The sequence below is a fragment of the Lampetra fluviatilis genome, chromosome 40 (assembly GCF_964198595.1).
Source record: "Lampetra fluviatilis chromosome 40, kcLamFluv1.1, whole genome shotgun sequence".
NCBI classification, from domain to species: Eukaryota; Metazoa; Chordata; class Hyperoartia; order Petromyzontiformes; family Petromyzontidae; genus Lampetra; species Lampetra fluviatilis.
This window is the reverse complement of record NC_136314.1, coordinates 8,585,443-8,698,705: the sequence shown is the minus strand read 5'-3', so window position 1 is coordinate 8,698,705 and position 113,263 is coordinate 8,585,443. Positions and strand designations below refer to the sequence as shown.

The window sequence follows — 113,263 nt, the reverse complement described above, 5'->3', positions numbered from 1 at the left end:
CTGGCCCAATCATACGGCCCGGGGTATTGGGGGGCGGAGCCCAGTATGGGGGCATATGGGAGGGCCCGCCGTTCACCTCGGGTCCAATCGGAAGCGAGGTGAACGGGGGTGGAGCCAGCAGGGCGCTATGGGAAGGCCGGATCTGACAGTCCGGAAGGGGAGAGGACAGGATCACGTGGTAAAGGGGATATAGGTGGGAGCCCGGAAGGGCTCCGGGTCAGTTGTTGGAGTGAAGAAGCTGGACCACGTTGGGTGGCCGGAGGGGATCCGCGCCATCAGCCACGTGGCTGGAAGAGCTTCGGCACACCGTCGGCCAGCGGTGTGCGGAGTGGGGGAGTGGAGGAGCTGACGAGGGAGCGCGTGCGGAGACGCTGGTCCGCTGTCAGGACCAGCGGGGTGCGAGCAAGAAGTTAAATAAAGAGCAACGGAGACCAGCAGTGTGTGACGAAGTCAATTATTTCACAAGTATGGTCAACTACTCCCCCACGTCCCACGCGGCGTTAGGAGGCCAACATCCAGTAGTGGAATGATTGAAGGGTCTGGGACGGTACGTGTCTAATTTTACAATTCCATAATGATCAGTGCGATTGTGTAGAGTTCAAATGCAATTGTGGATGAATAAGGTGATATGTCTGGGATCAAATGTGCTGCCCAACACTAAGATCCCCCATATAGCCTTACCAGACTGTTGGGGCAAGTGTTGTTGGCGAGCAGCTTTGAAGGCCGGAACGGCACACGAGGGGGTGGGTCGCGAGCACCACGCTCAGCCGCATTTGTCTCCCTAGTGACGATGTTTATACACCGCAACAGGTACTTATTTGAGGCCGAGTCGACCTAGGGGAGGCCCAGGACCAGTTCAAATAATCGTCACTGGTGTTGGCTGTGAGCGGGAATCGAACTCAGGTCCCCGGTGTTCGAAGCATAGTGCGCTAACCGCTACAACACACTCCAAGACACCTGTGTATGATCAATCAACTACACACACCCATCAACCAGCACAATACTGTAATTATTTAAACACGACTTCGGTATTACCACAGATACGGTGCGCTCATCGCTACCCCACCGCTCCCCACAACAACCGCCATTCGCCACTAAGTGGCGGTGACGTCACCATGACGCTTGTGCCAGGCCATGTGCACCTTGAGGTCACGTGAAGTGTCGAACGCCCGCTGGCAGGAGGTCACTGGGCAGACCCAGGTGCCACGGGTCCACTGACTGAGATGACTGGCTGATGCACCACCTGTGCCCCCTACTGTGCCAACTTGCTGTGCTTTAGCCACCCAGCACTCTGCTCGTTGTTGTGAGCGTCGCTCCTCCGCCCTCCGTTGTTGTTGGAGGGCGACTGCCTCCAACTGCCCAGTAGCAGCGTCCTTCACGAGCCTCCTCCACTGAAGCCGATCTTGACACCGCTGGTACCAGTCATCGGCAAGTCCACTCAGCTCCACATCCTCCTGTACCACATCACTCCATCTCCCCATTCACACACACACGCACTCCCTCCTCCAACACCACCCCCAATGTGCAGGAGAGGACTTTGAAGGCCCATGGATGGGATGAGTGCAGAGTGAAGAGGGATCCCATTTCTCGTTTTGAAAGGACAAATGGCCGAACAAAGGCACTGAATTCTTCAGTTACCTTCTCTGACTTCCTCACCTGTTGTGGGAATTAACTGTGTGAAACGCGGAGCTGTGAACAAAGTGTTGAAAGGAAAAAAAATCACCAGGTGTACGGTGTCTTGGTGAAGCGTTGGTAATAAAACAACACATTATGTATTCATAATACAATAGTAAAAACCGGTTAGGTAGCTCAGCGGTTGAGAGGCGAGACGGTTCAAATCCTATTTGGGGGTTGACTCGTCATACATGGAAACCCCTTATCAGTGCTCTACCTTATTACAGACTAATTCAGACCTTATTGGTCATCCCGTGCCCATATAAATCTCATCATTCATCCTACAAAGTTCCATCACAACGGAGAAACACAAACAAATACTGTAGACGTTTTTTTTTGCTCGTATTGAAACGGCTGTACGGCGTGTGGACTTGAAAACTCACTGTACAATACTAAACCGTATGGGTTAACAGGTATGTTGACTCAGCCCATCATCCATCCCTCCAAGGTCGATACAATATATACTTTGATAATATATATATATACTTTGTGGGAAAGTCAAAAGTGGTTGCCCTATGGGTACACCCCAATTTCAAGGACAGTGCAAACATTATCAGAGTTGTGTTTTTTGTTTGCATTCCGACTGCAGGTATTGTGGTCAATGCAAACAGGACTCCTTGTAAAAAAAAAGGTGCCAGTTTTGTTGCCAGATAAAAGGGTAAAAAAACAATTATCATATTTTGTTACTAGCAAATGAGGTTCCAATGACGTTCTACTTAATTCAATAGACTTTTTAATAAATGTTTTCTCCTACAACATCAGAGTGCAGCGCCACCTTAAACACGCACTACAATGACAATAGTTTAAAGCGATTTGAAGCATGTTTTATTTTTTTTGGGGGGGGGGCAGAGCTTTGTGACGTCATATTTGAGGGGGGGTCTGACTGTTTGTGACGCCGTGTGACGAAGGGGGTGGGGGTCAAAAATCGTCCAAAATCGCGTGACGTCATTTATGGACGGCCCCATACTGCATCTGAGCAGGAGAAAACTTCAGACTTTTCAAATATATATTTAAATAATATAATCGCTGTAGTCATTTTCATTAAAAAAAAATAACAATTCAGTCTCATTAGCTAATGAAAATTTTTTACCAATGTGTTTAAAGTAACAATTTGTTTAAGCAGGTAACATGCCAGGCTGGTTTTAGCTACCATAAGTATCATCTCAGTCTATTGGATAATTGGCTGATGAACTTAATGTTATACTTTTTACAACGGCCAATCTCTCGGGAAATAGTGTGTGTTGTTAATTTTACCTTTTTGCCAGTATCCAAAACGATGTAGAATAAGAATAGGCTTTAACTTGTCTGACAATATTGGCAGAAAGGATAAAACCTATTCTTAGTTCTATTCTTTGGGTATTTCAGTAACGTAACGTAGATAGAAAAAATAATAACAATAAAATAATAAATAATAAAATAAAATGAATAAGGACTGAATGCTGATGTACCGGCCCTGGTTAGACACTGCCTCACCAACACTTACTTCACCTGGAATGGAACATTTTACAAACAAGTTGAAGGTACCCCAATGGGTTCTCCCTTATCTCCAGTTGTATCCAATGTTTTCATGGAAAATTTTGAGACAGATGCTATCCAGGCATCCACTCTACGTCCGTCCTTGTGGAAGAGGTACGTAGATGATACGTTTGTCATCTGGCCACATGGCCTACCAGCTCTGAACCAATTCCTCAACCACATCAATTCCATACACCCAGCCATCAAATTCACCATGGAGGTGGAAAAGGATGGCAAGTTACCATTCTTGGATGTTTTAATCGAAAAGAGACCAGATGGCTCAATGCGACACTGTCTACAGGAAAGCCACCCATACGGATGCCTACCTAAAACCTGACTCCCACCACCATCCATCCCAGAAGAATTCCCTCATCAAAACTCTACACGATAGAGCTCGATGTATTTCCGACCATCACCACCTAGCCAGTGAACCAGAACACATACACCAGGCATGTCCAAAGTCCGGCCTGCGGGCCAATCACGGCCCTCGGGCAGATTTCATACGGGCCGCAGCTTCGGTCTTATAATGTGTTATTTATAGCTCACCAGCTCTGTCAGAATAAATACATCATAAAACTCATGGAAATGTAAGGTATTCTATACAGTTTGTTCAATGTTATGTGACTGAATGAAAGGCAGAATTGCGTTTTTAGAGTTGTTCACGTCTGCCTGGGTGACTTATATTTGGTTACATTGTCATTTGAAAAATAAAAGTAATTGTGACAATGAAAATTGTTTTTATAACAGTGTGTATTCCTACGTAACTTTTGTGGTTAAAAAAATGTCAAAAGGAACTATTGGCCCCCGGGCATCTTCATTTTATCAAATGTGGCCCTCTTTGCAAAAAGTTTTGACACCCCTGACATACACCAAGTCCTCAAGATGAATGGATATTCAGACTACACAATCCGTAAAGCTATCACCCCAACCGTTGGGAAAGAACCATCTGAGGACCCAATCAAAACCATCACCTTGCCATATATAGCAGGGGTTACCAAAAATATTTCCAAAATCATGAGCAAACACAAGATCCAGGTTCGATTTAACACAGTACATAAAATTCGTGATCTGATCCCAACTGTGAAGGATGTGATCCCTGACATGCAATACCCCAGCGTCTCCAAACTAAGCTGTGTCTGTGGCAGTAGTTACATTGGGGAAACTAAGCGACATGTCTCAGACCGTGTTCGTGAACATAAGAAAGATCTGAAACACAGTAGGACCAACGAAGGTACTCTGCAAACCCACTGGCTATCAACAAAGATACGTTCATGAAGCCATCCAGATATATAGACAGAGACACAATTGCAACCGAGATGATGGGTACACACTGAGCAATCATCGAAAGGACGTTATTAACCAGTTTAAGTCATAACTGGCTGTGATGTTTCCATCCTATCTTCCGATGTTAGCAGTTATTTCGGCTCTCTGATTTTACATTAACAGGTTAAATGTCTCACACTAACGTAGCCGCCGTTGTTCGTGTCCTCGAGGTGGCGGCGGCGCTTCGATATTACATTGACATGCTAATCTCTCAATACAATGGCCACCTCCGCGCCCTCGTCCTGGAGGTAGCTCTCCGATCTTACATTGACATGCAAATTTCTCACTTTAACATCACTAGCCCCACCCACTTCGTTTATGACCCTTGGGCTACACCCATTTCAAACCTTAAAAACAGCCGGCCTCAGCAGCTTTCCACCTCCTTTTTCTCCTAATGACGATTGCTTGTATTTCGATTTAAACATCGTGATATTTTTTACTTTTTTATTACTTTATTTTCATTTTTTATTTTTATTAATTTATTGTTACTTTTTTTGTATCTACGTGACTTTAGCGAAAGACCCAAAGAATATGAATTCCTGCAGTCATGAAAGCTTTAAGTCAAGATCTATTCTTATTTTTAAATCCTTTATATTAAGTTCGCTTGCTTGCTTGCGTGCTTGCTTGCTTGCGTGCTTGCTTGCTTAGGACCGTGCAAATCTTTCGGTCGTTTTTTAACCCACTTCCCGTGATCCAATCGAGCTGACATTTTCCACACAGACTCGTTGTGCCAGACAATTATTGTTCGTGAAAAAAAATTCCCAAAATTGTACACTTTTTAGGCAAAAAAAATTATTTTACATATATTCAAATAGAACTCATTCATGGCTTTGGCTAAACGTCAGAGTGTAAGAGCCCAGAGCGTAACCCCTCCACAGGCCGTGGCGGAGTAGCGCAGTTGGTAGCGCCCTCGCTTCCCATGCCAAAGGTCGCGGGATCGATCCCCGCGTCCTCCACAGGCGAATATATTTTAAATCCTTTATATTAAGTTCGCTTGCTTGCTTAGGACCGTGCAAATCTTTCGGTCGTTTTTTAACCCACTTCCCGTGATCCAATCGAGCTGACATTTTCCACACAGACTCGTTGTATGTGACAATTAATTTTCGTGAAAAAAAATCCAAAATTTTACACTGTTTAGGGAAAACAAATTAAATATTTAATTACCAATTGCTTAATGGTGGCAGACAATCATCTGACCCATAGGTGGCAGCCATCTCAAGCCAGAGGACGAGAGGACTCTAGCCGCCACGCATATAAAGGATTTATAGTGAAAAACTTTGTTTTTACGGGTTTACTTGTTCATCGTTTAGTGTATGTTATTGATTATGTGTTACGTTGAATATTAATTTCACACATCCGTCCTATTTTATCATTTTCGTTAGATATATGTATTATAACATCACCTTTACGAATGTTTTTCAATTCGTTTTGTAGGCCTTAACTTTCAGGTTTTTATTTTTTTAACCCAACGTCTCTTCCTCTTGCTAAAGTACACGACAGTGGTTCGTCACACGGTACGTTGGCATACGCGTTTCTGGGTGTGGCAGAAGTGCCAGGTGGAAAGTCTACAAGAAAACATAAAAATACTACCAGGTACCAAACGTGACAGCATCGTAAAAGATAATGCAATAAAGTGTTTAAAAATAAAATCCCGTTTACATTTCAAAAATAATATTTAACCGCGTTCTGGAGAATATATATAACAAGGTTACGAAAGCAATGTCTCCTTCACATAGCCGTCTCTCCGCATAAAAAATATATAAAGTGTTCCTTACATAACCAACGAGCTTCACGCGCGCCTGTTGGGAGTGCTCATTGTGTGCATAGTTTTGCTCGTCTTGAATCAATGCGGCTGAAATAAATCAGTTTAACACGTAGGCTTTCGCGACCAATATTGTTCATAATCAACGATTTTTGGGTTTAGATCGCGTTACTTATAAATGTGTCGTAACCCTCCACCACCCGACACGGCCAATCAGTAAAAAAAGTGTCACGTTGACAAAAGACAAATAGTTCACTGCTTTAGCCCACCGGTGTGTTGAAGCGTGAAACCACAACATTTACAATTTGAGTACGACGTTTCGCTGGTAATTGCGGTTTTTAAATTTTATTCAGTATCTCGGCGGTGACAACAAACCGAAAAACAAACCGAATCCCGAGGGGGCGCCCCCTCACTCGCGCCCTAAAGGTCCCGCTCAGTCACCGACCCATCCTCTGGGCCGGGATCACCCGTGCCACAGCATCGGAGGGGAAGCCTCCCCTTCCAGCCACGCACACCTTCACCCCCTGGATGCCGGCGAGGACCTCCCACCCCCCCCCCCCCGCCCTAGCCCACCCTGGGCAGCGGCCACTTCCATCGTTCCCTTGCGGCCTCGCGCCCCATTTTCCCTTGGTCCATCTCTACCACCCTTTCCAACAGTCTCCTCGCAGCATAGCATGTCTCCAACGGGGACGTCAGGGACCCCTCCAGCCCTTTCTTTCGCGCTTTCCACAGCGCCTCTTTCGTCGCTCCTATTACAGCCCACACCCGGTCCCTGTCCTCCCTCCCCACCCCCTGCAGCTCTCCCCACATGACGTCCCGTGCCGTCACCCTTGATAGAGCGAAACGGGCCAGCAACGGCTTACTCCTCCTCCAGACTTCCTGGGCGAAAGGGCACGCTACCATCACATGCGCCGCAGTTTCATCCGCGTTGCAGCCCCTCGGGCACTTGGGGGTATGCGCCATTTGGCGGCTGTACAAGAAACCCCGCGTCTCCAACCTGTCTCGGACAGCCAGCCATGACAGGTCCCGCTGCTCCTTCGTGAGCACTGCCGACGCCACATTCCTCCAAATCTTCCCGTGCGTCTCCCTCCTCGCACCGGCCACCTCGTCACAGGCCTCCTCCTTCTCCGCCGCAGCCCGCACCTCCCTGGGGGCCCACCGACCCCCCCACCGGCTCAGGCCGGGCTGCCCGACGTAGCTCCCCACCACGTCGCTAACCCAGCCCCCCGGCCAGTCCAAAGGGGTGCTCCTTCCTGCCTCAGTCATCCCGAGCCCCCGCAACCGCCACGTCAGTCGGTACCTCATATACCACGCTGCCTTGCCCCGCGGCTCCGCAGAGAAGAACAGCCGCAGCGCATTGCAGACAAAGGTCGATTGCAGGGTATACCCCACATTTGGGGCACCCCTCCCCCCATTCTGGACCTGCAGACACACCACGGCCCTCCTCACCCTCTCCATCCCTCCCCCCCAGATAAACCTGAAAATCGCCGTGGTCAAGGCCTTAGCCTCCCTCCCACCTGGCAGGAACACCTGCGCCAAGTAGTTTAGGGGTGGTAATATTTCTGTTTTAACCACCATAATTCTACCGGCCATCGTGAGCCGCCTCCCAGCCCACTTACCTAGGCAGCCCTTTGCCTTCCTCACCCCCTTCTCCCAGTTACCTTCCCCCATCCTATCCCCACAGAAAAACACCCCCAGTATCTTTATCCCCTCTGTTTGTAGACTCAGCTCCGGCAGCCGACCCTCGAAAAGCCTCGGGTCTCCAAAAACCATGAGCTGACTTTTCCCCACACTGACCTTCAATCCGGAGGCCGCGCAGAACCTCCCCATCCCCTCCATTGCCCTCCATACCGATGCCACGTCCCTGCATAGCACGGCCACGTCGTCCATGTACAGGGTCACCTTTCCCTGCTCCTTGCTCCCCGGTATTACCACCCCCCCAATCCTCTGGTCATTCCTTATCATCTGCGCCAGCGGCTCCATGCACATGACAAATAGCACTGGGGACATCGGGCATCCCTGCCGCACCCCCGATCCCACTGGGATGATCCCGGAGCATTCCCCATTTATCAGGAGCCTGGCCCTGAGCCCCCCATAGAGTCGCTTCACCCACTCCACCAGGGGCCCGCACACCCCCATCCTCTCCATCACCGCCAGCATGAATTCATGAGAGAGGCGGTCGAAGGCCTTGTCCAGGTCCAGACTTAGGATCCCCAACGGACACCCCCTCTCTCTCTCGCCTTCAATCGCCTCCCTCAAGACCACCAAAGTGTCCGCGATCCTCCTCCCCGGGACCGCACACGTCTGGTCCGGCCCCACCACCTCACCCACCACCTTCCCCAGTCGCCCTGCCACCACCCTTGCCACGATCTTATAGTCCGCGTTCAGGAGGGTTATTGGCCTCCAACTTCCCAGGTCCCTACGCTCCCCCTTCCCTTTATAAATCAGTGTCACCAGGCCCTCCTGCATGTCGTCCGGTACCTGCCCCTCCTCCAACGTTTCCCTACAAATTTGCACAACATCCTCCTTCAGGAGTTCCCAGAATTTTATGTAAAAGTCCGCCGGGATCCCGTCCGGGCCTGGGGTCCTGTTCTTGTTCAGCCCCTTCACCGCCCCTTCCACTTCCTCCCATTGAATCCTCTCCCCTAGCGCCTCCGGGTTCTCAACCCTCTTCGCCAATGCTCCCAGCAGCTCCTCCCGCCGCCCCCCATCTATCCCTTTACCTTTATACAACTCCCCATAAAAGTCCTCCGCTACACTAATCATCCCTTCCGTCGTCACCTGTCTACCCCTAGTAGGACTAACCAGCTCCCTCATTTCATTGTCTCCCTCCCTACCCGCCTTAAGGAAAAAACGTGTACACTGCTCCCTATCCTCTGTTGCCCTGACCCTCGCCCTATACACTAATTGCCTAGCCCTCTTTTCCAGGACTGAGGCTACCCTCCCCTTCATCTCCGCTATCCTTTCTCCCACCGGGAACCCTAGCCGCCCATACAGCCTTTCTAACCTAGCGTTCCATTGTCTCAAATCCCTACCCACCCCCTTTCTTCTACTGTAACACTGAAAGAACGTTCTGATCCTACACTTTACATGCCCCCACCACTCCACCCTCGTGGGGAAGCACACCTGCAGCGTCCTCCAGCTGGCATACGCTCGCTTGAAATCTTCCACCAACTCCTGCTCCGCCAGCAAGCCCACATTCATCTTCCACACGCCCTTCCCCCTCTTCACCCCCCCCGGGATCACAAGCTCCGCCACCACCATTCTGTGATCCGAGAGGGGAAAAGGTTCCACCCCCGCGCTGCCCACGTTTACCTTGTCGGAAACGAAGATAAAGTCAATGCGTGACTGTGCTCCCCCACTCTTGTCCGCCCACGTGAACTCTGGCCGCGTGCCGTGCATCCTCCTGAACGTATCCACCATCCCAAAGGTCCCCATCAGCTCCCTCAGTTCCCTGGAAGAGGAATCTAACTTCCTCCTCCCCTTCACCGACACCAGGTCCGCCAGGCCTAACGGGCAATTAAAATCGCCCCCCACGATGACCTGCCTCCTGGTGGCCAGTAGGCCCGCCAGGCTCTCCCACACCTCCTTCCTTTCCATGCACCGTACCGGGGCATACACGTTTATCAGCCGAAGCTGCACGCCCTGGTAAGTAGCGTCTAGACAGAGAAGCCGACCCGGTATTATTTCCTGGGTCCCTTCTACACTCATTCCCCGTCTTCCTATAAGGGTGGCCACACCTGTGCACCTGCTCTCGTTGCTGCCAGACCAAAAGTACTGTCCCTTCCATCCGTCCAGCAGAGCCTCCGACCCTAGGGTGTAGGGGAGGTGACATTCCTGGAGGAAGATTACATCGCTTCTGGTGAGCTGCAGCCACTGCATGATTGCCCCCCTCCTTCCCTTCCCCTTCATCCCTCTCACATTGACCGATGCTGCGGATATGTCCATGCCGGGGCGTGATTTATCCCGTGTCGGACTCCGGCGCGCGCTCCCTCCTCCTGCCTTTGCCCGCCTTCCCCTTAACCATTTTCCTCCCCTTTGATTTACGGGGCTTTCCCCGGATCAAACGTTCCCCCCCTTCCCCCCCACCTCCACCCCGACTCTCCCGAGTCCGGCGCGGATCCTGAAGGGCTCGTGTCTTCCTGGGGACTAGCTCCTATCAGGACTCTGTCCCGCTTCCTTTTCCTCCCCCCCACTTCCTCCCATGCTTCATCCGCCCCTTCCTCCACCCGCTGCCCCACCTCGCCCTCCTCTCCTGTCACCTCCGACCAGTTCCCCAGCGGCGTTCCCGAGTCCTCCATGCTGTCTCCCCTTCCCTCCTCCGCCCCCTCCAGTGGTGGTGGTGCTCCCTCCCCCGCCGATCCCCCTCCCTCCCCCTCCATGCCGTCTCCCCTTCCCTCCTCCGCCCCCTCCAGTGGTGGTGGTGCTCCCTCCTCCGCCGATCCCCCTCCCTCACCTTCCTCGGGGGGCCGCGGTTCCTCCACCTCCCCTTTCCCTTCCCCTTCCCGCTCCCGGCCCGCTTCCCGTCCGGCAGCCTCCGTCGCCTCCTCCATCTGGCCACTCCGCCATGCCCGCGCCCTGTTAGCGTAGGATTCTGGGCAGGTCCTGTACAAATGCCCTCTGCTGCCGCACAGGTTGCAAAGGGCTGGCTCCCCGCACTCCTCCACCGTGTGGTCCAGCGCCCTGCACCTGTAGCAAACGCGCGCCACGCATGCTGCTGCCAGGTGCCCCCCTCCCCCACACCTCCTGCACAGCTTGGGCTGTCCCGCGTACACCACATAGCCCCTGTTTCCGCCGATGTTCAGAGCACTCGGGACATGCTTCAGTGCCCCCCCCTCCGTCTTCAGACGCACCCTCCACTGCCTGGCCCCCGTCCATATCCCCGCCGCATCCAGCACCCTCTTGCAGCCCGACAGGACCACACAGTGCTGCCGCAGCCACACCTCCACGTCCTGATCATGCAACGCTTCATTATAAAGGAACACGGTCACGACCTTCGTCTCCAGGTCCGATAGCAACCACGTCCTCATAGACGCCAGCGGCTTCTCCCCCGCCTTCTCCTCGAAACGGGCAAGGAATTTTTGCAGCAGGATGTTGGTGGTGAAGCTCACGTCGAATGCCCTCCCCCCCGGCAGGGCAATCAGGCAGTACAAGTCCTCCACCTCCACCTGCAGCATTCCCAGCACAACCGACCTCACGAAGGTCGTCCTGTCCAGGGTGACCCCCTCTTCCACATCTTCCTTAAACTCGACCCGCACGCAATTGTGCCTCTTGGCCTGCAACGGGGTCAGGCCCGCCCCAGCTCCACCGCGCCACCTCCCCGCTCCCCCGCCGGGCCTCCCCGCACCCACCGGGCCAACCCCCGCCGTCTTCTCTCTCCACTGCCCCCCTCCCGGCCCCTGGGCTGCGGGCGCCTCTCCTGCCCCTTCCTCCCCCTTCCGATCGGGGGTACTCCCACCCCCTCCTCCCGGCGCTCCCCCTCGTTCTCCTCCCCGCTCCTCCCTCCCCGCGCTCCCCAACCCCTCCACCCCCCCCACTCTCTTCCCTTGTTGCGCCTCACCCGACATCACCCTCGCACCAGACGGGCCCGCCCCGCTCCTAAGGTCTCTCGCAGCGCCCCGGGTGTCTTCCTCAGGCTGCGCTGTGCGCCGCGACTCCGTCTCCATCTCCATGTGCTCGCTGCAGCTGGGTCACTCCTCCCACAGCGCCCGCGGCTCCCCCACCCTCCGGCAGCAAGGCCACCCCAGACCACCCGGTCTGGGGCCCTCGCACACCCCGGGGTGGCTGGAGAACCCACGGGACACCGACGAGCCGCAGCAGTGTATCAAGGAGAACCGGTTCAGGAACGCGTTTCGCTGGTATTTGCGGTTTTTAAGTTTTATTCAGTATCTCGGCGGTGACAACAAACCGAAAAACAAACCGAAACCCGAGGGGGCGCCCCCTCACTCGCGCCCTAAAGGTCCCGCTCAGTCACCGACCCATCCTCTGGGCCGGGATCACCCGTGCCACAGCATCGGAGGGGAAGCCTCCCCTTCCAGCCACGCACACCTTCACCCCCGGATGCCGGCGAGGACCTCCCACCCCCCCCCCCCCCCGCCCTAGCCCACCCTGGGCAGCGGCCACTTCCATCGTTCCCTTGCGGCCTCGCGCCCCATTTTCCCTTGGTCCATCTCTACCACCCTTTCCAACAGTCTCCTCGCAGCATAGCATGTCTCCAACGGGGACGTCAGGGACCCCTCCAGCCCCTTCTTTCGCGCTTTCCACAGCGCCTCTTTCGTCGCTCCTATTACAGCCCACACCCGGTCCCTGTCCTCCCTCCCCACCCCCCGCAGCTCTCCCCACATGACGTCCCGTGCCGTCACCCTTGATAGAGCGAAACGGGCCAGCAACGGCTTACTCCTCCTCCAGACTTCCTGGGCGAAAGGGCACGCCACCATCACATGCGCCGCAGTTTCATCCGCGTTGCAGCCCCTCGGGCACTTGGGGGTATGCGCCATTTGGCGGCTGTACAAGAAACCCCGCGTCTCCAACCTGTCTCGGACAGCCAGCCATGACAGGTCCCGCTGCTCCTTCGTGAGCACTGCCGACGCCACATTCCTCCAAATCTTCCCGTGCGTCTCCCTCCTCGCACCGGCCACCTCGTCACAGGCCTCCTCCTTCTCCACCGCAGCCCGCACCTCCCTGGGGGCCCACCGACCCCCCCACCGGCTCAGGCCGTGCTGCCCGACGTAGCTCCCCACCACGTCGCTAACCCAGCCCCCCGGCCAGTCCAAAGGGGTGCTCCTTCCTGCCTCAGTCATCCCGAGCCCCCGCAACCGCCACGTCAGTCGGTACCTCATATACCACGCTGCCTTGCCCCGCGGCTCCGCAGAGAAGAACAGCCGCAGCGCATTGCAGACAAAGGTCGATTGCAGGGTATACCCCACATTTGGGGCACCCCTCCCCCCATTCTGGACCTGCAGACACACCACGGCCCTCCTCACCCTCTCCATCCCTCCCCCCCAGATAAACCTGAAAATCGCCGTGGTCAAGGCCTTAGCCTCCCTCCCACCTGGCGGGAACACCTGCGCCAAGTAGTTTAGGGGTGGTAATATTTCTGTTTTAACCACCATAATTCTACCGGCCATCGTGAGCCGCCTCCCAGCCCACTTACCTAGGCAGCCCTTTGCCTTCCTCACCCCCTTCTCCCAGTTACCTTCCCCCATCCTATCCCCACAGAAAAACACCCCCAGTATCTTTATCCCCTCTGTTTGTAGACTCAGCTCCGGCGGCCGACCCTCGAAAAGCCTCGGGTCTCCAAAAACCATGAGCTGACTTTTCCCCACACTGACCTTCAATCCGGAGGCCGCGCAGAACCTCCCCATCCCCTCCATTGCCCTCCATACCGATGCCACGTCCCTGCATAGCACGGCCACATCGTCCATGTACAGGGTCACCTTTCCTTGCTCCTTGCTCCCCGGTATTACCACCCCCCCAATCCTCTGGTCATTCCTTATCATCTGCGCCAGCGGCTCCATGCACATGACAAATAGCACTGGGGACATCGGGCATCCCTGCCGCACCCCCGATCCCACTGGGATGATCCCGGAGCATTCCCCATTTATCAGGAGCCTGGCCCTGAGCCCCCCATAGAGTCGCTTCACCCACTCCACCAGGGGCCCGCACACCCCCATCCTCTCCATCACCGCCAGCATGAATTCATGAGAGAGGCGGTCGAAGGCCTTGTCCAGGTCCAGACTTAGGATCCCCAACGGACACCCCCTCTCTCTCTCGCCTTCAATCGCCTCCCTCAAGACCACCAAAGTGTCCGCGATCCTCCTCCCCGGGACCGCACACGTCTGGTCCGGCCCCACCACCTCACCCACCACCTTCCCCAGTCGCCCTGCCACCACCCTTGCCACGATCTTATAGTCCGCGTTCAGGAGGGTTATTGGCCTCCAACTTCCCAGGTCCCTACGCTCCCCCTTCCCTTTATAAATCAGTGTCACCAGGTCCTCCTGCATGTCGTCCGGTACCTGCCCCTCCTCCAACGTTTCCCTACAAATTTGCACAACATCCTCCTTCAGGAGTTCCCAGAATTTTATGTAAAAGTCCGCCGGGATCCCGTCCGGGCCTGGGGTCCTGTTCTTGTTCAGCCCCTTCACCGCCCCTTCCACTTCCTCCCATTGAATCCTCTCCCCTAGCGCCTCCGGGTTCTCAACCCTCTTCGCCAATGCTCCCAGCAGCTCCTCCCGCCGCCCCCCATCTATCCCTTTCCCTTTATACAACTCCCCATAAAAGTCCTCCGCTACACTAATCATCCCTTCCGTCGTCACCTGTCTACCCCTAGTAGGACTAATCAGCTCCCTCATTTCATTGTCTCCCTCCCTACCCGCCTTAAGGAAAAAACGTGTACACTGCTCCCTATCCTCTGTTGCCCTGACCCTCGCCCTATACACTAATTGCCTAGCCCTCTTTTCCAGGACTGAGGCTACCCTCCCCTTCATCTCCGCTATCCTTTCTCCTACCGGGAACCCTAGCCGCCCATACAGCCTTTCTAACCTAGCGTTCCATTGTCTCAAATCCCTACCCACCCCCTTTCTTCTACTGTAACACTGAAAGAACGTTCTGATCCTACACTTTACATGCCCCGACCACTCCACCCTCGTGGGGAAGCACACCTGCAGCGTCCTCCAGCTGGCATACGCTCGCTTGAAATCTTCCACCAACTCCTGCTCCGCCAGCAAGCCCACATTCATCTTCCACATGCCCTTCCCCCTCTTCACCCCCCCCGGGATCACAAGCTCCGCCACCACCATTCTGTGATCCGAGAGGGGAAAAGGTTCCACCCCCGCGCTGCCCACGTTTACCTTGTCGGAAACGAAGATAAAGTCAATGCGTGACTGTGCTCCCCCACTCTTGTCCGCCCACGTGAACTCTGGCCGCGTGCCGTGCATCCTCCTGAACGTATCCACCATCCCAAAGGTCCCCATCAGCTCCCTCAGTTCCCTGGAAGAGGAATCTAACTTCCTCCTCCCCTTCACCGACACCAGGTCCGCCAGGCCTAACGGGCAATTAAAATCGCCCCCCACGATGACCTGCCTCCTGGTGGCCAGTAGGCCCGCCAGGCTCTCCCACACCTCCTTCCTTTCCATGCACCGTACCGGGGCGTACACGTTTATCAGCCGAAGCTGCACGCCCTGGTAAGTAGCGTCTAGACAGAGAAGCCGACCCGGTATTATTTCCTGGGTCCCTTCTACACTCATTCCTCGTCTTCCTATAAGGGTGGCCACACCTGTCCACCTGCTCTCGTTGCTGCCAGACCAAAAGTACTGTCCCTTCCATCCGTCCAGCAGAGCCTCCGACCCTAGGGTGTAGGGGAGGTGACATTTCTGGAGGAAGATTACATCGCTTCTGGTGAGCTGCAGCCACTGCATGATTGCCCCCCTCCTTCCCTTCCCCTTCATCCCTCTCACATTGACCGATGCTGCGGATATGTCCATGCCGGGGCGTGATTTATCCCGTGTCGGACTCCGGCGCGCGCTCCCTCCTCCTGCCTTTGCCCGCCTTCCCCTTAACCGTTTTCCTCCCCTTTGATTTACGGGGCTTTCCCCGGATCAAACGTTCCCCCCCTTCCCCCCCACCTCCACCCCGACTCTCCCGAGTCCGGCGCGGATCCTGAAGGGCTCGTGTCTTCCTGGGGACTAGCTCCTATCAGGACTCTGTCCCGCTTCCTTTTCCTCCCCCCCACTTCCTCCCATGCTTCATCCGCCTCTTCCTCCACCCGCTGCCCCACCTCGCCCTCCTCTCCTGTCACCTCCGACCAGTTCCCCAGCGGCGTTCCCGAGTCCTCCATGCTGTCTCCCCTTCCCTCCTCCGCCCCCTCCAGTGGTGGTGGTGCTCCCTCCCCCGCCGATCCCCCTCCCTCCCCCTCCATGCCGTCTCCCCTTCCCTCCTCCGCCCCCTCCAGTGGTGGTGGTGCTCCCTCCTCCGCCGATCCCCCTCACTCACCTTCCTCGGGGGGCCGCGGTTCCTCCACCTCCCCTTTCCCTTCCCGCTCCCGGCCCGCTTCCCGTCCGGCAGCCTCCGTCGCCTCCTCCATCTGGCCACTCCGCCATGCCCGCGCCCTGTTAGCGTAGGATTCTGGGCAGGTCCTGTACAAATGCCCTCTGCTGCCGCACAGGTTGCAAAGGGCTGGCTCCCCGCACTCCTCCACCGTGTGGTCCAGCGCCCTGCACCTGTAGCAAACGCGCGCCACGCATGCTGCTGCCAGGTGCCCCCCTCCCCCACACCTCCTGCACAGCTTGGGCTGTCCCGCGTACACCACATAGCCCCTGTTTCCGCCGATGTTCAGAGCACTCGGGACATGCTTCAGTGCCCCCCCCTCCGTCTTCAGACGCACCCTCCACTGCCTGGCCCCCGTCCATATCCCCGCCGCATCCAGCACCCTCTTGCAGCCCGACAGGACCACACAATGCTGCCGCAGCCACACCTCCACGTCCTGATCATGCAACGCTTCATTATAAAGGAACACGGTCACGACCTTCGTCTCCAGGTCCGATAGCAACCGCGTCCTCATAGACGCCAGCGGCTTCTCCCCCGCCTTCTCCTCGAAACGGGCAAGGAATTTTTGCAGCAGGGCAATCAGGCAGTACAAGTCCTCCACCTCCACCTGCAGCATTCCCAGCACAACCGACCTCACGAAGGTCGTCCTGTCCAGGGTGACCCCCTCTTCCACATCTTCCTTAAACTCGACCCGCACGCAGTTGTGCCTCTTGGCCTGCAACGGGGTCAGGCCCGCCCCAGCTCCACCGCGCCACCTCCCCGCTCCCCCGCCGGGCCTCCCCGCACCCACCGGGCCAACCCCCGCCGTCTTCTCCCTCCACTGCCCCCCTCCCGGCCCCTGGGCTGCGGGCGCCTCTCCTGCCCCTTCCTCCCCCTTCCGATCGGGGGTACTCCCACCCCCTCCTCCCGGCGCTCCCCCTCGTTCTCCTCCCCGCACCTCCCTCCCCGCGCTCCCCAACCCCTCCACCCCCCCCCACTCTCTTCCCTTGTTGCGCCTCACCCGACATCACCCTCGCACCAGACGGGCCCGCCCCGCTCCTACGGTCTCTCGCAGCGCCCCGGGCGTCTTCTCAGGCTGCGCCGTGCGCCGCGACTCCGTCTCCATCTCCATGTGCTCGCTGCAGCTGGGTCACTCCTCCCACAGCGCCCGCGGCTCACCCACCCTCTGGCAGCAAGGCCACCCCCAGACCACCCGGTCTGGGGCCCCTCGCACACCCCGGGGTGGCTGGAGAACCCACGGGACACCGACGAGCCGCAGCAGTGTATCAGGGAGAACCGGTTCAGGAACGCGTTTCGCTGGTATTTGCGTTCAGCGTCATCGGGCAATTCGCCAGAATGGTGAGGCTCTGCTGTGTCTCCCGTTCTTATATAGAGCAGCAGCAGGGTGACGTCATCATTAACTCATTAACTCATCAGGTGCAAAGATTTGAGGGGGGGGGTTATTGTAATTATATACTTGATTAGTAATAAGGCTATTGTTACGATGCGAGTTGTAGATTAGTAATCATTTGGAATGTGTTCTATTGTGATTATGCTACATTAATAATCAGTTAGTGCTTGTTTCCCTTATAAGGAATTGTAATGCATCTTATTTAATAATACGCTTCCAGGCCGCACTAAGCCTGTAGCTGTCTGAGCGATTAAAGTTATTTCTGTTTCTCTCAATCTCAATGGATTCTCTAATTAGTCTTTGCCAGTAGTAACTAGTTTTACACAACACTTCAACGTTGTCAAAATCAATTGAGTGTCCCTGTTGGCAAGCATGTTCTGCCACTGCCGACAGTTGTGTTTGCGATAGTTTAATATTTCTCTGGTGTTCTTTTAGTCTTACACTAACGTTACGCCCTGTCTGTCCAATATAGCATCTGCCACATACACAATTAATCCGATATACACCTTCTACCAGCGAAACGTCGTACTTAAATTGTAAATGTTGTGGTTTCACGCTTCAACACACCGGTGGGCTAAAGCAGTGAACTATTTGTCTTTTGTCAACGTGACACTTTTTTTACTGATTGGCCGTGTCGGGTGGTGGAGGGTTACGACACATTTATAAGTAACGCGATCTAAACCCAAAAATCCTTGATTATGAAATAAATCACTCCCAGAAGGCCGTGCGTTGTGGATGATGGGTTGTGATATAAATACTTTTTTTTTTTAATGTTTTAATGTACGGGTCTGTGAAGGAGATGTCTTATCCGCTTATTTATTGTGTATACTTTTTTGAGGGGGTAAAATACGATATACAGCAGGGATAATGTAAAGGATAAAGGTTTTGCTAGCGATCGGCAGATTGACGAATCAGATCTTATTTGGGCATGAACTTCGATCTTAACACTATCAACATACAACAATACATTGGAATTTACCATCTAGGGCAGCTGGGCCGAATGTTTTGGAGGCATTTGGGGTGGTCCGACATGGACAGGGAGATGGTTGATCCATACGCCCAGTGCCGGATTATCCTAGGAGCAAAAGTAGTTACAAATGCTACGAGCCCCGCACTTTCAAGGGCACCGCGCGAAATGCTTTCAAGCTATCAATTCCGGTTCAGTGATTCTGCACTTGCTCTATTACTATAGTACTATACTGCCTTCAACTTTTATGAACGACTGGGTGTCTAAGGTTAGCGATTTGTAGTATTATCTGGCTGTATAGCAAATGAAAAAATACAATTACTTTACTATACAAGTAACAAATGCGTGTTTTAATATGTATGTCTGTTTTTTTTATTTATGGCCCCTTCATAGCATATGTGACAGGCCCCGCACTAGCTTCATCCGTCACTGCATACGCCGCATGTGGCCTTGGAATGGTGGCTTGTTATTGGCCAGGGATGGAAACACATTCCTGCGGAGGGAGCTGGTAGTAACGTTGGGTTGCTCGGTCAATGGCCAGGGTCAACGGCGGCGTGGTGTATTCCGCAAATATGCCTGACTGTGAGGGCGGGCACAAGCCGGCGTGAGTAGGTTAAACGTTGAGTTTTATAAGGGCACCACGGGGTGACCAGCCCCTCCCCACCCAGCCCCACCCCTCCCACCCCCCACCCTCCCCATCCAGCTCCTCCCCACCCTCCCCTCCCCACACAGCCCCTCCCTCCCCACCCAGCCCCTCCCTGCACGACGGACGGACGGACACAATAATCCCCTGTGGGCTGGTGGAACCAGTGGGTTCCTACCAGTATTATTGACTTAATATCTGTGAACCAGTGCCACTCGCATTGGGTGTGGGTTAATTGGAAAACGAGATTCCAACACATACGGCATCTCGTCAATTGAAAATGCAAGAAAAAATGTTTGTGACTTAAAATTTACACTTGCTTTAACGTAACAAAAAAACCCGTTTAAATGTAAAAAATATAACTTTTAAGACAAAATAAAGCAAACTTGGGCGAGGTGCTGGCCTCGATGTTAATGCTGATAGACATAAACATCAAGACTGTAAATTGTGTACCATACTGTAGTTGTAAACGCAATGTCGTTGCTCGTAACTAACTTCACCACCCCGAGTGATTACAGAGGCCCAATTTAAGTGAATTTTATTCCCTCGCATTATATTGCTCTTCCAACGATTGCCGCACGGAAAACGTCTCTTAGAGGAGTTGTTTTATCATCTGGCATTAATGCCCTGGTGGGTAAGCGTAACCATGGCTCTAACAGTACAATGGGGAAAGGACGTTTGCATAACACCCAAGTGTAAATATAATTAATGCACACGCGTAGCACAGTACATATGTTGTGCGGTAAGAAGGACACTGAAGCCAGTCGTGTAGGGGCTGACGCCAACTCTTTATTAAAGGGCTTGCGCCTAACTCGGGGGAAGGGGTTAAGTGTAATTAAATTTCGAATTAAAGCTTTCTTGGTTCTTTCGGTAAAGTCACGTAGAAGGGAGATAATAAAATAATAAAAATAAAACATAATAAAATAATACAATTCTCACGAGGTTTCGGTCACAACGCAAGCAGCCGTCCTCAGGTGAAGAACAGGTCTGTCGGAAAGACAGCGTCTGAATGAACACCACCAAGCTTGGCAGCGTATATTGTGTAATTAACTAATCTCACCAGGGGAAGGGTACTGGGAGTTCCCTGCACCCTACCAGGCTATCCAGGCTCTTCCCACAGCACTGACCGAGGGTTCATCCAACTCGGCCAGCCGGGTAAAGCAGCCCTTTAGCCCAGAGGTCGCAAACGGGTTTTGATTCCTTACCGGTACCCGGCCGCACCAGGGTCGCAAACGGGTACCCGTACCCGGCCGTACCCGTACCCTACCCGTACCCGGCCGGGTACGGGTAGGGTACGGGTATCGGGTACCTGATTGTGACCTCTGGGATGAGGCCATGTTGCAGGCGCGGGTGGGTTAATTCTAGGAACTTGAATTGTGAGAAGAGACAAGACGTTGGGAAATAAGTGACAAACAGTTACTCACCGGTGACTCACGGCCTACCCGTACCCGGCCGCACCAGGGTCGCAAACGGCTACCCGTACCCGGCCGGGTACGGGTAGCCGGGTATCGGGTTGGGTACGGGTATCGGGTACCCGGTTGCGACCTCTGCTTTAGCCTGGCTCTCAACACTCTATCCCGGAGCCCCCTACTCCTCTACCACTCACTCCTCTGGCTCACCGCGAAGACCCCGTCTATGTCACGGGTCTCCCCTCAAATACCCCGGGTGGCATGACGTCACTTTTCCTTGACGGCATTCCCCCCGAGGCGAGTGTGACCTGACGTCAGCACTCCACTCCTCAACACACATTTCACGACGTGAGTTTCCTCGGCCATATTTTTCCTCCTCAAAATAGTTTTGTGCGCGTTAAAGCACTCCTGGAATCGGCACCAATGTGTCAAACGCTTATTCCCCCCCCCCCCAGAATATCTTGCATACTTGTCAGACCATACGGTTTACCCCGTATTAGTGTATAGGGAAATTGAGTTTTCAGGTCCATACGGTGTACAGCCGTTTCAATGCGGGCAAAAAAAGTTTTTTTGTCCATTTGTGTTTCTCCCTTGTGACAGGACGTTGTAAGATGAACGTTGAGATTTATGAGGGGTGACCAATAAGAATCAGATTTGGTCTGTTAAGGGGTTTGGGGCCGTCCATAAATGACGTCACGCGATTTTTGACCCCCCGCCCCCTCGTCACACGGCGTCACGAAAAGTCAGACCCCCCCTCAAATATGACGTCACAAAGCTCTGCCCCCCCCCCCCAAAACCATATTTCCATTTTGAAAATAAAACATGCTTCAAATCACTTTAAACGATTGTCATTGTAGTGCGTATTTAATGTGGCGCTGCACTCTGATGTTGTAGGGGAAAACATTTATTAAAAAGTCGATTGAATTAAGTAGAACGTGTTGTCTATATTTATTTAAAGTTGCGCATTTTGATGTGACGTCACATTTCTCCCCCCCCCCCTCGTTACACATTGTCACAAATGTTTGACCCCCCCTAGGTGCGTGACGTCATTTATGGACGGCCCCTTTACAGGTATGTAATGGCGAGTGTACGAGTGGTGAGTGTACCAGTGGTGATTGTCTATTTGTTTGTGTTTCCCCCTTGTGTTTGTGAACGTTGATATTTATAAGGGCACGGAGATGACCAATAAGGTCTGAATGATACGGGGTTGACAGCAGAGGCGTAGCTAGGGGGGGCAGGGGGTACATATGTCCCCGGGCGCCAAGGTAAAGGGGCGCCAAAATGAGGCTTACAACGTTACATTATAACTTATTGCGGCGGGCGCGGCAGCCTGATACTGCACAAATCTACACCTCAACCTAAAAGTTTATATATCCCGCCACACACAGCCTACATGTCATGTAATTACATTTTGGTACGCGCGCCTATTAAGAACTTACATGGAAGAACGTCCCAAACAACAGACAGGCGCAGTCTTTCAGCCTTAGTCACTGGCCTGTTTTTTGGTGGCAGAAACTACGACGGCGGCTGCAGCAGCCGGAGCAGCCCACGCACGTCAACAGCCTGGGGGATCGATGTGGACAGAAGAATTAGGCGACGTCGGAAGATGCCAGGAGAACTGGCAAGAGATGCAGGCCTTTCAGCAGAAGAAGACACTGTGCACGTTATGAAGAGCATATTTTATCGACTTCAACAGGAGATGTCAACACGATTTTTACGACTAAAAGACCTGAACACAAAATTTGGATTTCAGCTGGACGTCAAAACTCTTTTATCCAACACAGATGTCGATGCAATTCGTAGAAATTGCAAAGATTTTGGAAATTTCTATGACACTGATATCAATGGCCACGAACTTTTCACAGAAATTGGAGATTGCAAAATGCTGCTCAGTAACCGGAATGAAGTTCTTTCAGAAACTCCTTTGGATCTTCTTAGTTTTATTGTGTTTTATGGAGACGACATATTTCCGAATTTGCGAATTTCACTGCAAATTTTATTAACAATAGCAGTTTCAATTGCAAGCTGTGAGCGGTCGTTCAGCAAATTGAAACTTATTTGTCGTATTTGCGTGCTTCAATGGGACAAGATCGTCTCAGCGATCTTGCTCTTCTTAGCGTTGAAAGAGAAACATTGGAAAAAACTGATTTTGATTACGTGATTGACCAGTTTGCGACAGTGAAATGAAGAAAAATTAATCTTTTGTAGACTATGTCAACCAGTCTACGACAGTGATTGAGTGAGCCATGTAATATAATTTCTATAAATTTGCTTCTTTAAATACAATGTTTCATTAAAATTTAAATTGTTATTCCTTATTCGATGTAATAGGAAAATGTGATTAAACGGGGGGTGGGGGGGGGGCGCCAATTTTATAGTTCGTCCCCGGGCGCAAAATATCCTAGCTACGCCTCTGGTTGACAGGTATGGTCTCGACTTTGAAGGAGGTCATTCTTTGAGCGCGACCTTTGCCAATTACTTGGGCCGAATGCTAACGGCGGCGACCCTAACTCACAATTGGTAAAAAAAAGAAAACAAAGATAGCAAAAACAACAAATTTATGAACAGGCAATTCAACATCTACAGCTACGCGTGTAGGCCAGCAACCTAATGATTAGAAAATTACCCGTGAGTGGATTATCCAGAGTTGTGTACAGAGTGAGGACCATCAGCCAACAAGGCTATTTTAGTTTAACACGTAGGCTTTCGCGACCAATATCATCCATAGCAGATGGTTTTTGTCGTTCCATATATAGAGGCGGAGATGTGGTGACCACATTTCTGCGCTCTTATCAACGGTAATTACCCTCTTCTTGGTTCTTTCGGTAAAGTCACGTAGAAGGGAAGTAATAAAATAATAAAAGTAATTACCCTATTGAAGTTGGTACGGCTATTTTAATACACAATAGACAGGAAGAACATGATCAAAGAGCTTGCATAATGCATAATGTACGTTGCCTCAGTATCCGCCCCCCCCCCCCACATTGTGCAAGAGCGCAGAAGCGTGGTTACCACATCTACGCCTCTATATCAGGAACGACAAAGTTAGACTTCACAGATCTGGCTGTCGCCTGATGAAGCTATTTGTAATTACGGTACTGGCGAAACGTCGTACTCAGATTGTAAATATTGTGGCTTGGCTCTCCAACACACCGGTGTGCTGTACTAGTGACGAATTTGCCACGTTCCGATTACGTGACAACCCTTATTAGTTGGCTGTGTCGGGTGGTGGTGGGTTTTAACGACACATATATATTCACGCGATCTGACCCAAAAACAACTCTATTATTGAAGGCGATTTAACAATTTTTTTTTACCAGGTAAAGCCCACTGAGCTATCGAGCTCTTTTTCAGAAGCGACTTGGCGATCACAAATCATAGCTCAACGAAGTGGCTTATCACGTAAATATTTATAGCAGCCAAATACTCTAAGCGCACGTTGATTCTAAATGTGGGGAGGGGGAGCGGATGATCAGGAGGAAAATCCACACAATCACGGGGAGAGAGACACCACAAACTTCAAATACACAGCAGGCATCAAGGTCGGGGTCGAACCCACAACCTCCTGTATACCAGGCGAGGTAGTTAACATCTCACCACCGAGGTGCACACGAGTCGTCCCGGTAAGGGAACTGTTGTTGCAAAACGCACACACAACACAGTCCACCGTCCTGCCTCAGCAATTCACTGAAGTTATTCGTGTCCCCCCCCCCTCACCCCACACTTTAGTTTCTCGCAGGCCTGTGCATTTTCACCTCCCAACCTCCTCAGCTTTTGAGACTGTGTAGAAGTTCTTACCGGGGTCTCCGACTCGGTGGTGCCTCAGCTGTGAGGCTTCCCCCCCCCTTGCTCTCCCAAAACCCTCGCAGAATTGTTTTTTAATAGTTTCGATAATTCATTTTAGACTATTTTGCTTTTATAAATCATCCACGTGATAAGCCACTTTGTTGAGCGATCATCTGCAGCCAGGTCGCTTTTGAAAAATAGGCTAATAGCTCAGTGGGCTTTACCTGGTAAGATAGAAAAAAATAGTACTGGTAGGAACCTCCTGGTTACACCAGTCCACAGGGGATTATTGTCCGTCGTGCAGGGCGGGGCTGGGTGGGGAGGGGCTGGGTGGGGAGGGTGGGGAGGGGCTGGGCGGGGCTGGGCGGGGCTGGGGAGGGTGGGGCTGGGTGGGGGGTGGGAGGGGTGGGACTGGGTGGGGAGGGGCTGGTCACCCCGTGGTGCCCTTATAAAACTCAACGTTTAACCTACTCACGCCGACTTGTGCCCGCCCTCACAGTCAGGCATATTTGCGGAATACACCACGCCGCCGTTGACCCTGGCCATTGACCGAGCAACCCAACGTTCCTACCAGCTCCCTCCGCAGGAATGTTTTTCTTCAGTGATTTGTTTACCTTTCCTATACTTTTCACTATCGTGCGTTTGTATTTTGTTCTACCGTTCTGACCCGCCCCTTCTGGACGTCTGTTTCTTGTTTAGATATGTAGGAGAGAATCGGTGTATTCGGAGAAAACCCATGCTATGGAGAGCTTAGAACTTAAAGGTTAAGACTTAAAGTTTGAGACACACACATGGGTTCACAATCCCACTTGCGGCACTATCTCCTGACCACCACAAAGTGCAAGTGAGTTTAGGATTTGCAAAAACAACAACTAAAACTGCAGGGCCCACCAACCCTTGCCTCCCAAGTGTAGGCATACGGGTGTGTGCGACTGAATGGAAGTCTGTGTGTTGCAAGCTCAAAATACTTGGGCAATGCCGTATCAGCTCAGAACGTCACACACAAAGCACACATTTCACAAACGTAATACAAAATATTTATTAATGTCGTTCAGGCAAAGTAATTTGCATCATAAATTCGGTAAGAATAATTCGCAACCCTGTCTCAATCCACCGCTGGTTGAAGGAATCCTCACACGGTTATTCAGGCAGTATCTTTCGCAGCTTGATGAGGAAAGCTGTGAAAAAACAAGATACAATCCATATGTTTTAATTTCAATTCGCCTTAACATACAGAAATGAAAATGACATGAACCTGCAAATAGAGATCACCACCCTATCTACTCCACACAAACCTCTCTTGAATAAGAGCAGACTCCTCTCAATGGGCTCTTGTCAAAAAAACTTTCCATGCCATTCCGTCATCGGAATGGAATCGGAAGAAAAGTTATCAAAAGAAAATAATTTTATTAGGTACGTCTTCAGGTCAGAAGACGTACCGAGGCACCCACAAGGTCATGTGGGAGGGCGTGTGGCACAGTTGGCGCCAGCTATCGTAGAGTGCGGTCGTGTCACTACAGTTGTTTGCGGTGAGTGCAATGTCTTTAAAAACAACGGCGCTACGCCTCTCTAAATGAAACTAACGCCGTACCGCTTGCACGTTCTGACATTCTGCGGCGAACGGGACACCGCACCCAGCAACTTGCAGACCGCCTCGGGATGGGAAAAATGGTTAAGAACTCACGTGAAATGAAGTATTGCCAATGCCAACGCACGCGAGCCTCCGCACCAGACGTGATCGCCTACCATTTATACACACCGCCCCCACAGCGGCACAGCGACACGGCGGCGTCCACCACCCACCCGCGAAAACACCGCCGAGCCAACAAACGCCGCACCACGCCACACGTACCCCCCCCCTCCATCCCCCACCTGTGTGGCCGTACTGCTCCGAGTTTGGCCGACAGACGAATGGCCGGGCGTTCTGCATCGATGGCTTCTCAAACCCTGTTTAAAAAATACGTGGGTGGGGAGGGGAGAAGGGTTACTTTCGCAACAAAACCCTCGCGACCTCCTGGGCAAAACACAAGTCCTCGCATCCCACCGTGGACACAGCCACCCTCAATTCCTCTTCTTAAATCCAGTGGTGAAGGCTCAGCGACAGATCGTGACACAGAGCCAGCTACTGTGGGTGGTGTGAAGGTTCACCGACAAGCCAAGGGATGACAGTTTCCGTGGGTAGCGTTGTGAAGGCTGGCTGAGGAGATCATTAGCAAAGCCCGGGTGCCATGAGCAGTGTGTAGAGGAGTAATATGGGGACGTGACGTCGTGTGTGCCGTCCAGTGCGATGACGTCACGCAACGTGATGTCATGTCTCCTAGAGTATTTAAGGGAGACCCCGTGACCAAAGCAGGGTCACTGTGGGAACGGGTAAAGAACGAAGGGTGAAGCGGGAACCAGGGGTAGAGAGGGATCAACTAGTGAGTCTGGGGAGAAGCCGGTGGTAGCCGATAGAGGTGCTCTCTCTCCGGTCGGTGGAGTCGGCAGAGTCCACGACACGAGAGAGAGACCGGAGCTAGCCGGCAGGGACCAGGACTCAGTGTAGGACCCCTAGCCCCTGGGAGTTGTGCACCCTTGTGTGTATTTGTGAAGTCTTTAATAAACCCTTGGCGAAATCCCATAACTTACCTCCGTCTCCGAGTGCGTCCGTGGGAACGCCTCTACAGTTTCCATGGGTAGCGTGGTGAAGGCTGGCTGAGGAGATCATTAGCAAAGCCCGGGTGCCATGAGCAGTGTGGTCAAGGCTCAGTAACAGATCGTGGCACAGACCCAGCTACCGTGGGCTGGGCGGTGTTGAGGCCTCGCCGCACCACACTCACCTCCGTCCCCCTCGTCCGGTTCGCCGACCCGCGTGGGTCTCGTGTAGGGGCTGCCATCTCTGTGCAGCGCGGGAATGATGACCCAGCTTCGGTGGGACACCTCCAGCACGAGCTCGAAGCTCACCGGCAGCCGCTCCGACCGAACGGTGGCCGCCACATCCACGGCCTGCGTGATGCTGCACAAGCGCACGTGCACGCGTGGGGGGAGTGGTCCTGAGCGCGCCCGCATCGGCGCTGCGCAGACAGCCATCTGCCACTTAAGTGGCGCGCGTTGTGGCCGACGCAAATGTAGCGCACAAGAGTGTGGGGCTCTGTGTGTGTACGTGTGTATGTTGAACTTCTTTTGTGCCGTACGTCGCCATCCTCGCGAATCGGAGGTGCGGGGGAAGGACCAGAAACTAAACGCACAAAGATCAGTTCTAAAGAAATGAGATTTCAATCTTTAATACATTAAGATTTAAATCTAAGAAATGAGGTTTCAAGTTGATACGGCTCGCGACCACGTAAAACCCATCACTTCGAAATGTCCCACAAGAAATATCCGTCACTGTGAGCATCTTAGCCGCAATAATCAGGTACTTGAGGGGAATATTATTGACCTGGCTATAGCACGGTGTTTCTAATTTTAGTCCGCTCCTGTCACAGCTGAAAGCCCTAGCAGTGACAGAACAATTTCTGACTTGAAACCCAACCTAATTTACTCCTGGTATAAGCACAACCGTTTATTATAAACCTTGTTGACATGTGCGCCCACCTCCGTTGCGTTTACGGCCAGCTACCACAATGCACTGCGCGTTGTAATGAGGGCCCCCCTCTCTCACCATGTCAGTCGTGGGAGGGGTGTTAAACCATACATGGTGCTGGTCAGTGCGGGCGTTGGCAAAGGGAGTGGGATGCCCAGGACCAGTTTATGTTGTAAGGTAGCATTTAACTGGCACGGAATTTGTTCCAAAGTGTGGCGTCAAATGCTATGACGATGCTTCTCAAAGTCACAATTACGCAAGTCACTTTACGCGAATGCAACAAAATTTCCTTCGATTTTAATGACGCTTCAAATTCACGCAAGACAGCATGTAACACGAAGCAGACTTTTCAAGCGTCCTCTCTGAAGAATGCCACGTCAGCCATGTGCGGAGCGGTGTGGAAATGCTTTCTGTGGAGTGCATCTCTCACTTGGCCACGTAGATCATGATCACTCCCCCAGGCTTGAGCGCAGGCAGCACACATGACACAGCCAAGTGAACGTTGAGCATATCCAGAACCACCTGCAGCATCACCACACCCACATCACCTGTTTACCATCACCGCAATCACTACATCACCACCATCATCACGATCAAATCCAAACAAACCTGTTAACATCACCGTAATTACTACTTCGCCTTCAGCACATTATCAACAAAGACAAAGATCCCGCCCGAATAGCCTTGACAAGTCTGTCGGGGCAAGTGCTGTTAGCGAGCACCTATGAAGGCCGGCACGACACACAAGGGGGTGGGTGGCCAGCACCACGCCGGGACGCCTTTGTCTCCCCAGTGGTGATGTTTACACATCACACCAGGGGAGGCGAAGGACAAGTTCAGATAATCGCATCACAGGTGTTGGCCATGAGCGGGAATCGAACTTGGGACGCCGGGTTCGTAGCGCAGCACGCTAACCGTAGCACTATCATCGACACCAACATCACCACACGTGCGTACCGCGTCGTACGTGTACTGCTGGGTGAGGTGCGTGTCACGCAGCACGTCCGCCTTCAGGAAGGAGATGTTTCGTGGCCACGAGTCGAGGCCACGCGCCTGAGCCCACGCAGAGCGCCACGACGCCACATTCTTCTGAGCCACGTGCAGGTGGTCCCCGCGCACGTCACATGACACCACGTGGCCCGGCTCCCACACTGTGGTGGGGAAGAGGGGGTGAGCGAGAGTGGTGTGGAGATAAGAGGCCGACAGTGGTGGGCGATGGGGGGTGGGGTGACAGCGACGGGCTGCGAGGTTCGCGTGTGCGGCTCGTAGTGCGTTTTTATTATTACACACTTTTATTTAACTCACTCCGTCTGTTGTCGTATCCTCAAAAAAATCTTGTAACTCAATTTTAACCCACTTCCCAATGTGATATCGACTGCAAACTTGGTATACTTGTGTCATACTGATGACAAGTCTATATTCTATCATAAAAAATTACAAATATATTTTAAAACATTTTACACGCTTTTATTTAACTCGCTCTGTCTGTTGTCGTATCCTCAAATCTTGTATCTCAATTTCAACCGTCTTCCCAATGTCGTATCGACTGCAAATTGGTATAGCTATGTCATACTGATGACAAGACTATGTTTTATCATTTAAAAAATGTAATATATATTTCGATTTAAAGCTTTCGTGACTGCAGGGATTCATCTTCTTGGTTCTTTCGGTAAAGTCACGTAGAAGGGAAGTAATAAAATAATAAAAATAAAACATAATAAAACAATTCTCACGACGTTTCGGCCACAACGCAAGCAGCCATCCTCAGGCGAAGAATGAAACACCCCAAGCTTGGAGCGTATATTTAAGCTGGGTTAGAGGGGGGGGAGGTGGGAAGAAGAGCGCCTAAACAAAATAATTTGCATATCAAGAGGAATTCAGCATATGGAAAATGCGTAGGAGGTGGGCGGGGGGGGGTTCCAAATCAATACTATGCCCGTGCATTATGCAGGATTAGCAGCATCAAAGGGGGGGGGGGAAGGGGGGGAGCATTAACAAAGGAAAGGAATGTTAATAGTATGTAGCTGTAGTTACTAAACAACCACGTAAAAAACTACAGTATAAACTGCATGACAAACTAAAGTATAAACTACATAGCATCATCAGTAAACTTACTATACTCTACAATAAGCTGAGTTACTAACAGTAAGTAATACATGAAAAATTCTACGTTGTAAAAAATTATATAATATGCTTCCATCTAAACTTTATTCTCTTACATCACACGCGTCTATACCGTACTATATACTTCCATAGGCAAAACCAACATTAAATTACATACTGTATTGCTATAAACCACCCTATACCTTATACATTTTTAATATAACACTATGTATTATTCTACCCACCCTAATGTGTATCAAAATGGTTTATTACGTCCTTCCAGTGATTGCTAAGCCAGAATCCATCTTCTCGGTTAAAATTGTCTCTGTGTTTGTAAATGTGGATCGCCTCATGTACGAATCTCTCATGATAGCCAGATGGCTTGCAGAGAACCTCTGTCTTGGAGAAGTCAATGTCATGTGAGCCCACTGAGTTGTAACAGTGATCTGCCACGGCTGAGGTGTTTGTCCTACAGTGTTTCAGGTCAGCTTTATGTTCACGGATGCGGTCCGAGACATGTCGTTTGGTTTCCCCAATGTAACTGCTACCACAGAGGCAACTTAGTTTGTAGACACCAGGGTACTGTATGTCTGGAACCACATCTTTTACAGACGGTACCAGATCACGGATTTTATGTACTGTGTTGAATCGGACCTGGATCTTGTGTTTAATCAGGATTTTGGAGATCTTTTTTGTGACCCCAGCAATGTAGGGTAAGGTGATGGTCTTGAAAGGCTCCTCAACAGGATCCTTCTTGGTGGTTGGAGTGATGGCTTTGCGGATTGTGTAGTCGGAGTAACCATTAGCCTTAAGAGCTTGGCGTACGTGTTTGAGTTCACTGGAAATGTGTTCATGGTCGGAGATGCATTGGGCTCTATGATATAGAGTCTTGATGAGGGAATTCTTCTGGGATGGATGGTGGTGGGAATCCGGTTTTAGATAAGCATCCGTGTGGGTGGCTTTCCTGTAGACAGAGTGGCTCATTGAACCATCAGGTCTCCTTTTGATTAGGACATCCAAAAAGGGTAGCTTGCCATCATTTTCGACTTCCATGGTGAATCTGATGGCTGGGTGTATGGAATTTATATGGTCGAGAAATTGGTCTAGAGCAGGCCGGCCATGTGGCCAGATGACAAAAGTGTCGTCTACGTACCTCTTCCATAAGGTCGGGCGTAGAGTGGCAGTCTGGATGGCGTCCGTCTCAAATTTCTCCATGAAGATGTTGGCTACAACCGGAGATAAGGGGGAGCCCATTGGGGTGCCCTCAATTTGCTTGTAGAAGGTTCCATTCCAGGTGAAGTATGTATTGGTTAAGCAGTGTCTCACCAGGGGGGGTACCCCAGCATTCAGTCCTTGATGAACCAAGTCTTCAATGATTGCGATGGTGTCAGGCACAGGCACCTTGGTGAACAAGGAAACCACATCAAAACTGACAAGCAGGTCGTCTGGGGACAGGGCAATCCCCTTGATTGTTGATACCAGGTCAGTAGAGTTTAGTACTGCAGAGGTGGTTTTTCCAGTGAAAGGCCGTAGGATTTCGGACAAAAAACGAGCCAGTTTGTAAGTCGGGGAGTTGATAGTAGAGACAATGGGACGAAGAGGTGTATCTTCTTTATGTATCTTTGGCAAGCCGTACAATCTTGGTGGCCTGGCTGCAGAAGGTTTCAACGAGAACTGTTTGGTCTGATCAATTAATGCGGTTGAAGCAGAAATGATGTTGTTGGTTTTGGAGACGAGGCTGTTGGTGGGGTCTCTTTTTATTTTTGTATAGCTGCCATCGGTGAGTAGTTCTTGAATTTTGTTGTTGTATTCTATTTTGTCCATGATGACAGTGGCATTGCCTTTGTCGGCTGAGAGGATGACAATGTCATCCCTCTTTTTTAATTGAGCTAATTCAAAACGCTCATCTTTGCTGATGTTGCTAGCTGGCATCTTAGCGTTTTTGAGGGTTACAGAGATTTCCGATCTTGCTACGTCTGCAGCGATGTGACTCAAGCCCTTGAGAGCTACATCTACTCGAGCAATTATATCATTAACTGGTATGTGTCTAGGTGTGACTGCAAAGTTTAGTCCTTTAGCTAAAACGGATTTCAAACCTTCAGAAATAGGACTGTTACTGCGATTAATTACGACTTTGTTAACATCTAGCTTTTCAATGTGTGGGTCCGGTTTCTTGTTTGAGAGGCGGTTGAATTTGGAAATCAAGTTGTCCTTACATTTAGTCGACATAGCGGCAGCTGAAGAGGCAGTCATTTTTTCCACATGTTCCCAATCCGATGTGGACATTGTTGCACTCAAGGATAAGTGTGATTTGTAGAGTGTCTTGTCTAACTGATCTAGTTCGGTGCGCGTAAGTCTGATTTTCTCTGAGATAAGAGCTAAGCTAGTTCTAGACAGAATTCGTTTCGCATTAGAAGAAGTTACAGCAGCAGATGTTAGTGTAAATGCGTTCGGTATTACCTTAGAGTCGCGGCATCTCTTCAGAAAGGTGAGAGACTCGATTAGCTGAGCCTTCTTGTCCCGGAGCTTTTTGAAGGATCTCAAAGTTATGTGGAAACCCTCCCCGTAGAGGCGGTTAAATTTCGATTTAAAGCTTTCGTGACTGCAGGGATTCATCTTCTTGGTTCTTTCGGTAAAGTCACGTAGAAGGGAAGTAATAAAATAATAAAAATAAAACATAATAAAACAATTCTCACGACGTTTCGGCCACAACGCAAGCAGCCATCCTCAGGCGAAGAATGAAACACCCCAAGCTTGGAGCGTATATTTAAGCTGGGTTAGAGGGGGGGGAGGTGGGAAGAAGAGCGCCTAAACAAAATAATTTGCATATCAAGAGGAATTCAGCATATGGAAAATGCGTAGGAGGTGGGCGGGGGGGGGTTCCAAATCAATACTATGCCCGTGCATTATGCAGGATTAGCAGCATCAAAGGGGGGGGGGGGAAAGGGGGGGAGCATTAACAAAGGAAAGGAATGTTAATAGTATGTAGCTGTAGTTACTAAACAACCACGTAAAAAACTACAGTATAAACTGCATGACAAACTAAAGTATAAACTACATAGCATCATCAGTAAACTTACTATACTCTACAATAAGCTGAGTTACTAACAGTAAGTAATACATGAAAAATTCTACGTTGTAAAAAATTATATAATATGCTTCCATCTAAACTTTATTCTCTTACATCACACGCGTCTATACCGTACTATATACTTCCATAGGCAAAACCAACATTAAATTACATACTGTATTGCTATAAACCACCCTATACCTTATACATTTTTAATATAACACTATGTATTATTCTACCCACCCTAATGTGTATCAAAATGGTTTATTACGTCCTTCCAGTGATTGCTAAGCCAGAATCCATCTTCTCGGTTAAAATTGTCTCTGTGTTTGTAAATGTGGATCGCCTCATGTACGAATCTCTCATGATAGCCAGATGGCTTGCAGAGAACCTCTGTCTTGGAGAAGTCAATGTCATGTGAGCCCACTGAGTTGTAACAGTGATCTGCCACGGCTGAGGTGTTTGTCCTACAGTGTTTCAGGTCAGCTTTATGTTCACGGATGCGGTCCGAGACATGTCGTTTGGTTTCCCCAATGTAACTGCTACCACAGAGGCAACTTAGTTTGTAGACACCAGGGTACTGTATGTCTGGAACCACATCTTTTACAGACGGTACCAGATCACGGATTTTATGTACTGTGTTGAATCGGACCTGGATCTTGTGTTTAATCAGGATTTTGGAGATCTTTTTTGTGACCCCAGCAATGTAGGGTAAGGTGATGGTCTTGAAAGGCTCCTCAACAGGATCCTTCTTGGTGGTTGGAGTGATGGCTTTGCGGATTGTGTAGTCGGAGTAACCATTAGCCTTAAGAGCTTGGCGTACGTGTTTGAGTTCACTGGAAATGTGTTCATGGTCGGAGATGCATTGGGCTCTATGATATAGAGTCTTGATGAGGGAATTCTTCTGGGATGGATGGTGGTGGGAATCCGGTTTTAGATAAGCATCCGTGTGGGTGGCTTTCCTGTAGACAGAGTGGCTCATTGAACCATCAGGTCTCCTTTTGATTAGGACATCCAAAAAGGGTAGCTTGCCATCTGGTTCATCAAGGACTGAATGCTGGGGTACCCCCCCTGGTGAGACACTGCTTAACCAATACATACTTCACCTGGAATGGAACCTTCTACAAGCAAATTGAGGGCACCCCAATGGGCTCCCCCTTATCTCCGGTTGTAGCCAACATCTTCATGGAGAAATTTGAGACGGACGCCATCCAGACTGCCACTCTACGCCCGACCTTATGGAAGAGGTACGTAGACGACACTTTTGTCATCTGGCCACATGGCCGGCCTGCTCTAGACCAATTTCTCGACCATATAAATTCCATACACCCAGCCATCAGATTCACCATGGAAGTCGAAAATGATGGCAAGCTACCCTTTTTGGATGTCCTAATCAAAAGGAGACCTGATGGTTCAATGAGCCACTCTGTCTACAGGAAAGCCACCCACACGGATGCTTATCTAAAACCGGATTCCCACCACCATCCATCCCAGAAGAATTCCCTCATCAAGACTCTATATCATAGAGCCCAATGCATCTCCGACCATGAACACATTTCCAGTGAACTCAAACACGTACGCCAAGCTCTTAAGGCTAATGGTTACTCCGACTACACAATCCGCAAAGCCATCACTCCAACCACCAAGAAGGATCCTGTTGAGGAGCCTTTCAAGACCATCACCTTACCCTACATTGCTGGGGTCACAAAAAAGATCTCCAAAATCCTGATTAAACACAAGATCCAGGTCCGATTCAACACAGTACATAAAATCCGTGATCTGGTACCGTCTGTAAAAGATGTGGTTCCAGACATACAGTACCCTGGTGTCTACAAACTAAGTTGCCTCTGTGGTAGCAGTTACATTGGGGAAACCAAACGACATGTCTCGGACCGCATCCGTGAACATAAAGCTGACCTGAAACACTGTAGGACAAACACCTCAGCCGTGGCAGATCACTGTTACAACTCAGTGGGCTCACATGACATTGACTTCTCCAAGACAGAGGTTCTCTGCAAGCCATCTGGCTATCATGAGAGATTCGTACATGAGGCGATCCACATTTACAAACACAGAGACAATTTTAACCGAGAAGATGGATTCTGGCTTAGCAATCACTGGAAGGACGTAATAAACCATTTTGATACACATTAGGGTGGGTAGAATAATACATAGTGTTATATTAAAAATGTATAAGGTATAGGGTGGTTTATAGCAATACAGTATGTAATTTAATGTTGGTTTTGCCTATGGAAGTATATAGTACGGTATAGACGCGTGTGATGTAAGAGAATAAAGTTTAGATGGAAGCATATTATATAATTTTTTACAACGTAGAATTTTTCATGTATTACTTACTGTTAGTAACTCAGCTTATTGTAGAGTATAGTAAGTTTACTGATGATGCTATGTAGTTTATACTTTAGTTTGTCATGCAGTTTATACTGTAGTTTTTTACGTGGTTGTTTAGTAACTACAGCTACATACTATTAACATTCCTTTCCTTTGTTAATGCTCCCCCCCTTCCCCCCCCCCCCTTTGATGCTGCTAATCCTGCATAATGCACGGGCATAGTATTGATTTGGAACCCCCCCCCGCCCACCTCCTACGCATTTTCCATATGCTGAATTCCTCTTGATATGCAAATTATTTTGTTTAGGCGCTCTTCTTCCCACCTCCCCCCCCTCTAACCCAGCTTAAATATACGCTCCAAGCTTGGGGTGTTTCATTCTTCGCCTGAGGATGGCTGCTTGCGTTGTGGCCGAAACGTCGTGAGAATTGTTTTATTATGTTTTATTTTTATTATTTTATTACTTCCCTTCTACGTGACTTTACCGAAAGAACCAAGAAGATGAATCCCTGCAGTCACGAAAGCTTTAAATCGAAATTTAACCGCCTCTACGGGGAGGGTTTCCACATAACTTTGAGATCCTTCAACAAGCTCCGGGACAAGAAGGCTCAGCTAATCGAGTCTCTCACCTTTCTGAAGAGATGCCGCGACTCTAAGGTAATACCGAACGCATTTACACTAACATCTGCTGCTGTAACTTCTTCTAATGCGAAACGAATTCTGTCTAGAACTAGCTTAGCTCTTATCTCAGAGAAAATCAGACTTACGCGCACCGAACTAGATCAGTTAGACAAGACACTCTACAAATCACACTTATCCTTGAGTGCAACAATGTCCACATCGGATTGGGAACATGTGGAAAAAATGACTGCCTCTTCAGCTGCCGCTATGTCGACTAAATGTAAGGACAACTTGATTTCCAAATTCAACCGCCTCTCAAACAAGAAACCGGACCCACACATTGAAAAGCTAGATGTTAACAAAGTCGTAATTAATCGCAGTAACAGTCCTATTTCTGAAGGTTTGAAATCCGTTTTAGCTAAAGGACTAAACTTTGCAGTCACACCTAGACACATACCAGTTAATGATATAATTGCTCGAGTAGATGTAGCTCTCAAGGGCTTGAGTCACATCGCTGCAGACGTAGCAAGATCGGAAATCTCTGTAACCCTCAAAAACGCTAAGATGCCAGCTAGCAACATCAGCAAAGATGAGCGTTTTGAATTAGCTCAATTAAAAAAGAGGGATGACATTGTCATCCTCTCAGCCGACAAAGGCAATGCCACTGTCATCATGGACAAAATAGAATACAACAACAAAATTCAAGAACTACTCACCGATGGCAGCTATACAAAAATAAAAAGAGACCCCACCAACAGCCTCGTCTCCAAAACCAACAACATCATTTCTGCTTCAACCGCATTAATTGATCAGACCAAACAGTTCTCGTTGAAACCTTCTGCAGCCAGGCCACCAAGATTGTACGGCTTGCCAAAGATACATAAAGAAGATACACCTCTTCGTCCCATTGTCTCTACTATCAACTCCCCGACTTACAAACTGGCTCGTTTTTTGTCCGAAATCCTACGGCCTTTCACTGGAAAAACCACCTCTGCAGTACTAAACTCTACTGACCTGGTATCAACAATCAAGGGGATTGCCCTGTCCCCAGACGACCTGCTTGTCAGTTTTGATGTGGTTTCCTTGTTCACCAAGGTGCCTGTGCCTGACACCATCGCAATCATTGAAGACTTGGTTCATCAAGGACTGAATGCTGGGGTACCCCCCCTGGTGAGACACTGCTTAACCAATACATACTTCACCTGGAATGGAACCTTCTACAAGCAAATTGAGGGCACCCCAATGGGCTCCCCCTTATCTCCGGTTGTAGCCAACATCTTCATGGAGAAATTTGAGACGGACGCCATCCAGACTGCCACTCTACGCCCGACCTTATGGAAGAGGTACGTAGACGACACTTTTGTCATCTGGCCACATGGCCGGCCTGCTCTAGACCAATTTCTCGACCATATAAATTCCATACACCCAGCCATCAGATTCACCATGGAAGTCGAAAATGATGGCAAGCTACCCTTTTTGGATGTCCTAATCAAAAGGAGACCTGATGGTTCAATGAGCCACTCTGTCTACAGGAAAGCCACCCACACGGATGCTTATCTAAAACCGGATTCCCACCACCATCCATCCCAGAAGAATTCCCTCATCAAGACTCTATATCATAGAGCCCAATGCATCTCCGACCATGAACACATTTCCAGTGAACTCAAACACGTACGCCAAGCTCTTAAGGCTAATGGTTACTCCGACTACACAATCCGCAAAGCCATCACTCCAACCACCAAGAAGGATCCTGTTGAGGAGCCTTTCAAGACCATCACCTTACCCTACATTGCTGGGGTCACAAAAAAGATCTCCAAAATCCTGATTAAACACAAGATCCAGGTCCGATTCAACACAGTACATAAAATCCGTGATCTGGTACCGTCTGTAAAAGATGTGGTTCCAGACATACAGTACCCTGGTGTCTACAAACTAAGTTGCCTCTGTGGTAGCAGTTACATTGGGGAAACCAAACGACATGTCTCGGACCGCATCCGTGAACATAAAGCTGACCTGAAACACTGTAGGACAAACACCTCAGCCGTGGCAGATCACTGTTACAACTCAGTGGGCTCACATGACATTGACTTCTCCAAGACAGAGGTTCTCTGCAAGCCATCTGGCTATCATGAGAGATTCGTACATGAGGCGATCCACATTTACAAACACAGAGACAATTTTAACCGAGAAGATGGATTCTGGCTTAGCAATCACTGGAAGGACGTAATAAACCATTTTGATACACATTAGGGTGGGTAGAATAATACATAGTGTTATATTAAAAATGTATAAGGTATAGGGTGGTTTATAGCAATACAGTATGTAATTTAATGTTGGTTTTGCCTATGGAAGTATATAGTACGGTATAGACGCGTGTGATGTAAGAGAATAAAGTTTAGATGGAAGCATATTATATAATTTTTTACAACGTAGAATTTTTCATGTATTACTTACTGTTAGTAACTCAGCTTATTGTAGAGTATAGTAAGTTTACTGATGATGCTATGTAGTTTATACTTTAGTTTGTCATGCAGTTTATACTGTAGTTTTTTACGTGGTTGTTTAGTAACTACAGCTACATACTATTAACATTCCTTTCCTTTGTTAATGCTCCCCCCCTTCCCCCCCCCCCCTTTGATGCTGCTAATCCTGCATAATGCACGGGCATAGTATTGATTTGGAACCCCCCCCCGCCCACCTCCTACGCATTTTCCATATGCTGAATTCCTCTTGATATGCAAATTATTTTGTTTAGGCGCTCTTCTTCCCACCTCCCCCCCCTCTAACCCAGCTTAAATATACGCTCCAAGCTTGGGGTGTTTCATTCTTCGCCTGAGGATGGCTGCTTGCGTTGTGGCCGAAACGTCGTGAGAATTGTTTTATTATGTTTTATTTTTATTATTTTATTACTTCCCTTCTACGTGACTTTACCGAAAGAACCAAGAAGATGAATCCCTGCAGTCACGAAAGCTTTAAATCGAAATTTAACCGCCTCTACGGGGAGGGTTTCCACATAACTTTGAGATCCTTCAACAAGCTCCGGGACAAGAAGGCTCAGCTAATCGAGTCTCTCACCTTTCTGAAGAGATGCCGCGACTCTAAGGTAATACCGAACGCATTTACACTAACATCTGCTGCTGTAACTTCTTCTAATGCGAAACGAATTCTGTCTAGAACTAGCTTAGCTCTTATCTCAGAGAAAATCAGACTTACGCGCACCGAACTAGATCAGTTAGACAAGACACTCTACAAATCACACTTATCCTTGAGTGCAACAATGTCCACATCGGATTGGGAACATGTGGAAAAAATGACTGCCTCTTCAGCTGCCGCTATGTCGACTAAATGTAAGGACAACTTGATTTCCAAATTCAACCGCCTCTCAAACAAGAAACCGGACCCACACATTGAAAAGCTAGATGTTAACAAAGTCGTAATTAATCGCAGTAACAGTCCTATTTCTGAAGGTTTGAAATCCGTTTTAGCTAAAGGACTAAACTTTGCAGTCACACCTAGACACATACCAGTTAATGATATAATTGCTCGAGTAGATGTAGCTCTCAAGGGCTTGAGTCACATCGCTGCAGACGTAGCAAGATCGGAAATCTCTGTAACCCTCAAAAACGCTAAGATGCCAGCTAGCAACATCAGCAAAGATGAGCGTTTTGAATTAGCTCAATTAAAAAAGAGGGATGACATTGTCATCCTCTCAGCCGACAAAGGCAATGCCACTGTCATCATGGACAAAATAGAATACAACAACAAAATTCAAGAACTACTCACCGATGGCAGCTATACAAAAATAAAAAGAGACCCCACCAACAGCCTCGTCTCCAAAACCAACAACATCATTTCTGCTTCAACCGCATTAATTGATCAGACCAAACAGTTCTCGTTGAAACCTTCTGCAGCCAGGCCACCAAGATTGTACGGCTTGCCAAAGATACATAAAGAAGATACACCTCTTCGTCCCATTGTCTCTACTATCAACTCCCCGACTTACAAACTGGCTCGTTTTTTGTCCGAAATCCTACGGCCTTTCACTGGAAAAACCACCTCTGCAGTACTAAACTCTACTGACCTGGTATCAACAATCAAGGGGATTGCCCTGTCCCCAGACGACCTGCTTGTCAGTTTTGATGTGGTTTCCTTGTTCACCAAGGTGCCTGTGCCTGACACCATCGCAATCATTGAAGACTTGGTTCATCAAGGACTGAATGCTGGGGTACCCCCCCTGGTGAGACACTGCTTAACCAATACATACTTCACCTGGAATGGAACCTTCTACAAGCAAATTGAGGGCACCCCAATGGGCTCCCCCTTATCTCCGGTTGTAGCCAACATCTTCATGGAGAAATTTGAGACGGACGCCATCCAGACTGCCACTCTACGCCCGACCTTATGGAAGAGGTACGTAGACGACACTTTTGTCATCTGGCCACATGGCCGGCCTGCTCTAGACCAATTTCTCGACCATATAAATTCCATACACCCAGCCATCAGATTCACCATGGAAGTCGAAAATGATGGCAAGCTACCCTTTTTGGATGTCCTAATCAAAAGGAGACCTGATGGTTCAATGAGCCACTCTGTCTACAGGAAAGCCACCCACACGGATGCTTATCTAAAACCGGATTCCCACCACCATCCATCCCAGAAGAATTCCCTCATCAAGACTCTATATCATAGAGCCCAATGCATCTCCGACCATGAACACATTTCCAGTGAACTCAAACACGTACGCCAAGCTCTTAAGGCTAATGGTTACTCCGACTACACAATCCGCAAAGCCATCACTCCAACCACCAAGAAGGATCCTGTTGAGGAGCCTTTCAAGACCATCACCTTACCCTACATTGCTGGGGTCACAAAAAAGATCTCCAAAATCCTGATTAAACACAAGATCCAGGTCCGATTCAACACAGTACATAAAATCCGTGATCTGGTACCGTCTGTAAAAGATGTGGTTCCAGACATACAGTACCCTGGTGTCTACAAACTAAGTTGCCTCTGTGGTAGCAGTTACATTGGGGAAACCAAACGACATGTCTCGGACCGCATCCGTGAACATAAAGCTGACCTGAAACACTGTAGGACAAACACCTCAGCCGTGGCAGATCACTGTTACAACTCAGTGGGCTCACATGACATTGACTTCTCCAAGACAGAGGTTCTCTGCAAGCCATCTGGCTATCATGAGAGATTCGTACATGAGGCGATCCACATTTACAAACACAGAGACAATTTTAACCGAGAAGATGGATTCTGGCTTAGCAATCACTGGAAGGACGTAATAAACCATTTTGATACACATTAGGGTGGGTAGAATAATACATAGTGTTATATTAAAAATGTATAAGGTATAGGGTGGTTTATAGCAATACAGTATGTAATTTAATGTTGGTTTTGCCTATGGAAGTATATAGTACGGTATAGACGCGTGTGATGTAAGAGAATAAAGTTTAGATGGAAGCATATTATATAATTTTTTACAACGTAGAATTTTTCATGTATTACTTACTGTTAGTAACTCAGCTTATTGTAGAGTATAGTAAGTTTACTGATGATGCTATGTAGTTTATACTTTAGTTTGTCATGCAGTTTATACTGTAGTTTTTTACGTGGTTGTTTAGTAACTACAGCTACATACTATTAACATTCCTTTCCTTTGTTAATGCTCCCCCCCTTCCCCCCCCCCCTTTGATGCTGCTAATCCTGCATAATGCACGGGCATAGTATTGATTTGGAACCCCCCCCCGCCCACCTCCTACGCATTTTCCATATGCTGAATTCCTCTTGATATGCAAATTATTTTGTTTAGGCGCTCTTCTTCCCACCTCCCCCCCCTCTAACCCAGCTTAAATATACGCTCCAAGCTTGGGGTGTTTCATTCTTCGCCTGAGGATGGCTGCTTGCGTTGTGGCCGAAACGTCGTGAGAATTGTTTTATTATGTTTTATTTTTATTATTTTATTACTTCCCTTCTACGTGACTTTACCGAAAGAACCAAGAAGATGAATCCCTGCAGTCACGAAAGCTTTAAATCGAAATTTAACCGCCTCTACGGGGAGGGTTTCCACATAACTTTGAGATCCTTCAACAAGCTCCGGGACAAGAAGGCTCAGCTAATCGAGTCTCTCACCTTTCTGAAGAGATGCCGCGACTCTAAGGTAATACCGAACGCATTTACACTAACATCTGCTGCTGTAACTTCTTCTAATGCGAAACGAATTCTGTCTAGAACTAGCTTAGCTCTTATCTCAGAGAAAATCAGACTTACGCGCACCGAACTAGATCAGTTAGACAAGACACTCTACAAATCACACTTATCCTTGAGTGCAACAATGTCCACATCGGATTGGGAACATGTGGAAAAAATGACTGCCTCTTCAGCTGCCGCTATGTCGACTAAATGTAAGGACAACTTGATTTCCAAATTCAACCGCCTCTCAAACAAGAAACCGGACCCACACATTGAAAAGCTAGATGTTAACAAAGTCGTAATTAATCGCAGTAACAGTCCTATTTCTGAAGGTTTGAAATCCGTTTTAGCTAAAGGACTAAACTTTGCAGTCACACCTAGACACATACCAGTTAATGATATAATTGCTCGAGTAGATGTAGCTCTCAAGGGCTTGAGTCACATCGCTGCAGACGTAGCAAGATCGGAAATCTCTGTAACCCTCAAAAACGCTAAGATGCCAGCTAGCAACATCAGCAAAGATGAGCGTTTTGAATTAGCTCAATTAAAAAAGAGGGATGACATTGTCATCCTCTCAGCCGACAAAGGCAATGCCACTGTCATCATGGACAAAATAGAATACAACAACAAAATTCAAGAACTACTCACCGATGGCAGCTATACAAAAATAAAAAGAGACCCCACCAACAGCCTCGTCTCCAAAACCAACAACATCATTTCTGCTTCAACCGCATTAATTGATCAGACCAAACAGTTCTCGTTGAAACCTTCTGCAGCCAGGCCACCAAGATTGTACGGCTTGCCAAAGATACATAAAGAAGATACACCTCTTCGTCCCATTGTCTCTACTATCAACTCCCCGACTTACAAACTGGCTCGTTTTTTGTCCGAAATCCTACGGCCTTTCACTGGAAAAACCACCTCTGCAGTACTAAACTCTACTGACCTGGTATCAACAATCAAGGGGATTGCCCTGTCCCCAGACGACCTGCTTGTCAGTTTTGATGTGGTTTCCTTGTTCACCAAGGTGCCTGTGCCTGACACCATCGCAATCATTGAAGACTTGGTTCATCAAGGACTGAATGCTGGGGTACCCCCCCTGGTGAGACACTGCTTAACCAATACATACTTCACCTGGAATGGAACCTTCTACAAGCAAATTGAGGGCACCCCAATGGGCTCCCCCTTATCTCCGGTTGTAGCCAACATCTTCATGGAGAAATTTGAGACGGACGCCATCCAGACTGCCACTCTACGCCCGACCTTATGGAAGAGGTACGTAGACGACACTTTTGTCATCTGGCCACATGGCCGGCCTGCTCTAGACCAATTTCTCGACCATATAAATTCCATACACCCAGCCATCAGATTCACCATGGAAGTCGAAAATGATGGCAAGCTACCCTTTTTGGATGTCCTAATCAAAAGGAGACCTGATGGTTCAATGAGCCACTCTGTCTACAGGAAAGCCACCCACACGGATGCTTATCTAAAACCGGATTCCCACCACCATCCATCCCAGAAGAATTCCCTCATCAAGACTCTATATCATAGAGCCCAATGCATCTCCGACCATGAACACATTTCCAGTGAACTCAAACACGTACGCCAAGCTCTTAAGGCTAATGGTTACTCCGACTACACAATCCGCAAAGCCATCACTCCAACCACCAAGAAGGATCCTGTTGAGGAGCCTTTCAAGACCATCACCTTACCCTACATTGCTGGGGTCACAAAAAAGATCTCCAAAATCCTGATTAAACACAAGATCCAGGTCCGATTCAACACAGTACATAAAATCCGTGATCTGGTACCGTCTGTAAAAGATGTGGTTCCAGACATACAGTACCCTGGTGTCTACAAACTAAGTTGCCTCTGTGGTAGCAGTTACATTGGGGAAACCAAACGACATGTCTCGGACCGCATCCGTGAACATAAAGCTGACCTGAAACACTGTAGGACAAACACCTCAGCCGTGGCAGATCACTGTTACAACTCAGTGGGCTCACATGACATTGACTTCTCCAAGACAGAGGTTCTCTGCAAGCCATCTGGCTATCATGAGAGATTCGTACATGAGGCGATCCACATTTACAAACACAGAGACAATTTTAACCGAGAAGATGGATTCTGGCTTAGCAATCACTGGAAGGACGTAATAAACCATTTTGATACACATTAGGGTGGGTAGAATAATACATAGTGTTATATTAAAAATGTATAAGGTATAGGGTGGTTTATAGCAATACAGTATGTAATTTAATGTTGGTTTTGCCTATGGAAGTATATAGTACGGTATAGACGCGTGTGATGTAAGAGAATAAAGTTTAGATGGAAGCATATTATATAATTTTTTACAACGTAGAATTTTTCATGTATTACTTACTGTTAGTAACTCAGCTTATTGTAGAGTATAGTAAGTTTACTGATGATGCTATGTAGTTTATACTTTAGTTTGTCATGCAGTTTATACTGTAGTTTTTTACGTGGTTGTTTAGTAACTACAGCTACATACTATTAACATTCCTTTCCTTTGTTAATGCTCCCCCCCTTCCCCCCCCCCCTTTGATGCTGCTAATCCTGCATAATGCACGGGCATAGTATTGATTTGGAACCCCCCCCCGCCCACCTCCTACGCATTTTCCATATGCTGAATTCCTCTTGATATGCAAATTATTTTGTTTAGGCGCTCTTCTTCCCACCTCCCCCCCCTCTAACCCAGCTTAAATATACGCTCCAAGCTTGGGGTGTTTCATTCTTCGCCTGAGGATGGCTGCTTGCGTTGTGGCCGAAACGTCGTGAGAATTGTTTTATTATGTTTTATTTTTATTATTTTATTACTTCCCTTCTACGTGACTTTACCGAAAGAACCAAGAAGATAATATATATTTTTAAACATTTTACACGCTTTTATTTAACTCACCCTGTCTGTTGCCGTATCCTCAAATGTTGTAACTCAATTTCAACCGTCTTCCCAACTTGGTATAGGTATGTCATACTGATGATAAGACTATATTCTATCATAAAAAATTCGAAATATATTTTTAAACAATCTTTTTTACGCGAATAATTGTCCACGCTCAACTCACGTTGCCTGTAAATCACCACAGTTCCTTACGTTATGGCAAGCTTCGGGGCCACTTCCTGGAGTCGTGGAGTTCTGCCATTACTCGTACGGTACATTTCTTCAAAGCGTGTTTTTAAAAAAAGCATTTTTAAATATTTAATTTTTTGGTGGTGGAGCTACAGCGTGATGGTCGACGCTATGCCCTAAAAACCCCGGCGACGTGAGTTCGATTCCCAGTCACGTCCAACATCAGTGGTGAGCGATAACTGAACTGGTCCTAGGGCATTCCATTCCCTTCGCCAACCCCAGCACTGACCAGCATGATCAACACCACTGGTTGAGACTAGGCCCTAAAGAAGGCTGTCCCTGGTGTAGACACCCCCGCACTGACCAGCATGAAGTTTAGTTCAACAACCGCCTCCCCCCCCCACGACTGACATGCTGAGATAGGGGGGCCCTCGTTACCAACGCGCAGTGCATTGCGGCAGCGGAGGTGAGCGCACATGTCAGCAAGGTTTATAATAAACGGTTGTGCTCATACCAGGAGTAAATTAGGTGGGGTTTCAAGTCAGAAACTGTTCTGTCACTGCTAGGGCTTTCAGCTGTGACAGAAGCGGACTAAAATTAGAAACACCGTGCTATAGCCAGGTCAAAAATATTTCCCTCTAGTACCTGATTAGTGCAGCTAAGATGGTCACAGTGACGGATATGCACATCATGCGGTTGCGAGTCGAATCTAATTGAAAACGAATTTCTTAGATTGAAATCTCATTTCTTAAAGATGGAAAACTAATTTCTTAAGAACTGCTTTTTGTGTTTAGTTTGTTGTATCTTCCCCCGCACCTCCGATTAGCCCGGTTGGCTAAGTACGGTGCGAAAGAAGTTCAACATACAATCCATGGATATCCAATCCGTGATATGGGCCTCCTCTAGGTCGAGTCAGCCTCATACGAGTACCTGATACAATGTACAAAACATCGGCACTGAGGAAGGGCAATAAGACCCAGACCTGGCGCTGGCCACACCACCACATTGTACGCTGTGCAGGTATTAATAGGCGCTTGCCAAAATAACTTACCCCCAACGGTTTGTTAAAGGCTACGTGAAGAAAAGTCAATTTTGTTCATGCAGCATTGTAAAGTGTGGCATGGTCAGGGGTCGGCAAGACCTGTGGCTCCGGAGACTGCGTTGTGGCTCTTGAAATAGAGTTGTTGTTTTTTTACTGAATAAAAAAAATGGCTCTTCTTGTTATTTTGTTTGCCGGCCCCTGTCCGCGGAAGTCCAGTTGACCATTGAAGCCCAGTTTACCATGGAAGTCCAGTTTACCATGGAAGTCCAATTTACCATGGAAGTCCAGTTTACCATGGAAGCCTCGTTTACCATGGAAGTCCAGTTTACCATGGAAGTCCAGTTTACCATGGAAGTCCAGTTTGCCATGGAAGTCCAGTTTGCCATGGGCAGGGGTCACCAACCTGTGGCTCATTAAGGACTGTTTTCGTGACGTTATTTATTAAGGATCACCGTCTCGCAATCACATCCATTGCGGCTCTTTTGAAATATTTGAGGGGTTTTTTTTACCGAATTGGACAAAAAATGTATCTTCTTGTTATTCTGGTTGCCGACTCCCGGGGGCACGGTGAAGTGTCCCACGGTGAAGCGCGGCATGGTGAAATGTGGCGTGGTAAACGTGGGTGATGCAAACGGTGCAGCGGGGGGGGGGGGGGGGGGGTCACCTGCACCGGACAGCATCAGCGTCATGGCTCCACTCCCTGACCCGGCCTCCAGCACCACGTCTCCCGGCCTCAGGTCAAGGTGCATGAGCATGGCACTCACATCCTGCCATCATAACCATCATCATAACCATCATCACAACCATCATCATGACCATCATCATGACCATCATCATGCTTACTATCTTGGTCTTCATTATCACCAATCTTAACTTAAAGCTTTCATGACTGCAGGAATTCATACTCTTTGGGTCTTTTGGTAAAGTCACGTAGATAGAAAAATTATGTAACTTTTTTTTATCTTATTAATTTTCTAGATCATTATTATTCTTTTTCAATCTTCTTCTTTCATACGGTTGATGTTGACGTAGAGACAACTACAATTTCACATTCAGGTGGTCAAGCCGAACAACCGCGTCAGCAGTAGCGGAGTATGTCGCTGTGATGTCTCCTTCGTATTTGTGGGTCAGGCATTACGCCGTTAGATTTTGTACGGTCTGTTATATCACCAATGACAACTAAATAATAGACACCACCAATTGACTGTGTCTCCCATCAATATTAGTATCTTCTTGGTTCTTTCGGTAAAGTCACGTAGAAGGGAAATAATAAAATAATACACAAGCAATCATCATCAGGTGTGAAATCCACAGCAAGAAAATTAGAAAAAAGTGGCAGTTTTTCCTAACGTCAGCACCATGGACAGCGATTTACCATCATTGTCATCAGCGCGATCACCACTGCCATCATCATTGCTATATCAGAAGATGTGTACATGTACAGCCATTTGCAATAGCGTAGTAACGACATTATCAGCTCAGGGGGTGCGGCAATCGGTCAGGTGGGGCCCCCCAATATTTGATCTGTCTCGCACGGTCGCCAAACGTTACTGCTCTTAATTCAATTACAAACACATTCCTGTGGAGGGAGCTGGTAGGAACGTTGGGTTGCTCGTTCAATGGCCAGGGTCAACGGCGGCGTGGTGTATTCCGCAAATATGGCCGACTGTGAGGGCGGGCACAAGCCAGCGTGAGTAGGTTAAACGTTGAGTTTTATAAAGGCGCCACGGGGTGACCAGCCCTTCCCCACCCAGCCCCACCCCTCCCACCCCCCCACCCTCCCCACCCAGCCCCTCCCCACCCAGCCCCTCCCCACCCTCCCCACCCAGCCCCTCCCCTCTCCACCCAGCCCCACCCCTCCCATTTTTGGATGCACGACGGACGGACGGACACAATAATCCCCTGTGGGCTGGTGGAACCAGGTGGTTCCTACCAGTATAAATCGTGGAATGTAATCGAAAGCATTTTCATGAAAACCACCATGACAGATGGCTTGGCCATCAGGTGGGGGGGGGGACATCTCCTGCCCCCACGCTCATTACGCTACTCAGCCCTTTGTCAATCCGCTGCTGTATGAGGGCCTCCCCCCAAGCCGCGCGAGTCGTGGGCGTTTACTCGGCCGTACTTCACCGCGCTGGTCAGCGCGAGTTGGCAAAGGTGGGGCACATAGACGTTGGAACATAGTACAGTACAAAAATGTATTTTTCTGCACTGTTGGCAAAGCACATCCACAGCAGCCATTAATATTCATTTTATATACATGGTGGTCACATTTCCAAGCACCATCCATGTTTGCAGCCTGCTTAGCTTTTGAGATCTGATGAGACCAGGTGCACACAGAGTGATTTGGTCGTGGCTTTACTGCTGTAAAATGTTTTACAGCTTCTTAAGCGTACGTGCTAGAAGGCAAAGGTTTTGATCGCAATGTGCAGCAGCACTGCTTCTGATGAAGCGGCAACTGTCTCTCTGTCTCTTGCCATGTCCCTCTCTGTCTGTCATGTCCCTCAATCTATCTGCCGTGATCCTCTCTGTCTGACTGCGTGTCCGTCTCCGTTTCGCTCGGTGTTTTTCCGAGTCTGTGACTGTGTCTCTTTCACTGTCTATTGGCTGTCCGTGTCCGCAATAGATTGTCAAAGTAGCAACGATTAGGATACTTATTGCGATCTAATTGTAGGCATTATGTAATATTTATTTGTACATGAAATACAGAAAAGTGATCAAGTACACCACAAGAGCGAGATACAATTATAAAGGAATTGGAAACTGATGTCGCGATAATTATCACATCGTCAACATTTAAATCGCATCGTGACAACTTTATTTTTCATTTATTTTATTAATTTGTATTTTCTACTCACCGTTCTTACACTATTCATTACGCACGGTTGCAATCTACTTTGCTGAGTCGGTGTTCGCCGCTGAAGGTGCGATGGGTTTCTTTTTTTCATTTGTATATATGTTGAACTTCTTTCGCACCATACGTAACTAACCGCACTGATCGGAGGTGCGGCGGAAGGACAACAAACTATAAACACGAAAAGCATTTCTCAAGAAATGAGTTTTCAATCGAGATGCATAGCTCTAATGGCTTCCGAATATTGGAAGGAAGAGCGTTTCAGACGGCTACAGATGAACATCTGAAAAATTCCTATTGCTGTATGCCTCCTGTACCATTCCCGTTCTGTTGTAATGCCTACTTTATTGAAGGTCATATTGGCACGTAAAATGAAGATTGATTGAACTTATATCACGGCAACCATGCTTGTCGCTAAGCAAATGTGAGACATGGCAAAACGGAGTGAGTGGGCGAGCGTGAACGGGCGAGCGTGCGCAAAATCCCACCTTGGGGTAGGCGATGGTGGCCGTTCGCGACATGAACAGCGTGAACTCGTAGAGAGACGGACGCCGCACCACGAACAGCGCACCGTCAGATGCCTTCACGGCCACGCCGGGCCAGCGGCCCACGAGGTCGTTGTGCTGTAGAGAACCCCACATCGTATGCAGGCACTTGCCTGCCAGCAGAACACGCAACTCCGATTGGCACGGTTGGCTACGTACGGTGCGAAATAAGTTCAACGCACGTACATGCGTAGCCGCTGCTACAACTCCCATTCATTTGAATGGAAATGTGGGAATTTACATTGAGATTAATGGCGCTTCTCGGAATCGTCCACAGATGATGCCGTTCCCCATTCATGTCAACGACGATTCCTGCATCTCCATTCGAGGGAACGGGTTTCTCCTGGTGATTCCGAGCACGGAAATATTTCAACATTGGAATCGTCCACAGAAGCAGCACTATTCCTGATACTCTCTATGCTCGTCAATGGCCAGTGTTTGGAAGAGGAAAATTACATGCACACAACACTCACAACTTGCACAGCACTGACATCATCTTATCAGCAGCAGCTATGACCTATCCACTGCTGGATGAAGGCCTCCCGAAGCTGTCACCATCTCTAATTGTCCTGCGATGTAGCGATCCACAGAGCATCTGTAATGTAGTAACTCGGCGGGAGACGACTTCACGGGTAGCACACTCTTTATTTCACCAACTTCGGTTCACAGGCGACTAACACCCACTGTAGTATCTCGGGTGACTAACACCCACTTGGTTACTCGGGTGACTAACACCCACTTGGTTACCCGGGTGACTAACACCCACTTAGCTACTCGGTGACTAACACCCACTTGGTTACTCGGGTGACTAACACCCACTTAGCTACTCGGGTGACTAACACCCACTGAGCTACTCGGGTGACCAACACCCTCTTAGCTACCCTGGCGACTAACGCCCACTGAGCTACTCTGGCGACTAACGCCCACTGAGCTACTCTGGACACACCCTGCCGGGGTGTCCGTCTCGACTGTGGGTCCCCCAGTCCCGACCCACGTGGGCGTCGAACCACGGGTCCCCCAGTCTCGCCTCCGAGCCACACAGGGCCCCGGTCCCTACAAGGACAGCGGGACTAGGGGTCTCGGAGCACTATCTCTTCAACTCCGTCTTCGATCTTCAACTGGTTAACAACCCCGAGTGCTCTCGCGCGTCCCCCTTTATACCCCACCTGCGGACGTCGCTGAGAGCACCCATCCTATTTGACCAATCACTGGGCACTCGCTACGATCCTGTTTTCCCACATCTCAGCGTGCCTCACCACCCACGCCGCGCCGCCCCGTCATCCGTCACTCCCGGCGCGCGCGTCCATACCACGCCCACAACGCGTGCCCAACCCCGCACCCCGTGCCGCCCCGTGATCCATCACTGTCACAGTCGGCGCGCGTCAACACCACCACTACATCACCCCCTACCACATAGCTCGCAGCCGACCCGGCTGCTATAAAAATATACAACACCCCCTCCCCCCAGTGTGCCCCGTAACACAACAACAAGAACAACAACCAACGTAACAACACAACACAACGCGAACACTGCCATCCGCAACCATCAACCAATGCCACTACACAACAACAGAACAATATATACAATCCGGCGAGTGACAATACCAAATGTGTGTGCAGAAAAAAAAAAAAAATAATTTCCATTTTATTTTTTTTTCTTCTCTTCCGACTCGTGCAGCGTCCCATTCTTTCCGAGCGTCCCTAGAACGGGACATTACCCCGGCAGAGGGGGAACACCGGGCGAGCTCGGTGTTGAAAAATGTCTTCATGAAAAGTGTTGTGCCCTAGCCCGAGTCCGCCTTGCCGGTCCGTCGTACGGCACCAGACGCGGTTGACCGTCCGGCGGTGCCGGCAGTTCAGGAAGGCACGGGCCAGGCATCGGGGACCCGCGCGTGCCGCGGGGTTCCGGTTCCCGACGGTCAGCAGCCGTCAGGCCCGAGACACCTGGGGGAGGGTCAGGTGGAGACACGTGAGGATCAGCCTGCGACACATCCCTCCCCGAGTCGACGGTCACATCACACGCCCGGTCGTTACGGCACAGAACGGGGTCACACGGTGCCGCATAGGGCTTCAGTCGGGAGGGGTGCACGTACCAACGGCGTTTTCCCATTTTAATCTGTATACTCTGGGGTCGTGCAACCCGCACAATTTCCACCGGTCCCCTCCAAGGTCTCAACAATTTGGGGGACGTAGCCAACGGTGCATGTGGACAATGCAGCCAGGCCTTATCGCCTGGTTTCCAATCGTGCGTATGCACCCTCCGTCCATGCAATCTCTCGTTCGCGATTTGCCGAGACCGCGAATTCAATCTCGCCGCCTCCCGCGCTTCAGCCAATTTGGCGATATTAAATTTGATGTGGTCTGCCAATTTTGATTTTGCACGTGGCTGGGAAATTCCCAGTTGGACGTCCATGGCCGGATCGGCCTCCCGCCCATACATAAGAAAAAATGGGGAAAACCCCGTCGCCGCATGAGGGGCCATTCGATAGGCCGCAAGTACCCCCGGCACCTGTAAGTCCCAATCAACCTGATCGTCACAGACCTGTTGGCACAGCATAGACGTAATCGTCCTGTTCAGACGCTCAACCATCCCGTCAGTCTGCGGGTGGTACGGGGAAGTCCGCACTTTCTTTGTACCCAACAGGTCGCACACCTCGCGCAACAAAACGCTCGAAAAATTCTTTCCTTGATCCGTCAGCAAGCGTTCGGGGGCGCCCTTGTCCAAAACATAACCCTGGACGAAGGCGTCCGCAACCGCCGCAGCCGACTGGTTGGCGAGTGGCCATGCCATGGGCCATCGGGTGAAGTACTCTACGCCAACCAGCAGGAACCTATTTCCCCTCGGCGTAGCAGGAAAGGGCCCCAAGATGTCTAACGCAACCAATTCGTTTGTGCGCGAAACTTGAATGGATTGCAGCGGTGGATTAGCCGCCAATGGTGGCGGTTTTCTTCGGGCGCACCCTACGCATCCCTTAAGAATGTTCGCCACGTCGTTACCCATCCCCGGCCAATAATAGTCTCGCTGGATTAGGGCGAGCGTTTTGTGAAAACCCAGATGCATGAGTCGTTCATGAGCAGCCAGAACGACCCTACCCCGCATAGCAAAAGGCACAACAAGCACGTGACGCCGGGACATGTTGTCCCACTTCATCAAGAGGCCCTGTCTGCACACCCAGGAACCGACCCGCGCATCCCCTACCTCGGGAGCGTCAACTTTTCGACGTAGCGTAAGCAGGGAGCTGTCGGACATTTGGAGACGGCCCCACTCAATGAGGGGCAACGATAACAGCGAGTCCCTCCCCGTGGGAGCGTCGACACCCGGGGTGTCAGTGGCGGCGAGCGCAACTCCCGCGGTGTCGGCGACCGGGGGTTTACACCGCGCCGATCCCAGCAAACATGCGCAGTCCGTGCGCGGTGGCAACCGCGACAAGGCGTCCGCATTTGAGTGTCGTAATCCCTTGCGGTAAATCGTCGTGAATTGGTAGTCCTGAAGGACCTCCAACCATCGGGACAATTGGCCCGATTGCTGCGCCACCCGCATAGCGTATTGGAGAGCCGCATGGTCCGTACGAACCGTAAAATGACGGCCGTAAAGATACGGCCTGAATTGCTGTGTAAAAAACACAATCGCTAACAATTCACGGCGAGTCACGCAATAGCGTTGTTCGGCGGGGGAAAGAACTCTACTACCGTAGGCGACCACCCGTTCGACCCCCCCGACCACCTGTGAGAGCACTCCCCCGATACCCGTGTTGCTGGCATCCGTGTCTAGCAAAAACGGTTGTGTGAAATCGGGGTAACACAAGGGGGGAGCCTGCACCAAGGCGTCACGAAGGGAGCAGAACGCAGCCTCCTCTTCCGCCCCCCAGTGAAACCGCACACCCTTAGCCGTCAAAGCGTGCAGGGGCCTGGCTATGGTGGCAAACTGCTTGACAAAACGACGGTAATAGGAGGCGAATCCAATAAAGCTGCGAACCTCCGTGACCGAGGTTGGCGTTGGCCATGAGCTGACGCAGTGCGTCTTAGCAGGGTCTGTCGAGATCCCTGAACGACTCACGATATGGCCCAAATACCTGACCGATTCCCGAAGCAGAAAACATTTAGTCGGCTTAAATTTAAGCTTAGCGGAACGCATCCTGAGGAACACCGCTCTCAGTCGCTGGAGGTGCTCCTCAAAAGTCCGGCTGAAAACGATGATATCGTCGAGATAAATCAAACAGGTGTCCCATTGGAGGCCCGACAAAACCAATTCCATGAGCCTCTGGAACGTGGCGGGAGCGGAATCTAAGCCCATGGGCAAACGGTTGAATTCAAATAGGCCACCAGGTGTCCGGAAAGCGGTTTTAGGTTTAGATTCGTTATCGAGGGGCAATTGCCAAAATCCGGAAAGCAGATCGAGTGTGGAAAAAAACTGTGCTCCCGCCAAGGCATCCAGCGACTCATCCATTCTGGGGAGCGGATACGCATCCGCCATCGAGATTTTGTTTAAGCGGCGGAAATCGACACAGAACCGCAAAGACCCGTCCTGTTTTTTAACTAGGACAATAGGAGCACCCCACGGACTAGAAGAGGGCGAAATAATGTCGACCGCCAACATATCATTAACCGCCGACTGCACATGCTCCTTCTCGGCTGGGCTGAGCCGGAAGGGATTCTGTCGAATAGGGGCCGCGTCCCCCGTAGCTATGTGGTGGCGCAACAGGTCTGTGCAGCCGATATCGTACTTATGTCTGCTGAACACATCAGCAAACTCGAGTAGCAAACCCCTCAATGCTCCCAATTGCACCTTTGACAAGTTAGCAGACCCGGCACACAACGAGTCCAACCACTCTGTCCCCTCATCACTTGGAGGATGCAACTCGACACTGAAATCAGCGTGATCAACGAGCTGTTCCTCAACGGTTAGCGGCGCGGCGTGAGCCAGCACCGTTCCCTGCGTAATTATGGCCGGCCGCGACCCCGTATTCAGGACCATTACGAACGGCTCACTGTCCCCTCTCACCATGGTTTGAGCTACCGCCAAGTCGAGGCCCCTTTTGGCCCTGTTAGACAGCCCCAACAGTACTCCCTGTGCCCCCGCACCCACCCCGAGCGGTTTCCTCAACCGAAGGGGTACCAACATTTGCGATCCCGGGGGCACCCGTACAGTCTGAGTTGCCAGCGCCTGCACCGTCGCACAAACCGTGCGTATTTTGGTAGGGCTTGTCAAGAACGCAACCTGCCGTCCCGACGGAAGCTCAATGCAGGCCTGATCTATGAGAATTTTGATGGGCATTTTGGACAAAAAGTCCGTACCTAGCAAACAAGGAACGGCCAGCGATGATGATACAAAAATAGGGCCCGCCAATTTGATGTCACCAATGCAAATAGTCGCCCGAATCTGGCCGATGATCCCCAGGGATCCCCCATTCGCCGCATAAAATGGCACGTCCATAGGCAGAAGGGGTCGACTTTGGACGGGAAGAATGTTATAAATAAGGTCCGAAATGATAGTGGCCGACGCACCCGTGTCCACAAGCACCCGGACCTCAACCCCGTCAATAAACCCCGTTACCACGGACGACCCGGCCGACGCAGCCACTATCCTGTGGGCCAATTCGGACCATTCGACTGCTTGCGGGCCGTGTACGGACCCCCCCCACCGAATTGAACCCCCGGCACCCAGCCGCGGACCCCCCACCGCCAAGCGGCGACCCGAACGTGCCGCGTATGTGGACCGGGCGTGTGAGGTGCCGCGACTTGCCGGGTTTAGTTGGGATGACTTGTGGGCCTGGTCGTCGTCCCGACGTGGTCCCATGGCGCGCTGACGCGGGGCCCGGCACCCGGCTACGACGTGACCCCGAAGGCCGCAGTTGTAGCAGACGACGAGGGACGTCGTAGGTTTCGGTTGCTCCAGCTTGCGGGATGAACGTGTGGGTGAACGACCTCCCGTTCTCCACTCCCCCGGACGCGATACAGCGAAGGCCTGCTCCCGATCCGCAGCTGGCTGAGGCTCGGCGATCGTGGCGGCCAGTGCCGCGTTCTCCGCCAATTTGCAGACGACCGTCGGCTTGCGCTTGAGGACCTCGTACGCGTGAATACTCGTGGCGATCGCCAGGGAGCAGATATCCATTTCATCCGCCACATTAATGGGGACTCCCAACTCGTGGGCCAACGCCAGCAGCTGCTCCGTCACCATGGCGTCCTTCCCCTCCTTGTCCATGCGGGGAAAAGCTGCGTCCGCCAAGGCGAGCAGCGCCGTGCGATAGGCGAGCGTTGTTTCCCCAACCACCTTCCGCCGATCGTAGAATTGGTGGCGGCAGGTCGAGGGCGGGCCGAACACCTTAGCCATCAGGTGTAGCGCGGCCTGGAGCGTTGAGCGAGACGACCTTGGGGCCGATGTGAAGGCTGCAAGCGCGTCGTCGTCGAGCATCGCTGGCAGAGCGCGCAGGGCAGTGGTGTCGGACCACCCCGACATTTCTTGATGTGCGAGGAACCTTCGGTGGAAGGCTCCCCAGTCGCCTCCGTCTGCCTTGAACGCCGACAGCGCGGGCAATCGTTGCTGGAGGACTCGGTCGTCGTCGTCGTCGGAACGATTTTCCCCCGCGCCACTGTGGTTGTACAAAATGTCGGCTCTGTCAGCAGTCGCACCCTGGAGAGCTCCGGCGCGCGCCGATGACGCGGGCCGCGCTGAGTGGAGATCTCCGGCCACGTGGTGTCCCCGCTTCCCGCCAAACAATGGCGGTCCCTCAAAAACGGCGCCAACTTCATAACTTTTGGCGCGAAGCGCCTTTTGGCGGGAACCCTCCAGCCGCGCCGCCTCCTCCAACCCCGCAGCCGTCCCTCCGCCCGCTGGAACGGAGATCTCCGCCAAAACTGCAGCGGCGGCGAGCAGCAACTCCGCCAGACGGGAGTGCGCGTCCTGTAGGCTGGTGTCGGAGGCGAGCTGAGCGTCGGCCATCGCCGCGAAGTGCTGCATCGGCGGCAACTCCTCGTCCTCTCCTCCCGAGGTTGGTGTCTCCGGTATGCCGTCGTCTTCCCGATCTCGCTCGTGGGTACGGGTAGTCTTCCTAGTATCCATTCTTCTTGAAGACAGGTTTACTTCTGACGCCAGTTGTAATGTAGTAACTCGGCGGGAGACGACTTCACGGGTAGCACACTCTTTATTTCACCAACTTCGGTTCACAGGCGACTAACACCCACTGTAGTATATCGGGTGACTAACACCCACTTGGTTACCCGGGTGACTAACACCCACTTAGCTACTCGGTGACTAACACCCACTTGGTTACTCGGGTGACTAACACCCACTTAGCTACTCGGGTGACTAACACCCACTGAGCTACTCGGGTGACCAACACCCTCTTAGCTACCCTGGCGACTAACGCCCACTGAGCTACTCTGGCGACTAACGCCCACTGAGCTACTCTGGACACACCCTGCGGGGTGTCCGTCTCGACTGTGGGTCCCCCAGTCCCGACCCACGTGGGCGTCGAACCACGGGTCCCCCAGTCTCGCCTCCGAGCCACACAGGGCCCCGGTCCCTACAAGGACAGCGGGACTAGGGGTCTCGGGGCACTATCTCTTCAACTCCGTCTTCGATCTTCAACTGGTTAACAACCCCGAGTGCTCTCGCGCGTCCCCCTTTATACCCCACCTGCGGACGTCGCTGAGAGCACCCATCCTATTTGACCAATCACTGGGCACTCGCTACGATCCTGTTTTCCCACATCTCAGCGTGCCTCACCACCCACGCCGCGCCGCCCCGTCATCCGTCACTCCCGGCGCGCGCGTCCATACCACGCCCACAACGCGTGCCCAACCCCGCACCCCGTGCCGCCCCGTGATCCATCACTGTCACAGTCGGTGCGCGTCAACACCACCACTACACATCTACACAAGAGATGATTTCATCACTCCATCTCAGCAGTAAACAAAACCCACTGGGTGCTTTTCCTCCTTTGGCTGCCACTCCCAAGTTAGTCTCGGCCCCCGGCAAACGATAGCAACGCTTACAATCCGACGTCACAACTAAGACCTACAACGCACGAATCAGTCCATTCAATGCACGTTCACTCATCGCTCACAAGAGAGATTCACTCAACCTGCGGTTCAATGCAGAGGCGTAGCTAGGGGGGGGGCAGGGGGGTACATATGTCCCCGGGCGCCAAGGTAAAGGGGCGCCAAAATGAGGCTTACAACGTTACATTATAACTTATTGCGGCGGGCGCGGCAGCCTGAAACTACTGCACAAATCTACACCTCAACCTAAAAGTTTTTATATCCCGCCACACACAGTCTACATGTCATGCAATTACATTTTGGTACGCGCGCCTATTAAGAATTTACATGGAAGAACGTCCCAAACAACAGACAGGCGCAGTCTTTCAGCCTTAGTCACTGGCCTGTTTTTTGGTGGCGGAAACTACGACGGCCTATTTTTAGTTCTTATTAATGACACCACGCTCCAGGCGGCTGCAGCAGCCGGAGCAGCCCACGCACGTCAACATAGTGTGGCCTTCATTTAGCAGCACAATGTTATGACAATGCTGCTGTGATGACTGGAAATATATCCGGCCTTCAACAACGAATATGTGACAAAAATCACAGAGCATTGTTTGTCAACTGTGACAACCACAGCTTAAACTTAGCAGGAGTACACTCAGCTAAACAGGATCAACTTGTCGTCACATTTTTTGTAACAGTTGAAAGTATGTATTTGTTTTTCTCTCGTGCAACAATTCGTTGGGAAGAGTTTAAAAAAGCTGTGCCCATCACAGTAAAGCGTGAGTCTGAAACACGCTGGAGTGCACGATCAGAAGCTGTTAAAGCTATCTATGAAGGACCGGATGAACTAGTAGGGCTGCTAGACAAATTATCGGAGGACGTAACTATGACGCCTGAAAGCAGAAGTGATGTAGAACAGTTACAGGCATGCGTATTAAATTTTAACTTCATAGTTTTATTACATTTCTGGAATGTCATTCTTGGAAAAATTTATCGTGTTCAGAAGCGCTTACAGGATCCTACTATGAATTTCAAGGAAGCAGCAACTGATCTTGAATCTTTGGAGCATGAATTTGTCAAGCTTCGTGATGATTTGAGCCAAGTTGCTGTAGAAAACGCCAAAACAAGATGCACAGCCTGGGGGATCGATGTGGACAGAAGAATTAGGCGACGTCGGAAGATGCCAGAACTGGCAAGAGTTGCAGGACTTTCAGCAGAAAAATAAATTGTGCGCGTTATGAAGAGCATATTTTATCGACTTCAACAGGAGATGTCAACACGGTTTTTACGACTAAAAGACCTGAACACAAAATTTGGATTTCTGCTGGACGTCAAAACTCTTCTATCCGACACGGATGTCGATGCAATTCATCGAAATTGCACAGATTTTGGAAATTTCTATGACACCGACATCAATGGCCACGAACTTTTCACAGAAATTGGAGATTGCAAAATGCTGCTCAGTAACCGGAATGAAGTTCTACCAGAAACTCCTTTGGATCTTCTTAGTTTTATTGTGTTTCATGGAGACGACGTATTTCCGAATTTGCGAATTTCACTGCAAATTGTATTAACAATAGCAGTTTCAATTGCAAGCTGTGAGCGGTCGTTCAGCAAATTGAAACTTATTTGTCGCATTTGCGTGCTTCAATGGGACAAGATCGTCTCAGCGATCTTGCTCTTCTTAGCATTGAAAGAGAAACATTGGGAGAAACAGATTTTGATTACGTGATTGACCAGTTTGCGACAGTGAAATGAAGAAAAATTAATCTTTTGTAGACTATGTCAACCAGTCTACGACAGTGACTGAGTGAGCCATGTAATATAATTTCTATAAATTTGCTTCTTTAAATACAATGTTTCATTAAAATTTAAATTGTTATTCCTTATTCGATGTAATAGGAAAATGTGATTAAACGGGGGGGGGGGGGGGGCGCCAATTTTATAGTTCGTCCCCGGGCGCAAAATATCCTTGCTACGCCTCTGGTTCAAAGTAATGTAATGATTTAGGGGGTCTCGATTCCATTCAAGAATCGATTATTTTTGTCTCATTTGTATTGTTTGTCTTGTACGTTGTGTTATATTATTTACATGTTATTCAATTCGTTGGCCTAAAGGCAAAAAATGCATTAAATGTGCATAGATTTTGGATAAATTGTAAACTGATTATTACGTGTATTTAACAAGTAGGCTTTCGCGACCAATATTATTCATACAGTGTTGTGATTTAGATCGCGATCAATTCGAAAATACTTTATAATGAATGATTGTTATGTGCACGAGCATATGCATTTATCATGAGCTTAAAAATGAAGCTAAATTAACTGATGAATCATTACATAAGACACACTTTGGATTTGAATAATATCTAAATGCAACAGGATCTCAAGATGCTGTACAGAAACAGTGGGCATATTTAACAGAGGCAGTCAGCCATAGGCAGAAGGAAAAAAGGAAGATGTATGTATGTTGAACTTCTTTCGCACCGTACGTAGCCAACCGTGCTAATCGGGAGCATGGGGGAAGGACAAGAAACTAAACACAAAAAGCCGTTCTCAAGTATCTTGGGTCTACGTGCCTACTCAACGCTCACAACACACAGTCACTCAGCGCCTGCAAAAAACAAACATTCAACACAAGCCAGGTTTCCACAAAATTATCACAGAGAGAAATATCCCCGTGCGCATTAGATAAACTACTCTACCCATTCATTGTACAGTGATTTTATGCTTAACACTAAAAAAGTCCACCTCCATCCACACACTGCACAGCAGCATTTGTTTAGCAGGCCTTACTGCTGATACAGATGTCACTCAACAAAACAAACATCCCCCATATAGTCTGAACAGACCGTAGGGTCAAGTGCTGTTAGCAAGCACCTATGAAGGCCGGAACGGTACTACACGAGGGGGTGGGTGGCCAGCACCACGCCCCAACTGCCTTTATTTGCCGAGTGGTGATGTTTTAGACGCCTCACCAGGTTCTTATTTGAGGCTGAGTCAACCTAGAGGAGGCCCAGGGCCAGTTCAGATCATCATCACTGGTGTTGGCCGTGAGCGGGAATCGAACTCGGATTGCCGGATTCGTAGCACAGCGCGCTAACCGCTACACTACCACAGCCCACTTACATCACTCAGCACACACGCACGCACGCACACACCAGAGGTCGCAAACGGGTTTTGATTCCTTACCCTTACCCGTACCCGGCCGCACCAGGGTCGCAAACGGGTACCCGTACCCGTACCCGGCCGTACCCGTACCCTACCCGTACCTGGCCGGGTACGGGTAGGGTACGGGTATCGGGTACCTGATTGCGACCTCTGGGATGAAGCCATGTTGCAGGCGCGGGTGGGTTGATTCTAGGAACTTGAAATGTGAGAAGAGACAAGACGTTGGGAAATGAGTGACAAACGGTTACTCACCAGTGACTCACGGTCTACCCGTATCCGTACCCGGCCACACGAGGGTCGCAAATGGGTACCCGTACCCGGCCGGATACGGGTAGCCGTGTATCGGGTAGGGTACGGGTATCGGGTACCCGGTTGTGACCTCTGACACACACGCATGCACACACACGTCCTCCCAACATAAGGACATCGCACTCGGCTACATGCTGGGACTCACCCTCCTTCAACTTGAGCATTTTCTGCATCTTGACGACGTTCCCCTTGCGGTTCTCCACCAGCACCAGGTCCCCGACCCCAAGGCACCGCTCCGCAGAGCCGAGCGGCCGATCGTCACGCACAGCGCATGCCCCTTCACGACCCTCACCGCCCATCGTTGGCTCTTTGGGATGGGGTTTGACACAGGGGCCATTTCGCAAAGCGGCCATTTCCTCGGCCGCGTGCGCGCTGCTGGGCTCCATCTCCTTGGCCGCGTGTGCGACGTTGGGTCGCGATTCGTCGTCCGTATGTCGGGCACTATGTTGCGTGTCCTCGTCCGCGCCTTTGACGCTGGCGTCAGGTTGCGTTTCATTCAACGGACGGCTGCCTTGGCCCTGTGCCTCCTGTCCGGCTGACTCCGCATCAGGGCTGAGGCTCTCGGGATCCAGGAGGGTGGCGAGGCGTGCGGCTGGGGACAGGGAACGGCGCCAAGTGCCGCGCCGGACAAGGTGTGAGGAGGCAGCATCCGCGACCTGGGAACAAGGGGCAGTGGAAACGCCATCATCTACACCTGCAACAACAGAGCCCTTAAGAGGCAAAATCCGGCCCATGAACTCGTGTCCCTTAATCGTACCATTAAACTATAAAGAATATTTTATTTTACCACGTAAGACCCACTGAGCTAGAGAGCTCTTTTTCAGAAGCGACCTGGCTACCATAAATGAGAGCTCAACAAAGTAGCGTATCACGTGGACATTTATAGCAGCCCAATACTCTTAAACGCATTTTTTTTAAACGTGGAGGGAAAAACCTGAGGACATATGAAAAAAAAGTACCACCGTGGCTCTGAAATTAAATGACAGTGCTAAAGTTAATTCGTTTATGCGAGTGCGTGATATCATTTAGTGAATGGTCTTGGTCACCATATCGACTGTGTTGTAATGTGTTGTGGAGGTCTGAGGTGTGAGGACTGTAGCACAGATGTAGTGATTCTGAAAATACTTATGGAATTAAAGTTTGAACACACCTGGCCTATAACAAATGCACGAAGTTTATGCAGCAACACCTCAATGAATCACCAAGACACACATTTAGGAGGGTCCTGCATTGTGATGTTCGGTCATAAATTATATTCTTTATGTGGTGCTTGTGGGAGAAATTTGTCATTCTGGAAGAAAACTATTTATGACATACCACTCAATAGATCTGCTGCTAGTTATATGTATGTTGAACTTCTTTCGCACCATACGTAGCCAACCGTGCTAATCGGAGGTGCGATTGTTGGGTTCATGATACCCACTTTATTGGGAGTTGTTAAGGGACATCTTGAAGAGATGATAGCTGATGGTCAGGCATGCTGGTATATATCTTCGTATTGGATCGTTAAAGAGTCATCGAGACTTACCGATACAGACGAACAGAGGGAATCCATTATTGCAGTGTTCTTCACTAATTTTCAGAAGGGGGGGCCACTTTCGCCGATAAGACATCATCGGTAATGTGATGAGGGCCACCACACATTTGAAACCATTGTTGGGTTTGACAGCAGCACGATGATGATGACAATGGGGGGGGGGGGGGGTGTTTTCACTCTTTGTGTATTGTCGGTGGGGGCTGCAGGTCAGGGGCCGCACTAAAGGCCACCAGGGGCCCGCCAGTGGCCCCTGGTGGCCTTGCGGTGAACAACACCGCATTAACGCTTTCAACCTCAGTTGGAATTAATGGATTTTTTAAACCACCTGCCAGGCCCAGTAGATAAACATCACCACCAGCGGAGTGTGAAATCCCCCTGCCTTGGTGCAGAGCTTCAACGGCTTCACACAGCCAGTCCCCCAGCATGCACCGCGCACTGTGACGTAGCCCCGAGTGCCGGCTCCCGTCGTGCACCGCGCGTTGTAACACGAGGCTACGTTATTAGTCGGAATAACCGTGACTTGAAATTAGTTTTTTTTCTTCTAAATCTACAAACCTGTCAACCCATACAGTTCTTCTCCGTATTCTTGTACAGGGAAATTGAGTTTTCAGGTCCGTACGGCGTCCAGCTATTTCAATACGGGCTAAGAAATGTCTGTTTGTGTTTCTCCCTTGTGATGGGACTTTGTTGGATGAACGTTGAGATTTATAAGGACACTGGGTGATCAATAAGGTCTGAATTGGTCTGTAATAAGGTAGGGCACTGATAAGGGGTTGACAGGTATGAATCTATAGAATTCAACTCGCTATTGACACATTTTTATTCGATCTTCATGCAGCGTCTCGCCGCCCTGTGCCTACCATGCCTAAAGGACGACAGTGCAGCAGGATTCACCATTGTACTGTACTTCTATGCTCCTCGCCTTAATCGACCCACACAGAGCAGCCGTGGTGAAATATGAAGAACCCCCCATGAGAGAGCGGCCCTCATAACGGAGTGAATCGCCCAAGGGCTGAAGATTAGCATTTGTAATTGTAAGCTTATCAAATGTTGGGGCTGTCGCCAATGATCTGGACTCGGGATGCGATTCTGAATTTCGGATTTATCCGTAATTCTGAATCGTGTTTATTTTCACAGCCAACAGCCGATTCGGTAAAGTCACGTAGATAGAAAAAATAATAACAAAAAAAAAGTTATTAAAAAGTGATTGTACCGATTAAAAAGTGATTTTACCGAAAGAACCATAAAATATGAATTCCTGCAGTCACGAAAGTTAAGTCAAAATCGCTCCCTTACCACAATTATTATGTTGCAAATATGCAAATGATCCTAACACTTCTTCGTAAACTGTCATTGAAAAATTGTAAATGTCCATCCGCAACGTGACCTTAGCTTTAAGAGGTTAAACGCCTCTAAATCTGCCATGATCGTTAGGAGGGGGGGGGACGTGACGTCACGTCTCACCTGTGGCTCTGTGACGTCAGTCGACCCGCCTCCTTCGCTGTCGACGTCGCCAGGGTCCGAGCCCGCACGGGTGGTGAGCCCTCGTGACGTCACGGCCGGGGCGCGCGCCAACAACCCACGTGACGTGACGGGGGCGCGCGACCCCCCGAGCTCACCACGTGACGCGGCTGGGGCGCGCGCCAGCAGCCCACGTGACGCTGCAAGGGCGCGCGACCCCGCGAGCTCACCACGTGACTCGGCCGGGGCGCGCGCCAGCAGCCCACGTGACGCTGCAAGGGCGCGCGACCCCGCGAGCCCCCCACGTGAGCCCACGGCGAGCGCGCCGAGCTGCGGGCGAAGCGGAGCGGAGGCGAGGGCCGCGCGGGCTGCGCCCCCCCAGCTCATCCCCAACCCCCCCCCCTCCGTCCCCCTCCGCCCCCCTCCAAGGGCGAGCGGGCTCGGTAACGACGGGAGAGTTGCGGCTGAATCCGTCCGCGCTGTGCCGCTAAAAGGTTGTCACTGCAGAGTAAAGAACGCGCGGCACCCGCTAGAGAGAGAGAGGCAACGGGCGCGCGCACGCAACTTGCGTTGGTGTCTGAACCCAGACGCGCGGTTTGACGCGGACCCTCGCCCTCCCCTCACGTCTCAGAAGTTCGAGGTCCTCGGTGACGTCATTTGGCGGTTCGAGTAGCCGTCGCACGTTGCGTGACGTCATCGCTCGACGGCGTCGACTCGATTCCCAGGCGTTCGGTGTGAGCGATTCGCCGTCGCGATTCTGAAATCGATGGCGTTTCGTCTCCCGTGGGCTGTTACTGCGGCCGTGATGGCCACGGCCCCTTTTGTGCCAGGTTAGGTGCACCTTGAGGCCGTCACATGCCTTCTGGCTCGCCAGAAGGCATGTGACGGTGTATCTGTGTGAGATAGAGGGCGTCGCGGTGGCTAAGAGATGTTATCTTCCTCGCCTGGTATACGGGAGGACGTAGGTTCGATCCCGACCCTGACCCCTGCTGTTTATTTGGAGTTTGCGTGTGTCTCTCTCTGTAGAGATGTGAACTACCTCGCCTGATATACAGGAGGTCGTGGGTTCAATCCCGACCCTGACGCCTGCTGTATATGTGGAGTTTGCAGCGTGTTTCTCCCTGTGGTCGCGTGGATTTTTCTCCGTGTCCTCCGGTTTTTCCTTCCACATTTAAAATCAACATCACGCGTTTAGAGTCGATCGTCGATTAATTATTCAGGAGGGAGGGGACGCCAGATTTTCAAAAACTCTGGATAATTAATCACTAAATAATTATTTAAAATAGATAATGTTTTTAGGTGTTATATGTTTTTTTATTCTTTACTTACTGTATGAAATTGTCAGACATTAACATACAAATGGACAAAAATAAACATCCAACTTTAAAAAGTGACTTTACTGTATCGTACTTACCACTCCAATCTCGAAGACTACATGGGTTTATGTATATGAGCGCAGTATTATTGTATGTAGTGTATAATGTAGTGTATATATGTGACACTGAAATCGAGCATAGCTACTTTGTGTGTCACATGTGTCGTGTCTTCAAAAGTTACTCATACCGACACGCAACAAGTCACCTACTTACACTTTATTCACCTATTCTTGCACCAGTTGTAGGCACTCCTATAACTATCTATACGGTCACTTATGATTAACTTCTCCCTACTCTTATCTACATTTCGCCTCCCTTATCCTGCGCTCAGCAGCTCTGCTCTCAGCAACTTCGCACACAGCATCTCCGCACACAGCGTCTCCGCACACATCAACTCTACACCTCCACCGCTGCCCTCACGCTCCCTCAGACCCGCTCATCCGTCTGTCCCGGTTGAGGGGATCACCATCACCCGCCCGGCGACGGCGTAAGTGTTGAGGTTCCTTTGACGGCTGGAGCGGCTGCGGCGAGATGTCTTCACACTTAGCCCCCGGCAACAACTCCCCCGCTCCGCTCACGCATACGCCCTTATATACATTCCTCTGCTAATTATCCGAGACCTCTCTAGCATCTCTTTAAGCTGTCGCCAGGCTAGCGCCTGTTGGCCCATCAACCATCTCACGTCTCCCTTGCAACACCTCTGGTCTCAGCGTGCACAACCGGTCGACTCCGTCTGCACCTGTGTAATGACGATCGGTGGGGTGGGCGTCGCCGCCTCAGCCTCTAAGCCAATCGGGTAACAGGAACTATCGAGGTTAAAGTTCAAGGACGGAGCCCGAGGGTGCTAGTGGGGTACCATCTACCACCTCATGACGGAGACTTGTGTTGCCTCTGAAACGTCGTGATTTATTATTTTATTTCTATTATTATTTCTATTAGATTTTTTTTTTATATTTACCTACGTGACTTTACCGAAAAAAACCTAAGAGTATGAATCCTTGCAGTCACGAAAGCTTCAAATCTAGAACCATCTAGAGAGTTTGTGAGGGGGTGTGGCGAGAGGCGGGGTCTGGGTGACGCGGGAAGGGGTTATAAGGAAAACCCAGAAGGGACTCAGGGTCAGTGAGGAAGGTCTGGAAGCGGGGCCACGTCTCGGGACGGGCTCCCAGCGCACCCGTCTGCCAGCGGTGCGCGGGAGAGAGCGGAGAGAGCGACGCGCGCGGGACACCAGTTCACGCGGTGGGACGCGGGGCGACGCGGGGCGACGCGGGGCGACGCGGGGCGACGCGGGGCGACGCGGGGCGACGCGGGGCGACGCGGGGCGACGCGGGGCGACGCGGGGCGACGCGGGGCGACGCGGGGCGACGCGGGGCGACGCGGGGCGACGCGGGGCGACGCGGGGCGACGCGGGGCGACGGAACAATGTGGAAGAACGCGGAGCTGTCCAGCACGAGAACAAATAAATAAAGAAGACACAGTCGATTGTCGTCGAGCTGATTTATTACACCTGCATTGCCCCTTACAACTGACGGTTTGTCCGTGCAAACCTCACGCTGCACCTGTTTGTCCTCAGTTGCCCTCGGTTAACTGTGCGCACCGCGTATTTCACTACTCTACACGTGCACACGGTGGCGATAGCTGGACTGGGTCACAGCCTTTGGAGCGGTTTTGTCGGATTGGCCCGGGACAGCCGAATAATGTTGGAAGCAACTGGATAATCGATGATAAACTATTTATCTGCTTTAGATTTTCACGTGACAAAGCCACTTCGTTGAGCTATCATCTGTGGTAGCCAGGTCACTTCTGAAAAAGAGCTAGACAGCTCAGTGGGCCTTAAGTGGTAAAATAAATAAATCAACGTTAGTTTTTGGTTTAGTGTTGCCCCCTTGCATATATGGGTTTTCTCCAGGAGCTCGTTTCCTCCTACATAAGCACTAATCTAGTTACAACTCCCCAATATAGAGAGGATCCCAGAGCTTGGGCATTTGCTGGTGCCGGCTCACCGCTTGGCTGCTGCTGCTGCTGCATTCCCACTCGTCTGTGGTTCCTGCTCGCTCCTCTAGAGTCGTTCTCTCGCTTCAAGAGCGAGTGAATAACTGTGCGGCGCGTTACGAGTTGAAGTTCTTTTCTACTGCAGTTGGAATTGGTGGTCAGTCGGCTTTGTTAGCGTGGCACCCAAGCTATGGAACGCCTTGCCACTTGAAATCAGGCAGTCGGTAGACATTCAAGTCTGCTTTGAAAACGTATCTCTTTAAAGTGGCCTTCCCTCTATAGTTTGGTCAGTTGGCTTGTTTTTGTTTCCTGATTTTCATGCATTGTGCATTGGGAACCTAGGATAGAATGCGCATTATACATTTGAATTATATTATTCACATTCTTGCGCCTCTTCCCCCAAACGGTATCCTGATTCTTCTACTATCGATGTTGCATCACGAGACGTCAGTATCCATTCTGTACTTTAACACAGCATCGCAACCTCCCTGTATTTAAGAATGCCAGTCTCAAGTTTATTTTGTTTAGCCACGTGAGGATTGAAGACGCTAGGATAGAGCCTCATTTACAAGAGTGACCCGGGCATCGGCCCACGGAAGGCGATATCACAGTCATCCACGTAACTTTAAATTCTTATGGGCACCAGCAATAGTTACAGCAAGGCCCCTCAGTAACATGTGTAGCTATGGAATTGACAGCAAGGGCATTGCGGTAGCGAGATGTTAACTACCTCGCCTGGTATACAGGAGGTCGTGGGTTCGATTCCGACCCTGATGCCTTTATATTTGGGGTTGGCGTGTCTACCTCCCCGTGGATTTTTTCCCTGGGTCCTCTGGCTGCTATAAATGTCCACGTGATAAGCCACTTCGTTGAGCTGTCATTTGTAATAGCCAGGTCACGTCTGAAAAAGAGCTATACAGCTCAGTGGGCCTTACCTGGTAAAATATATATTTTTAGTAAGTTGATTAAAGAGTGCTTCAAGAAAAGCCAACGTCCCTGTGTGTGTGAAGAAGCAGGTGATTTCCCAATGCACCCCATTGGGTCCGATTCAAGTGTTGATAGTGGCAGTTTGTAGTGATATTTGGTCAGAAAAAAATTCAAATTATCCCTCGGTGATCAAGAGCAACTGCCTTTCTACCAAAACGTGATTCAGGCCTGGCCACCTCTGACGAACAGCTTATAGCTCAGTGGGCTGTACCTGACAAATAAAACATTATAGGTAGTCCTCTACTTACGATGGAGATGCGTTACGACGACCCCATCGCATGTCAAAAATATCTTAAGTCGAAGATGGCCTAGCCTACTCAGGAGTCTTAAAGAATGGTGATAATTTACCAAAACAGAGCAATTTACCGTACTGTACTCTATACACGATATACTGTATGTATTTATTAATTACAATACTGTATTGCACAGTGAAATGTAAAGTAAAACAACCAAGGTAAATTATTAGCCTACCTATATGAACTGCAATTTAATAGGTTTTTTTCAGGAAACAATCCTATCTGCTATAAAAAAAAAAACTTTTAACATGCATTGAACGTATCGTATCGTGGTAACCCTAAAATGAAAGAGCTAAAGTCACGTATCATACATGCATTGCACGTATCGTAACGTATCATATTGTACTGTACTCACCAAGATTCGTACCTCGTACGCTGCTGCGTTTGCCTGCGGCGCGAAATTTTAAATATTTTACAATTTTGTCGTATCGCCATCGTAAGATCGAAATATCGTAAGTCGGACCATCGTAACTCGGGGACTATCTGTACATCCATGAATGAGAGCAAATTATTCCTCTGCACTAATCACACCTCCGATTAGCACGGTTGGCTCCATACGGTGCGAAATAAGTTCATCGCACATACAGAAAGTTGCAAACCAGTTATCAACTTGAATGAATTTTGAGCATTGTTAGAAAGTACACTTTATTGCGAAGAAAATGTCATCAACAATTCACTTGGCAATTTACACAAGACCTGAAATATCTTGGATTACAGAAGATTGACATCCCTTAGCCAAGAGCGATGCTGAAGCGTGGGAAGGTAACTAGGAAACACAGAAACCATCGTGAAGCATGCACGGTAAAGCCACCGCCTCCGCTATAACCGCGCACGTGGCCGCATGACATTCTCGCCGAACCTTGTAAGCCACAGGCCTTGGGGGGCATGCATATGCGTGGATTAGCGCGCACGGTACGGACACCATAAACAGCGCACAATGACATGCTGATGGACAATCGACTTCGGTGGTACTGTACACCTGAGTATTTTTTTACACAGGGCACAACCACCTGATGAGACTCGAGGAAACGATAAAGAAACCAATGTTTTTTTTATTTTACCAGGTAAGGCCCCGATTGAGCTGTGGTAGCTTTTTTAAGAAGCGACCTGGCCACAAATGATAGCTCAACGAAGTAGCTGATCGTCACGTGGGAATTTATAGCAGCCAAATACTCCTTAAGCGCATGTTGATTCTAAATGTGGAGGGAAAAACCCTAGGACCCGGAGAAAAATCCACGCACCCACGGGGAGAGAGAGATATTTCGAGGCGAACAAAGCCTCACCAGGGTTTTCTATGACGCATTGCTATTAAAGAGCCCAATAAATGATATATTGAAATGTGATTTTATTGTAGAGGGTAAACAAGCAACCTTTTGGTGACTTTATGTAAATATATATTTTGTTTGAATAAAAGTGTTTGAGGGATTTTGCGTTTCTCTTTGATGTGCATAACTATGCTGGGACTACATCCGACAAACCATTGAACTTACACATGCGTAGGTATGTACAACTTGATAACACTGTAATCAACAAAAAACTGACAGTGTGTATTGTAAGGGTGTTTATGAATTGTCTGAGGTTGCTTAATCTGTGGATCTGCCAGTGTCTCTGAGTTAGACGAGGCATAAATATTATTTGCCTGTAAGAGACCACTTTCTGTGCGTTGTTTACACTACGTTTTTTTATAGATGCTGTGTTTTTTATTCCTTAATATAATGCCATCGTGTTTTAGGCTCAGTTTACATTACAATTAATATGGCAGATTTAAAATCGTGTTTTTAATTAAAGATAATTTGTATATTGCGATTATAATTTGCTATCTATTTTTTTACTTCGCTTATTTGTTATTGTTTATTATTGATTTATTTTTACCGTCACTTGTTGCGTATGTCAGAGGAAGCGGTGGTGTTGTTTTTTGTTGATGAAACACGATTTGAGAGCTCATTGGCTCACAGAGTAATGCAAAATAAACTTAAACTTAATGGACAGCTGAGGAAAGCCAGTTTGGGTTCGGAAATATATATTTTTGCACGGACATCATTTGCCGTAGCAAGTGTAAAGCGTTCCAACCACCCCCCCCAAATCTACGCTCAATTCGTCTGGTCCAATTCACCTTATGTCACGTGACTTTTTGATAAATGTAACTCAACACAGTATCACTTAAAAATTGTACAAATTGGTTTCCATACTGTCATTGTGGATTATAGGTAAATAATAATAGGTCTGCATCACCACATTAGAATTACATCTTGGTTGATCTGCCTATAGGTTGTTTAATACTGTAGTGCGTTACCTCAAAATCCACTACGGCAACATTGCGAGTGCTTTTGCGCCATGTCGCTGGGTGATGGTGAAGGGACCCACCCCACAGTGTTCATGGAGACTTCTTGCCTACACGAGGCAATCCATACCATTGTATTGAGCAGGCTAAATGGGGCACAGGAGGGCCAGAGAAAGATGGGCTTCATTTTATTTACCCGAAACCATGTTGGCGCTCACCCACTTAAACAGTAAGCTGCTCATTAGTGAAACAGTCATATGTCCGTTTATTTTGTAGATTTTAAAAAATGCATGTTCATCAGGATTTCATTGTACACGTACGGTAGCTGGGGACCTCGTAAGCGACTGCTTGGACCTGTCCATGAATTGCAAGCTTCCCTTGTACCATGTTTGTTGTCTGTTCCCCTATACCTCCGATTAGCACGGTCGGCTAACACACGTACACGTTCGGTTCTTCGGGAGCTCTCGTGAAACTGAGGAAGAAGCTTGCAAAAAACGTCGGAGACATCGCGCCCGACAACGCGCGGTGCAACCATAAAAAAAACACATCGAGAGAGGGCTACGAAGCACGATAAAAACGCGAAAACGCACGCAGAAGAACTCTCCGTCAGTAGAGCGGGGGCCCTCGCGGGCACCGTGCCGACCCCTTGGGCGCGTGGTGGCCGGGGGCCTCACAGGGGGCCCACGTCCCACCAATGCGTGGCGGCGAAATGCGCCCGGCGCGTGCTGGAGCCGCAGTGGACCTCGCCCTTCTTCACGTGGTGCGACAAGAGGTCGTCCACGAAGGAGCAGCGCAGGCCGAGGGGCTCGAGCAGCGAGCACACGCTGGTCTCGAGGGCGCACTGCTCGTCGATGATCGGACCAAACGGCTTGGGGATGGCCAGCTCCTTGTTCAGCACCACCATGTTCACCTGCGAGTCGTGACGCGCGCAAGAGGTGAATTTTATTTCACGTGTGTATGTTTAACTTCTTTAGCAGTGTATGTTGCCAACCGCGGTAATCAGATGAGTGTCTCGCAGTTTATAACGGTTTGTTAGAAACGTCTTTGCCGTGTTCACCTTTCCACAATAAAGAATACGACGTTTCGCCAATTCTGGCCGTCCCCTTATGATGCTAATTGTAATTATTGGCGAAACATTGTTTGCCGCGCAACATTGCAGCAGCAACGACGAGGGCGGCCACACGCACCACGTTGGGGAAGTAGGCCTCGGCCTTGCTCTTGTTGAGGAGGAAGAGCACGGGGAGGTCGATGATGTCCGCCTCCTCCAGGCCCAGCTCCCTCTTGAGCACGTCGCGGTTCCAGTCGATGCAGCGCTGCCACCACACACAGGACAGATAAACGGGGAGCCGGGGATCGCGTCCCGTCAAGGCCGTGTGGCAGGTGCCTCCCCTACCCCGGAAAGCTGTTAACGGCGTTGTCTCCACCGCTGCGTACGTTCAGTGGTCCCTCGGTCGATGATTCCATCGATTAACAATCCGCCTCCCATAGGGTCCCATTTCTATCGAGATTTGAAGCTTTCATGACTGCAGGAATCTCTCTGGTTCTTTCGGTAAGGTCACTGTGGTTTTCCCACCTGATGATGATTGCTTGTGTTGCAATCGAAACGTCGTGATTTATTTGATACCTACGTGACTTTACCGAAAGAATCAGAGAGTATGGGTCCCCTTTCTATTAACGATACATTTTCAATGAACCATACGGTTTTACGATATCACACGGCCGCCCGTTTCGACCAATCGGAGCGGTCCCAAGTGGACTCAGCCAACCTCAGCTTCTCCATCAACCCCTTAAGCCACCATCCATCTTCTTAGCCAAAGGTAAGAAATTTTATTTTATGCTCTACTTATTACTTATCCATTTTTCTGTTAATATAAATGCTCTAATATGTTCCTATAACGTGTATTTATAAAAATTGCGTGTTTAAATATTATAACCTATGTTTTTAGGGTGAAAAAGATGAACTTATAGTCGTCTTGGAACAATTTAAGCCTTTAACGTGTATTTCCTATATTCGATTAATAATAATATCAAGTAACGATGGTTTTCGTGGACCCAGTTATCATCGTTGACCAAGGGAGCATCGTAAATCTGTCCAGCGCCTGGAAGGGCAATCGCTCGTGATGATAGTATAGTCGCTCCGGTGTTTGTCAGCAGGCATGGAACATTCATTGACTTAAATGGATTCTTTCTGGGCAGTCGCCGCTGATTGAACCGGGTCCTCAAGTGTCGTGAGTTGATGGTCTCTGCATTAAATAAAAATACCAAAAATCCCGTCACGTTAAAGTTGGTTCTGGAATTCATTCGGATAACATTTCAGCTCTGGGAATTCAAAATGTTGGTTTGGCTGTCATGCCATGAATATTAGTCTGTCACAGAGAAAAGTGCTGCCCCCTACTGTGTGAATCGGAGGTCACTTGCCGGGATTTTCAGAACTAGTTCCATGCTATTCACTTCCGTAGACACGAACGTTCGCACTGCTGTGCGAGAGCTCCTTTTCGGAACTTTATCTCGCGATTGAAAAATAGCTTTTTAGCTCGTCGGATTCCTCCAGTACAAATACATATTTTGATTCTGACGATGCCAAACGTGCAATCGGAATAAAATTGGGCAAATAGACCACAAATTAGAATTTTAAAAAAATCTGATTCTAACATTCACGAAGCGTGCATGCCAATTTTTTATCAGAATATCTATTTATCCTGGAGGAATCCGATGAGCTATAAAGCTCTTTTTCACAGATGTCCAGTAGGGGGGGGGGTGAAGAACGTTAAAACAACGAACAGAAAACATGTTAATAGTGCAAAGTACAAGAAAGGTAAACAAATCACCCACATACAAATACAACTAAACCATCCCCATCCTACCAGGCAAAGCACACTGAAGTTCCTCCTATTCAAATAAACTAAAACTAAAAAAACTTTTTTAATGTGACCAGGTAAGGCCCACTGAGCTATAATACTCTTATTCTTAAAGTCACAGGTTCAAAAAATAAATATTATTTAATATGTTTTTAATATTTATAATTTTTGAACCTATCTACGTGAACCTATATACGTGATTTTACCGAACGACCCAAATAATATGAATTCCTGCAGTCACGAAAGCTTTAAGTCAAGATTTATTAAGCTCTTTTTCAGAAGCGACCTGGCTCAACAAAGTAGCCCCTCATTTGTATCAGCAAAATAATGATTACATGATTTATTATAATCGTTGAATTGTGCATCTAAAATTCGATTCCTTACAGGTTTATGAAAAAAAAATTTGTTTGGAAAAAAAATTGATGTGACCCTGCATGCGCGAGAACAGGCGAGATGTTTCGAATGAGACGTTGCAAACCGCTGCCGGGGTGGTGAGCGGGACACCTCACCTGCACGTAGGTGTTCTCCATCTTGAACTTTTCATCCACAAGGATCTCGCTGATCACAGCAGAGCCCTTGCTTTTCAACACTGAGGGGACAACAAACGCACACACAAAGAGGGCAGAGTCAGTCCTAGCTTATTCTTTCTCTCTCTCTCGGTTATTTGAGGATCTTCTCATTCACAAGCCCGACGTTCTTTCTGCACAAAATTATAAGTGTGTGTGTGGCGGGTGGTGGTGGTGTTATTGCCTGTCTCCGTTTGGCAGCCGTAACGCAGCGGTGGGGCATTCCACATTCATACGAAGAGGACGGTCTCTCCATACGACGATCACTTTTAACGAGTCGAATTGACCCCCGCCCCCCCCCCCGCGACCAGGGTTTGAACTCGCAACCTTCTGATTTTAAGTTTAGCGCTCTGCGAGAAATTAATTCGGCCAGCCGCAGACCAGTTGTCCCAAATAGACCCAAGTAGATGGTGGATATTGTAAAAATATACCCTTTCCCATTCCGATGACATACACGTGTACGTCGTCAGTTTTTATTTCAGTTTTTCTTCCAATTCCGTTCCGATGACGTACGATCTTGGGCACTGTGTACACGTACGTACACACACGTGTACATTTCGATGACGTACATGTACATCGTCTGAACGGAATTGGAAGAAAAACTAAAAATGACTTCATCGGTACGTCTTCAGGTCGGAAGACATACCGAGGCTCACACAAGGCCATGCGGGAGGGTGTGTGGCACAGTTTGGCGAAACCTTTCATAGAGTGCGGTCGTGTCACTACAGTTCTCTGCGGTGAGTAACAATGTACAGTAAAACCTTGGATTGCGAGCATAATTCGTTCCGGAAACGTGTTTGTAATCCAAAGCACTCGTATATCAAAGCACTCGTATATCAGTTGTGATCATGTGACGCTCGTTTATCAAATTCATATTTATTTAAAAAATTGCTCGTCTTGCAAAACACTCGCAGACCAAGTTACTCGCAATCCAAGGTTTTACTGTATTTACTACTATGCCTCTCTAAATAAAAATAAACGCAGACCCGCTCGCGCATTCCGAGATTCAGCGGTGAACGGGATCCACCCTGCACCTTGCAAATGTCTCGGAACGGGAAAGGGTTAATACACCCGCAGTATTAATCCGGGCGTCGGCTGGGTTCGGACTATCAAGCTTTGCAACAAGCGGTGAATGCGCTACCACCAGGCCATGTCATCGCCATGGAGACATTGTCTGAATATTGTATTTATTGGAAAAGTTTCACTGTGTCTGAAAATTTTTTCAGGAGGTTCCTGCAATTGAACCTTATAGCGGGGACCCCGGGGTCCCGAATAAACGGATGTCAAAATGTAAATTAATTTATTTCTTTTTGGCGACTCCGTCCCACCGCACACATAAACACCGTGACCCACCCGGCGTGGATCATTCAGTTGTCGTGTCGTCCAAGCGCAGCGACGAATGCGCAGAAGAACAAAACTTTGAAACTTTGATTAGCGCATCGTGTAGACCTCGTCGAGAGGAATAGATTGCCGTGTCGTTTGCCTTCAACAGACATAAAATGATGTCGCAACGCAGTTTATGCGAGAGTCGGGGGCTTATGGGACCCCGGGGTCCCTCCTTGAGGTTCAATTGGTAAGTTTTATTAATTTCTGCACGAGTGCGTTGTTTGCGGATTAAACGCACATATATACGGTGGGAGAAGGCCTTCATCCAGTAGCGGGCTGGCAAAGGGCTGCTCGTCATTGCTCAATATTAAGAGTCCAATATCCTTAAACAGAAAAGAAAACAGGCCAACAATCCACTTTGCTCTACTGCCCAGCACTCTGCAGCTCGTATTCCTGCAGGTCAAGAGGAGTTTGTGCGTACCTTGAATTACTTTCGCACCGTACGTAGCCAACCGCTCTAATCGATCACTTCAAGAGAGACCTTAAACTTATTCGAAGGGACACGGCGTGACCAGACAGAAACGCGCATTGGCGATGCTATCAGCGTGATTTTACGTTTTCTTAGATGCCGATTTGCGCCACATCTCTGCTCGCTCACCCTCCGGGCGACTCTCGAAGAGGCGCCTCTGGCCGTGTCCCTGCTGGTGCAGCTCCTTGAGGAGACGGAGACACGCGTCGGGACTCGCGAGCAGCAGTCGGAAGCCCTGTGTGTCACACGGCGGCACCACAAGCACATCGCACACAACGACAATACAAACACGTAGAACACAACGACAATAAAAACACCACGCAAAGCACAACAAAATTCACGGTAACACAAACACATCGCACACGACGACGACAACAACAACAACACGTAGAACACAACGACAATAACAACATCACTCAAAGCACAACCCAATGCACGGTAACACAAACGCATCACACACAATGACAACACAAACGGATCGCACACAACGACAACAACAACACAAACACATCACACACAACGACAACAACAACACAAACGCATCACACACAATGACAACAACACAAACACATCGCATACAATGACAACAACACATTGCACACAATGACAACAACACAAACACATCGCACACAACGACAACAACAACACACAGAGACAAACATCGTTAACAGCCCCGCCGTTGGGCAGGGACCTCTCCAGGAACATCTTCCACTCTTCACGATCTCTTTGCCACCTCCATGCAAATCTCATCTCATCCTGGGATTAAGGCGCGAGATAAATCTATAACAAGATCAAATCCTGCCTACTCATTTTGCTGGACCTTCCTGGACACGTTGTGAGGCTCAGGTTTTTCTGAATGCACATTTTTTATTCTCTAACTTAATAACTAACGGCGCCCTGTCAACAAGCTGCAGGATGGAGGCCTCCTCGCGGCGTGTCACTCATACAGCAGAACCCCTCTTCACGACCACCCCTGTTAGCGACCAATCGCTTAGCCACTGGCCTCCATAGAGCCCAATGTGTAGTGTATAGTGTAGCGTATAGTAGTTTAGTGTTTTGTATAGTAGTATAGTGTATAGTGGAGTGTATTGTAGTGTAGAGTAGAACCCCTCTTCACGACCACCCCTGTTAGCGACCAATCGCCTAGCCACTGGCCTCCATAGAGCCCAATGTGTAGTGTATAGTGTAGTGTATAGTAGTTTAGTGTATTGTATAGTAGTGTAGTGTATAGTGGAGTGTATTGTAGTGTAGAGTAGAACCCCTCTTCACGATCACCCCTTTTAGCGACAAATCGCTTAGCCACTGGCCTCCATAGAGCCCAATGTGTAGTGTATAGTGTAGTGTATAGTAGTTTAGTGTTTTGTATAGTAGTATAGTGTAGAGTAGAACCCCTATTCACGACCACCCCTGTTAGCGACCAATCGCTTAGCCACTGGCCTCCATAGAGCCCAATGTGTACTGTATAGTGTAGTGTATGGTAGTTTAGTGCTTTGTATAGTAGTATAGTGTATTGTAGTGTAGAGTAGAACACCTCTTCACGACCACCTCTGTTAGCGACCAATCGCTTAGCGATGGGCCTCCATAGAGCCCAATGTGTATTGTATAGTGTAGTGTATACTCGTGTATAGTAGTGTAGTGTATAGTGTAGTGTATAGTAGTATAGTGGAGTGTATTGTAGTGTAGAGTAGAACCCCTCTTCACGATCACCCCTGTTAATGACCAACCGCTTAGCGACCGGCTTCCATAGAGCCCAATGTGTAGTGTATAGTGTAGTGTATACTCGTGTATAGTAGTGTAGTGTATAGTGTATACTAGTGTATACTAGTATAGTGTAGTGTATACTAGTGTATACTAGTGTAGTGTATACTAGTGTATACTAGTATAGTGTAGTATATACTAGTGTGTATAGTGTAGTGTATACTAGTGTATAGTAGTGTAGTGTATAGTGTAGTGTATACTAGTGTATACTAGTGTAGTGTATACTGTAGTGTATAGTAGTGTAGTGTATACTAGTGTATAGTAGTGTAGTGCCTGCATAGAGCCCAATGTGTTTGCTTACCAACCTTTCCCCTGTTAATGACAGGCTCTTGTAGGTACAGTAAATATTAAGTAATGCATTTATTTACCACGTTTCTTTTAATATCACGTGGTTTATAATGTGTGTTAGTATCTTCATGTATTCATATCCATTGTTTTAATAACAGTAAAGTACTTTTTTGGGTGAAAATGTGTAACTTTTGATGCTAGCGGAACGAAATAAGCCTTTAACATGTATTTCCTTTGCTCTCTAACAACCAAATCACTTAATGACCGGTTTCATGGTGCCAATCACCGTCGTTAAGAGGAGGAGGTTCTACTGCAGTCCATGGTGCCGGTCAGTGTGGCTTGTGAAGGCGGTGCCCAGGATCAGGTCGGACATCACTCGCCACTAATGTTAGCCGTGGTCACGAATAAAGCTCCTGCCCACCCGTTTCACAGTTCAGTGCGTTATTTTGTAACTAACTTTAACCATTTATTTTTTATTTTACCAGGTAAGGAGGCCAACTGAGCTGTCTAACATTTTTTCAAAAGCGACCCTGCCACCACAAATGATAGCTGATCGAAGTGGCTCATCACGTGGACATTTATGGCAGCAAAATACACGAAACGCGTGTTTATTAAGTTCGTTAGCGAGTGCGTTACCGCTCCATCCCAATCTGCTAATATCTAGTTTGCAATGTGGGATGATTAATGAAGAAAACAGAAAATAATGGTATGATTTTCCCGATTTTGCCGAGTCTGGCTTTCCATTGCTGCAAGTTGTTTGCGCACAAGTGTACACAACACGTACATTGGCCCCTTGAGCCACTGGCCCAGAAATGTTTTCTCCATACCACCGATCGTGGCAAATGCTTACAATGACTTTCGTGAATATATTTTATTTCGAGATCACGAATACGCATGGTAGCAGAGCCTCCGTGATGGCTTTTGATGAGAGCGTTTGGTTTAAGAAGGATAAGGTTATGCTGCACGGAGAATGTATTTTTGGGAAGAAACAAAACATAATTATACTCTTAGTTATTTCGGTAAAGTCACGTAGGTAAAAAATGAAATTAAAATTAATAAAAAATAAAATAATAATAAAATCATGAAAAAACAATTATTCGATAAGAAATTCAACGGGAAGTGTGTCTATGAAACGGATGGTAATACACGCGAAGCTTTCCGTCTGCGGTGGAGACTGCCCACGGTGAACGCCGGGCAGCGTTTGGCAACCCCCGAGCGGTGCCAACCGAGGTGCGAGCATCCTCGGCTCGTGTCGCCGCGCCCACCTTGCGGTCGGGCGCCGGCACGAAGCTCATGAACTCGTCGACGTGGCCCACGTAGAGCCAGTCGCTGTAGAGCTCCACGGGCGCCTGCACCTGCTGCGCGAACAGGAACTCGCGAACGGTGCGGGCCATGTTGCGCCCCATCTCTGCGCTGTGGGTGGTGGGGGGGGGGGATTCACACCGACCGACGCACGGGTTGAGGCGTTCCGTGAATTGTTCCATCGCAGGACTGCGAGAGATGGTGGCGGGCACTCGGCGATGCCTTCATCCAGCAGTGGAATGGAGCGTGGCTGGTGAGCAATGTGCCGTTGCTCACGTAGGGAAGGCGCTGCCGATGATGATACGACCGAGTGGGTATTTCTTGCCCCTGACGACGACGGGGGGAGACACCTCGAGGTTTCCGAACGAGTCGAGGCTGCTCACAGCGTCCTTGTAGGCGTATCGTGTCACGTAGCCAAAGTCGGGCCCCTGCAACGGCACGTGGTAAGGTTACCCCGACAGGCAGCGTCAGGAAATAATTTGTTCTAACTCGATGTTTATAACCCCATTGGAAACAATATTTTGAAATAATATTTTTTTTATAGTGGTTCACCCTCTGAATAAATATATACAATAAACTTTCGATTGTCCACGTGCAGTTTATCCGATATGTGGATTAACCGCGCACCTGGGATTTTGACATAAATTAAAAAAACTCACGGATTTTACCTGAAGGCCAAATTAATAATCTAAAAATAGTTTTCCATTGTTTATCTTGGAAATGTTTATTACAAGTCATGTGCTTGAACCGAACAAATACATTGCTCCGGTTAATCTGAAATCCACGCCATCGCCTCTACAGTACAGTAGTTGCAATATCTTTACAATCCGAGTACGACTTTTTGCCAGTAATTAAATCTGACTTCATCAGGTGACAGACAGATTTGTGGAGAAGTCCACCTGTTTCGTTCCTTATATAAAGACGTAGATGTGGTGACCACACTTCTGCGCTCTTGTGCAAAGTAGGGGGAGGATTCATGAATCAACATACTTTATGCATGCACATTATGCGAGCCCATTGATCTTGTCCTTCCTGTCCATTGTGTGTACTAAAATAGCCGTACCAACATTTAAACAATGTATTATTTGATGTTTCGCTTCCGATTCTCTAATCTTTCTTTGCTTGCATTGCATTTCTCCTAAACCCCTTACTTTAAAGACCACTTTCCAAATATATTCGTGAAACGGTTGCCATTTTGCAGGATAGTTTAACGTTTTTGTCACCCGTTTGGTAAAAACGTTGTCCTAAACCAATGTAGCTTGACCAAGGCGAAGTGTGATTTCATTATATTTATTTTTACATTTCTCTGTGCAGCAATTGGTTGTTATTGTGTTTATAGACCTGTGCGCATTTGTATTGCGCTGAGATGTAATGGCATGTGACGTGCGGTAACGATATTAAATGATGATGACAATGATTATAATGATGATGACGACGACGATCATGGCTTCAATTCACCCTGGCCTGTCTTGGTCAGATACCAAAGAAATTGTCTTCACCCAGTACACCACATCAAGTGTTCCTCTTGCTCTACGGCTGTGGCTACTGGTCCTGCACGACTTCCCCAGTCTACAAGCGACCCCCGAAAATAATCGGTGAGAAATTCAGCCCAGATGATGACGACGAGGATGACGACGATGATGTAAGTTGATCGACGGGCTGCCCGGTTTTTCTGCGGTGTTGGCGCCGGCTTAAGGGGGGGGCGGCGCGCGGCGAGCAGTCACCATGATGCGCAGGGGGATGTCCTTGAGTTCGCGATTCCGGGGAGAATCGAACACCACGGGGAGCACGCGGTTGGGAGACTCGCAGTAGCCGAACTCCATCTGGTCCTGCTCACGTGACACAGATCCCCCATAGTTCATGCACCGCACCTCCGATTAGCGCGGTTGGCTCCGTACGGTGTTACATTAAGGATAATATACGTAGTAAAAAGACAGAAAAAATATATGGCAGAACATATACGAGACAGACAATACGGTGAAGTCAATCTTAAAATGACAAATACAAATTACCGCATTCTCCATTTAATAGGACGCTCCAAACTCGGGGGGGAGGGGGGGGTAATTTTTGAAAAAAAGTGTGTTATTAATAATCAGTACCATACTATGGAGAACCGTCTTCCAGAATGTGGTGATGAATGCGCTGCTTTATTATATAGGGAGAGGTGTCTTCTGGTAAATGATTATACTGGTAGGAACCTCCTGGTTACACCAGCCCACAGGGGATTATTGTGTTCGTCCGTCCGTCGTGCATCCAAAAATGGGAGGGGTGGGGCTGGGTGGGGAGGGGAGGGTGGGGCTGGGTGGGGAGGGTGGGGCTGGGTGGAGAAGGGCTGGTCACCCCGTGGTGCCCTTAAACGTTTAACCTACTCACACCGGCTTGTGCCCCCCCTACAGTCGGCCATATTTGCGGAATACACCACCCTGGCCATTGACCGAGCAACCCAACGTTCCTACCAGCTCCCTCCGCAGGAATGTGTTCAATGGCCGTTAGCGCCTTCTGTCCTCTGGGTGGTTGTGAATTGCGATCAAGAACCATCTTTCGGAAAAGAGGATTCTGAACTAAATTAAAACACCTCCTCTGGAAGACGATCTATGCGCATCCTCCAGATTACGCGCCCGGAACTTTTGATTTAAAATAAAGGAGATAAAAAGTGTGAGAATATGGTTGTTATTTATTTTTTTATATATATCAGATCACACACACACACCTGCATTTTGAGAATGTATTAGATATCTGGAGGTACAAGTTGTTACCTGTCGACAGTATTCTCTCATTATTCCCGACAAGGGATGCGTTCCAGAGACACTCGTGAATAGCAAGTTTCCTAGACAATGATATTGGCTCTCCGAATATCGTGCACGCAATGTATGCAGATGCTTCTAAAGGTTCAAGAAGCTCTCACTATCTCTTTATCTCATCACTTTATCTCTCATCACTTGATCTCATCACTTCATCTCATCGCTTTATGTCATCTATTTATCTCATCACTTTGTCTCTCATCACTTTATCTCATCACTTTATCTCATCACTTTATCATCTATTTATCTTATCACTTTCTCTCTCATCACTTTATCTCTCATCACTTTATCTCATCACTTTCTCTCTCATCACTTTATGTCATCTATTTATCTCATCACTTTGTCTCTCATAACTTTATCTCATCACTTTATCATCTATTCATCTTATCACTTTCTCTCTCATCACTTTATCTCATCACTTTCTCTCTCATCACTTTCTCTCTCATCACTTTATATCTCATCACTTTATCATCTATTCATCTTATCACTTTCTCTCTCATCACTTTATCTCTCATCACTTTATATCATCACTTTCTCTCTCATCACTTTATGTCATCATTTTCTTTCAGTCTCTCTCGATGCAGCCGTGCAGAGTTCCAGATGCGATTCGCCGACAGCCAAACTCTTGGAGCACAAGTTCGTGAATTAACGAGGAAGACACATTACTTCATATCCACTTGGCAGGAGCATTGCACTTTGCGGAGCGATCGAGCGGTGACTAATCAAAAAGGCGAGTGACGAAAGATGCGAACGGACGCTACCTGCATCCAGATGTCGTTCTCATACGTGTCCAGGATGATGGCCTTACACTTGCCCTTTTCCGCGACCTTTCGCATCTCCTTCACGAACGTGGTGTTGTTGCCGACCCTGCACGAGAGAAGCGTTGGTGAGGAGCGGCGGTCGGCACGAACAGCAACGGTGAGCCGTGACGGCCCGATCCTGTTCCTGTGCGTACGGTACGTTGAACTTCTTTCGCACTGCACACAGTCAACTGCGCTAATCGGAGGTGCTGATGCGAAGTCGACACTGAACTCCCAGGTCTGCAATTGGCATAACGCTTCTCTGCAGTCAACTTCTGGGTGCCCTCCCTATCACATGTTTTTTTTTTTAATGCCTGGTCTTTTCCCCCAATGTTATCCCCATTGTGGTACCAGTGTTACGTCGTGAGACGAAAGTATCCATTCAGAACGCACACAGCGAGTGCAATCCTTCGCAAACGAGAATGGACCAAGGAAGTGGATATCACAGAGCTACCTCTGAGAGGGGTGTAGCAGAGGGCAGCATTTGCCCACCAAAACCCTGCGATGTGAGAATAGTGTTCATCACAAGACAGTCAAACTGATATTTCTGAAAGCGAGATGCACAAGAGATAGAGATGAGAGAGAGAGCTGTAGATAGGAAGTACATATGAGTGGTCAGCAATAACATCTGTGCATATGATATATTGATGTCACGTGGCCCAGCCCGTACACAGCAACTTGATTTTTAACTGTTCCCAGTTTTAACTTTTTTATTTTACCAAGGTAAGCTATATAGTTGTTTTTCAGAAGCGACCTGGCCACAAATGTATTTACCACCTTATAATATATTTAACAATGCTGAGGGGTTGTTTCTCTTCCTGTTCTCATGCCCAGTTGTCCTGCGCGCGATTGACCCGTGGCATGCACTGTGGGCGCAGTCTCCAGCTGCGTGTTAACTACCTGGCCTGGTATACAGGAGGTCGTGGGTTCGATCCCGACCCTGACGCCTGCTGTATATTTGGAGTTTGTATGTTCTCTCTCCCCGTGGTCACGTGGATATTTCCCCAGGTCCTCTGGTTTTTCCCTCCACGTTTAGAATCGACATCAGGTGTTTATAAAAGTATTTGGCTGCTACAAATGTCCACATGATGATCAGCGACTTCGCTGAGCTGTTATTTGTGGTGACCAGGTCGCTTCTGAAAAATAAGCTATATAGCTCAGTGATGGGGCCTTACCTGGTTAAAAGAAAAATGTATTTAAGCCTGATGAGGCTGGTTGTACGAGTAGCGAATTGCAATGTTTTATTTACGTGACAAACCTTACTAATTGGCTGTGTGGAGTGGTGGCGGGTTTAACGACACATTTATATTTCCGCGATCTACCCCAAAAAAAACTCTTATTACGGATAATATTGGTCGCAAAATCCCTACTACTACTACGTGTTAAACCAGTGTATAGCTTAGCCCCCCCTGGACGGCGCGTTACGCACTTGCACATGATGACCTGCAGCGCCGGCTGTGTGTTGGGGGTCATGATCCACGGGGCGACGCGGAACACCACGCTGTCGGTGAAGATGGGCGTGCTGACCGTGTCCTGAGCGGGAGGAGAGACAAGGCAACAGTCGTCGGGGGGGGCCCTCGCTCACATCGCCCAGGGGGGGTTGAAGGACCGTCCTCTTTATGAGGGCCGGATTTTTGAAATACCATTGATGGGCCAAATGTTATTATGTACGCCGACCACACCGATATAAATAGTACGCTGCCGATAGATGAACGCTCTTACCGCATACTGAGTTTCAAACAAAGGATTTTACGTAATATTTAAACCATTTTTTTTAAGTGTGATGATTACTTTTGAAAATTGGTACGCAAGAAAGGGTTTAGGAATGAACTTAAGATTGGTAGAACTGACAAGGAGGACATTTTTGCTGACATTAAAATCTGATCAAACTCGGGCTACATATTGGCTGCATACCCAGTACTACGCAAAAGACAACAACAGGTGACTAACATTCCAAACACTCTGTTGTTGCCAGGTTGAAAATATTCCCCTCCTCAGTGCCCGATTTGTGCAGCTAATAGGCTTGCAGTGATGAATGAGCATTATTTGTGGCCTGTTTTGAAGTGTTAGACTTCATGTGGCTGCGGGCCATATGACATGAACTTGAGGGCCATATGTAGCCCATATGAGCCAACTGCGCTAATTGGAGGTGCGGAAGGACAACATATTAAGCACAAAGAGCAGTTCTAAACAAATTCGTTTTCAATCTAGATTTAAAAGTGCCTCGCTCCAGTGGCTTCCTATTATCGGAAGAGCATTCCAGACGGCCACAGAAGCGCATCTGAAAGCGCGCAATGCTGCGGTGACCCGTCTTTGTTTGATGACCAGCTGCGAGGATGACGTGCTGATGGTTTATGGTCCTTGACGAGAAAGATGGATGCACGGGGATAGACGCTGCCCGGCTGCTGCTGCTGTTGGTCCTGCTGCCCACTCACCGGCAGGATGACCTGCAGGAGGCTGAGGTGGAAGTGAACGAATCCGTTGAAGTCGGCGTCCGGGAAGCTAAGCCCCTCCACGTAGAGGTTCACCTCTCCGCCACGACCCGGGTACTCGAACGAGTAGCTCGGCCTGCCCGGCCCCAGCGACTGATTCACCTCTCCGGCCCTGCTTGGGTCTAAAGCCAGCGAGGAGGCAGGGCCACAGGGCGGTGAGCACCGGTCCAGATATCACTTGCCACTGATGCGAACCACGTCCTCGAACGAAGGTTGTTGACGGACTCATAAGTGTGGTGTGCTTACAAATGCGCCACTGTTCACCGACAGATAAAGCATCGCGTGCACGAGACGTTAACTTGCAGGGCTGTGACATGAAGGTTGAATATTAGGCCTGCAGGGATTCATTGGCCTTGTGCATTTTATTAAGATGTTGATGATCATTTTCCATTGGAGTTGCACATAGAACCTCTGGTGGCTGCGGTGTGTCCGTAATGCGTAACAGTTTTGTTCATTCCATTATATATATATTTGTTGTAACATCAGTGTACTAATTTGCATATACACATGTGCATGTACAGCCCTTATATAAATGCGAGATCATCAGCTCACTACACTTAAGTACCCAGTTTAATCGCAGGTGGCTGAAACCCAAATTCGAACCCAGATTCCCAGCGGTGTCAGCTAGGTGCTTGGGATTTTAGTTGAGATCTTGCCATCTGCATTGGAGAGGCGTGACACACTTGATGCATTAAATCAGCCAGAGGTGGACTTACATGACCAGAAGCTTTTGCAAACGCTTGATTCGTAATACGTGCAAAAGGTGTGGCTACCTGAATAGCGGGCATGGCTATCCAAGTAGTGGGTGGGGCTACCTGAGTAGTGGGTGGGGCTACCTGAGTAGTGGGTGGGGCCACCTGAGTAGTGGGTGGGGATACCTGAGTAGTGGGTGGGGCTACCTGAGTAGTGGGTGGGGCTACCTGAGTGATGGGTGGGGCTACCTGAGTAGTGGGTGGAGCTACCTGAGTAGTGGGTGGGGCTACCTGAGTAGTGGGTGGAGCTACATGGGTAGTGGGTGGAACTACCTGAGTAGTGGGTGGAGCTACCTGAGTAGTGGGTGGAGCTACCTGAGTAGTGGGTGGGGCCACCTGAGTAGTGGGTGGGGCTACCTGAGGAGTGGGTGGAGGTACATGGGTAGTGGGTGGGGCTACCTGAGTAGTGGGTGGGGCTACCTGAGTAGTGGGTGGGGCCACCTGAGTAGTGGGTGGGGCTACCTGAGTAGTGGGTGGGGCTACCTGAGTAGTGGGTGGGGCTACCTGAGTGATGGGTGGGGCTACCTGAGTAGTGGGTGGAGCTACCTGAGTAGTGGGTGGGGCTACCTGAGTAGTGGGTGGAGCTACATGGGTAGTGGGTGGAGCTACCTGAGTAGTGGGTGGAGCTACCTGAGTAGTGGGTGGAGCTACCTGAGTAGTGGGTGGGGCCACCTGAGCAGTGGGTGGGGCTACCTGAGGAGTGGGTGGAGGTACATGGGTAGTGGGTGGGGCTACCTGAGTAGTGGGTGGGGCTACCTGAGTAGTGGGTGGGGCCACCTGAGTAGTGGGTGGGGCCACCTGAGTAGTGGGTGGGGCTACTTGAGTAGTGGGTGGAGCTACCTGAGTAGTGGGTGGAGCTACCTGAGTAGTGGGTGGAGCTACCTGAGTAGTGGGTGGAGCCACCTGAGTAGTGGGTGGGGCTACCTGAGTAGTGGGTGGAGCTACCTGAGTAGTGGGTGGAGCCACCTGAGTAGTGGGTGGGGCCACCTGAGTAGTGGGTGGGGCCACCTGAGTAGTGGGTGGGGCCACCTGAGTAGTGGGTGGGGCTACCTGAGTAGTGGGTGGAGCTACCTGAGTAGTGGGTGGAGCTACCTGAGTAGTGGGTGGAGCCACCTGAGTAGTGGGTGGAGCTACCTGAGTAGTGGGTGGGGCTACCTGAGTAGTGGGTGGGGCTACCTGAGTAGTGAGTGGAGCTACCTGAGTAGTGGGTGGAGCCACCTGAGTAGTGGGTGGGGCCACCTGAGTAGTGGGTGGGGCCACCTGAGCAGTGGGTGGGGCTACCTGAGTAGTGGGTGGAGGTACATGGGTAGTGGGTGGGGCTACCTGAGTAGTGGGTGGGGCTACCTGAGTAGTGGGTGGGGCCACCTGAGTAGTGGGTGGAGCTACCTGAGTAGTGGGTGGAGCTACCTGAGTAGTGGGTGGGGCCACCTGAGTAGTGGGTGGGGCTACCTGAGTAGTGGGTGGGGCTACCTGAGTAGTGGGTGGAGCTACCTGAGTAGTGGGTGGAGCTACCTGAGTAGTGGGTGGAGCTACCTGAGTAGTGGGTGGGCCCACCTGAGTAGTGGGTGGGGCCACCTGAGTAGTGGGTGGGGCTACTTGAGTAGTGGGTGGAGCTACCTGAGTAGTGGGTGGAGCTACCTGAGTAGTGGGTTGGGCTACCTGAGTAGTGGGTGGGGCCACCTGAGTAGTGGGTGGGGCCACCTGAGTAGTGGGTGGGGCCACCTGAGTAGTGGGTGGGGCTACCTGAGTAGTGGGTGGAGCTACCTGAGTAGTAGGTGGAGCTACCTGAGTAGTGGGTGGAGCCACCTGAGTAGTGGGTGGAGCCACCTGAGTAGTGGGTGGAGCTACCTGAGTAGTGGGTGGGGCTACCTGAGTAGTGGGTGGAGCTACCTGAGTAGTGGGTGGAGCTACCTGAGTAGTGGGTGGAGCCACCTGAGTAGTGGGTGGGGCCACCTGAGTAGTGGGTGGGGCCACCTGAGCAGTGGATGGGGCTACCTGTTGTAGTGGGTGGGGCTACCTGAGTAGTGGGTGGGGCTACCTGAGTAGTGGGTGGGGCTACCTGAGTAGTGGGTGAGGCCACCAGAGTAGTGGGTGGGGCCACCTGAGTAGTGGGTGGGGCCACCTGAGTAGTGGGTGGGGCCACCTGAGTAGTGGGTGGGGCCACCTGAGTAGTGGGTGGGGCTACCTGAGTAGTGGGTGGGGCTACCTGAGTAGTGGGTGGGGCTACCCGAGTAGTAGGTGGAGCTACCTGAGTAGTGGGTGGGGCTACCTGAGTAGTGGGTGGAGCTACATGGGTAGTGGGTGGAGCTACCTGAGTAGTGGGTGGAGCTACCTGAGTAGTGGGTGGGGCCACCTGAGTAGTGGGTGGGGCTACCTGAGTAGTGGGTGGAGCTACATGGGTAGTGGGTGGAGCTACCTGAGTAGTGGGTGGAGCTACCTGAGTAGTGGGTGGGGCTACCTGAGTAGTGGGTGGAGCTACATGGGTAGTGGGTGGAGCTACCTGAGTAGTGGGTGGAGCTACCTGAGTAGTGGGTGGGGCTACCTGAGTAGTGGGTGGAGCTACATGGGTAGTGGGTGGAGCTACCTGAGTAGTGGGTGGAGCTACCTGAGTAGTGGGTGGAGCTACCTGAGTAGTGGGTGGAGCTACCTGAGTAGTGGGTGGGGCTACCTGAGTAGTGGGTGGAGCTACATGGGTAGTGGGTGGAGCTACCTGAGTAGTGGGTGGAGCTACCTGAGTAGTGGGTGGAGCTACCTGAGTAGTGGGTGGGGCCACCTGAGTAGTGGGTGGGGCCACCTGAGTAGTGGGTGGGGCTACCTGAGTAGTGGGTGGGGCTACCTGAGTAGTGGGTGGGGCTATCTGAGTAGTGGGTGGGGCTACCTGAATAGTGGGTGGAGCCACCTGAGTAGTGGGTGGGGCTACCTGAGTAGTGGGTGGGGCCACCTGAGTAGTGGGTGGGGCCACCTGAGTAGTGGGTGTAGCTACCTGAGTAGTGGGTGGGGCCACCTGAGTAGTGGGTGGGGCCACCTGAGTAGTGGGTGGAGCTACCTGAGTAGTGGGTGGAGCTACCTGAGTAGTGGGTGGGGCCACCTGAGTAGTGGGTGGAGCTACCTGAGTAGTGGGTGGGGCCACCTGAGTAGTGGGTGGGGCCACCTGAGAAGTGGGTGGGGCACCCTGAGTAGTGGGTGGAGCTACCTGAGTAGTGGGTGGGGCCACCTGAGTAGTGGGTGGGGCCACCTGAGTAGTGGGTGGGGCACCCTGAGTAGTGGGTGGGGCTACATGAGTAGTGGGTGGGGCTACCTGAGTAGTGGTTGGGGCTACCTGAGTAGTGGGTGGGGCCACCTGAGTAGTGGGTGGGGCTACCTGAGTAGTGGGTGGAGCTACCTGAGTAGTGGGTGGAGCCATCCGAGTAGTCGGTGGAGCCACCTGAGTAGTGGGTGGGGCCATCCGAGTAGTGGGTGGGGCTACCTGAGTAGTGGGTGGAGCCACCTGAGTAGTGGGTGGGGCCATCCGAGTAGTGGGTGTGGCTACCTGAGTAGTGGGTGGGGCCACCTGAGTAGTGGGTGGGGCTACCTGAGTAGTGGGTGGAGCTACCTGAGTAGTGGGTGGGGCTACCTGAGTAGTGGGTTGGGCCATCCGAGTAGTGGGTGGGGCTACCTGAGTAGTGGGTGGGGCTACCTGAGTAGTGGGTGGGGCCATCCGAGTAGTGAGTAGGACTACCAGAGGAGTGGGATATTAGGCGAAGCCAACCCCAGAAAGTGCCACTCACTGTGTAGACAGGGCGTGGCGATGGAATAGTAGGCAGAGCTAATGAGAGGAAGATGGCCAGCACACAACCAACATGTGCTCTGGATTGAACCTCCCAAACATTTGGTAGCTTTAACCCGCCCACGAGAACGGATTTCCGATCGATTCCAACCGTTGGCTCTGCTGCCCACCCTGCGTGTGGTAGAATGGATTTCCAATCTATTTCAACCGTTGGCTCTCCTGCTCACCTGCGTGTGGTAGAATGGATTTCCAATCTATTCCAACCGTTGGCTCTACTGCTCACCTTGCGTGTGGTAGAATGGATTTCCAATCTATTTCAACCGTTGGCTCTACTGCTCACCTGCGTGTGGTAGAATGGATTTCCAATCTATTTCAACCGTTGGCTCTACTGCTCACCTACGTGTGGTAGAATGGATTTCCAATCTATTTCAACCGTTGGCTCTACTGCTCACCTGCGTGTGGTAGAACGGATTTCCAATCTACCCCAACCGCTGGTTCCGCCGCTCACCTGGCATGTGGAAGACGCCCACGTGCTTCCAGTCGGGGCTGTAGAGCTGCAGGCAAAACCCGTGGGGCAGTACGGCGGGACCACGTGTGCGAACCACCATGGGAGCCATGTCCTTCAGGTCTGCGGGGTAGAGACGTGAAAACCCACGCGGTGAGGCACCCAAACCCCCAGCAGATGTTCGACAACGTGATTCTTATATAACGGTAGTCATTCATAACAGGGGAGAACTCTTCAAGAGTTGGTGGTCATCAAGACAGGGAAGTGCCGAGTGCAGTCCCCCCGCAGAAGAAAGCGACATTCGCTGTTAAGCATCCACGTACGGGTGTGTAATGCTTGCAAGCGTGTACGGGGTTGTCCAGATGTATTGTGACCCCCATCCCCCCCGACCCCATTTAAGTCTCTAAAACGTAATGTTTATGAAGTAAACTTCATTCTAAACAGAAATGAATATGCTAAGGAAAAACAAAATTGGAGGTCAATTAATTGGGGGTCACAAGGACATCTGGACCACCCTGTACGGTATAATTAAATGAAGACCCTTAAATCCTCTGACAGAGTAACAATACTAACGAAGAAGTAAATGTACTGACCAGGGATTTCTAAGAGTTAAACAAATGCCGGTATCCATCCGAGATATTTTGTTAGGTGCAACAAAAGAACACGAAGCGATGAACATTCGTTGTGAACGCGCGTCATACGGCGCGGTTAAGAATTCTGAGCTTTCGAATCGACGTCGATCGAGATGGCAAGTCGATCGATGCGGCTTACCCGACTCGCCCTGCAGGATGTGGTCGTAGTTGTCCGCCGCCCCCCCCTCGCTCTCCTGGTCGCAGTTCACGAGCAGCACGGCGCCGTGTCCCTGGGGCCCCCACTCCCAGCTCCCCTACTCCGCACACAAATATCAAAGACAAAGATTCCCCCGTGTAGCCTGTAACAGCACCTATGAAGGCCGGCACTATGGCACACGAGGGAGTTGGGTGGCCAACGCCACGCCCGGCCGCCTTTGTCTCCCTAGTGGCGATGTTTACACATCGCACCAGGTACTCATTTTAGGGTGAGTAGACCTAGGGGAGGCCCAGGAGCGGTTCAGATAATCGTCACTGGTGTTGGCCGTGAGCGGCAATCGAACTCGGGTCACCGGGTTCGTAGCGCAGCGTAGCGCTAACCGCTACACTACCGCTCCCCACACACACACACACGCGCATTATCACGTGTGTGTATGTATGTACATACGTTAAACTTCTTTTGCACCGTACATTTCCAACCATGCTAATCGGAGGTGCCGGGAGTGGGGGAAAGGACAACAAACTAAACACAAAAAGCAGTTCTGAAGAAATTAGTTTTCAATTTAGTATAGTGGTGTCGCGTATGTCGTGTATTGTAGTAGAGTTTTATTGCCAGAAAGGAGAAACTCTATTCTCGTTTTTCATGCTATGTTTCAGACAAACAATACTTTCATTTGCCTCTGTTTAAATTCGTGTATATTAAAGAACTGTCTAACAATATCCTTGCATGTTGGCTTTACACGTATTAACCGTGATTTGTGCTGCTTCGCCATTCGGTAGCAAACGGTTGATCGATTACAATAAACGGTTGTGATCACTTTAACACGTAGGCTTTGTGATCACGATGCCATTTATTGATGACTATATCTCAGACTGAAATATAATGTGCATGCACTGTACGCAGCCCTTTGTCAATCCACTGCTGGATGAGAGCTCCCCCACATTGTGTGGGTCATGCGAATTGTTTGACCATACGTCACCACCCCGGTTCGTAAAGGCAGCGGACATAGACATTGGAGCATAGTACAGTACAACAATGGAATGTTGCTACACAGCCCTCTGCTGACAATGTAGCGCCACAACCATTAGGCTTGATGTAAATTATGCACCGTACGAATGTTACTTCTAGGCTAATAGAGCAAACGAAAATATACAAAGAAGAAATAACAATTTATATGCGTACAATACAAACGAGTGGGGTAAAAAGTAAGGCATTCAAAAATGTATTCTTGAATCGAATAGCGACGCCAAATCGTGACTATTCTTCTGCACAACTTGAAAGTGACGATTCATCAAGTCATGAACTAGTCGTTTATCACTTCACGCCAATTATCTGTGATCCGAAATTATATTTGATTTATAATAAAGGTTTTATAGGTTAGATCGCGTAAATATATTGTGTCGTTAAACCCGCCACCACGCGACACAGCGAATTAGTAAGGTTTGTCACGTGTTAAACAAAGTTATACAAGCTCGCTGTCACTTTGAACCGTTATTTTATGTTAAACCGCTTCTTGCATAATTTCAATTGTTACGTTACCCTGCTGCCCAGGACGCTGTTGAAGTTTAACTAAACAACAACAACAACAAATCACATCAAGAAAACTTTCGCCCACATTAACCCCGATAAGCATTTGTGCTCATTCATTAAATTGCCAACTCCTAGACAAGCGATAAGTGCAGTCACCCCCCTGCCACCCCCTAGGCAACTTAGTGAGACTTGGCATTGGAGTGCGCGTGGCATATGGCTGATGCCCTGTCTCCTGTCAGCGTGCCAACAAAGCCCCGACCAGCGCTCTGTGTGTTACATAATCGGTGGCTGGCAGACTTTCGAGGCGAGCAAGTGCAGGTTCGCGTCTGCATTCTGAACGAGCGGTGGAGGAAAATCAACAACTAAAAAACCCCACAGCCGTCACGCATGCAAGCAATTATAACGCACCTTCTTTTCCCTCTCTCTTCGTTAAACGGCGAAAAAATACATCAGATGAATCAATAATGTTTAGAGCACGTTTACGGCTTGGAAAACTAATTAGGCTGATACCAACGCACAAATGAAGGCGATTTCCTAGACATCAAAAGGCGCGATGGCCACCGTCATTCCCTCTCGTCATGCCTCGCATGTCACGAGACGTAGCCGTCACCAGACGTGGCCACAATGTTGTCTCCTTTTGGATTGGGGGGGTGATCTAAAACCAGGCCGTGTGCGGTATAAAGATACGAACACGTATGTTGAACTTGATTTGAAGCTTTCGTGACTCCAGGAATCCATACTCTTTGGTTCTTTCGGTAAAGTCACGTAGGTAGAAATAAAATAAAATAAATCACGACGTTTCGATCGCAACACAAGCAATCTTCATCAGGCGACTAACAGCTTCAAATCAAGATTGAACCATCTCTACAGAGAGGGTTTCCACACATCTCTTAGCCACCTGATGACGACCGCTTGTGTTGCGATCGAAACGTCGTGATTTGTTTTATTTTATTTCTACCTACGCGACTTTACCGAAAGAACCAAAGAGTATGTTGAACTTCTTTGACACCGTACGTAGCCGACCGTGCTAATCGGAGAATGGAGACGACGCGCGTGCACGTGGTGCAGCCTATGAAGGTGGGACGTGGGTGTGGGGGGGGGGCAAGTGATGGCGGTTGGCTGGGGAGCCCTGACACGGCCGGCTATCAACGTAGGCACCTTTGGCATTTACGGAGGGTGGCGGCACATTGTTGGGAATCGAGAGGAGTTGGCGGTGGGCAGCGTCACACAGCTCCATCGGTCGGTGGCTAAAGTGTGATGTGAAGTGTTGACGTGACAACAGGTCGCCTCGGCCCGCATCGTTGGAGATGCGCTCGCTCGTGCCAGACACGACATAGCCACGCGGAGACGTGAGGCCAGTGCCGGTTTATCCCAGTAGCAAACGTAGCTACATATAATTCTAGATTTGAAGCTTTCGTGACTGCAAGGATTCATACTCTTAGTTTTTTCGGTAAAGTCACGAAGGTAAAAAATGAAATTAAAATTAATAACATATACATATGCTACGGGCCCCGCATGTTCAAGGGCCCCGCTCTAAATGCTTTCAAGCTATCAATTTCAGTTCAGTGATTCTGCACTGAAGCGGAATTGGGTGGTGGTGGTGGCAGTGGAAGAACACGGCAGAGGGGGGGGGTTCGTTCCATTGCTTGCGCCAGGGCCTACGCCAGAGGTCGCAACCGGGTACCCGATACCCGTACCCTACCCGATACCCGGCTACCCGTACACGGCCGGGTACGGATACGGGTAGCCGTTTGCGACCCTGGTGCGGACGGGTACGGGTAGGCCGTGAGTCACTGGTGAGTAACCGTTTGTCACTCATTTCGGGTGGGGTACGGGTAGGGAATGGGTACCTGTACCCGGCCGGGTACAGGTACCCATTTGCGACCCTGGTGCGGCCGGGTACGGGTAAGGAATCAAAACCCGTTTGCGACCTCTGGCCTACGCCGACCGAACCCGCGCTGCTGTGACCGGAGGCCTACCTTTTTGGGGTTGTTGTGTTCCACAATGCCATCCCGGTCGGCGTCCACATCCAGAGAGAGGCCTGCAACAGCGGAGGCGCATTCCCACCGCGTTCAGAAAGAAGCCGTCTTGGAAACAAGGCGAGTGCAAACTCCGCGTGGCGCGAATTGCCAGCGTCGCGATGGCGTTGGACTAATTTTGTTGGATTTTATCAACGCTCCCGACAAACACCTGATCAGCGAGACGACAACCGCCAATATCGCACTGCCTGGTTTCCATAACACAGCTCATCGGTGACCCCCACCACTGCCCCGCTTCCATCCACCACAAAGACAATGTCGTCGTGTGAGTGGATGAATCGGTGGGTGGGTGTACTATCTGCAATTCACCAACTCTCAGACAAGCACTTAAATGGCTACATCGCTTAGAAGTGCAACTCTAAAAAGTCGCTCCTCATTGACAGTGCAAAATAATTATTATCATCATCATCACTGCGGTCAGGCAGCATCAAGTCATCATGGACAGCACCCGTGAGTGTTCCATCATTTCTTGCAAAATAGCCACTATAAATAACCCAAACTTGTACCCCTACAGCCCCCTTTTTGTCAATCCACTGCTGGATTCGAGTCTCCTCACACCGCGTGGTTGGTGCGAGTCAGTGAAGCAATGGAGACCCTGGCACCCCATCAGATATCGCTCGCGACTTAAGTTAGCCGCCACCCGAAATCAAACTCAGATCGCAGAGCGCTAAGCCACCGCACTACCACTCCAAACCTGTGGTAATGACGCATGGTAAATGGAAATAACGTGGATCAGAAACATGACAACGTAATCAATACCACTGTAATGAAGGGTCAATAGATATTTCCAAACGTGAATATGCAGATCGGAGTCGGCATTGACACCGCAACTCTGAGCGACCTCGCTGCCAAGTGTGCACAGCATTTGCCGGGAGCATGGCAAGTCACTCCATCGGAATATAACATTTACAATTATAAGATAATTACATGCGCACATCTCGCAATATTTTAGGAAGTAAAAACGTGTTTAATGATGGACATACTCGTCCAGAGTTTGGGTGTTTATGAATAAAATGCTGTTGGTCACCAGAACTCGGGAAGAGCAATAGGCCGATAGACTAAATATATTTGATAGACTGTAGCGATACAGAATGGAAGGGGTACATATGGAAACCAGACATAATATTGCCCGTTAAAGTCATTCGTGGTCTCAAAAAGAACACGTCGCGAGACAAGACGACGGCCAGTGACTCAGTCTAACAGTGACAGCCAAATAATCTCTTCACACGCCCAAGGGGACATTATCCATGGAAGATGGAGCAGCGAAATCGACGCGTGTGAAGGTGCCATTCGAATTGTTGCTTCCAAGGACCGTGAGAGATGACAACGGCTCGGCGAAGCCTTCATCCAGCAGCGGATGGATCATGGCTGATGATAATGACGATGATGTGTATTATTTATTAACGGTGTGACCAACAAACTAAAACCCTGATGTTATAGGGGCCGTCCATAAATGACGTCACGCGATTTTAGACGATTTTTTACCCCCCCCCCCCTTCGTCACACGGCGTCACAAAAAGTCAGACCCCCCCCCTAAAATATGACGTCAGAGCTCTGCCCCCCCCTCCCAATAAAACATGCTTCAAATCGCTTTAAAATGGTGTTATTGTAGTGCGTATTTAATGTGGCGCTGCACTTTGATGTTGTAGGAGAAAACATTTATTAAAAAGTCGATTTAATTAAGTAGAACGTGTTGTCTATATTTATTTAAAGTTGCGCATTTTGATGTCACGTCACATTTATCAAACCCCACCCCCCTCGTCACACATCGTCACAAATGTATGACACCCCCCCCCATAGGTACGTGACGTCATTTATGGACGGCATCATCGTCACATCACTGTTTGGCAAACGACATTCTCAAAGCAGACGCGTTACCAATGGACAAATCAACTCGGCACAGGTGACTTATAGCACCGTGCCGAGCACCTGCATAGGTGGTTTGTCGTGTTACTGGTACATAATCCTGGAGCTCTGAACACTGTGGCCAATACAACGACACAATTTATGACAGGCTCAACCAGACCACGTGGTGAGAGATGCCAGTTTCTCCCTTCGCCTTCTTTTACGTAACCACGCCACACCACTCGTGCTGTCCACTCACTTACTCGTCGTGTGGCCTCCTCACTCTTCCTCACGTCTCTACTCCTCTGCCACTACTCTTCTGCCATACCTCACCATTGCTTGGGTAGCCCCACCATTCGCTACGGTGGCTAGGAGATGTTAACTACCTCGCCTGGTGTACAGGAGGTCGTGGGTTTGATGCCGATCCTGATGTCTGCTGTATATATGGAGTTTGTGGGTCTCTCTCTCGCCGTGGTTGCGTGGATTTATCTCCGTTTTTTCCCTCCACATTTAGAGTCAACATCGCGCATTTAGAGTATTTAGCTGCTCTAAATGTCCACACGATAAGCCACTTCGATGAGCTATAATTCGTGGCCAGGTCGCTTCTGAAAAAGAGCTCCACAGCTCAGTGGGCCTTTCCTGGTAAAAAATTAAAAAAAGTAGTTTCGTTTATAGTTTAATAGTAAAGCCAAACATTTTTTACTTGGAATGCTTCCAGTCACCTGGAAATAATTTCTAAAACCAGAACCATCCCGGCGCAACCGAGCTTTTGGGATCTTTACATCAGATGGCCAGGTAGCTCAGCGATTATTCCACCCATCGCACCATTGCAGACCATTTTCACTTTAAACGTAAACCACGCAAATCCTCCTCCGGCTTGCTTAACTCAAACCCCTCCTAAAGCAGACGGCAATATCTGAGATAAAATCCCACGCACTGAGCAGATGCTTGGCGGCGTTATGCAACAACGTGGTTTGTCTGGCTTCGTTAGCATTCACGATTTCACGGGCGACTGCTTTTCCTGCCAGACGCAGTTTGCGCCCCCCCCCCCCCCCTTTGCCTCCCCTCACCCGCCGCAGGGTCCTCAGCCCAGTGCCCGTTCGTGCAAAAGAAAAAGTCAAATCCCAACTTGAAAAACATTCCTGTGCCACATTGCGACGCAGTGTGCGCGCCCCGCCAGTTCCAATCAACCTGCGGTGCAATGCCTGGCAGCGTTCGAAGCGAGCATCTCGGCGTGTGCGTGGCACAGGCCCATTTTGTCAATCCGCCGCTGGAGAAGGTCACATCCGAACCCAAGGTGACATCCCCGCACCTCCGAGTAGCACGGTTTGGCTGCGTACGGTGCGAAAGAAGATCAGCACGCGTACGTACGTGCCAGAGAACCTTCGGCGCAAGAGGCAGAGTCAGCGCCCCCCCCCCCCTCCTTCACCAACCCACACGTGACCATCGTGGTGGAAGGATGAGCAAGTAAACCCCACGAACCCACGCAGCGTGGGGTAGGCACCTCATTCAGCAGTGGATTAAGAAAAAGGGCAAATTTTTATCGCGAACGTTCGGAACAAGATTCGTGAAAACGAGGGGTGATGTTTTATGGGAGTGCGAGGGATGGCAGTTGCTCACCGATGGCCGTCAAATAGAGCTGGGCCTTTGCCAGGGCCTGGTCCGCATTTTTTCCATAAAATGTAATGGACAGCTGAAAAACAATGGAGAGAAAAAACGAAGACAAGTTTCATCACTACGCAGTCAATAATATCAGCCGCGATCTTATCCAGTCACGACTCGCGTGGCATCCAACGCAGCGAACCGCCTGGCTCCCGCAGACGAGCCGAATCGCAGCTCTCCATCTCCTCGGCGGACTCCCGATGAGATCGTTTTTTTTCTCCTTCGGCCACCACTCTCCGTTGTTAGCCTCGACTACCGTCCACAAACATTCACATGCCATTCGCATACATTTTATATAAAAAAAAATTAAAATCGATTCTCGCAGTGTGAACATTTGCGTAATGAGCGTAAGAGTACATTTTAAACAAAGCATCCTTGATCTCTCTCTCTAGCGTATGGAAAGTCTGTGCAAATCACACATCAACGTTTAAGTCTGTGCGCCGTGCGATAGCTTCGGGAGTTACGCGACTAATACTGCTCAGTCAACATCTCTACTGGAAGAGATAGAGACACGAAATCTCCAAATATACAGCAGGCGTCAGGGTCGGGATTGAACCCACGACCTCCTGTAGACCAGGTGAGGGAGTTAACATCTCCTGGCCACCGTGTCGGAGCGCCACACAAAAAGGAGTGGGAGGGGGGCGGGGGGGGCACATCACAGTCAATGTTAATCAAACTGGAGACAAATGTTAAACGCCAAACAGAATGAGCAGCACGATGACCCGCTCCGGTCCCTCGTGCATCCTTCGAAATTGAAATGAACAACTGCCACTGCTGTCAAATATTGCAGCAACATTTTTGGCTCGATTACAGCGTTCCCTCGTTATCCGCGGGTGATATGTTCCAGAGCTGCTCGTGAATAGCAAATTTCGCGGATAGTGATATTGGCCTGCGAAAACGTATTTGCTTTAATGAATTACCTTAAATAAATACATTAGATATGACATACATGAAAATTATCATAACATTTTTTTTTATTGGTTATAGTCAACATGAAGTAAATAAAAATTGATATTAAAGTTTGAAATAATAGTTTATCTCATCACTTTATCTCGAAAGACCGAAAGAATATTTATCTCATCACTTTATCTCTCATCACTTTATCTCCCATCACTTCATCTCTCATCACTTTATCTCCCATCACTTTATCTCCCATCACTTTATCTCTCATCACTTTATCTCTCATCACTTTATCTCTCTCATCAGTTTATCTCTCATCACTTTATTTCTCATCACTTTATCTCTCATCACTTTATCTCTCATCACTTTATCTCTCATCACTTTATATCTCATCACTTTATCTCTCATCACTTTATCTCTCGTAACTTTATCTCTCATCACTTTATCTCTGATTACTTTATCTCTCATCACTTAACTAACTATATCTCTCATTACTTTATCTCTCATCACTTTATCTCTCATCACTTTATCTCCATCACTTTATCTCTCTCATCAGTTTATCTCTCATCACTTTATTTCTCATCACTTTCTCTCTCATCACTTTATCTCTCATCACTTTATCTCTCATCACTTTATCTCTCGTCACTTTATCTCTCATCACTTTATCTCTCGTAACTTTATCTCTCATCACTTTATCTCTGATTACTTTATCTCTCATCACTTAACTAACTATATCTCTCATCACTTTATCTCCCATCACGTTATCTCTCTCATCAGTTTATCTCTCATCACTTTATTTCTCATCACTTTCTCTCTCATCACTTTATCTCTCATCAATTTATCTCTCATCACTTTATCTCTCGTCACTTTATCTCTCATCACTTTATCTCTCGTAACTTTATCTCTGATTACTTTATCTCTAATCACTTTATATTTCATGACTTTATCTCTCATCACTTTATCTCTCCTAACTATATCTCTCATCACTTTATCTCTCCTAACTATATCTCTCATCACTTTATCTCTCATCACTTTATCTCTCATCACTTTATCTCTCGTCACTTTATCTCTCATCACTTTATCTCTCGTAACTTTATCTCTCATCACTTTATCTCTGATTACTTTATCTCTCATCACTTAACTAACTATATCTCTCATCACTTTATCTCCCATCACGTTATCTCTCTCATCAGTTTATCTCTCATCACTTTATTTCTCATCACTTTCTCTCTCATCACTTTATCTCTCATCAATTTATCTCTCATCACTTTATCTCTCGTCACTTTATCTCTCATCACTTTATCTCTCGTAACTTTATCTCTGATTACTTTATCTCTAATCACTTTATATTTCATGACTTTATCTCTCATCACTTTATCTCTCCTAACTATATCTCTCATCACTTTATCTCTCCTAACTATATCTCTCATCACTTTATCTCTCATCACTTTATCTCTCATCACTTTATCTCTCATCACTTTATCTCTCGTCACTTTATCTCTCGTCACTTTATCTCTCATCACTTTATCTCTCGTCACTTTATATCTGATTACTTTATCTCTAATCACTTTATCTCTCATCACTTTATCTGTCGTCACTTTATCCTTAATAACTTTATCTCATCACTTTCTATCTCTCTCATGGCAGTAGTCGTGTACAGTTCCAGATGCGATTCGCAGACAGCCAAAATCGCGGATAGCAAGTCCGTGAATAACGAGGGAATACTCTTTATTAATTTAGAAGACGGTGGCTGAGTCGGGAGCCCCCCCCCCCCCCCTTCTGGACTGATCTTTCTCCAAATTCAAAATTTTGTTTAAATTATACAGACGGCTGTTCCCACCACAGAGTCTGCTGCCAGAGGCAGGATCTGGAAGAAGAAGAATGCAATCAAACGCGGGCTTTCTGGGACGCCGCCCAGCATTCTGCCAGGGATGAGTTTAATGAAATTAAACTTGTCGGGTCGCATTTGTCACGCACCGACAACGTTCGTTCCAACTCGGCGTTTCGCTTAAATTTTAGTTCCCAACGATTATATATATCCCCATTGTGTCTTTAGATGTCTACAGGCGTAACGTCGAATTATTCTGCCCTGCAGCCCCCCCCCCGCCCCCTCCCCCGTTAACGCACAACAGCCATGCAGTCACGCGCTTGCTTGTATGTGGCGTGCAACACCGAGGGCTTTACGACGAATGCCAGTGCAACGTCTCCGATCTGATACACGAGACTTAACAAATTGCCACGGTCGTCACCATCAGCCGTAATAATAATAATAGTTCAATTTGTAACGCGCGCAAATTTGCAGACGTAGTGGCCGCAACTCAGAGGCGCGGAGCCAAGCTCAGAGTCAATCCACTCCTTGCGTGAAGGCATCGCCAAGCCGTCGGTCACAATCTCTGTGCGGTCCCTGCGACGTAGCGATTCCATCGAACGCTCCCGCAAACGAGGTGTTTTGCGTCGCTCACATCTCCGCCGTGTAATTCAGATTGCCCACGTCCTCTCCCTTGGCTGCCGGGGGATCCCCGCTATTGGGACCCCCCCACCACCGCCTTCCGCTGCAATAAGTGGCACCACGTGGAAAGGTAGAGAGGGTTTAACACCTCCCCACAATTGGCAGACGAGCAGAGCAACGAGTGATTTTATCATCAAACTTGATCTGGATAAAGGCCATGCCGAGCCGTTGCCAGCCTCACTGAGTCTCGAGACAATTTTTAATGGTAGGGAATGGATGCAATTGTGCTGGTGGTTGAAATAGTTACAGGAAAGGTCAATAAACAAATTACCAAAGATCCCCCGTATAGCCTTAACATACTTTTTGGGACAAGTGCTGCTAGCAAGCACCGATGAAGGCCGGTACAACACACGAGGGGGTGGGCGGCCAGCACCACGCCCGGCCGCCTTTGTCTCCTGCGTGGCAATGTTTATACACCGCACCAGGTACTCATTTGAGGCTGAGTCGACCTAGGGGAGGCCTAGGATCAGTTCAGATAATCGTCACCGGTGATGGCCGTGAACGGGAATCGAACTCAGAATGCCGAGTTCGTAGCGCAGAGCACTTATCACTGCGCCACCGTTCCCCGCAAATTGACGAACGCACACGCACACACAACAACAACAACGGCCATTCACCACTAAGTGGTGGCGACGTCACCACGGCGCCTGTGCCAGGCCAGGTGCACTTCGAGGCCACGCGAAGTGTCGAAGCTTCGCTGGACAGACCCACGGTGCCACGGATTGCCCGACTGAGATGACTCTCAGACGCAGCAACCGTGCGACCTGCAATGCGCGCGTGCGTGTGTGTGCGCGTGCGTGTGTGCGTCTGTGTGCGTGCGCGTGCGTCACGCCCTCACCTTCTTGTCGCCGAGCTCCTGGCTGGGCGTGAGCACCTGCGCGTGCACCTGGGTCCCCACGGCCACGCGACCGTGTGGCTCGGGCTGGGCCACGCCGGTCGGCGTGTTCACCCAGCACGTCACGTCGGCGCTGGCGCTCACCGAGAAGGTCACGGCGCCAGGCGGTGCCAACCTGTGAGCGGGCGGACGGTAGCAATGTCAGAGACGTCCACACGAGCAACCTCACGATGTGTAACGCAGCGACGGGGCTGGTGCGGCCCTGCGGTTTGTGCTGCTGAGAGAAGGGCCTCGGCTGGAGGGATCTCTTAGCAGAGCCCCTGTGGAGGGTGTTTTAAGCCTATTCTTCCGCGCCAGTCGAACGTCCCGTTAACAGGTGGGAGCACCCACACTTTATTCAAAATGCTATATTGGACAGACGGGACGTAACATCAGTGTAAGACTAAAAGAACACCAAAGAAATATTAAATTATCTGAAACACAACTGTCGGCACTGGCAGAACATGATTTTGATAACGTTGTCTTTTGTCAACATGACACTGTTTTGCTGATTGGCCGTGTCGGGTGGTGGAGGTTACGACACATTTATAAATAACGCGATCAAACCCAAAAACTTTATTATTAATAATATTGGTCGCGAAAGCCTACGTGTTAAACTAACACACGCTTTACCCCGCCATACACGGCCTGCCAATTGGCTTAAATCGTATCGCGAGATCGAGCATATGAGACCAGACCTTTTTAAAGTGGGGACCAAATTGTCACTTTCACGAAAGCTTCGTGACGCCAGGACAGCCTTTTGTGATGGAACTGGTACTGTCATGCCCAGACCAGGACATTTCGTAACTTTAGTTTATGTGAAACGAAGGGTGATCTGGGAAAGAAATCTCGAGAACCCACGTACATATATGATGAAATATATCCTATACAAACATCATTTTAACACTTTACAATGCACTCTGAATAGTTTCTTTACGTATAATTTCCCCACATATGGCTTAAAAATTGACTTATTTCGAAGGTTTCATCCGCTAAATCCACCTACTCTCAAGTAGGTAACTCTCCTTGACAGTGAGGTTCTGTGGGTTATCACGTGTCTCTTCCCGGACACCCCTCAAATCACCCATGGCCAGATGACAAAGTGCTCAAGCCACATGCCATCATGTGCAGCAGAGAAGACAGCTGTCACGGGACCAGAAGGATATCATATTGTTAGCTAGGACAGGGGAGCAGCGGCGCACATTGATAGCGCGCTGCGATTTTAACCTGGCGACCAGGGTCCAATTCCATGAAAACGCACCTAATAGTTCAGATTCAGATATATCACAGGTGAGGGAAGGGGTGACGGAGATGCCTGGTGTGTAACGACACGTTGGGTTGTTGAATTGCGGAGACTTCTGTCGTGTGGAATGGAGTCCATGAGTGGGTATGACGACCCATGGCACCGTGGGGGATATGGACACAGCTGGGAGAGTGGAGGAGGAGAAAGGCGAGGAGAGATGAGGGGAGGGGAGAGGTGTGAGGGTAGGGGAGAGGCGAGGTGAGGGGAGAGGAGGGGAGGGGAGAGGTGAGGGGAGAGCTGAGGGGAGCGGAGAGGAGCGGTGAGGTTAGGGGAGAAGAGAGGTGTGGTGAGGGGAGGTAAGGTGAGTGGAGGTGCGGGGAGAGCTGAGGTGAGGGGAGAGCTGAGGGGAGAGGAGGGGATAGGTGAGGGTAGGAGAGAGGTGAGGGTAGGTGAGGGGTGAGCTGAGGGGAGATGTGAGGTGAGGGGAGAGGTGAGTGGAGAGGTGAGGTGAGGGGATGGGAGAGGTGAGGGTAGTGGAGAGGTGAGGTGAGGGGTGAGCTGAGGGGAGGGGAGAGGAGGAGGGAGCAGGGTAGAGGGGAGGTTAGGGGACAGCTGAGGGGAGGGGGGAGGTGAGGGGAGAGAGATCAGGAGAGAGGTGAGGCCGGACGTTAAGTGGAGAGGACAACCCCCTTACAGTGGACGTCCTGCCTTCAATCGTCAGTTCCAGAACCTAATGGAATGATGATTCTCGAGTGGTACGGGTCGTGTGCGGCCAGTTAGTTCCAGCTGGCTATTGCACGCATTGTGGGTCACCAGAAATGTCTCCTGGGGCTCATGTGAGTTTTGCGAATGTTGAGTTCAGTGTGTTCAGCTGTTGTGGTGTAAATGTGAAAACAGGATTTCTGCACTCGGATTAGTTTGTGATAGCTGAAATATTCAAATGTCGTCCAGGAAATGTGGAATGAGAGTTTTACAAGGTGTGTTAAAATAGTCGCTACGTCAGACGAGAATTGTTTAATGTGTGAAGAGCCAAGACGATCTGTTTATTTGTAATTTTGCTTCGGGCTTCAAAGATCATTAGTTAGAGAAACTTTATGCACCAACCTGATGTGCCTGCCTTGTTGATTTTTTACGTTCGACAATATCGGTTTATATATTGTATAAATTTGCCGCTGTACAAAATCAGTGGGCAAATATCTTTACATTTTGAAGTGTAAAATCAACATAAAACTGAAGCCGTTAACTATTGATGGCTAGGCACTTCCACCTCAGGTATTTTTTTTACAAGATAAACATTAAAATCGCTGGATTTAATTTATTGCTGTCATAACCCCACTTGTGAAAAGTTTTTATGCAATCTAGATTTGAAGTTATGCAGCCTCCTGCCAGAGGCAGAGTGTCTTGAGAAATGCAAGCCTCAACCTTGCATTGTCTGCACCAAGCCAGACATGCCCTCAGGCCCCCTTATGAATTATCAACACAAAACTTCTGAGTTGCAGTGATTAATTTGTCACTCGGTGTTTTCCGGAACACTGCTCTCAGGCTTATTTGGAGTCGGGCTTATTGGCGTAAGACACTACCACTCAAGTCTATGTATAATAATCCCATATTATTGTACCCTACATTCATATAATAATATCAACAGGTTAATAAACCTTCTTCTTGGTTCTTTTGGTAAAGTCACGTAGAAGGGACATAATAAAATAATAAAAATAAAACATAATAAAATAATTCTCACGACGTTTCGGCCACAACGCAAGCAGCCGTCCTCAGGTGAAAATCAGGTCTGTTGAGGCGACAGCGTCTGAATGAAACAGCACACGAGCTTGAAGCATATATATAAGCTGGGCGCCTTGACAAAGGAATTTGCATATCAAGAGGAATTTTAGCATATTTATGAGGAATGCAGAAATGTGATTAGTACTACATATGCATGCGCATTATGCAGGATAATCCTCCAAGCTCGTGTGCTGTTTCATTCAGACGCTGTCGCCTCGACAGACCTGGTTTTCACCTGAGGACGGCTGCTTGCATTGTGGCCGAAACGTCGTGAGAATTATTTTATTATGTTTTATTTTTATTATTTTATTACTTCCCTTCTACGTGACTTTACCGAAAGAACCAAGAAGATGAATCCCTGCAGTCACGAAAGCTTTAAATCGAAAGGTTAATAAACATTATATGAATGGACGTGCCACCGTTGTCAGCGCGTGGTTTTCATTAAACGTAACGTCAAACGAATTTCACGAAGACAAAACAAAGGCCGGATGCAAGTGGCGTGCGGGACATTCCGGTTGAAATTAAGCAGTGACCGTGGAATTATTCTGGCTGATATAAAACAGACTGCATGAAATGAAATTCTGTAATATATGTAATTTGTTGTTTTATATATACAGAAAAGCCCTTTTAATGATACACCCTCATACAATCTTAACCTTTATTATGAATCTTACCATCTTCTCAACTGGAGATTAATTGATTATTGTCCAAGCGATTTCTCAATATTTTTACAACCAATCGATCGGTCTTAATTCTACGTTCCTTCAATAAAGAAGAGATAATCGGTGCACATTACAACGGGACGGGAACGGTTAACAGGGGGCACGCAGCAACAAGGAATTAAACATAGAAAAACAGTCACGACCTCAGCGTTACAGAGATTTCGTGAGTGTGCATTGTGACCGGTGGGAGATGTGCAGATGTTCTGAAATTAACGTCGTTTTATCCTTGATTTCGCCCCCCCTCTCCCCTATTAATTTTGGTGGGTTATCTATTAGTGAAGCAACCTGTATCGTGCAAATGCTGTGGACTACGTATGGTATAGTTGGGGCAATGGTTGTCAGGAGAAAGCGATGCAGCAAAATATATTGTTGGAACTGTACTATGCGCCAACACCGATGCTCCCTCCTTAACCGACTCGCACTGACAAGTGTGATGAAGTATGGTGAAATAAATGCCATGATCTGCACGCTGTGGTGAGGCCCTCGTCCAGCAGTGGATTGACAAAAGGGCTGTATGTGTATGTACACATGTGTACATGCACATGTGCATGTGTACATGCGCATGTGCATGTACCTCTGGGGAGCGGTGGCTTAGCGGTTATCTCGCCGCACTACCAGCCACCCGAGTTCGTTTCCCGCTCACGGCCAACCCAACATCGGTGACGATTATCTGAACCGGTCCTGGGCTTCCCCTAGGTCGACTCAGCCTCAAATGAGTACCTGGTGCGGTGTGTAAACATCGCCACTAGGGAGACAAAGGCGGCCGGCCTTCATAGGTGCTCGCTAACAGCACTTGCCCCAACAGTTCTGCTAAGGCTATACGGGACATCTTTGTCTATGCCATTGTGTGTTAGACCTGTCTGCTTCGGCTCCAGCTATGTCATTCTTTAAAAGGACCCCGAGCATCGAGATACCTCGCATCTGAACCCCTATCATGCAATTCGTCTGCCTGCATTGCTCCGCGAAACTTGCTCAAGGTGTTTCCAATACACTTCTTGTCTTTGGAATGCGAATTTCATTTTGTCGACAGGTCGCCTCGTGTTTCTCTACGTTTGTTGTCACGCATTCAAGATTCCGTTTTGAGAGTCCAGATCCGAATAAAAACGAATGAGCCACCTGGCAATGGCGTGTTGAAAAGCTACGCATTTTTGTGTGTGTGTGTGAAATGCCGATGAACACGTGGGGTTAACCTGTCCAGAAGGATGGAACCCATCGTTCGGTTGAGAATCAGGAGGCAGAATTGTGTGCGTAGCCACGGTTTACCAGTCTCTGCTTTAGATCACGTGATTTTCAAATTGGACAAATTAGCTTTCCACACCAACAGATCAGCCCCATGGCATTGACGGTCATGAAGACCACGAGAGATGGTAGCAGGAGCTTGGAGAAGCATTCGTTCACAAATAAATGGGGCCTGACTGCTAAATATGACGAAAATAAATGAAAGACTAAAGACCAAAACACTCCCATAAAACTGGGTCATTACTTGTTTTTAAATAAATACTTGGATGAGCATTAATAAGCAACCCTAGAACATAATTGCACACGCACACAGCTCCATGTGTCACTCACTGGTACACACACACAGCTCCATGTGTCACTCGCTGGTACACACACACAGCTCCATGTGTCACTCACTGGTACACACAAAGCTCCATGTGTCACTCACTGGTACACACACACACAGCTCCATGTGTCACTCACTGGTACACACACACAGCTCCATGCGTCACTCACTGGTACACACACACAGCTCCACGTGTCACTCACTGGTACACACACAGCTCCATGTATCACTCACTGGTACACACACACAGCTCCATGTGTCACTCACTGGTACACACACACAGCTCCATGTGTCACTCACTGGTACACACACAGCTCCATGTGTCACTCACTGGTACACACACACAGCTCCATGTGTCACTCACTGGTACACACACACAGCTCCATGTGTCACTCACTGGTACACACACACAGCTCCACGTGTCACTCACTGGTACACACACAGCTCCATGTATCACTCACTGGTACACACACAGCTCCACGTGTCACTCACTGGTACACACACACAGCTCCATGTGTCACTCACTGGTACACACACACAGCTCCACGTGTCACTCACTGGTACACACACAGCTCCATGTATCACTCACTGGTACACACACACAGCTCCACGTGTCACTCACTAGTACACACACAAAGCTCCATGTGTCCCTCACTGGTACACACACACAGCTCCATGTGTCACTCACTGGTACACACACAAAGCTCCATGTGTCACTCACTGGTACACACACACAGCTCCATGTGTCACTCACTGGTACACACACACACAGCTCCATGTGTCACTCACTGGTACACACACACACAGCTCCATGTGTCACTCACTGGTACACACACACAGCTCCATGTGTCACTCACTGGTACACACACACACAGCTCCATGTGTCACTCACTGGTACACACACACACAGCTCCATGTGTCACTCACTGGTACACACACACACAGCTCCATGTGTCACTCACTGGTACACACACACAGCTCCATGTGTCACTCACTGGTACACACACACAGCTCCATGTGTCACTCACTGGTACATGTCCATGACCAGCTCAGTGCCCAGGACGAAGACCTCCTCCAGGACCTTGTCCAGCTGCAGGTGGATTGTCCGAGTCGTGGCCATGTTGAGCACTGGGAAGAGCCAATTTGCGACGTCGGCAGCGAGAGAGGTCAGCGACGGAGAGCAAGTGAGCGAAACGGTGGAGCAGCAGCAGCAGAGATGGAATGAGAGAGAGAGAGAGAAGCGTCGGAGGGAGCAGCTGTGAAGCGAGGACGGGGTGTGGTTGTGAACTCCCTCGTTTTAAAGGCTGCGGGCCACCTCGTCACACACGTGCGAGCTGAATGGCTGGAGCAGATTACACGCGCAGACACTCTGGCCACTCATGAACATGTACAAGATCAGCAAGGTAATAACGCCTCGCTCCCAAATCTGTCCCCACATATGATGGGTTTTTTTAAACCCATCATTTTAAAAACCCATTACTTTTGTTGGTGTTTCTAGATTTGAAGTTTTCGTAACTGCAAGGGTCCATACTCTTTAGCTTTTTCGGTAAAGTCACGTAGGCAAACTCCGGGACCTGTTTCGGCGTTTAGTTTCCTCGTCAGCAGATGCAGTCTCGCTTAAACCGACGCCGATGAACAACTGCCACACGTGAACAGGCAAGGGACCCGCTTCGTTAGATGTGGGTCCAGAGTTTCACCAGCGCTGGGTTCAAGCAAGCCCGAAGGCCGATGCCAACAGACCACTGGGGTAACATCAAAACCGGCCCAGAGTTGGTGTCGAACCAATGCCGCTGGAGATCACGGACGCCCGGACTGATGGGATATAGAACAACAACAACAAAGAGAACATAAATTAAATCACGACGTTTCTGAAGCAACACAAGCAACCGTCGTGAGGTGTTGACTGCTCCAGCAAACACGCCTCAGTAATTTTGCTGGAGCAGTCAACACCTGATGACGGTGGCTTGTGTGGCTTCCGAAACGTCGTGATTTAATTTATTTTCTCTGTGTTGTTGTTGTATGTCCCATCAGTCCGGGCGTCCGTAATCTCCAGCGGCATTGGTTCGACACCAACTCTGGGCCGGTTTTGATGTTACCCCAGTGGTGTGTTGGCATCGGCCTTCGGGCTTGCTTGAACCCAGCGCTTGTGAAACTCTGGACCCATATCTAACGAAGCGGGTCCCTTGCCTGTTCACGTGTGGCAGTTGTTCATCGGCGTCGGTTCAAGCAAGACTGCATCTGCTGACGAAGAAACTGAACGCCGAAACAGGTCCCGGAGTTTGTTTGTTTGCGTTGAACCGACGTTTGCCGAGATGATGCGCTCCCAAAAGGTTGTGTGGGGGCCGTTGGTTTTGTGTAGAAAAAAATTTACCTTTTTTTTGCGAAGGGACATAGAACTCAAGGAAACGTATTAGTAGGCTTTCGCGACCAATATTATCCATATTACAAGGGTTTTTTTGGGGTTAGATCGTGTAAATTATCATGACCCCCCCCCCCTCATGGCCTTCACACGTGAGGTGCTCACAAGTGACGTCATCACATCTACCCCGCCATTTAAGGAACGAAACAGGAGGATTTCTCCACAAATCTGGCTGTCGCCTGATGATGTTGGTTGTAATTACCGGCGAAACGTCGTACTCGGATTATAAATGTTGTGTATTTACTTTACAACACACCGGTGTGCTGTACCAGTAACGAATTTGCATGTTCTGTTTACGTGACAAACCTTCCTGATTGGCTGTGTCGGGTGGTGGCGGATTTAACGACACATTTATATTTACGCGATCTAACCCAAATATAAAATTCAATTAAGGAAACGTATTGTCTGCGAATATGCTTCACACATTTTCTCCACAATGGCCCGAATTTATATAATGTCACGGTCAGTGTAAATACATAGCCCCCTTTTGTCAACATGAGCGGTGAGCGATATCCATGAACGCCAAATCCCACAACAAACCCATTTCACCGGTACGCACTGACCAGCGTGACGACGTATGGTCGAACAACCCCAATGAGTCGGCGTCGGAAGGCATTCACCCAGCGGTGAGCTGACACACGGTTGTCAATTATTTTGACGCATTACTACTCGATAGCATTATTAATCAGACTGCCTGTCTCTGTGTGTCTATGTTGTGTGTCTCTCTCTGTGTGTCTCTGTGTTGTCTCTCTCTCTGCGTGTGTGTCTGTCTGTGTGTCTCTGTGTTGTATGTCTCTCTCTGTGTGTCTATGTTGTGTGTCTCTCTCTGTGTCTCTGTGTTGTGTGTCTCTCTCTCTGTGTCTATGTTGTGTGTCTCTCTCTGTGTGTCTATGTTGTGTGTCTGTCTGTGTGTCTGTGTTGTGTCTATGTTGTGTGTCTCTCTCTCTCTCTTTGTGTCTCTGTGTTGTCTCTCTCTCTCTCTCTGCTTGTGTGTCTGTGTGTGTCTATGTTGTGTGTCTCTCTCTCTGTGTGTCTATGTTGTGTGTCTCTGTGTGTGTGTCTATGTTGTGTGTCTCTCTCTGTGTGTCTATGGTGTGTGTCTGTCTGTGTGTCTATGTTGTGTCTCTGTGTGTGTGTCTATGTTGTATGTCTCTTTGTGTGTCTGTGTTGTGTCTATGTTGTGTGTCTCTTTCTTTGTGTGTCTCTGTGTTGTCTCTCTCTCTGCTTGTGTGTCTGTGTGTCTATGTTGTGTGTCTCTGTGTGTGTGTCTATGTTGTGTGTGTCTCTCTCTGTGTGTCTATATTGTGTCTCTCTCTGTGTGTCTGTGTTGTGTGTCTCTCTCTGTGTGTCTGTGTTGTGTGTCTCTGTGTGTCTGTGTTGTCTCTCTCTGCTTGTGTGTCTGTGTGTGTGTCTATGTTGTGTCTCTGTGTGTGTCTATGTTGTGTGTGTCTCTCTCTGTGTATCTCTGTGTTGTCTCTCTCTGCTTGTGTGTGTCTGTCTGTGTGTCTCCGTGTCTGTGGTTTGTCTCTCTCAAATTCAGTTCTACCTGATGACGGTTGCTTGTGTTGCAATCGAAACGTCGTACTCGACTATTTAATTGATTTTCTTCCTACGTGACTTTACCGAAAGAACCAAACTGGAGGAGCGACGCGTGGACCCGTGGTGTTAACCTGTGGCCATGCCTGTCGCATGGCTGTCGAAAACATCCGCACGTGGCAGCGGATGATGCTCAGACGAGACAGGGGACAAGGGATCAACGCTCGGTCAACAAAGGGGCATTGGACGTCGCTTGACTGGGACCACCAAAAGCGACATCGCTCCCCTACTGACGGACGTTGCGTGTCGGTGTTGCATCACCTTTGCGCCACACACGGACAGCTGTCGTCGTGGGGGGGAGGGATGGAAGGGGTGGGGGGTGGCTAGAGGCTAAAACGCATCTGTGCATTGGAATGAATGAGATGTGGCGTGGATGTTAAGGCGCTGCTGAGACGCTGGGGGGCTATTTGAGCGCTCAAACGCGCGTCTTTGTTCCTTCTTGCAAGGCCGTAATTATAATATATATTGAGGGGGACACATCCCCCCCAATATTCAAATATGCTCAAAATGCCCCCCCCCCCCCCATGTATTGCTATAAAATAGATTTCTGTTTATATGATTGTGGTTATGGTTGTACTTTATTAATCCCGAATCTCTGTCATTACATACAATGAAACAAGAAAAGGTTAAAAGATAAAACAGAGCAATGTAAAACAAAACACTATTAGACATTATTGTAAAAAACAAATAAAAAGTGCA

At 49.2% G+C, this 113,263-nt stretch overlaps 2 protein-coding genes across 2 annotated transcripts; both read right to left on the bottom strand.

The window, feature by feature from the left end:
* Positions 1 to 25,566: 25,566 nt before the first annotated feature.
* TRMT61B (tRNA methyltransferase 61B) lies at positions 25,567 to 64,805 on the bottom strand. The gene is made up of 9 exons (XM_078875157.1): positions 64,422 to 64,805; positions 61,566 to 62,076; positions 49,899 to 50,068; positions 47,221 to 47,323; positions 29,033 to 29,226; positions 28,506 to 28,597; positions 27,333 to 27,508; positions 26,386 to 26,460; positions 25,567 to 25,691 (listed from the first exon to the last, which is right to left on the bottom strand). The coding sequence occupies exons 1-9, from the start codon at positions 64,803 to 64,805 to the stop codon at positions 25,654 to 25,656; spliced, it is 1,743 nt and encodes a 580-aa protein (XP_078731283.1). The 3' UTR covers positions 25,567 to 25,653.
* A 6,141-nt stretch (positions 64,806 to 70,946) lies between these two features.
* On the bottom strand, positions 70,947 to 109,809 carry LOC144946218 (protein-arginine deiminase type-2-like). Its single transcript, XM_078875073.1, has 16 exons — positions 109,578 to 109,809; positions 103,206 to 103,377; positions 98,917 to 98,989; positions 95,392 to 95,453; positions 91,865 to 91,979; positions 91,097 to 91,216; positions 86,014 to 86,192; positions 85,008 to 85,111; positions 83,540 to 83,645; positions 81,702 to 81,806; positions 80,254 to 80,405; positions 79,941 to 80,088; positions 76,759 to 76,864; positions 74,718 to 74,797; positions 72,538 to 72,663; positions 70,947 to 72,260 (listed from the first exon to the last, which is right to left on the bottom strand). Exons 1-16 carry the CDS (start codon positions 109,667 to 109,669, stop codon positions 72,021 to 72,023), a joined length of 1,980 nt encoding a protein of 659 aa, XP_078731199.1. The 5' UTR covers positions 109,670 to 109,809; the 3' UTR covers positions 70,947 to 72,020.
* Between the last annotated feature and the right edge of the window lie 3,454 nt (positions 109,810 to 113,263).

What these genes read in the sequence shown, in the direction of transcription:
- TRMT61B (XM_078875157.1), bottom strand. Translation starts at nt 64,805, where the DNA reads ATGAGCTGGGGGGGCGCAGCCCGCGCGGCCCTCGCCTCCGCTCCGCTT. An exon ending in AATGCTCAAGTTGAAGGAGG is followed by an intron (nt 50,069 to 61,565) that starts GTGAGTCCCAGC and finishes TTCTGCTGGCAG; the next exon opens with GCAAGTGCCTGCATACGATG. An exon ending in ATCATGATCTACGTGGCCAA is followed by an intron (nt 27,509 to 28,505) that starts GTGAGAGATGCA and finishes GCGCTTGTGCAG; the next exon opens with CATCACGCAGGCCGTGGATG.
- LOC144946218 (XM_078875073.1), bottom strand. Translation starts at nt 109,669, where the DNA reads ATGGCCACGACTCGGACAATCCACCTGCAGCTGGACAAGGTCCTGGAG. An exon ending in AGGAGCTCGGCGACAAGAAG is followed by an intron (nt 98,990 to 103,205) that starts GTGAGGGCGTGA and finishes ATTGTTTTTCAG; the next exon opens with CTGTCCATTACATTTTATGG. An exon ending in GCTCTATTTGACGGCCATCG is followed by an intron (nt 95,454 to 98,916) that starts GTGAGCAACTGC and finishes CCGCTGTTGCAG; the next exon opens with GCCTCTCTCTGGATGTGGAC.